We start from the raw sequence: 122,559 nt of genomic DNA, 5'->3' as shown, positions 1-122,559 counted from the left end.
CAGGGCGGCATTCTGACAGGTTTAACTATTTTCCATCGCGTTGCACTTATATTCGCGGACCAAACTAAAGCCGCATAGCTTGCCACAGACCGACCTATCGTGTTACATGTGGTTAACAAGGTTTCTTTATCTACACCTCAAGTGCTGCCGGCTAGGGACTTGAGGACCTTGTTCCTAAATCTCAGCTTGTCACATATGTGGTCAACAAGGTCTGGCTATGGGCTTGAGGATCTTGTTGCTACATTTCAGCTTGTCGCAGATAGTTGTGGTATGCGCGGAAACATGAACATACTGTCGAATGTGACCCCTAGAAGTTTGGGGAATTCTGCTACCATCGATCATGACATTCAACTCTGTCCTCACCCCAGCCTTGCATGTGGTGAACAGAGTGACAGTAGATTTAAGTGGCAGATATTTGCATATTCCTCGCGTGGGAAAAGTTGGTAAAATCAGTAAAATAGGAGTTCAACCTTTCACAAATGTCATCAGAGAAGGTACAATCATACGCATACGTTACAATTTCAATGGCGTATAGAGGTTGTGGAATACAGGAGAGTTACAGGTTAAACAGTTATCAGCTATATCACCCCACCTTGGTGAACACCCTGCTTCATTTCACGGGGCTTGGTCTTCTTGTCCCTGAATTCCACGTACACCTCGGCAGGAAGAGATCTAATGCGACGTAGTACTCTTCTCTTCGCCCAGTCACTCCCAAACTGTCGATTAAAATAACTTGCGCAACTCTTCAGATCAGTCAACGTAACGTCGCCAAACGGCCCTATCTTCTTTCTTTCTAGGATTCGAGAGTGACTTAACCGTTGCCTATAATCCACATATTCGGCTCCAATGTTGCATCTCTTCAGATGATTTAACCACTTGTTCTGCTTATGCTCACCGACTAACCTGTTAACTTCCAGTATCAGGTCCTTGACTCTGTGGTTACTGGGGTTGGCACGACGTCGCTTCTGCTGAGATGTTTGATCTCACTACGGGTATTGGACCAGCAGGTATATGGTGAGCTCCTGCAGCAGTGATGATGTCCCGGAACGTCCTTTTAGCTATCTGAACATCAGAAAGAATAGGAGGATCTCTAACCGTTGCCTACAATCCACTTATTCCGGCTCCAATGTTGCATCTCTTCAGATGATTTAACCACTAGCTCCACTTATGCTCACCGACCAAACTGATAACTTCCAGTATCAGGTCCTTGACTCTGTGGTTACTGGGTGGGGTTGGCACGACGAAGCTAATCACGCTCATTTGTTAATCCCGTCGCCTCTGCTGAGAAGTTTGATCTCACTACGGGTATTCGACCAGCAGGTATATGGCGAGCTTCTGCAGCAGTGATGATTTCTCGGAACGTCCTTTGTGCTATCTGAACATCAGAAAGATTGGACAGATCTCTGAAGCGGTGATTAATGAACTATCTGAAACTCGGCCAATCAGCTTTCCCATGATTGACGAATGTGCGGCGTTCAGAGGTGATGAAATCGGGCAGTATGCTAATGGAGATAATTATGGGGAGATGGTGTGATCCTAGAGAAAGGACGGGCTGTCAGGTGACGTCATTTGTCACACCAGGTGACACAATGGTTACGTCTGGCGAACTCTGACACTCTCTTCTTCCGTGCAAAACGTAGAGCTCACAATCTTCCGAGGACCGAATGCCACAACTCATGATGCGTATTAAAGTGTAATCGGTGAAAAGAAAAGAAGAACATTTAAAATTAGTAGATTGGCATCTAGGCATCCATATCCAGCCCTAGAAAGCGAGCCGCCAAGACTGGATGGGTCCACAGTGACTCCGGTGTCAGGTCTGTCGGCTATGTATCTGTTATCTCAGGATTCAGGACGGAGAGATAACTGTTGAGGTACCTAGAGATACCAGATGGAAGTTGGGATAATATCGATCTAGTCTCCCTAGGTAGTGTCCTCTCATCTTCATGAATGGGTGGGGTTCGCCCACCTAACACTACACTGCATGTGTAGGTTGATATTTGGTCCTCGACTACTTTTGTGTGCTGTATGAATGTCATCATTAGCTGGGTTTGAGGGGATTTGGGGAAGGTTAGGGAGTTCTTTGCGGAAGTCAAGTCTGATTGGTTTATCTCTTTCATTGGGAGGTCTGGAGATGCTTGCGTGGTTTGGGTGATCCCGTTTAGTGCATTTAATCGCATGTTGCCTTGTGAGGAGGGTACAGTGAGCTTGCACCGGGAGAAGCTTTGCTTCATGGTGAAGGTGATTTTCAGGGGCCTTGGAGTGGCATCCAGTTGCGATGCGCAATGCGGTGTTTTGGACCCTTTGGAGATTTCCCCATTGTGAGTCACTTAGTCCAGGTGACCATACAGGGGCAGCGTAGTCCATGAGGGGGCGACCTATGACCTTGTAGGTGGTTAAGATGGTCTCTTTATCTTTGCCCCAGGTACTACCGGCAAGCGCTTTGAGAATTTTGATTCTTTTGCCTTTGTATAGCCGCTGGCCGGAACACAGGTATTGTGTGGTTTCGGATGATCCGATGCGATAGAACCCGCTGCCGTGGGATTTACGCAATTACCTTTGATCGCCAGACAACTTGAAGCAGTCCGTAAGATGTTTACATCTTGGACATTTTCCAAAAATATCACTTAAGTTGGGTTCGTTGTTTTCTTTAGGAGATTCTAATATATTGTGCCGTACCACGAAATTCGATGGATCACGGTTACCTCTCTTGGATTGGGCTAGGGCAAACCGAAACGATCTAGTTCCTTTCTTACATATACAGGTTAAAGGGGTTATGTAAGTGCGCTCGGCCTTTTTGACATTCAGTGTCATAAATTCAATCCCATATAGAAAAAGTCATTCATTCCTTTTTGTTTTTGTAAGATAGTGTCCATTTGGTTGATAGTTGATAATTATGTTCTTAAGGGTTAAATTATTTCATTTTTACTTTTTTTTAGCTCTTCAAACAAACAATGCATATCGTCTGCTCCGTCGGAAAAGGTCGTAAGTCCACTTTTTTGGGAAATCGCGTTTTTGTTACAGGATGATAGTACAAGTCAAAACACGTCGTATGCTACAAAGAAAATGGTAGTATGTCGCGTTTTTCTATATGTTTTGCCCTTGTCGGAAAAGGTCGTAAGTCCACAAGACGTACAAATTTGAGTATGAAAAGGTCGTAAGTCCACAGGAAAATGTATACTTTAAAAGAATACTGCAGCTGATGTAGTTCAGATATAATGTTTAACGTCATACATGGTTGGGGTACCATATAAAGAACTAGCCTACACCTTTGGATGATAATCGGATAACATTTGGCGGAGCCTGTGGACCATACTTTTGAACAAAAATGTGATTATTTTTATATTGCAGCGAAAACTTACATTTGAAATCTATTTTCCCCTATAAGCGAACTGATTATGAAAGATGGACTTCTGGCCTTTTCATTGATACAAATTGAGATGCTTTATGTGTTCAAATACCTCATATATTGAAAAATTTGTAAAAAAAAAAAAAAAATTTTACTGTTTTTACTGTCGTATATCTTACTTAACTTTATCAACTGGTAATTTGTGGTTTCTCTAGGGACATTTATTCACATAACGAGCTTAGTTTGTATTCTGAATTCAATAAAGTAATACCTTCTAACGGACGGGAAAGTGCAATGTTTATATTATTAAATGATTCTAAAATTATAATTTATTGAAATGTTATTAAACTAAGAAGACGTCATGTTTTTGCTAACAAAGAGCAGTATGAATTTGGAATGGAATTAGATGTCATGGGTCTAGTTCCCTATGGTTTTCACGGTGATTCTGAAAGCTCTGATGATAAACTTCCTAAACGCAGGAAGACATTACATTACATTCTACATGGTTTGCAGACAAACGCAAAAGATGCAGGGATTTGGGGCAAAAATACTTGGGAAGACAAAAATGGACACTATTTGGGATTACAATGTAGCTAAGAAACGGAATTAATCATGAAATTTAATTGAAGGAAAAAGTCGTAAGGCACAGATACAAGGTCGTAAGTACAACGTGTCATGTTTTATTTTAAATATTAGCGGAACCGGTCCACTTTGCTGGCCCTTGAAACAGTTTATGTTACCTTTTCTTATGTCAATTATATTTTTTTGCATCGCAAATTAGTTGGAATATACAAGTGACTATTAATAACAAGTAAGAACGTCGTTAAATGCGGCCAGGCCGAAGCACAGGTGTAACCCGCTCCTCCGAAATTTAACAAAATTTATAGCCTACTTCCACCAAGGGACGTCCCTGTGCATAATCTGAAAATTACATGGAATAAGTACTTATGGTCGGAGATTCAACAACCGTTGCCTCGCAAATTAATTTTCTGACCGATACTTTCATAACTTTTGCAAAAAAGCGTTTTTTTAAATAGGGCCTGCCCCCACCACCTCCGAAATTCAAAAAATATAAAGCCTATTTCAAAAAACATCGGCTTTGCCGTTTTTGAGTCTATGCGAAACATACAAACATACTCACATTGTCTTTTATATATTAGATTTCACACAAAAGTTTTGGTCCATTAAACACGCTAATAACTATCTCATCACCATGTTAAATTGCAAGCTTATTCTTTGTCTTAAACTCAATTCATTCTTAAGATTTCGCGCCGATCGGAATATTACTGCGATCTACAGGACAGCTACAAAGTCGGGTAAAAATTGTGGGTTTGGTCCATTTCACACCTTTCGATCATAACTAACACCTAATGGGGTCACTTCTGGTCGGAACACGACCTCTCCACAAAATTTCGTGATGATCGGTCCCAAATTGAGATCTGGAGTTTTATTACTATTGTTAATGGATGGACGGACACACATAGCTAGATCGCTTTATCTCGTCAAGATATGAAAAAATGGCAAGGGGAGGGGGTCTACGACGAATACTTCGCGATGTTACACGAATATTGAACAAAACAAACTTATAGTACCCTTTCCACATTGTTTTGTAATGTATAAATATTTTATTTTAAAAACGTCCGTAAATTGTAGGAAAAGGTCGTAAGTCCCTACAAAAATACAAAACTGTACAAGGAAAAGGTCGTAAGTCCAAAGACATCCAATTATCTCCCAAACGCGACGGAATTTTATCAAACAAAGTACAGGTATTGAAGCGGAATAAATAAACGAAAAATACTGCCTTTACCACCATAATAAAATCTTTAATGCAGAAAGCGCTGGAATGTTTTTTTTTCCTCCTGAAAAATTTATTGAGAGGGACTTACGACCTTTTCCGACGGAGCAGACGATATGGATTTTACTACTACTGCTGCCTACTATGTCTCTATCGGAAGCGTGTTGAGGGCATACAAGTTGTTTTATAAAAAACATGTCGTAAATAAAAGAGGCAGTCTTTAAAGATATTAAAAAGAAAAACAAGAAGAAAAAATATAAAGGGAACAAAAGGCTAGGGAAATATTTTTTCGGTTCAGACTGGTCTAGGTATGACAAGCTATACAATGGCGTAGCGTATTATGGCAAATATGAAACAATAGAAGAAGCAGAAGAGGCAATAGCAGCAGCTAAATATTTGTACATCAAACTTTTTGGCATAGGTCCCAAAATACCGCCAACAACAATAACCATAACTAACAACCAAACGACCGATGAACGGACAGACAGACAAGAATAATAAAAACCATAAAAATCACTTAGGTTGTTATTGTTGTTGATGGCGATGTTTGGTTCTATGACCAAATGAAAGAAACGATGAGTGTAAAAACAAATACTATAAGCTCATAGTGATGACGACTTGGGTATGCCCTATATGCATCAACAATACCGTGATATAATTTCTGCCCCCTTGGGTAAAGACAGGAATGTGATGGGGAATTTGTGAACAATTTTTAGCAGGAGGGATGTTCTCCGAGGATCGCATTCACACGATAGTTGTTTATGGCATCTGCGACTGCATCCGGGTGAATGCTATTTAAACCAGCTCAATAGACTTTTTGATCTAGAGGTTCTCTCTTGTAGCATTGGACCTGTCTTTCTTGATCACGAATATCCCCCTGACATGCATGAGTGGGGAGTCCTATCCACCATATGATTATTAGGATGTCTCTTACGGTAATGCTAAGAAAGCATGCCATTGTGTTGATGTATCGGTAGAATCTTGGTTTCCCATTGAAGACATGAAGAGGCCCGCTGTCGCAGTTCTCAGGGCGGCATTCTGACAGCTTGAAATATTTTCCATCTCGTTGCACTTAAATTCGCGGACCATACTGGCGCCGCATAGCTTACCACAGACCGACGTATCGCGATATACGTGATCAGCAAGATTTCTTTATCTGCATCTCACATCATCTGTCGTCCATGTGGTTACAGAGTGGCAGTGTATTTTGTGGCAGATATTTGAATATTCCTCGCGTGGAAACATTTGGTAAGAACGGTCAAATAGGAGTTCAGGCATTCACAAATGAAATCAGGGAAGGTACCTGACGCCAAGATCATACAATCATCAGCATACGATACGATCTCTTTGGCGTCTGGAGGAGGCGGAATACAGGAGGGGTAGATGTTAAAACAGTTCCGGAGATAACACCCCACCATGGGAAACTACCTGTTTCACTCTACGGGGCTTGGACTTACTTAATTCCACATGCGACTGACGTCCACACATATAATTGATTATCTAACGTTTCAAACTTGGCCGGATGGAGTGTTTGCTCAATGACAAAGGCTTTTGATATGTCAAACGCCACCCTCACTGTTCTATCACTTGAGTGCCGACTGGATAGCCATTTCTAACGCTTGGGAGGTCTAAAGCCTTAAGGGTCTTGCTACAACGAAATCGAAATCTATTTGTACGATTCACCTTTGCTGGCATCCTTACCTGGCTTCAGAAGCGAGACCACCCTTCCCATTGTCCAGACTTCGGGAACGATGCGTGTGGCAATCGACAGGTTGAGAACTTTAGTGAGATACTCGACTCTCGGCACATGGAGATTCCATCGGGGCCAACGCTTTAGATGACTTTGCGTTCCTTATGACATTCGCAAAATCATCGAATGGAAATTGTGGTGGTTGGTTAATCTTCGACAGAAAGAGATCTGTCACTCCAAAGGTGCTCGACAAACTGTCGATTGAAATAATTTGCGCACCTCTTAGGATCGGTCAGCGTAACGTCACCGAGCGTGACTTAGGTCCTATCTTCCTTCCTTCCAGGGTTGGAGAGTGACGTTAACGTTGCCAACAATTCACTTATTCCGGCTCCAATGTTTCAACCACTTGTTGCACATATGCTCACCGGCCAACCTGTTAACTTCCACCCCCACACTCTGGGGTCACAAGTAACTGTGGCTTGCGCGGACGACCTTCAACATGCTGTCGAACGCTACACCGAGAATCTTGGGATTTCAATACACCATTGAGAATTAGGAAAAAATAATTTTATTGACCTCTTATAACGTAATAGATCGGTCTGTGGTAATTTATTCAAAGGCACTGAGTTCTACTCGGCTGGATTATTTCTTTGGAAAATAAAAAAGGAGAGAAGGAAAACGAAAAAAGAAAGGTCTGGGTATATAAAAAGCCTCGCCGCCTGACTTTCTTGGCTTGCTTCATGTCTGGCTTAATAAAAATAAAAGAATAAAGGAGAAAAGGGCAACCTAGTTCGAAATGAAGCAAGGCAAGAAAACCAGGCGGCGAGGCTTCTTATGTAACCAGAACTTTCTTTTTTCGTTTTTCTTCTCTCCTTTTTTTATTTTCCAAGGAAATAATCCAGCCGAGCTGTTATGCGGATAGTGGTGGTACGAGCATGGTGTAAGGTCTTGTCATTGAAGAAATTTATTTGTGAGCATCTGACCTACACACTTCTTTCATATGAAAATATCCACCGCAAAGGCCAAACTATTTACCAAATGGACAACCGAAATAAAGCTAACCAGGAACATAGTTATCGAGGTGCTTATATTTTTATGAGAGGTCCAAAAGGTAAATACGCAATTTTTTTAGATTTTCTCTCTCTATGCTTGCTTCCTCGGAGCTAATGTTTACATTACAAACTTTTGGGCCAAATCAAATGGAGAATGTATAAATCTTTCAACACCTAGTTTTCGTGTAGGGTATAAAACACGAAACAAGTGTGAGTAAAATATGCGAAAACGAAAAAAAAGAAACATATCTAAACAAATATTTATATTGTACAATACTCTTATACATATACAATACAGTACAGTATGCATATGTACATACGAAAATGATGTGTCGGAACGTGGATGGATGAATGGTACCTCTTCGTGGCCAGCCAGCCAATGCGCTGTCATTGTCTATGCGAAATTGAAAAATTCATTTCATGTGATGCGACGACAACAGTTCTCGAATCTATTCTATAGCTAGTTCTTAGCCTAATATTAAATATTAAAAAAGAAAAAAAAAACAAGAACAACAACAAAAACAGTGGACAATAAATTAAACAAAAAACAAGAAGCTAAAGAGACAAATAATATTTACCTTGCTTTTTTACTGGCATATTTATGGTGTCTAAATAAATGGTGAATAGCGAACTAAATTAACTTCAGGATGGTGAGATACACAGTAGCAACAGCGACAGCAGCTTTGTGGAGGGAATTTTTCCCAATGTGGCCAGTTTTGTGGGTGTGTTTGACCACCGATGATTGACTGACTAACCGATCAATCTCTACGATGATGATGCTGAGATGGTGATTTAATGATGATTTTTGTTGTTGTTTTGGGTTTCGTTACACAGCAAAGTAGCAGAGTGATGGGAAGGCTATTCAATTATTCTGTGAACATAAAATTTTGTTATTGTCGACTTTTTTGTTAACACTATTTTTTTAACAAAATAATTCTATGTAGGTATTACTTTGCAAATCACTTTTTTCTGTTTCTATTTCTATTTTAATGTTTAGCAAGTATAATTGAGCACAACATGAACTACAGCAGACAGGCAAGATATTTTTTTCGTATTATTGTTTTTTTGTTTTTGATATTTTTTTTATTGTTTTTCGTAATATTTGTGTGTGCAAATTATTTTAATATTTTTTCGTGAAAGGTATAGCAGCGTTTTTTACATTTTAGTCCTACCATATTGCATACCATATTCCAATTTTTGTTGCGGTAGTCCTCAACAAACTACCTCCTTCTACTTTATACAAAAACGATAGTAAAAACTTGTCAAAAAATCCCAAAATAATATTTCAGAGAGATGTTCACTAACTTAAAATTCTGATACTGACAGCTCTTCCTCCCTTAGATACACATAAAACTGAATTGAAAAATACAAAAATCCACTCAAACAATCGAAAATGAGATTGAACTTCAACAATAAACAAAACAAACAAAAAACAGCCAGAGGCACGGGCGAATGAATGGAGCTTTGTTAAAAACAAAAAAACAAAATTCCAATAACAACCTCACAGGCAACTGTGTTGGTGTTCTTTTCAACTCACAGAATTCGAAGAATTCTTAGTTGATACGTGCTGACATGTTGCAAAATATTTTGATTTTGGTGTTTCTTTGGAAAAGCCGAAAAGTGAGTGTGATTCTCATTCATATGAGAATACTAGACACTTAAAGAGTTCGGTTTTTCGCTAAAAAGGCATCATTTCAAAAACTGAGAAGCCAATTGATAATTCCCTTCGCCGGGATGAAATCATGATATTGGTAGCGATCAGTAAAATTTTGCAACACTGTCAGTTCGTTTTGAAAAACATTACTCTCTGTAATAGAGGGTAATAAATGAAGTTGAGCCAATGGGGGAATACTCCACTCAAACAATCGAAAACAAAAATTTTATATCCATATGTGAACCCAGACATTATAGTACGATTACACTAGAGTTTTTTGCCGGGTTAACCCACTTCGAGAGAATTTATTTGACGATTGCGCTATGGAATTGACATTTGAAATCCACACCCACTGGGTAAATCCGGTTAAGTGTAACCGGGGTATTAGATGTGTTACCGTGTGTACCCTACACCCAGGTAGGGAAAACCGATGCACGAGGTGGCAGCAAGATTGCTCTACGCTTTACCATCCATCAAGCAAAGCATTCACAACATCAACACGAATTCAGGCGGATGCATCGTCTGAATCTCAATTGAGCTAAAACAACTCTTGTTTCCCTTGGCAGCTGACATTCTTCACGTTTGGCTACGTTACGCTAACGGATTCGAAGAAGTGCGCAAGTTATTTCAATCGACAGTTTGTCGAGCACTGCTGAAGTAAGTACTACAACGCATTAGATATTTTCCTGACGAGGATAAACCACCACCACTGACCCTTGAGGTTTTAGTCCTCCCCAGCGTTAGATATAGCAACCTGACAGATATAGCACAGCCCGACAACAGCGATAGAACAGTGATGATGGTGCTTGACTTATCAAAAGCTTTCGATGCTGTCAGACGCTCCACACTTTTTGAGGATATCGAATGGATAACTATAGGGCCAAGTTTGAATAGTTGGATAATCGATTATATATGCGGACGCGGAATTCAGTAGCAATAAGTCCATGCCCCGTATAGCGAAACAGGGGGTTCCACAAGGTAGGGTGATATCTTCGGAACTGTTTAACCTCTACCTCTCATGTACCTTTCAACCGCCCTGCCAAAACTACTCATCTCATTCCAGTGGATCTGTGTTTACATCTTATTGAAGCAGTCACATTGCTAGAACTGGAGATAGACCCAGTACCAGATTGATCAGAAGAACGAACACAAAAAAAATAAAATACAATAAAAAGCACTGCAACTACAACCAACCAGAGTAGTTTTGGCTCAACTATGCTCGGGATGGTGCATCCTCCTAAATTCTTATAGGGCAAGGATCGCTGACACCGTGCAAAACATCTGCCAAGCATGTGGCACAAGTCCGCACGATACACTGCACCTTTTTACTGCCCTGCCAAACCCTCTCAACCAACTCCAGTAGTTTTGTAGTTACAACCCATCGAAGCAGCCACATTCCAAGAACAGGAGATCGACCTAGAGCTATATGCTGTTACAACAACAACAGACCGGGCTGTGCAATGCGTAGAGGGGGACCAGTGCCACATGCTGGGCCGAGGTTTAGCGCAAGTTCCTCAATCCACTTCCAAACAGGGACAAGGATTGTGGATCCGATCCTATCCATATGATGATTTGAATGACTCCTACTGAGATAAAATGTCCATCTTATTATGTAACGGGTCCACTTGGTGTTGCGAAGAGACACGCTGATGCGCATCTCTGGGCAATCCCACGGCAGCGAGTTCTTTCGTACCGTATTGACCTGAAACCATAGTGTTTTGGCCAGCGGCTGTCAACCCAGCATCAAATCTGTGCTTCATGAAGGGTTCTATGCTGCTACAACAATAACATCTTTGGGCAGACAGACTGGCACATCTGAATAATATTTCATTCCCTTGAACTTTTACTCTAGCCCCAGTCCATCACAGAGCGACCTATCGCCTTAGGGGGGTTCAATAATATACTACTGTATATGACTCAGGGGATCTTGGGGTTAATGGTCAGAATTGTGCTACCTTTGACCTGAACATTCAGTGACATTTCCATTTATTGCGCGGAAGAAGGCATGCTTCCGCAAACAACATAAATGTTGGAGCTCTTAGCCGCATATCTAACGATATCTATACCGTCAGGGAAGGGCAAACAACTTAAAGGTAAGATTTAACCAGTTTTCCAGATGACCCATCCATCTGCTCAGCATTACAATGAAGATTCGGCCCGAGCTCAACATTTGGTATAGTTAGTGTTTCATGATATTTGCAAAGCCACCGGAAGAGATCTTAGCGAAGTGTCTTCCCACTCTCGTGATGCCCGGTTAAATGAAGCAGCAAGTTTAGTTTACGCACTTAAGTAAGGTAAACATTTCTTAAATCGCTAGTTTTCTATAAATATACGGCCTTCGACCGGCGATTCAAGACTTTCTCCTATGAACAGGTGTTAATTTTGGGCAAGGGATTTCGCAACTTCCAAGGCCCGTATTTCGGGAAGTTTGGACTTCCGCAAAAAATGTTATATATATTTGTGATCAGTGTGAAGAGACCTACCTCAGATCATCCCGATCTGATCTAAGCCCATAAACTCATCTTATCTTTTTGGAACAACCAATGTGAAGACCACAAACCACCTAAATGAAATTTAAACATATATTTCCCCAAAATTCAAAACTGACTTATCATTGTCCAATGTTGCATCACTTCAGATGCTCATCGCCCAACCTGTTGACTCTCGTTTTTATTAGGAATGCTTTGGCGAAGTTTATCACGCGCTGAGAGTAGAGTATCTTACCAAAGTTCGACCCTCATCGTTCCCGAAGTCTGGAAAGTGGAGCAGGTGGTCCTGCTAATGAAGCCAGCGAAGGATACCAGCAAAGGTGAATCGTAAAGGCCTATTTCGCTTTTGTCGCCCGTAGCAAAACCCTTGAGGCTTTACTCCTCCCCATCAACACAACACCATCTTCACAAATATTAGTCGAGTACTCAACCAAGGCAAGCCGTATAATAGAACAGTGTTGGTGGCGCTTGACTTATCAAAACCCTTTGATACTGTCAAACACTCCAAGCTGTTTGAAGACATCGAGCAGGCAACCCTCCGACCATGTTTGAAATGTTCCATATTCAATTATACCTGTGGTCGCCGTCGTACATGGACTTCAGGAACAAGAAGTCCAAGCCCCATAGAGTGATACAGGGAGTTCTTCAAAGTCGGGTGATATCTCCGGAATTTTTTAACCTCCACCTCTCCTGTATTCCGCCCCACCAGAAAGCATATAGATAGTAACGTATGCGAATGATTGTACGATCTAGGCATCAGGTACCTTCCCTGATGTCATTTGTGTCATCTAGGGGTCACATTCGACAGCATTCTCATGTCGTCCGTGCATGTCACAGCTACCGGCAAGCTTAGATGTAGGAACAAGGTCCTCAAGTCGCTAGCCGGCAGCTCTTGGGATGCAGATAAAGAAAACTTGTTGACCACATACCTATAACGCTGTATGTCGGTCTGTATTAAGCTATGCGGCGCCAGTATGGCAACAAGGTGACTGCCCATGTCTTCAGTGGGCCATCTACATGAGGATATAAAGATTCTTCCAGTACACAACACAATGACATGCTTTCGTCGCAATACCTCCTAGCAGGGACGTACGCAGGGGGGGGGGGCACGGGGGGCCCGGGCCCCCCCCCGAAATGGTTTGGTCGAACAAAATTTGTTAAGCTACTGTAACTAGTTATTATATTTTTTTCTCATAAAAATTTTTGTATGTTTGCAGATTTCAAATTAAAACTTTTATTTTCTTAAGTCTCTGAACAAAAAATGTACATCATTAACAAGTTTTGTAATGCCTTGTTCAGACTGACTGTAATTCGCTCTCTATTCGTTGTTCGACCCCAAATTACGATATAATTACTCCATTTTCCATACAAAATTTTGAGAACGAACAACGATTTTTGTACATTGTTCAATTTAAATTACTCTCAGAACGACGATAAAATATGTCCCATCCCTAACAAATGAGAGAATTTATCGAAATAAATTAATTATGACAGCAAAAATATAAAATTTAAAAATTTATTAAAAACCCAAATATTTTTATAAAAACTGCAAAACGTGAATTAAAAGTAAACGGTTTAACGGCTAGTATACATTTAAATCATAGAAAATTTTCTCTTCTCTTTTGCTATAGCTGCATATCTTGTCCATCGTTTTAAATTCGCGTACAAATTTAGAAACAAAAATCAAAATCCTGCCAGAAAGTCTGTATACCAAAAAGTTATTTTGGCAGGCCTCTCTCTCGATAATTTTGAAAATAGAAAAATTAAAAATGTGCTGAAAACACCAAAATTGTGAGAAAAAATAGAAAAGATGAATGAAAATAATATTATTTAATATTAAATAGATACATATCTGAAGGAAGCACAAATATTTTTTTCAGTTTATATCAATTAATTTTACTCGTCTTTTGGCTGAAACTTTCTTTAAATTCAGTAAATAAAAAGTATGGAAATATGAATCATGTTGTTATGAATTGTGCACCATATCGTATGAACGGGTTAATTCGTGTACATAATTATGAGAGCGAACAACGTGATTCAAATGCTGGTATGAACATGGCATAAGAAAGAATTTAAAAATTTTTATTTGTATGCTGTTTTTGAGAGAAACTTCCAATTAAATCTGAATTACTTCTTCATGTCATATCTTTTCACTATCAAATGCGTATTCCTTAATGAATATACTCCAAGTTTATTCATATTCGAACTAAATAGAGCTCTCGAGGCTTAAAACTCATCCTGTAAAAACAAAAATAACGAGTTCAGTATTGTGGGAATGAAGGTATATGAAAAAATGTCTTTATGATAAAATGTATGTAGGGTCGGTCCTTCGTGGACTACATCTTGAAAGCCAATTAGATATTTGTTTTACTGCCATCGCCAAAACTTTGTTATTCGATTTTAGACAAATTTGCTGCTAAACAGTATGAGAAAATATTGAAGACAAATGAGTTTTTGTGCGTCACTTGATTTTTTTCCTTATCATCACCGAAGTATATTTGTAGCTTCAGACTTTAAGGTTACGAGATTATGTATACAAATAGGTCTCATCAAAATAATGATTTTAGACTCCACATATCGAACCTAATATGGACTATCTCGGTCCACTCGCAAAATTAATTCCAAAAGTACATCAAGTTCCAAGAGAATATGTTTGGACAACATCTTCAGGTCCTCATACAAGTCTAACATAACTGCAGTTTAAAGACTGTTCAAGAATCCTTTGGACTTTTGAAGTCTTTTTTACAGCGATATTCTATTTTCGTGGACAAATTCATGCTTCCTGACAAAGCTCTAAATACTACGGTGACCAATAAGGATCGATTGTTATTTGTCAAAACTATATAGAACTAAGTCCATCAAAGTGTTTGTCATCGAGTCCAAAAACTTCTAATCGTACAATCAAGAAAAAATATAACGCTTCTTTTTTAACATTATATTAAAAGTAAAAATAATCCTGGTATCAGACTCTAGAGGCCCTATGCTCCTCAAGGAGTTAAACGGAAACGAATATGATCAGACTTTATCTCTCCCGGTAAATAACACTGTGCAACATTTTTAAGGTAATCTTGTGCAAACAATTTGAAGTGAGGATTTTTTGGAAGTACAGACCCAAAGTACGAAAGCCCTAGTTGCGTTTTGTTGAGTCATATCGGGCTTGGATGTTATGGTCCCATCTAAACATTGTTAAATATTGACTTTTTAAAGCAATTCGGGGCTATATCTGTGAAACCAATGCAAATCTTTTTCTGACCTCTGAAGCAAATTTGTAGATAAGGGTCAGAATAAAATATTGGGACAAATAATGAACTGGAAAAACTACATTTATTGCCTTAAATTTTATAATATATCTAAGATTTCCATAATTTGTATATTTTTCAATTCTAAATATACTACACGGTGATGTTGAATCAAATTTAAATGGAAGGTACTTACACCTGGGAAGTTCTTGCGGATTCTGAAACTACAATGTTCATAGAGGAGAAAAATCAAAAACAAAAAAAATCGACGGAGCGTTTTTTAAATAAATCGCGATTCAGGTTGAAATTTTTAGGGGTTGTTTAGGTTTTCAGAATTTTACTTAGAAACCGCAAGTCCTATCAAAGTGTAGCTATGAAAATTTTCTACAAGATTGACCTTTACGGTGTTTTCGTAGGTTTTACCATTTTTGAGATATTGAAGTTCAAATTGGGACAATGCACTGACTCTATCGCCCCCTTATAAAACAATGTTATGAAGGGAGCGCCTTAACTAACTTTTAATGAAAACCGCTTACACAGGGAAGTTTTTGTGAATTCTGAAACAACAATGTTCATAGATGAGAAAATTAAAAAAAATTTGATAGCTACAATATTTTTTTATTCCCATTTTGATAGGACTTGCGGCTTCCAAGCAAAATCGCATAAACTTAAAGTACCCCTAAAAATGTCAACTTGAATCGCGATTTTTTTAAAAAGCGCTCCGGCTATTTTTTTTTTTTTTGTTTTTTGATTTTTCTCATCTATAAATTTTGTAGTTTCACAATCCGCAAAAACTTCCCATGCGTAAGCACCTTCCATTTAAATTTGATTCAAGAGCACCGTGACTACTCTGCAAATATTTAAAATTGTATCCTAAATATTTTGAATTCTTTCTATTGAATTTACATACTTTGTACCAGTATTTCATATAAAATTCGAAAAATCGAAACTTTTTGGCTCATTTTAAAGTACATGTAGAATAGAATATTTGCCAAAATTTCCAGTCCATCGGACAAAAATTTACCGAGATATTAGCTTTCGAAGGGAAACATTTATTGTTTTGTGTATGTAGCATTGAAACTAAAAACGTTTTTTCCTCGAAGTGGCACTTTTGAAAGCGGTGCTTTTTTTTGTTAAAATCGAAATTTTGATTTTAACTGTTCAAAATGTATAAAAATTGAATTTTTTAATTCCGTTTCGATAATGGAAAAGATTAAGATTATTAGGTTCGTAATGATCCAACAAAAATATATGCTGATCGGTTTATTCTTTTTCAAACCACAGTGGTTACCGCAAACTGCTTTAGTAAAAACAGTGCTTTATAGGCAGGCATTTGTCAGAAAGATTTTTCAAAAAAAATAAAAAAAAAAGAATATTAGAAGGTAACTAATAGATGTATTATAAAAAATGCATGCAAATGGCTTTTCTGATGCTTATAAGTGGCCATAAGCCCTTTAAATAGCTTTACGTAACGCTACACAACATTTAATTTTTTTATGATTTTTGGTCAAGTTGGGCCCCCCCCGAAATGAAATCCTGCGTACGTCCCTGGGCTTGACAATATAACTATCAAAAGGAGTGACTTCCAAAATTAGGTCCACTTCCAAAATGGACCATTCTTTTAGGTATGTTCTGCACAAAAGTGCAAAACTTTTGCGCCCTTATCGAAGTCAAACTTATGAGCTCAGCATAAGCATTTAATCGCAACGCCCACAATCTTGAAGTTTTATACCCAAATGTTTCGATAATTTTGTCGCAAAGTTTATACGTCCAAAAAAGCCACGAAATTCTGAAACTCCCTGACTACACAATTTATAGGACAAAAATTTTGGCTATCTGTCTATTGATATAAGTCTCAACTCACACAAGCTGTCGGCAAACCCGACTGATAATTTCTTACTTGTTTTCGAGAAAACAAAAGTTATGAATTTTCATAAGTTTGCCTCCGCTGTGCCGACAGAAGTCAAAGTCCTTGGAAAGTTTTAAATGTCATCGAGTTCATAAACATCTAATCGTACAATTAAGATAGAAATAAGGCGAAACAACAACCATTGGTATAGCAGTAGAGCGATTCTCTAACTCAATTTTTGAGTTACCGACAATTGTCGGTAAAATTAAAATACTTATAATTTCGGTAATTACCGATTTTTCGGTAAGTTAGCGACGAATAAAAAGCAGTCGTAAAGTTATACAGATAGTAAGACTGTTGTCAATTTTTATTGAAATTTTCATATATAATTTTGCGTTGAAATTTTACCGATTTTTGTCGGTAACTCAAAAATGTGTTAGACAATCGCACTACTGATGGAGTTTTTCGACTTAACCTATTTTGTCAGGACTTAGCTAAAATTTTGCCGAGACAGAATGTTGATTTCGTAGTCTCAAACAGTACTGCGAGTAGAATTCGGAGTCTATGAGTCGTAGTTGATTTCGCTCGACTCCTGATAAAAATGTTTTCTCTTTTTTCTAAATGCCTGTTCCAGAACCTGTAAGAATCTACACATTTTTACTACTAAAAATGAGTAGATTCTTGCAGTACTGGAACAGACCATAAATGTAATTTTCTGAATTTTTTAGTTGGCTTGCATGGACTCTATCACTTCTGGTAAAATAGTCAAGTTTTGGTGTTTTTATGACATAAAAGAATTTTTTTAGATAGATCTTCTTATCAGAATCAGTCCTCGTGGTAAAAATTTGTTAAATTGATAACTTAATAAGGCAAAAATAAGACAAATCTTTTTTAGTGGGACTGAAGTTAATGTGGGATATATGGATATGTACTTTAAAGAGGAAGAAATACTGAAAATCTTTGAAATATAAAGACTACTCGTAATTTATTATACTCTGTTCCAAATTTCAAAGTTATATCTAAAATATTGTAAACTCTCTCTATTGAAATTATATACTTTGTATCAATATTTCATATGAAATTTACTAAAAGCCCTTTAAAATAGCTTTATGTAACGCTACACAACATTTTTTAATTTTATAATTTTTGGTCAAGTTGTGCCCCCCCCGAAATGAAATCCTGCGTACGTCCCTGCCTCCTAGGGTGTTACTACCATATGGTGGATAAGGCTGCCCCACCCAAGCATGTCAGGAGGTATATTCATGATCTAGAAAAAGAGGTCCAACTTTACCCCTAGATCAACAAGCCTATCAAGCGAAGTTTCCTATTTTCTAGTCCAGTTGCAGCTGTCTTACTTTGGATATTCTATCAAGAATTATATTGTTAACTGAAGCTCGAAGTTTCTCGACTAGCCGTTATCTGAAGCGGTAATAGATAAATTCCTTACAAATTTCTGCCCGGTATCTGATGGATGTACCGCATTTAGACCTGATGAAGTCGGGCAGTATGCTGAAGAAGACGATAATGGGAAGAATTGTGGTAACTTAAAAATCGGGGAGCTGTCAATCTGATCATTTGCAAGTTTCCTCAGTTGACTTAAAAAAAGGTATTGGATGTAACATGTCGAAAGAAGTGTCGGGAGACCCTACATTTTTTAGAGGTTATTGCTTCTCTTAGCTTCTAATAAATTGAAAAATTGATTACCGTGAAATTGTTATTACTAGGATAAAATACGACATTCCTTTCACCTCATTCATATAAATGACCGCGTTTGTTTCACATATCGGGTTTCTTGTCTGACTTACGTGTAACATAATTGTCCCATGTTCACTGACACTGAAATGTAATGCATTTATTTAGAAGGAAATTAATCATACTCATAAAATATATTCTATTCGAATTCCATATCGTCACCTGAAATGCCCAAAGACGTAACCCTCAAAGGGTATTAAGGATCAATGACTTCAAGTTCGAACAGGTGAACATTGTATTATCCAATTAATTTCTTTAGTCGCTTGAAATCCACCTCACAGTTCACAATTATTCCAACTATTATTTGTTATTGCGATGTTTATCAGTCATTTTAATATCCTCTAACTTTTAAGAACTCAAGAACTTTATTTAATTAATTTATATTTTTTCTATGCAAACGAATTCTGAAACCTCCAAACTCTTCTCAACTATCGAACTCATTCATACATACGAAACACGCTTTCGTCAAAGATTGCAAAAACAAAACAAATTAGTTGAGCCATTTAAAATTCTAATAAGAATTTATGTGTGAAAGCAGAGCAGTACATGTTTTGCTAATTAATAAATGTAGATGATGAATGTTGTTTTTGTTTGCACTTCTCGAATAAATTAATGTTTTTTGTGCTTAGCCGCTTACAACACATTATATTTAACATTTTTTTATATATGAAAACAGCCCAGCCACCACACACTTTCTTTCACTCCCTCTTTATATGTGAATTGTTTTTGTTGTATAGGGGTACATAATGAATCTCTCTCGCCCATAGAATATAGAGCAGAGAAGAAGAAAAACACAGAACACTTCTTTCACATACACACCAACACATACACACATTTTACATTTTGTATCTATTATTTTGGCATCTTATAAGATCATTTCTTATTTTTTCTTTTGCCATTTTTTTTCTTTTTTCTAATATTAATTATGCTGTTTTAAAATGGGTCATTCTTTTTTCTGGTGTACTGTTGTGCCCTACAAACTTTAAGTTTTTTTAAATCGCATTGCTTTGGATTTTTTATTATACCTTCATTTACTCTGTTTAGCACTTATTGTTTTTTCGTTTTTTTTTCTATTATTCACTCGACAATTTGTTTCGATTTTATTCTCGCAGGTATTTTTATTTTACGGAACTCTTTATTTTGCTTTACAGCCTATGAGGGGCATTGTTTGTACTTTATTGCAACCACTTCAATAATGTTTTATTTCCTTTATTTTCAATTACAAAAATTATTTAATCTCTACGATAAGAGAACCGAGTCATACTGAATTTTTTAGGGATAGGTAAATCGACTTTGTGGATTAATCGATTAGTCGATTTCTTGCATTGAAAAGACAAAAAATCGAAATCGACTTATGCTTATGGAGAAAATCGAAAAGTTAACTTTTCATGTAGAGCCGGGCAAAAAATCGATGGCACTATCGATAAAATCGATTATTTTTTAAAAATTAAATATCGATAGATAGCTTTGCTATCGATATTATCGGAACAAAAACCCCCCAACATAAAATTCATTGAAATAAATAGAAATTTCGCTGTTTTTCGGTTTTGTGTATGTGAGAAAGTAAGTCCGTAGTCTCACGTACACATTTTTCGGAAAAGTAAAATGTAATTTTTTAATATTTGTATAAAATAAAAGCAATTGTTTATTCTCCTTTACATTTATTATTATTATTTATTTATTTCAATTTTCATATGCCCAGTCTTTCGACCTTAAGGCTGTATACTACAGTATAATGTTCAATTTAATATTATATAAAATAGCTTAAATATAACAAGGTAGGGATATTAGAACTACTCAAAAAAAAAAAAATAATTACTATGTATAAAAAAGGGGGCAGTAATTATAAAATAAAAAAAAAATGTAAATAAAAAACATGTTGATTAATTGAATTTTGATACTCCAAGAATGGAAAGGATTTTAAACTACTCCAAAAGAAATACAGCATTTATAATAAGAGCAATATAAATATGTATAAATAATATTAAATTTTTTATTTTTTTTGATTAATGAGAATTTCAAAAACAAATATTTTATGAATATTCATTATTATTTTATGAAAATTCAGATCATTAAATACAAAGTAAGAATTTGAACTACTCCAATAAAAACTACATTTCTCTGAACTACTTGTGCAAAATGTCAAGAAAAGCATTGACATTTCCTCCATTTTCATCTCCAAAGTAATGGTGTTGACAACTTAACGATAATATCGATAGCAATCGATATTTTAAGATATTATATCGAAAATATCTAAAGCGAGGTACACACGATCAGTTTTGACTGTCGATTTTTCGAAAATATCAATAAATGTCAAACTGTCCAGCAACCACAAAATATTTTGTGGTTACCTGATGACTGACAAAAATTAGCGGCTACACTGGCAAGCAACCGATTATTTGAGCAAAACTGACAGTCAAAACTGATCGTTTTGCGTATTAAAAATGAATTGAATAAATAAATAAATAAAATATCAAATGTTGGGAATATCGATAGTTTGCCAGCCCCATTTTTACTCGATATTCCCAACATTAGATATTTTCGATATAATAGTTTAAAATATCGATTACTATCGATATTATCGGTAAGCTGTCAACACCATTAATTTGGAGATGAAAATGGCGGAAATGTCAATGTTTTTCTTCACGTTTGCACAAGTAGTTCACACAAATGCAAAGGAGAATAAAAAATTGCTTTTATCTTATAAAAATATTAAAAAAATACATTTTACCTTTCCGAAAAATATGTACGTGTGACTACGGGCTTATTTTCTCACACACACAAAACCGAAAAGCAGCGAAATTTCTATTTACTTTAATGAGTTTTGGGTTTGGGGGTTTTTGTTCCGATAATATCGATAGGCAAAACTATCTATCGATATTTAATTTTTAAAAAACAGTCGATTTTATCAATAGTGCCATCGATTTTTTGCCAGCTCTAATAACAAGGTGTTACATCGATAAAAATAATCGGGCCATTTACCACACCAAACGTCATCATTTGTTCGCAAATTTTGACGTTTGGTCTGATAAATGGTCCGATTGTTATCGATGTAACACCTTCTTATTCCACCATGGTTCCAGAACCTGCAAGAAGCTACTAGTTTGAACGACGTACACGAATTAACCCGTTTCCACGACCATTCGTATTTAACAGAAACATAAACAAAATTTCCTTCACACGAAAATTTGAACCGAAAAAAACATAAAATATACATTAAATGAATAGGAAAATCAATAGACTTTCCTTCAAATTTATCTTCTATATTTAACTACACACATTTCATTTATTGTTTTCATAAATTCTGAATAATTTTGTATTTTCAACATATTTTTATATGTTTCCATGGTTTAATTAAAAAGGTTAGCTAATGCTATCTGTCAGTTTAAATTTTTTTCTTTCGAGTGTTCCTAAAACTTCAAAATTATATACACAATCCATGGTATAAGTAAAGAGGTAGATTTAAATGAAAAAAATCTATAGAACCCTTGTTTTTCTTGAAGTCCTACAACTTCAAAATAAAAGCAACAAGTGGGTTTGTTTACAATCCATTTTTTGAGCATTTTATAAAAAACGCGAAAATGAATGAAGAGTTAAGTTTTCTCCACATAATCGAGTTGGGAATATGATAAACTGATTGTTTCAATGCAAATCTCACCAATTTCTTCCATACAAATGGTCTAAAAACAATTTTAAAAATCATTGAATTCGATTGTTTTTAAAATTGTTTGGCATATTATTCAAACACCACACATACATACACAGTTTATTTATATTGTTTTGAAGTTTTAGGCATACTCGAATGAAAAAATTTAAATTGACATAAAGCTTTGGCTAACCTTTCTTATTAAACCATGACACAATCTGTGTATGTATGTGTGATGTTTGAAAAATATGTCAAACAATTTTAACAGCATTAGAATTCAATGATTTTTAAAATTGTTTTTAGAACATTTGTGTGGAAGATATTCTTCAACATTGCTTTGAAACAATCATTTCATCATATCCACAATTCGATTATGTGGAGAAACTTTGAGACTTCATTCATTTTTCGCGTTTTTTATGAAATGCTCAAAAAATGTATTAGGTTTGTCCTTTTACGTACTGAACTTTACTGAACATTGTTTCTTCAGTAATGTTTAGCAACATTTCAATTATACAATTGTCAAAACTTTACTGAAGAAAAAATGTTCAGTAAAGTTCAGTACGTAAAAAGACAAACCAATTATAAACAACCCCACTTGTTGCTTTTATGTTTAGTAATTTTGACGTTTTAAGAATTTCAGTTAAAACCAGGGTTATATAATTTGTTTTCATCTAGAGTTTCAAAATGAAAGAGAGAGAGACATGTCAAAACGGAACAAATTGAATACCCTACCTGCTGACGGAAAAAATCTGAATTTTTTTTTTTTAATTGTAAGTTTTTTCTAACCCTTCGTTTACAAATGACAGGACAGTTGAGTTCATGTATTGATTGTCAAAAACCCAAAACTTGCCTGTTGATGTACAGGTCCAGACAACTGCAAAAACAGTTGTAAAATTGTGAATTAAAATCATCGATTTCTTTTCGTTTTCCGTTCACATATTTTGTTTTTGTACATATTCTTTTGTTTTTAGCACATTTGAATTATCATCTCACTCCTTTTTCATAAAAATGTCAAAAATTTGTTAACCCGACTGTCTGTGAAAAAATGGTGGACAGCTGGAAGACAGCCGACAAAAGTATGTATGTGTTAGTAAATCAGAGTTGTATTTGAAGACAAACTGTCTGGTCTAAACGCCTAGTAAGTAGCCGGCCTTCGGCCGGGGATTTAAGACTTTCTCCTATGGACAGGAGCCAATTTAGCCAATTTACTTTAACAAGGGAATTTTCGGAACTTCAGGCGCCCATATCTCGGGAAGTATGGACTTCCCCCAACAAACTTTACATTTTTGTAATCAGGACGTAAAGATCTACCTGTGGTAAGAATTTCAGATTTTTCCGCCAGCTGGTAGAGTATTCTATTTATGCCGTCAAAACAATATTTGTGTATACAGACTTTCAGTTATTTGTTTCCTTTTTGTTTCTGATTTTTTACGCGATTTTGAACTAATGGACAAGAAATGTGTGTGGAATTAAGAAGGAAACACAACCATCTTCCTTCTGCATCTATATAAAATGTTTAGTTCATTAATTTTCATTCATCTTTTTCCTTTTTTTCTAAAAATTTTTGTGTTTTCAACATTGATGCTCAAAATAAAAAAGAGAGTAAAGTAGTGAGAGAATCACAAGAAAGTTTGTATCAGCATTCAGTGGTTGCTAGACCTGTGACCAGTAAACATGTGGCGGGTGTGTGCGGTTTTGTTCAGTGTCCCCACTAAAATTATGCGTATATCCATGCACATGTTTACTTGTCGGCTGCTCAACGTATATGGATGATCTTGGCTGGTTTTCAACAAATTTTACAAATTTGAATTTAGACATGTCATAATTATTTTTTTCGATAAATTCTCTCATTTGTTAGGGATGGGACATACTTATTCGTCGTTCAGAGAGTATTTCTAATCGAACAACGTAAAAAATTGTCGTTCGTTCATAGAATTTTGTGTGGGGAAATAAGTAATTTATTCGTAGTTATAGGTCGAACAACGAATAGAGAACGAACGACGTACCGTGGAAACGGGTTATAAGAATTATTAGATTCTTGCAGTACTGGAACAACCATAAAGCGGGGTAACCACGATCAGTCTTGACAGTAGATTTTTCGGAAATATCGATAAATTTCAAACTGTCCAGCAACCACAAAATATTTTCACAATTCTTTTAAAATTTTCTTGCAGTTTAGACACGCAAAAAATGTGGCTAAATTCCGCATTGTCAGTTGCTTTGTATTCGTGCATGAAACTAGGGGTTCTTAAATCGAGTTCCATATTAGAGTCGTTTTATGAAATTGCAGTAGTGGGGAAATCGATTTAAGAACCCCTAGTTTCATGTGCGAACATAAAGCAACTGACAACACGGAAGTCGGCCTGTTTGTGTCAAATTTCTGATTCTTCTTAACACTCAGTTTCTCGATTGATCATTCAAAGGCAATACTAAGGCGATAATGCTTATAGAAATTACATTAAAGACCATTAAAAATTAACTAAGTACATATGTATATGTTTACTATTAATTTTTACAGATAATTTTTTGTTCAATTTATTTTTCATCACATACGTTTTTAATTCAAATGTATGCGCTGTTGTTTATTTGCCGGCGGAGAAAATAATATGAAAGAAAATGCAAACAAAAACTGAAAATAATAAAGAAACAAAACAGAATTTGCGTGTACAGGGACGTGTGTACCCCCTCTTATTCCTCTCTACTCCTTCGCCCATAAACTCAATTTTCTTAAAAATGTATACACCCTTTTTTATTTGTGTAGAAATTATTTCGAAAGCGGCGGGTAGAGATCAACCAACTGTTTTTTTTTTTGTAGAGATCTCTAAAGCAACTGCTTATAAATTGTATCCAACGTATTGTATTTTTCATAACTCCGTGTGGACTGCATCGAAGGATGTTGTGAAATCATAACTCCACATGCACAACTTCCAAAAATTTTTGCTGGCTGGTTACTCTTTTATCGCATATTTAAATTTTCCTTCAAACGTCGAAAATTACAAAAAAGTCGATTTTTTGAATAGCTTGGGTTTTAGGCCAATTGCGTGGAAATGCTTAGGTCAAATGAAGCTTTCTAAGCGTTCTATGATAAATAAAAGACAATACTATAACAAACTGAAAAAAAAAACACAAAAAAAAACAGAGTTTTACGTCAATTTTTGCAACCATTTTTTGGCGTTTATCTGGGTTTATATGCATTAGGATCTGAATTTGATTTTCCCCGACAGGCGACCGTTTCATTGCTATGCGTTCGTTGAGTCTCAAAGAAAAATACATAACAAATTTGTTGGTATTGCTTTTCAAAATAGTCAGGCTTAACCCCATAGTCGTTGTTTTAATATTTTATTAAAACACCTTTAATTTATTAGTGGAAAAACTGACAATGTTTACCAAGGGGTAAGGCAGAGACAAGACAGATCCTATCAGTTCCCTTGTTTCTTGTTTTTCAACAAGAAACTTTTTATCCCAAGTGTCAATTGCTCGCTCAAATAGATATGTACGTGTCCAAAGAAACACTCTGATCGAGAATTTTTTGGCACTACGTCTTATGCCAGACTATGAAAATTTTCATTAACATTAAAATGGGTTTATGGGTAAGAGGTGTGAAAATATAGCAAAAATATTCTGGAGCCTAGCTAAAGTAATTTTTATTTATTTTTATCTATGTGGTACTTTTAATATATAAACAGTGAAGTTCTATGTTCCATACGTTTTTGTAAAACGGGCTAGCTACGTAGATACATCTACCATTATTATTGCACCATGCCATTTGACGTTTTAATCCATGGCTGTAGGGCTGTATTTTTCAGTGATTTTCATACCTGGCCTACAAATTGTTGAGTATATAAACACACCTAATATCATAGTCTAATCTGTAAATAATACTTTGCACATTGTATTTTAAACATTTATGGCCGAACAAATATTTTTATTTGCCAGAAAAATGTCGTAAAAGTACGTTGACTGTCAGTCGCTCCAAAATTCTCTCCAAATTAGCTCTCTTTTACTTTACAAGGTTGTTTTCGAACAGCATTTTGTAAAAGTTTGTACAAACTTTTGGGTTATCGTACAGACCTATTGTGGGTTGGAAAATTTTAAGTCGATTTTTAAATTTCTGTATAACTAAAAGTCGACTTCGATTTTTGGACTTTTCAAACTAAAAAATCGACTAATAGATTAATCCCAAGTCGACTTACATATCCCTAGGATACACTCACACCTACAAGCGAGAATATTTTATTGTGCTCCGTCGAATCTCAGTTAAAAATTAAGAAAATTGTGCAAATAATTTATAAAAATGCCACAATTTGTTAAACAATAAAGTGGACGAAGTGAAAATATTGAAAATTAATTGAATTATTGCGAAAACAATCGGAGGAGGCTGTTAAAATGATGCAAGGTATGGATATGGTACACACACATTTTCTTCTACGCCACATAAATGTTAGGAGAATGTATGATTGTGTGTGCCTGCAGTGTGACAGAGCCAGATCCGTAAGACCCGTGAGAGCAGATACAAGAGTGTATGTTGTTTTTGTGGGTGCGAGCGCGTATGTGTGTGCGGCGGGGGTACTACAATGAAATAAAATAATGTATCTACTACTATGAACAATTGATTCATCACAAGATATTAAACAAAAAACAACATTTTATTCCTATCCAAAGCGAACGGCGGACACCAATAAGTTATTTTACGTGTGCGCTAACCCGATCATTGCTTGCGGAAGAAAAAATATTTCAAATATTTGCTTGTTGTCTAAGCCAAGTGTAAGTGTTTTTTATCTAAACAAACGGGCATAACAATCAACGACGAACGAACGGTGTAGTGAAGTTATCTGCAATGAAAGTTTTTTGCTCGTATCTTTGAAATCACAAGCAGCAACACAGCATCCATCTATCCAGAGATAACAAGAATAATCTTGTCGAGTGTGATCTGTTTTATCCCTCCCGTCTTCATCAACGTCGTCATCGTTTGCTCCCGTGTACTGTGACATTTAACTACAAACACACACACGCAAACATCATAATACGAATAGAGTAAGGATGGGTGGTGGGGTCAAGCCAGCCAGCCATTAATTTGTGGGGGGAAATCGAAATCCTAGTATATTTTTAACATTTGCAAATGTGATGATCTATTTTTGTTTTTGTGGTGTTGTCTTAGAAGTGTGAATTTTCTACTACTCCGCGTGATAATTGAAGTATCCGAAAAAAGTAATTCGAAAATAATTGTGATTTATTGTGCACATTTGCAGATAGCGTCATCAGCACTCCGTCCACGCCAAATTCGTCCCTGTCGTCACAGTCGAATCTGTATGGTTCGCCAAATACTTCGCCAGCCACGCCCACCCAACAGACCAGTACGCCGTTGGTAGGCAATAATACGACAGGATCATCGGGCCATAAGAACAGTTTGAAGGGAACTAAATTGGCAAGGCGAGCTAGATCGTTTAAAGACGATCTTTTCGAGAAAATTTCTTTAATGCGTACCCCCACGAACACATTAGGAAGGTAAGCTGTAAAGGCATGCTGCAGTTTCTGGTTGTAAACTAAAATTCTATATTGATTTTAGATCCCATTCTCCCCAAAGTCCCAGGCATAAAAATAAACCACCGCCCACAGCTGAAGAAATGGCAAAGTCAGCCCAATCACTTGATAACTTTGTTAAGGATATAACAAACGCCTTGAAACATTTCAAGGATGTTATACTCAAAAAGAAATTGGAGGTTTTGCCTGGCAATGGTACGGTAATATTGGAAACAACAGCCAGCATGTTTACAGGTAAGTTAAGTCGGCAATTCAATCCCTTGTTCAAATGCCAATAACGTAATTAAAACGCCATTGACGTACGTCGTTCATAGCAACATTATCAATGACTAATAATTCCAAATATGTACTTTCATGTCGTTTTAGTTATTCAAACGTATACGCTGAATGAAAACAACACCACTCTATTGTCGGCTACACAACAAGTCTACCACTCGTTGGGTAAACTGATCAAGCTTTGTGATGAAGTTATGCTATGCGAAGATTCCGAGGAATGTGCATCGTTGAGTAATGATAATGTACGGGAAATTGTTGATTTACTTGAGGAAGCCGTAAGGGTAAGTGTAAGACAGATTTGGGTGGGTTTGCATACAAATCTTTAAAGAAGACTAAGAACCAGAATATTTAATATTGAATTTTTCTTTGCTCCTTTTTTCATATAGAATTTGGCAGCACTGGCCCAACAAAGCTTAAAAGAACGTGAAGATTTGACATTTCAATATGATGTTAATGCCACAGAAGCCCAAACGCCCACAACAACAGGCATTGGTTCCAATAATACCCATAACTTGTTAATGCGTCCCTCAGTTGAAGTTGCTGGACAACGTACATCTCTGCCGGATATAACATTGACACCAAAGTAAGTTGGGTTTATTTTTTTGGACATTCCCTAAAACTTGAAACACCATGGAATAATGTTCCATAACAGCCTAGAAATTAAAGAACATATTCATCAGTTAGTAAGAAATGGAATGATATCACGCCGGGGGAAGTTTTCCTTCAAAACAATTTCGTCTAATTTTAATTTGCAAAGTCGTTGGTCTCAACTTTCTTTTTTGCATTATGTGCACCCACAAGCATTCCCGTGTAGGACTTTGAGCTGTAGGGAAGATACGTCTAGTTTTGCAGGAAGTGATGCCTTACAGTTTCCAGACATTACAAATATGTACGTTTCTGACCACTACCTACCCCAAAAAACAAAATGGGAGTTATTCCGAATGTAAATTCCCCGTGAGTTTTCTCACATTCTGCTTTAAGTTGAAACATTAAGTAGAAATAACCTCCATTAGTTTCTTTCAACACGTTGTTTTCAGTTACATTAAAAATAATTCCGACTTAATTAACCATAATAGCATGATATTGAGGGAACATTGAGCTGAACTCGAACTGAACTATCATATGTTTCTTTTACTTCAACCGTCTATACCTGTTGATCCGAAATAAGTCGTCGGTGCAAGCCACTGCTATTTGCGAAAAGCTGAGCAGCATAAACAAGGTCCTGAAGTCCTGGCCAACAGAACTTATGGTGCTGACAAATAAACCTTATTGATCTCTTATAAAGCAGTGTGGTTTGAAAATGTGGAAGACAATTTAAACCTGCTAGAATGCTGAGGTAAGGACTCCAACATGGTTTCTCCTCATGAAACCAGCGAACCATCTCAGCAGGGAGCGACGATTTCACCAACTCATCAGAGCGAGAAGGGGTTGCCGATGCAGTCACAGTCTTAAGGAATGGGAGAGATCTCTATGATCTATAGGGTGAGGTTCAAAGATATAAAAACGACCCCCTAGATCAATGTTTCGTAAATAACGTTAATACTGATACAAAGATATACCGTGAATGCCGTACTAGGATACTACTGCCCATCCATCTCAAAAGTAGAACGCCAGCTGCAAGGCCGAATGATTTTAGTATGATTCGTACGGCGAAGCCGTCTTATTTCCTATTGTGCCCGTATTGACAATACGCTATCCAACAAACATACTTCGTGGACACTGGTACGTTGCCCATCTAAACCCACTCCGGTCCAGGTTGCAGAATTTCTGAATCTGGATACAGAAGGACAATTTTACTGAAATGGATACAACATCTGTCGAAAGTAATATCCAGATAGTTATTGCGTCGTTGAGCGGATACACAACTCCAATTTTTTTCACATTGGTCAACCAAAATGAAGAAACTTTGATGAATGATTTTAGGTCCGAATTGGAAGTGACGTCATTGGCGAACCTACATGTTATTTTTGGAACGAGCGATCGAAAAGTTTTGTATGAATTACGATCTCCTCCAGCCGTCGTTTTTAGAGACCGGAATGACGCACTTAGAGCAGACGAGTGGATAATGAGTCGTATTGGACCAGACATCAGTGCTGAAGTGACGTCATTGCCAAAATTGAAGATTATTAGAAGGATTGAGGGAAAAGTTTTGTGTGAATTACGATCTCCTCCAACCGAATTTTTGAGAAACCGAAATCGAAATTGTGAGAAACCGAAATCATACCGCATTGACCAGAAATTAAAAGCGTTTCGTTCAGTGGTTGCCAACCTAGCTTTAAACCTATGCTGCTGCAACAACATCCAAGGCGTTCGAACCTATAGGAATCGGAATGACTAATTTATATCAGCCGAATGGACCAAGAGTCAAGAGTTTGACTAAAGATTTATTCTCTTTTGTAGTTTTTATTTTATCTTTCAACATATTACATCGAATTTATTTGGACCAAATGGAAAACCTTGTTTTTAGCCACAGCAAACCGCCCCAAGCCTGGAAAATACTGGATAGTCGTCTACTGAAGACAAGTCAAGGATTTAAACAGAGATGAATTGTGTAGAGCAATTTAAATTTTGTCGCCAGTAGTAAAGATCCTAATGACGTTACTCTTACCCAGCAAAACGGATACCAGGATCAGCTTTGTATCAGTACTGCATTGTCAATAACGTGACAAAAGAGGAAGTTGTTCAAAACAGTAATGATTGCTTTTTGAATAGGCTGATCGATAAAGCTAAACGAGCTTGAAACATTGGGAATGTGTGGGCATTGCATCGCTTTTAGATGGTTTCAATTGTTTAACTAGAGATGCAGAATAATGTAATGGAGAACAAAGATATCACCAGGTTTATCCATAGCAGAAAAATGCTGACAGCTTATCGTATATACTTGGAACAGCTAAGATTCATTCCCCGGGAAAATTTTGCTGGACGTACAGCTGTTGCCAAGTTAACGATCCCTGGCCGATTACTCGCAGTAAACTCTTTTCGGTAAAAAAGCTGCGTTTAAGTAGAGGATTTGGACTAGGCGAGAGAAATGATAGAGGTGACAGACTTATTCAATTCTGTCAGGAATATGGGTTTAAAATTACAAATAGAATGTTCTGCCTGCCAAAAAGAAGATTGTATACCTGGAAATCCCCTCTAGATAAACCAACAAATATAATAAGAAACCAAATAGATTATATATTGATCAATAAACGCTTTTCTTCGTTTGTAATGAAGACATCCACATATCCAGGGGCAGATGTTCCATCGGCCCATATCCTGTTAATGACAAAAATACGAGCAAAATTGAAGAGAAACCCAAAGAGAACAATACGTGGAAAACTCAATACTGGAAAACTGGAGGAACCAAGAGTTAAGACAAGAATGAAAGAGATCATTGATCAAGAATTTCGAAGAATTGAAGTTACAGATAGTGAACAGATGTGGAATTCTGTTAAAAATACGCTAAAATCCATAGCGGACAATAATCTAGGAATCATAAAAAAACACAAAAGAATGAATGGATGACAAAGGAGATACTGGATCTGATGGAGGAACGTCGAAAACATAAAAATCGAAACTACGAAATATACTACGAATTAAATAGAGAAATACAATCTGCAATAAGAAATGCGAAAAATAATCTCATAAACAGACAATGCCAGGAGATTGAAAGATTGCAACAGTTAAATGACGATTTCAATCTTCACAAGAAAATCAAAGAAATGGCAGGCGTATACCACAAATCAATACCAAAAATTCTATACAATAATGAAAATGAACCTATTTTTGATATATCGGAAAAGATGGCAATATGGAAAGATTACATAGAGCTCCTGTTTACCGACCAGAACCGATCTACCTATGAGATGATGAGAAATGAACCGCCAGAAGGAACATCTATAACCAAGCAAGAAATTGAGTCAGCGATAAAATCCTTAAAAGTTAAAAAAGCATGTGGTCCTGACGAGATTCCATCGGAAATACTAAAGTTAATAGAAGGAGATAACATTAATATCCTGATCAAGCTATTCAACTACATATATGAGACCGGAGAATACCCAAATGATTGGCTGAGATCAACGTTTATAACGATTCCAAAGAAAAACCAACCGAAACACTGCAGTGACTATAGACTTATCAGCTTAATGAGCCATGCTTTGAAGATTTTTCTTAAAATAATTCATGGGCGAATATATGAGAAGTGTGAGAAAGTTATGGGTGCATCCCAATTTGGTTTTAAAGAAGGCATGGGAACACGTGAAGCTCTTTCATCCCTACAAATCCTAGTCCAAAAATGCAAAACTGTTCAAAAAGATGTATACATATGCTTTATCGATTACGAGAAGGCTTTTGACACAGTACAACATGATAAATTGATAGAGATTCTAACGTCCATTGGTATTGGACAGAATGAAATTCGATGCATAAAAAGCTTGTATTGGCACCAGACTGCACATGTGGATGTAAATGGAGAATGTACAGAAGACATAGTAATATCTAAAGGTGTGAGACAAGGATGCATATTATCCCCCCTATTGTTCAATGTCTACTCCGAAAGAATATTCCAAGAATCAATCAACGATATCAAAAAAGGAATTCTTATAAATGGTACTTTTCTCAACAATATTAGATATGCAGACGACACAACCATACTAGCTGATAGCTTTGCAGGACTGCAATACCTACTACATAGACTGGCAGCACGCAGTGAAAGCTACGGTTTAAAGATAAACATTAAAAAAACTAAGTACATGGTTATTTCCAAAGAGAGTATGGGTAATCAAACGCCTTTAAAAATAAAAAATATCGACGTGGAAAGAGTACATAGTTTTAAATACCTTGGTGCCACAATAAATGACAAGTGGAGCATTTCAAACGAAATAAGGAGCAGAATTGAAATGGCGAGAGAAGCTTTCATAAAATACAAGAAAATTTTTGTGAGTCATGATATCAATATAAAGTCAAAATTAAGATATCTGAAAACATATGTATGGTCAGTTTTGCTATATGGAGTCGAAATGTGGACCCTGAAGGCAGCCGACATGAAGAAGCTTGAAGCTTTCGAGATGTGGACCTACAGACGAATTCTAAAAATACCATGGACCAAGTTTGTAACGAGCAATGAAGTGCTGCAAAGAATACATCAAGAAAAAGAGCTTATACGTACAATAAAGAAACGAAAAACAGCATATCTTGGACACATCATGCGAAACAACAAATACAAACTACTCCAAAACATTATCCGATGCAAAATAGAGGGAAGACAGTCCAGGGGAAGAAAAGAGAAGTCTTGGATAAACAATATTCAGGAATGGACCGGTATAAATGATGTTGCAACTCTACTCAGCGAGTGCAGAAATCGACAATCATTTGCTGAAATAATCAACAACTTATAAATACATATATATACCGTACATACTGTAATACATTTTATGTAACTGCATTGATCACCATAAATTCGTAAAACGAATAGGCAAATAAAGAAGAAGAAGTAGAGGATAATGTGGAGATAAATTTGTCGAAACTATCCCAAAATGAAATTGAAGCGCATCCCCTTAAATGATTTAAAACTGATCTAAAGCATGATATTTCATAAAAATGTGACACCATTGCTTCTAATTCTACAACTTCTATCGACAATTTCGTGATGATCAGCAAATAAAATAGTATAGATGGATGAGTTGGATAGAACTATTAGGCACTAAATATCAATCGTCAAGTTCTAGTTCTAATATCTTAAGGTGTTTTAAAAGTTGTTTCATTTCACAAAGATACCCTATAATTACTTCTAGAACCTAAATCCATCCCACTATCAATGACCCATTTTTACTATTTTCATTTCTTTGTCTTTCTTATTTTCCAGAGAACGGGATATACTTGAAAAAACAACATCAAATCCCATGCATGCTTCATATAGTACTGAAAATATATTAAGAGAATCCAGTCCCCCACCAAAACCACCATTGCCTAATAGGTATTTGTCGTCATCGTCTTTTCTCATTTTCTAGTTTTCCGAATGCTCTAACATAATTTTAATATCTTTTTTACGCTTCACAGATCACACAATCCCCCACCATTACCGCCAAAGAAAAACAGTCAACCCGTCAATCATCAATCGCTTGCTAATTATGATACAAGTATCAATAATTCAGATGCCGATTTAGGTGTGGATCAGTAAGTATCACAAATATAACACACATTCTTTTATGATTGCATATTTATTCTAATTGTGTACGTTTCTTTTTTCAGTCTAACAGTTCGTTCTTGTTCACCGGATGAGAATTCTAGTCAATGTTCTTTAGATCATTCTCGTGAAGAAGAAGAATATCACGAATACAATTTGGCCTATAGTAAGTTATCTAATCTAAGTGTGTGTGACAGAGGAGTAGTCTAGCGCCCATAAAACTACATCCATCCATTGTTTACATTGTGTGTTTAGGGGTATTGTTATTATGTTATAATTATGACAAGTTGAAAAACAAAAAAACAATGCGTAAAATGATAAGATATAGATAGCTTTTGGAAGTTAATTGCATATGCAATTTGTTTAGACGTTCGTTTTTTAATAGATTTGTAAATTGTGTGTGGATATTTTTAAGATTACTCAAAATATTCATACGATGATAAATATTATGATATTTGATTGTGATTAACGATTAACCACAGTTACAAACAAATAAACCCACAACCACACCGCCATATTAGAATGTTTTAAAAGTAAATGTCAATAAATAGCAACAATAACTAAGTGGATAAATATACTTATAATGTATCATCGTCAAAATAAAATGATAAATGTTTTGACCCGGCTAGCACGGCCTATATGCATTGAAGATTGGAGCCAATGACCCTACACCCACATTTATTCGCATGCCTCTTCAGTGTAGGCGTTAGTGTAGGATATCATACATTCATTTCCATATCCTTTTTTTGCTTTAATATTGAACTGTAACTAATAGAAATGTAGTAGAATTTGTTGAAAAAAAAAAAATAGAAAACTTTTTCTAATCAAAATTTACAAATAAATTTAGAAAACCTAATGGAAGGCATTGGTGCTGGTGGCGGCAACAATGGCAATGGATTAAGAACAGCCACCATCAGATCTAGTGAACAAAACCCAATTGAAAGCAATATAACCAACAAACCAGGCAAATGTGACTTATCATCTGGAGGAGGTGGAATCATCAGTGAATTTGATGAAGATATTGGCAAAACAGAATTGCGCAAAGTGAACAATCATCGGCATTCAAATGAATCGGGTACTTTGGTCTTTTGTGTTTTTTCTTAAAAATTCCTAACTTGTTGTTGTTGTAGAGGCAGAGACAAAAACATGGTCATTTAATACTACTACCACTGTTCTTCTTAATGTTGGATGCTGTGCTGTTGTTATTGTTTATTACATACTTACACCTACTCTAGTTGTTAGCATTAATACTTTGTGTGCCAGCTAATAATGTTTTTTTAGTTCTATTGATTTGTTTTCCTTGTGTTTTGCATGAATTTTTATTATTTTGTCCAGTGTTTTTTCTTTGTTTAATATTATTGTTGTTTCCTTCATTTCTAAATTAATTTAACTAATTTAAATATTATCTCTCTCTCTCGCTTTAGGTTTCCATTCAAATTGTTCGATACGTACTTCAGCCCAAAGCTATTCGAAAATTTCCTCAGATGTTAGTTTTCATTCCTCCACCAAATCGAGTAACTCATCATCTGAGCTAACATATATGTGCAGTAATAACAGCATCAATGACGAATTCTTTCAACAACATCTTAATCCACAACTATTTAGCGGCAGCAACAGTTGCACCAAGAAAACCGAATCGGTATGCATATCAAGTACAAGTACTAGCAGCATATCGGAAACATCGGCGACAGCAATGCGCATCTTAAATGATGATGAACGGCGCATTTCATCGCCTGATCAATTTGAGGCTGAGAAAAAGTTATTGGAACAATTACAGGCAATGTCCACCACGACATGCAGTAGCACAAGTAGTGCCATCAAACAAACAAATAGCCTAGATATAACCTCTACAGAGGATATACTGGCAACATTGACAAATGAAATACCACCGGCATTACCACCAAAAATTTCACGCCTTACGAAAGTATCTTCGTATGAATCGGATACACCGGATAAGTAAGTGGTCCCCACCAAGCGTGGATGATTTTTAAAGAATATTTTTTGGGTCACCACCAAGCATGGAATTTTTAAGATTTTTTTTTGTCCCCACTAAGTGTGGATTTTTAAGAATATTTTTTAGGGTCTCCACCAAGTATGGATTTTTTAAGAATATTTTTTAGGGTCCCCACCAAGCGTAGCTTTTTTAAGAATATTTTTCAGGGTCCCCACCAATCGTAGCTTTTTTAAAAGTATTTTTTTGGGTCCCCACGAAGCGTAGATTGTTAAAAAAACATTTTTAAGAATATTTTAGAGTCTCCACCAAGCATGGATTTTTTAAGAATATTTTTTAGGGTCCCCACCAAGCGTGGATTTTTAAAGAATATTTTTTGGGTCCCCAACAAGCGTGGATTTTTTTAAGAATATTATTTTTGTCCCTACAAGTGTGGATTTTTAAGAATATTTTTTTCCCCACAAGGGTCTCCACCAAGTGTGGATTTTTAAGAATATTTTTTCCCCACAAGGGTCTCCACCAAGCGTGGATATTAAAAAAAATTTAGGGTCCCCACCAAGCATGGATTTTTTAAGAATATTTTTTTTGTCCCCACAAGTGTGGATTTTTAAGAAAATTTTTTGTTTTGTCTCCACAAGTGTGGATTTTTAAGAATATTTTTAGGGTCTCCACCAAGCGTGGATATTTAAAAAATATTTTTTTAGGGTCGCCACCAAGCATGGATTTTTTAAAAATATTTTTTTAGGGTCCCCACCAAGCATGGATTTTTTAATAATATTTTTTTAGGGTCCCCACCTAGCGTAGCTTTTTTAAAAGTGTTTTTTTGGATCCCCACGAAGCGTAGATTGTTAAAAAACAATATTTTTTTAGGGTCCCCACCAAGCGTAGATTTTTTAACAATATTTTCTTTAGGGTCACCACCAAATGTAGATTTTTATACCCTCAGCATTTATGCTAACGAGGGTATATACACTTTCATACGGGCAAAATGTGCCTCATCGAAATAATGGTATGTTTGGACGAAATGTGTTTCAGACAATTTGGAGTAGATTGAGCAATGTCCGTCCGTCTGTCTGTCTGGCTGGCTGGTGCGCACGATAACTCTCGAACGGATGAACCGATTTGGTCCAAAAGTTGGCTATCGCATTATTTTGTCCTAGCTTAGTTTAAGTTCGAAGATGGGTTATGTCGGTCCACTCCTACCGGTACCTCCCCCACAAAAGTTTGAAAATGTTCGGAAAATTTGTGCACAAGATAACTCTTGAAGGGAATAACCGACTTGGTCCATACTTAGCACATCGTGATATTTCTACCAAATCGGTCCACTCCTTCGGGTACCTCCCACATAAAATTTCGGAAAAGTTCAGTTTAGGACCTGCTCTCGAATCGCTTTGATTTTTGTTGCAACAACTTGTATTCACTGCCCCCCATACGACGGTACAAGTTTCATCAGGGGCAAGTCCATACTTCCTGAGAAAATAGCCTAAAAGTTGCAAAGAGCCCCTATGACACCGTGTGTAGTGGTTGGAGCGCAAGATAACTCTCGAACGGATCTGCAGATTCGGTCCAAAATTTGGCCTTCGTAATATTTTGTCCAAACATAGTTTAAATTCGGAGATAAGCCATATCGGTCCACTCCTTCAGGTACCTCCCCCACAAAAGTTCAAATATGTTCGGAAAAATTGTGCGCACGATAACTCTTGAAGGGAGTGACCGATGTAATCCATACTTTGCACATCGTAATATATCTACCAGATATAGATCAGGTTCGAATATGCACTATATTTGTCTACTCCTTCTTTTACCTCTCACACACATTTTCGGAGAAGTTCACTTTAAGACCTGCTCTCGAATCACTTTGATTTTTGTTGAAGCGATTTGCATTCGCTACCTCCATTACGACGGTAAAAGTTTTTTCAGGGGCAAGTCCATATTTATTAGGAAAACAGCCCGAAAGGTGTAAAAAATCCCTATGTCACCATATGTGGCTGTCGGAGAGCACGGTAACTCTCGAAATTTTCAACCGATTTGGTCCAACATTTGGTCTTCGTCATATTATATCCAAACTTAGTTTCATGGGGCAATACCGGTTCACAACTTCCGGTACTTCTCCCCAATATTTAAAAAATGTCACTAAAATGCTTTGGCGATATCACTTGAATGGGGCAACCAATTTGGTCCAAACTTTGGATCTCCAAAAATTTTTTTCAAAATTTAGTTTTACTTCCCCCACAAAGGTTCAACATTTGTGTCTTAGTGCAGTTAATTCCTAATCCACATTTTTTGTCGGCAAGTTCAAATGTCCAAAAAGGGCCACAAAATTCTGAAGAGACCTTCTATACCTTCGGTCTGTCCGTAGGTGAAAGTTTCACTTCACATTGGCTGAGGGTATATATCTGTCGGCAAAGCCGACTGACACTTTTTTACTTGTTTAACAATATTTTCTTTAGGGCCTCACCTAGGGTAGGTTTTTAACAATATTTTTTGTTAGGGTCCCCGCCAAACGTAGATTTTTTTTAAAAATACTTTTAGGATCTCCAACAAGCGTGGATCTCTTAACAATATTTTTTTAAAGTCCCCCCAATAGGATTTTTTCAAAAAAAGATTCGTATTAATTTGAACGTTTTTTACCCTCTGCAGCTCTACTGAAATACCTGAATTACGACGACATGTTCGAACGAATCAATGGTACGCAAGACACCAAAGTTTAGATCCAAGACGTTTGGATATGCCGCCTGCCGGCAGCTGTAATGCTATCAATTCGGGTTTAGATGGCCATTTAGAAGAACCCCCACCATTACCCATGAAAAAGAAGCATAGTAAGTATTTGAAATGTTATTGAATGGATTTACATACATACATGATGATGGTTGAATGATTCACCACTCATTTTACACTGTACATTTGTCATAAATCACCATTACTACGTTACTCTAATGAACACACAGAGAAAATGTTCTGCATTATTTCTAAGAAACTTTATTAAGAGACTATGGCTCTTTAAATGTAAAAAGTGTAGATGTATGGATAAAATAATATTGTGTAATATTCAATGTACCATTTATGTTCGATTGTACATCGGGATGCTTTTACTGCGACGACCTAACATAACATTCAGCGGACGTAAGGCCAAAAATTAGTCTTGGGCGTAATGACCGTCCAGATAGCGGTCAATACCCCATAGACAGCGGTCAATGACCCATAGCGCCAAAACAGTAGTACCATCGTTTTTGAGTTCCTTGGCAGATGCATCTATATCTATACTCTAATTTTCTAGCAACCCTATTTTTGTTTTAAAATAGACTTAGGAGACTGTTCTTGCCGAGTAGGATTAGGCCGGTCATTTGAGATCTCTACAGTAAAATCTTTGAAATTAGCATACAATTGTAAAGACCCAAAATTATTTTAGAAACCCAGAAGTCTCTATTAGGGTAATAAACCACTTTGAAAGTTTTCTTATTTAAGATCCTGGGATGTTGCATGTGGGAAATTGTTAACTGATAAACCTCTACATCCCGCCAATATGTTTGTTCCTTTGCTTTTAACGGACCGCCAATAAAATGTAGGTGCATTTTCAGGAATTCAGAATAAATATGCCATCTTTGACATTATCAGGGCAATCATGAATATTTCCCTCGGAATTTTCCGCACGGAAAATAATTTAAAAAAGTAAAATTCTTTTAATACCAATATTTGTAAAACTTTGGAAACTACTAGATTCGCTTAATTATGGCGTATTCTTGTCAAATCGACAAAATATTCCCGTTTTGGGCATAAATATGGAAATAAAAAATTTTGAAATTGGGGAAAAGGAACAAATTCCGCACGGAATTTTTATTCGTGATTTTTCTGTATGTGATTCTCGTCTATGATTATTCATTTCGGTTATTTGAAAGTACAATTAACTAGATAGAAAATCGACCAAAAGAACTTAATTTAAAAAAAGTTGATCAAATTCAAAGAGCGCTTCGAAGACACCTTAATCAACAACAATAACCTCTGCAGTCAGTCACATCATTCATAACTCAAAAAATACTACAACAAACATCGATACGAAGCCAGACAGACAACACCATCCACCCACATATTTTCCCAGAGATAACATCTTTTTTCCCATAATTAGTAGAGATCCATATTTGTTTAAATAATATAGAAGATATGTAATTGTATGTGAATTTCTTGTACGTTTGTTTTTCCTTGTTTATTTTTCAAATTCTTTAAATCAATATTTGCAACTATTTAGTGTTTCAAAGTGTGGCATTTTCAGGTAAGTATAGCAAAACAACGGCAGCAAGCAACAGCGAATAGCTTGTTGTTGCATTGAAAAGAAGGCCACCCCAGAGCTATTAGAAATATAGGCGCAAACATATAGAAAACTGCTTGACCTACCCTACCTAGACAATATTTAAATTTAAATTGTGTAAACAAAGGCAATTGTATTTTATTCCAAATGTTGAAATTAATACTCGGCTATGTTTATTTAATATTTGTTGTAACCATACAATCTAACATAGTACATACAAACATACTAAATTGTTTTTTTGTTTCTTCTTTTTTCTTCTTCCCTCTAACATAAACAGTTTTGGCCTATATGGAAATATGTTCGGCATCTACACAACGTCACACCGTTCATGCTTACAACTTGAACCGTAACATAACACACAGTCAAACAATGAAGTATGTGTGTGGTTATTTCTAAATCAACAAGATCCACTTTTCCTAATTATATTTCCTTCGTCTTCTTTCTTTATCTTTTCTTATAGTATTGCTACAACATTTGCCCAAAAAGATTTGCAGGAGGTACCACCTGCATTACCACCGAAAAACTCCAGGCAATGGCACAATTCAAACACAACAACAGGGGGAAGTGGTGGAGTCTCAGCAACGTCAACAACATCATCATCCTCTTCTGTACCGCCACCGACAATTATTACAACGCCGCCGCCTAGTCCAAAACCTTCACATTTGACATCGGACCATCGAATCTTAAGTATGACTGGTGGTAATGAAATGATGTCCACGGTATCGGAAGAAGTCGGTGATCAATATGATGATGAGACTGGTCTCATTCACTCACATGAATTGCAAAATGTTTATGATACGTCCATGCCGAGAACACCAACATCGCCCAGCCTGGATAAGATGGGACCGAATGGTGATTATACAAGTGAAGTTGAGGAAATGGTCAATTACAATGAATATAATAGAAGGGTAAGTTGTCTCCAATAGGACTTGTGGTGGAATTTGATCATGTTTTTGGGGTGTCACAACTTAGTGGGTCTAAGCCACGTATTTTACTCTGCGAAAAATGGTCCCAAAACAGAAGCACGTCAAACGTCAAAACATTTTAGTAAATATGGGGACATTATGGAAACCTTCTTTCTTATAGAGAATTTCGAAATCTTGAGTAAAGGAAATGGGGATTGAACAAAAAGCTATACAGGTGGCTCCCATCAGGTGGGTTATTCTGTATTGCGATGTGTTTACGTTTGATATATTTTCTCCTGTTGCTCCTCTTGGGAGCATAGGATTTCCACAAAGCATCCTCATCTTACTCGATTAGTTGCCGTTGTTTTTGCATCTTCTTATTTAAGGTTATTTAGTCATAGTTCATGGGTTATTGTTAGTCGCCATGTGTTGTTTCTTGGTCGACCTTGACTTCGTGATCCATTCGAGTGCTATTCTGGTTATGCTATGAACATATTTTCTTAAAGTGTGGCCAATCCATATCCATTTTCTACTTTTAATCTGCTTTTGTATGTTTTCCTGGGTCATTAGGTTCCACAGCTCTATGTTACTTATGATTTTTTGCCAGAATATCCTGGCAACTCCATGTTAAGCCTCTTCTCTGAGAGCAGACTCCTCATTATTTCATCCAGTAGAATTGTGAACAGTTGGGGTGACAGAGCGCATCCTGTCAAGTTGGGAGAGGAAAGTTCAGAGGGGGTGGATCCTTATAATTTCTTGGCATTACCGTGTGTTTAATATTTCCGAAAAAAAATCTCCCTTCGTGACGTTTAAAAACTTTACTTATTTTAACAATGTACATTGGCAAACGTTTACCCCGCAAATTTTAGGCAAACTTATCAAAATTTGGTCTGCAAAAACAAAATGCAAAGTTTTCTGTGGAACGAAGGGGCACAATTTTTGCAAAATCTTAGCAAAATGCACTTTGCAGTTACAACTTTTCACTTAGCAAAGAGGACGTTTGTGGAACAGAAATAAAAAAGAGAGCAAAATTTTTTGAAAACTTAGCAAACCCAGCTTATCATTAGCATCTTATCACTTTTAAAAAAAGGCGTTCTGTGGAACGGACAAATTTGCGAATTGTCAAAAATATTGCTAAGTGCAAAATGAAAAGTTGATAAGTTGTTTCGTGGAATAGGGCCCTGATCTAAATTAAATTAACGACAGTCTGACAGGACAATATAGGAAACTACTAGGTTAGGCGAATCTGTACGGGCAGCTCTCAACATCCCCTGCGCATCCCCATCTGAAGACGGAATGGATGTGACTATCATTCAAACTCCATCTGATGAGCATGAGTCATCGGACTTGTGACCTCATTAGGCCCAGACTCCCTGGCAAGATGCGGTCGAGACAGGAAGGCTAGCGGAAAATGTATCTAACAGCCCTCCAACCGCTGCCGGAGAATGCCCTTCATTATCGGAAAGAGAGGGGGAAACTGATGCGGTTGAATCTACAAGTAGTTGAGAAGTACGAAAGAAAATACACTTAAAATTACCCAAGAAGTCAAACAGTATATCACTCCTCCCTATACAAGATGTGGTCGGGACAGCAAGGCTAACGAACAATGCATCCAAACACATAATGCCACAGCCATTTGCAATAAGATCAGAAGTAGGAACAAGGTTATCAAGTCGCTGGCCGGCAGCACTTGGGGTGCTGATAAAGAAACCTTGTTGACCACCTACAATGCAATAGGCCGGTCTGTGGTAAGCTATGCGGCGCCGGCGTGGTCTGCAAAGGTTAGCGCATCGCAGTGGAAGAAGATTTAAACCTGCCAGAATGCCGTCCTGAGGACTGCAACAGGGTGACACCAGTGGACCATCTTCATGAGGAGGCGAAGGTTTTACCGGTGCGCCAGCACAATAAGATGTTGACGATGCAGTACCTGCTTAGGTGTTACCGCAGTGAGAGGCTCCCCCACCCAGGCACGTCAGGAGAGACCTTCATGATCTAGAGAGAGAGAGGTCCAAAGGTATAAAAGAGAACCGCTAGATCAACGAGTCTATCGGACAGGCTTGAATCGCATTCACACCAACATGGTTGCACAAGCAGTGCGAAGATACAGTGTGAATGCCGTACTTGGAGACCATCCCCCATCCATCGCAGCAGAAAAACGCCAGCTGCCAAGGAAAACACGAGTGGTTTTAGCTCAGTTAAGATCCAAACGATGCAGCCGCCTCAATTCGTATTGGGCCAGAATTGACGCCACGATACCCAACATATGTATGCCCAGCATGTGGATTGGGACCACACGTGCATTCTTTATCGACGCAACCAGTCCAGGTTGCAGAATTCTTGAGTCTGTATACAGAGGAACTTGATAACTGAAATAATACACGAACGAACATATATGCGTTGCTACAACAACAACAATGTATCCAACAGGCTTCCAACCGCTGCCAGTCGTTGAATTTCCTAAGAATGTTTGTAGACAGGGGATTTTCTTGATTATCGAAAAGAGAGGGGGGCTGACATCCGTATCGCCAGTATCTTTGTGTTGTCAAAAATTTTCAGTTGCACACGCATACATTGCTCCTCGAAAATGCAATCAAATACATCAGAAATAAAAATGTTGTTTGTTTTTTACCTGCGTTAAAAATGCGTTGTTAAGTACAACTGCATTAAAAAACATAATACTTTGCAGATTTTCAGTCATTTGTAAAGCAACTGACGATACGGAAGTCAGCCGGATACTGATACGGCTGAGGTAGTTGAAAATTACGAAAGAAATCACCCTCACAATTCAGAAGTTCAGCATTATTGATTGACTCACTCACCCCTTTGATTTCTTTTTGGGTGAGAGACCAAAGACAGAGGCATCACTCACACCGCTCCTAAGGGTCACAGTGTGCTGGATGGACTTACTTCAGCGTCAATTCACAGAGTAGACGGTTTCGAGCGCAACAGACCTAACCCAAAGGATACAGGGAGAATCCAGCAAAAGAAGATATCCAAGAACCCAATGGTTAGCCGATCAGACTCAAAGGTGGTATTTAGCGGCAAGAATGTAGAACCGAAGGTAGGAATGGAGAGAGAGAGAGACCAAGAAAACCGAAAAAGCTGTTTCTAACCCCAAAGTTGTTGTTGTTGTAACAGTGTTTACTAATATGATTGTATGTTCGTTCTTCTGTTCAATCTGGCTCTGGGCCTATCTCCAGTTTCAGGAAAGTGGCTGCTTCGATGAGATGTAACCACAGATCCACTGGAGTTAGATGAGTAGGTTTGGCTGGGCAGTTGAAAAGGTGTTTTGTGTCGTGCGGGCCCATGCCACATACTGGCAGATGTCTTGCACCGCGCGGTCGATTTCCGCCCAATAACATTTTAGGCGACTGCAATATCCCGAGCGTAGTTGAGCCAAAACTACTCTGGTTTGTTGTTAACCCCAAAGTGACCTCCAAAGCTTCGCACATCGATAGAAAGGACGTTAAAACGACCTCATCCCGAATAATGCATGTAGATAGACTTCGTATAGCATCCATTGATGGAGCAGCCCAGGATAAAGTCGACGGCGCCTATTTGAAGAACATCCGACAGACATTTTTGGTGTATCTGTTTATTGTGAATTTAGTTCCACTAAACCCCTGGTATATGTGTGGTATATGGGAATATAAATATTTGTATTTTTTTTTAGCCTTATGGCTTGGAGTATTTGTAATTATAGGATTATATCATATACCTAGTTTTATATGCACTCTGAGTAGTGATAACATACACATATGTAATATAATGTAATTCATTTAAATTGGCCCGATGGCTTAGAATTATTGTAAAGTTGATAAATAAATAAATAAATAAATATGTACTTTTATTTGACATTCTCAATCGATTTGTTCTTTGATGTACACCACCCACCACAGTGATTTGCCATCACCGCTTGGGCAGAAAGATTTTAAATTTGTTAAGGGTTTTGTCATGATTTTGACAAAATCATCGGGTTCCCAAAATATTTCAGAAATTCTATCAGGGTTCGGAATCTACGAGTCGGAAAAAATATCTTGACTCCGACTCTGGGCAACATTTTTCTACATTTACCAATAAAATATTTTTAAGATGACTCATTCTAGTCTGATTAAAAGTAAAAAAGTTGTACATACTTTATCCATTATGATATGGAAAATTACCTCTGGAGTCGGCTCCGGAGTCGGAGTTATGAATAAAATCGACACCGGAGTCGGAGTCGAATCATAAATAGCTCGACTCCGCAACAGTGTATTCCATACCATTACGTAAAGAGAATTTCTTTAACTAAACAAGTTTTTCTATCATTTACAGAGTCCCCTAACCACAGAGGAAATCAATCACTTACCAAATATTTTGGAAGAGCTTGACATAACGCCATATTTAATATTTAAAAAAGAAAATGAAGAAGGTCCAGAGGTTAAAGGAGGCTATATTGATGCGTTAATTGTACACGCTGCTAGTCGTGTACTGAAAAACACCGACAAAGGTGAGTTATTCAATAAATTTGCATAATTATTCATTTGATTTGTTTGACATTTACCTTCTTTGTTTGCAGCTTTCACTGAAGCATTTATAACAACTTTCCGTACATTTATACAACCCATCGAATTAATTGAGAAACTGACCCATCGTTATACGGTATTATTTTGCCAATTAAATGAGCAGAAACAAAAGGCAGCCAGGGAAACGTTTTCATTGCTTGTTAGGGTTGTAAATGATTTAACGTGAGTAACAAAAATAATGAAATATGTAATTATTAATTTATAATGAAAGAAGAGCGTTAAAAGTGAGTTGGGGAACGGGGATCAGGTAGGATCTTTTACTACTATATATAATACCACTCTCAGTCATTTGCTAGTCGAGTACAGACGTGTGTTATTTATTTCGGATTAGTAAGTGTCAACAATAAAAAACCATCACACAGTTATTTCTAATATTACGAGAAAAGTAAACAACAACATTAAGCGAGTGCGGGTTGACGACTCCGTTACTCATGTCTCCAACATGAGAAAAAAGACTAAACCATCAAGTTCTCAGAGTGCTGAGAATCAAAATTATTTTCTCCCGCTGCAAGCGGTTGATGATGATGATGTTGCTGATGAAGTGATCGTCGATAATTCTAAACGGGTGAAAATTCCACCGATAACACTGCTGAAATGCAAAACGGAACAACTGCACGAAATGTGTAGAATATTAAATGTTACGGAATATTCGATCAAAAAAATATCGATTGGTCTAAAATTACTCTGTTCCAAAGAAGAGGACTACAAATTAATTTGCGAAAAAGCATCTTCGCAGTTTAATTTCCAATTTTTCTCCTATGGAACTAAATATGAAAAACCATATAAAGCCATATTATTGGGTATGGATAAAATGGATCCCAAAAAAGTTAAACTTTTGTTAACTGAAATGGGATTGAAATGCTTAGATGTCAAAATCGTTATAAGAACTGTTAATAATGATGAACACATAATTTATGTTGTTTATTTTGAACGAAAGTCTATAACGATAAAGGAACTTAGGCAAAATTACTCCAGAGTGGAGAAAATCCAAGTAACATGGGAATATCAAAAACCCAGACAAAATAAAATTACTCAGTGCCATAACTGCCAAATGTTTGGGCACGGTTCCAGCAGATGCAGAGTTAAGACTTTCTGTGCCAATTGTGCAGGAAATCACTCGACTATGGAATGTAAAGACACCGTTTCGAAATGTGCAAATTGCGGTGGTGATCATAAGTCAACTTCTTCCGAATGTCCGAGTAGATTGAAATACATCGAAATAAGAGAAAGATTGAATCCGAAAAGGATTACTCGTAACCACTCTAATTATCCACAGTATCAAAACCGTGGAGACCAGCTTCCAAATAAACTCAACCAAGTTTTGCCCCCTCTAAATAGTTGGACAAATACTCAACAAGCCCAACCAAATGATTTGTTTTCTAGCGATGAATTGACAACGCTAACTTATGAATTAATTTCTAAATTAAGAAATTGTAAAACAAAACTTGACCAGTTCGAAGTCATAACTGGATTAGCCCTCAAATTTTTAAATTGAACTACAAATCATTAAAAATAATTTCCTGGAATGCCCGAGGCTTAAGAAATAAACAGGAAGAACTTTTTCAATTTCTAAACAGCAACGAAATCGACATTTGTCTTTTATGCGAAACATGGCTAAACTCAACAGTTACCATTAAAAATCAATTCTTTGTATGTTATCGCAACGATCGTCCCGGTAGAAGAGGAGGTGGTGTTGCCTTATTAATTAGAAAAAACATACGACATAAGATGCTAAAACCTTTTGATACAAATCTAATAGAAAATATTGGTATCCAGATTTGTCTTAATAATACTGCAATAGATATATACGCTTGCTATTTCCCAGGAGGAACTCGGGATTCACAACGACAACATCAATTCCTGTCTGATATACACAAAATGACAAACGCTAAAAACATAATTCTTGGAGGTGATTTCAACTGCAGACAACATTACTGGGGTTGTCGAAGAAATAATGTCTGGGGTAACCTCCTTCATGATAAGATACAAACTAGTTCATTTAATGTTATGTACCCACAAGACTCTACGTATATCCCTGCTGATCCCAGAAGACAACCATCAACCCTGGACATTCTGCTGACTGATATTCCTAATTATGTATGCTCTGTAAAAGCTATAAATCATCTGTCCTCGGATCATCTCCCAGTAAAAATAGAGCTAAACTCTTCCATTTATACGAATGAAAATTTTTTCTATAACTTCAAAAAAGCCAAATGGAAACGATTTAAATCGTACATCACCGAAAAATCAAATTTAAGCCAAATAGTGGACACGTCAGAATCAAATATTGACTATTTGCTAAAAAAATTTTACTGACATTATTAACGAGGCTATTGAAATTAGCGTACCGAAAACTAAATTCCACAATAAACCTATACAAATACCTCAACACATCAAAGAAATGATTCAGTTCAGAAACATTTATAAAAGAAATTGGAAGCGTTTTAGGGATTCAGATGACAGACACCAAATGAATGTGCTTAGTAAAAAAATTAATATTGAATTATCCCATTTTCGAAACAAGAATTGGAATAAAAAATTAACTGAAATGGAAAAAGCCTCATCTCCTTTTTGGAAAATATCAAAGGTGTTGAGGAAAAAGAAAAATATTATTCCACCTCTTAAAGTGAATAATAAGATGGTTTTTACGCAAGAGGAAAAATGTGAGGTCTTAGCTGAAACGTTTTTAAACAACCATAACATATCTTCCTCACTTAGCGATGTCAATACCATTAACCAAGTAAATGATACTGTCAATTGCATAAGGAATGCACGACCAGATCCACAAAGTCTGAAATTCACGTCCATTGAAAAAGTCTTAAGTTTAATTAAAAAATTAAAAAACAAAAAAGCGCCTGGTATGGATGGGATTAGCAACAAATGCTTGAAAATGTTGCCAATTGCTGGAGCAAAATATCTAACAAACATAATAAATGCCTGTTTAAAACAATGTTATTTTCCTCGTGAATGGAAGCTTTCAAAAACAATTCCTATTCATAAAATAAGCAAGCCTTATGATGATCCAAAGTCATACAGACCAATTAGTTTACTGTCATCTGTCAGTAAAATTTTTGAGAAAATCATACAGGAACATCTAAATGATTTTATTGAGACGCGCACCATATTGCCACCACAACAATACGGTTTTCGAAGACACCTTAACACATGCTATCCTCTAGTTAAAATAAGAAATATGGTTAAAAACAATTTTAACAAGTCACTGTCTACCGGCATGGTGTTATTAGACATAAAAGCTGCTTTTGATGGCGTCTGGCATAATGGCTTAATATTCAAAATGGAGAAGTTTGGATTTCCCCTTCAAATTACAAAAATTATACACAGCTACTTAATAGAGAGATCCTTCTGTGTGCACCTTGAAAATTCTAAATCCAGGCAAATTACAATACCAAGTGGATGTCCTCAAGGTTCGTGTTTATCTCCAATTTTGTATAACATCTACACTGCAGATATACCTCAATTAAGTAATTGCGTTGTATCTGTTTTCGCCGATGACACATCTATAATTAGTTCTGGAATGCACTCGAACACCATAACAGTACAACTACAAGAAGCTCTCGTTAAAATAAGCGATTATTTTACAAAGTGGAAAATTCTTGTTAATCCGGATAAAACACAAGCCATCTATTTTTCAAGAAAACGAAAACAATGTTATTTGCCGCAACAACCACTACTATTTCTAAATCACAGCATTGAATGGGAAGCAAACGTTAAATACTTGGGAGTTATATTGGACAGAAAACTCAATTTCGCTGACCACATTTCATATGTCGTCGATAAAATGAATAAGATTACCAGGATTATGTACCCACTAATAAACCGTAAATCCGGTTTAAACAAAGAAAACAAGAAATTGATAATTAAATCAATTTTCCTGCCAATAATGTTTTATTGTGCACCGTTATTTGCGTCAGTAGCCAATAACCACGTCAAGAAATTACAGATTGCACAAAACAAATTATTAAAAATGATTTTTAATCTGCCTTGGCATTATTCTACGCAAATACTGCATACCCTATCTGGATTCCCACTAGTAAGAGACAAACTGGAGAAATCTAGGGCCAATTTTGAGGCAAGATGTCTATCCTCGTGCTATGCTCACATTAATGAAATCATTTCATAAATGGATTTAACATAAAAATCCACCAAATCTAGTCAATACAATAGTAAGGTTTATTTTTTTTTCCTTACATAAACATCATAAATATGCTAAATCATATCTCTTAATGTTACAAATAAATATCATAACTAAGTAGAAAAGGAAATGTGTTCCTAAACTCTTTATATTTAAGTATTCACCACTGTTAAAGGACTCGAAATGTTATTGAATAAATAAATAAATAATAATAAATAATATATAATACCAACAAACTAGAGGGTTGTTTTGAATGAAAACTCCCCTTGAGTTTTGTCTCACCGTCCTTTTATTTATTTATTTTAATTCACATTTGCCTTGTCTTTCGGCCTTAAGGCTACATACTACATTATAATGTTAAGACCAACAAAAATTAATTAAAAATTATGTAAGAGACTTAAAGGAGAAAGTGAGTACACTCACGGCGAGTTTTTATTCACAAAAACCGCAATAGTGTTTAAAAACATCGAAATACTTTCCCACCAGTTTGCCTGGTTTGTACACAGAAGGAGATAACATCATAACTTATGATGGTTAAAACTTCGCGGCAATGTTAGCTTGTAAAATGTTCACTACAAGTTGTATGGTACTATGCTCGGTGCGGCCTTCGAAGTTGACTTTCTTAGAGTCTCCATTCTTTGATATAAAGAGACTTCGCCCATGTCCCTTTTGATATGTTGGTAGAAAGCAGTTTTTTGGTAGCTATATTAATTAGAAAACCTGGGAGTTTTGACTCACTTTTAATGCTCACTATACATATTTTTTTTTAATTTATTTACCATTATTATTTACTGGCTTTATTTCAATTGCAGTTGCACGGATTTAACTTCTCCCAACCTGCTTACATTATTAGTGGAATTTGTTTATGAACTTGTTTGTTCCGGCCAATTATGTTTGGCAAAATTACTACGTAAACAAATTGTCGAAAAGGTAAGACCAACAAACAACAACCACAAACATCTGGAATGCGGAATTAATCAATTTCCAAATTTTTTTTACAGGTGAATATTTATAAAGAATCACGTCTGCCTGCCTATCCTTCAACTGATATGTTCTCAACTGTCAGTGTACCGCCTAGTTTATTGGACTTTAAGGCCAATGAAATTGCCAAACAAATGACCCTGTTGGATGCAGAACTTTTCCAAAAAATCGAAATACCCGAAGTTTTAATCTTTGCCAAAGATCAATGTGAAGAGAAATCACCAAATCTAAATAAATTCACCGAACATTTTAATAAAATGTCCTATTGGGTACGTTCAAAGATTCTTATGTTAAACTGTGCCAAAGAACGTGAAAAATATGTGGAGAAATTCATCAAAATTATGTCACATTTAAAGAAGATACATAATTATAATTCATATTTGGCCTTATTGTCTGCATTAGACTCAGCACCCATTAGAAGGTAAGCAGTATTGGTGGATAGGTCAGGATATAAGGAAGAACCGTAATGTTTTTTGTTATTATTTCAGACTCGAATGGAACAAGTCTATAAAGGAAACTTTAAAAAATAATTGTAATATAATTGATTCAAGTTCTAGTTTTCGAAATTATCGTAAAGCTTTGGAGGAGACATCACCACCCTGTATACCATATATGTGAGTATTGATCCAAATATAATTCGAATCGCAAAAACATAGCGACACAATAATCACATACTTTAAAGGCCATCTGAAAATAACTTGACCTAACCTCACTATTATAAGTGTCCTTTTGTTATGGTTTGGATTTTTTTCAAACAGAATCTACTAAGTCGGGTACTAATCTTAAAAGTAACCATTGAATTTACATGTGATTTTCTTGGCTTAACTTTTATGTGAAATTTATATTTTCAAGGTCTCCAAATTTATTCTACATATAATAATGACCCCTAGACTATCAAATATAATGTGAATATTTTGCTTATTTTTTAGTGGCCTTGTTCTACAAGATTTAACATTTGTTCATGTGGGTAATCCGGATTATTTAAAGGATGGTGTAGTAAACTTTTCAAAACGTTGGCAACAGTACAAAATTATTGTAAATATGAAGCGTTTTAAGAAATGGTAAGCAAATCAACAACAGTTATTAAAAACCTTCATACTAACGTATTATTTATGTTTTTTTTTTATTTTTTCAGCTCCTATACATATCGACGCAACGAACGTATTATAAGGTTTTTCGAAAATTTCGAAAACTTCCTGGGTGAGGAGGAAATGTGGCAAATTTCGGAAACTATAAAACCAAGAGTTGGTAAACGTATGGTTGTAAATAATTAATTGTTTTTATCTTAAAAATTTAGCAAAGAACACAAACAAAACAAACAAAAAAATGTATGCATGTCAAACAAACTGTATGGAGAAGAATTAAATTTCTTAAACACACACAAAAATGAAATGAATGAATGAGCTATCGACCCAAGAGATCGTATGAATGAAACAAACAAACAACAAAGAAAACAATAACAAACTGTATTCTATTGATGATAAACAAAACAAAAAACTCAAGATAATCTAACAAAAGAAAATCTAAATATTACTACTTGCACAACGAATGATGTGAACGATGGAAAAAATGGTTTAATTTAACAAAAAAAATATTTGTTTTTATTTGAACAACTACTTCTGTTGCAAGCTAAATATTTGTTTTTTTTTTTTTTATTTAATTGATTGTATAATGGCTTATTTTTGAATTAATCCACAAATCGTGTAAAGAAGTAACTACCAAGACCCATATTTTGGCAGTTTAAAACTCTTTCAAAAATAACATTTTGAAGTAAACACAGTGTGCTTGACAAATTTCAAATCTATGTGTGAAATAGATAAGGAAAATACGTTTACTAGCAGTGTCGAAAAGTGGTGGAAAAAGTGTGCGTAATAAATTACCTTAAAGCCGTCTTTAAGTACGACCTTATAGTCGCCTTAATAGGCGACTTTATAATCGCCTTAATAGGCGACCTTATAGTCGCGTAATTGGACGACTTTAGAGTCCCCTTAACATATGACCTTAAAGTCGTCTTCTTAGACGAGCTTAAAATCGCTTTTATAGAGGATCTTAAAGTCGTTTTTATAGACGATCTAGAGTCGTCTATAAAGACGACCTCAATGTCGTCTATAAAGACGACCTTAATGTCGCCTATAAAGACGACCTTAATGTCGTCTATAAAGACGACCTTAATGTCGTCTATAAAGACGATAAGATCGCCTTAATAGGCGACCTGTTTTTGCTATTTCGTCAAAGCCATTATCAAAATATTGAAAAAAAAAATAAAAAAATAAATATTTAAATGCAACAACAGGAAGAAAAAATGATTTTGAAAATCATAATATTCAAATGTGAAAAAATCTTTGTCGCGTTTTTATTATGTTATATTTAAGGAACTCTGGCACTTTTCTAAAAAGTTGCACAAACTGCTTTTGAAGATAAACAAAACATAAGTTTTACTTAAAAATTTTTGTGAATAATTTTCTGTGAGAATCGTTGTCATCCATAAGAAAAATCACCACACACAAACGCCGCCATAACTACTGTTTTCAAGCACTCAAAAAAGCATTGTCATTTAAAAACAGAACTAAAAAAACACAAGATTTTTACTATTTATAAATTCTCTCACTCTAAGAAACACTATTTTTTATTTTAAAATAAATTTTTCTGGTTGAAGAAAATTAGGCAAGGGTATCAATTTTGTTAGTATGTTTTTTAAAGAATGAAAGATATTTTAGCGAAATTGAGACTATGGCCCAACTCTTATGCCAGACGCAGAAAATCTTGAAAGTTAGTTCTCTAACGAGAAATTAATTAAAAGATCTGGCTTACTTCAACCAGCAGTTCTTTTTTAAATGTAATTGAAAACACAAAATTAAAAACTTTATTTTTTTCTAAATCACTGCTAATGGTAAACAACAAAAATCAAACACACTCATAAACAAAGTAACACACAAGGAATCAAGACTGTCTTTTTTAGATGTAAATACATAACACACATATGTATATGTGAAAGATATATATATTAAAAATATATGTATTTGTATTCATGTATAGTTTCTGTTCTGGTCTTTAAAACAAAAAAACCCGTTTTTTTACGTACAACCAATTTCCTCAATCCCCCTCCTTCACTTGATTTTTCGACAAGTTTTGTTTGTTTCATCGATATTTTTGTACCAAAAAACACACGTTTTTATTATTTAAAATTATTTTTGTATTATAAAAAATATTTACGGAAATTCTCTTCTCCTTTGTTATATACAAAAAAATATATATGAAAAAAATTGTATTTTGTTTATCTCTTTGTTAATTAGCCATTCTTTTAGATGATATCTCAAATTATATTATGTAACGATTTGCAATTGTAACGAAAGTTTTAAGAAAGCATTTTTTTATTAATTAATTTATTTTTGTTAAGAAAAAAACTCTTTTACAAAAACTAAAAAAAAAATCAACAAAAAAGGATGTCAGAAAGAAAATCAATCGCCTAATTATTTAATATTTTATGTGTATATACTACATACTTATACATAGTAAACACAAACACACACACAAAATTTTATTACACTATATATACTATATTATATATATTTATATTAATTTATTTTACATAAATTATAAGTAAGATTTAACAAATTTTTAAACAAAAAACCAACAAAAACAAATGATGTTTTTATTTTTATTTTTTATACTCAACAACAAGAATTTATCTTTAAAGAAAAAGTGCGACCTTAATAGCAATCAAGGTCTATGTAACTATCACCTTATAGTAGTGTCTTAGCATGTGTTGTAGATTTCCAAAAAAAAAAAAATAATTTCTACGTTCAAAATAATCTTTTTACGTTTTTCACCCAATTGAAATAAAAACATACACAACTGTGACAAAATATGTAAGAATTTTGATCCAATCTGAATTTTACTATAAAAATATTCCAAGTACCAGCTCTATTCATAATTTATAATGAAGTTAACCCCCTGTTTTTGTAACTATTTTTTGTTCGTTCGTCTATATTCGTAATAATTTAGGCATCCATAGCTCAGCCCCTAGATGACATACAGACCTAATTCTTCGTAGACACGTTCTATATATAGTTAAGAATTCCTGAATCAAAAATCAGCGCTTCAAATTTGCGCTAAGGCGAGTAAATCAATCTACAAAATTTGACAATTCGTGTGAGAACAATAATTTTTTTTACAAAAACAGGGGGTAAGTTAGTTTACAAAAACATGGAAATGCCTTTAGTTTGGGAACTTAAGAACTGTAAACAAACTCAGAAAAATCGTTGGAGACTATTATAATCATATATATAACAATTGTTCCACAAACATCCCAGAAGGGACAAGGGAGACCTCTCATATCAATGAGTACACCCCGTTTCATATTAGCTCAAAGATATGGGACATACAGTTTATCGCCGAGTCCGAAAGACGTGTCCTACGACACCACTTGTAAAGAAGTTTTACATGGCTGAAATACACAGGAAATATCGCCAACATTACTGAGGGGTAATTTGCCCGCAAGGCGGGTGTGCATATTATTAACTTGGAAAAATAGGGCACTCCATTTTCTTAATACCTTGCTCGAATTGCATGAACAGAATATTCTGAATGTGGAACAAAGTTTCTTCTACTTTCTTTTCAGGAAACAATTTTTTGTAGTGTTGCTTTGAAAGGACTACTACCAATCACCTGGAGCTGGTGTTGAATGGTATGTCCTTTCACAGTTATTAATTTCCCTTTTTTATTCATATTTTAATTGGAGTTTTGCTGATTTTCAGATTGAAGTCTGTAGTTTTCATATTTTTTTTACAAAAAAAAAAAAAATCCCTGCGAACACCGACCAAAGTTGTGGCTATACGATAGCCCGCTAATCTGAATAGGTTTGAAAATTTTTCTTTTTATACCCTCCACCATAATATGGTATATTAAGTTTGTCATTCCGTTTGTAACTCATCGAAATAATCATTTGCCCTATCCGTCCGTCTGTTGTAATCACCCTATCTTCCGAAGGAGTTGAGCTACAGGGCTGAAATTTCGTACACATGTGTTTTTGGTCTGAACTTAGATCAAGTTCGAAGATGGGCTATATCGGTCTACGGTTTGGTATAGTTTCCATATAACCGTACCACCCGGTTTCAGATATTTTGACGTTCTTAGCCACATTTTCAGACTGCATTAGCTATAATTTGACATTTAGGGTTCCCAGTGAGCAAGAAACTTCTCCAGCAAAAATTATGGACATAGGTTCACGGTTTGGTACAGCCCCCATATAGCGGTACCGCCCGATTTCCGGTATTTTGACGTTTTTAGGTACATGATCTGGTCGAATTAGCTATACTTTGGCATTTAGGGTTTTTAGTCATCAAGAAATTTCTCCACCATAAGTTATAGTCATAGGTCCACGGTTTGGTACGGCCCCCATATAGCGGTACCTTCACATATTTTGACGTTTTTAACTACATTTTCATACCGAATTAGCTATAATTTGACATTTAGGGTTTCCAATGACCAAGAAACTTCACCACCATAAATTATGGGCTTAGGTCCACGTTTTCCTGTAGCCCCCATAAAGCGGTACTGTCCGATTTCCGGTATTTTGAAGTTTTTAGCTACATGTTCCGGCCGAATTGCCTATAATTTGGCACTTAGGGTCAAGTGACTTCTCCAGCTAAAATTGTGTGCATAGGCACTTTCGCAACAGAAAGAAAACTAATAATTCCATATTAGCTCAGAGTATTTTATAGTGGAGGGTATAAAAAGTTCGGCCCGGTCGAACTTAAAGCTTTTTAACTTGTTATATTTTAAGGTCTCTTCGGCTGTGTTTGGATTAAAGATCCATTCTATATAGGTTTCGAGAGTGCTATAATATGCCAACATTCACAAGAAAAATCATAACGGTGTTGCCACATTTTCGGAAAATATCCCTGTTATAATAACAATTTACCAAAAAAGTGTTCAATATTGTGGCTCATCTGAATATGTTTGAATCAAATAAAATTGAAAAAAGGTATTAACCTATGCAAATTTTGCACAGTTTTTTTTTGCTTTATTTTACAAAAATAGAACATTCCGGTAAAGTTTGACACACTATTAGGTAACTGAGTTCAAATCTCAGCCTGGAAAAATTATAAAGAACATTCATATAAAATCAAGAAATATTCCGACAAACATTTTTTATAACCCTGCTTTAAATGACTTTTTGATTTCGTAAGACCCCTTCTGTGCTTCGAAAATTGTCTGAGAGCAAATACCAAGTATTGGGATCGATAAAATACAAAGGTCATTAAACATATTTGGTGTTTTGGCTCAAGTTTCATTATTTAACTATCCTGGCAGTATAATTTTAAGCATTATCATGCTCAGAACTTCACCACAGTTGACCACATATATCATAAATGCTCGAAAATTGGTCTGGAAGAATCCCTTTTCGGCAACAATTAGCGTATGAAAGGTAATTTTTCCAGATTGAGGTTTAAACCCACGTACCTAATAAAGTTGGTCAAACGTTATTGTAGGATTTACCGAAATATTCCATTTTACTAAATGAAAGCAAAAACTGGCCTACCTTTTTATACCCTCAGCATTTATGCTAACGAGGGTACATACACTTTCATACGGGCAAAATGTGCATCATCGAAATAATGGTTTTAGATCCCAAGTATGTTTGGACGAAATGTGTTTCAGACAATTTGGAGTCGATTTAGCAATGTCGGTCCGTCTGTCAGGCTGGCTGGTGCGCACGATAACTCTCGAACGATGAACCGATTTGGTCCAAAATTTGGCTTTCACAATATTTTGTCCAAACTTAGTTTAAGTTCGAAGATGGCTTATATCGGTCTACTCCTTCCAGTACCTCCCCCACAAAAGTTCGAAAATGTTCGGAAAATGTGTGCACAGGCAGAAACCGATTTGGTTCATACTTTGCACATCGGTTAATTTCTACTACACTTAGACGAGGTTTCGAAATGGACTCAATCGGTTCACTCCTTTGGGTACCTCCCACACAAAAATTTCTGTCGTTTCACTTGTTTTTATTGTGTGATTTTCACTTCTGGCAACGCAACTTCAATTGAGTTGTCATCCATAATCTACCCCTAAGTTTCATCAGGGGCAAGTCCAAACTTTCTGAGAAAATATCCTGAAAGGTTCAAAAAACCTCTGTGACGCCGTGTGTAGTTGTTTGAGGTCAAGATAACTCTCGAAAAGATCTGCCGGTTCGGTCCATAATTTGGCCTTCGTAATATTTTGTGAACATATAGTTTAAGTTCGAAGATAAGCCATATCGGTCCACTCCTTCAGGTACCTCCCCCACAAATGTTCCGAAAAATTGTGCGCACGATAAGTCTTGATGGGAGCGAGCGATTTGGTCCATACTTTACACATCCTAATGACTATGTTTGGACTATGTTTTTCCACCTGTTCTCGAATCACTTTGATATTTTTGAAGCAACTTGCATTCGCAGTCTCAATTACGACGGTAAAAATTTTTTCAGGGGCAAGTCCATACTTCTCGAGAAAACAGCCCGAAAACTGTAAAAAATCCCTATGGCACCATATGTAGTGGCTGGAGCGCATGACAACTCTCGAAGTTTTGAGCTTTTATCCTAGTCCATATTTTTGTCGGGAAGTTCATACGCCCAAAATTTTGAGAAAAAGTATTTGAATTCACACAGGCTGAGGGTATATCTCTGTCGGCAAAGCCGACTGATACTTTTTTACTTGTTTACATCGGTTGTAATGTGATTAAGGATTTTGAGATTCAGAGTGGATAGTTAAAAAATTCAAATTGTGGATGATAGAAAAGTATCACAAATACATATACAGCCCAATTATAGATGTTCACTTTGCACGAGATTTGTCACTTTCACTATCCCACCTTATTATAAAAGAAAAGTTAGAAGCTAAAATAAGATCGACAACATTAAATTTTTGATATTTAAATATAGTGCATAGGTTCGCAGAAGTTTTACACTGCCAATTTCCAATCGTTTGAAGAACTAATTGTTTTAAAAGAACTCAAAGTGAGCTTGTGAAAAAAATGGATTGACCTAGCTATCAGCTTAATTATAAATATTCACGTGCGGGAGATTTCTCACTTTCACTATCTCACCCTGTTATACACGAACAGGGCGGAAATTAAAATATTCAGCCCAATTATGAATGTCAACTCCCCGTGAGTTTTCTCTCGTTCACTTGAAACGACAGAAAGGCAAAACTCACGGTTAGTTGACATTCATAATCACCCTGATTAATACTGGGGTTATTCTGAATGAAAACTCCCGGTGAGTTTTCTCACTCCCTCCGTTTAGTTGAAACGACATGTGCCAGGAAGGTTGAGAAGATATACAAAGTAAAAAACCGCACATTACAGCGTACAGAATTCTTCTCATTAGACCAAATTATCCATCCAAGCGCAAATAAAATCGACACGAAGATTCATCTATCGAAAATTTGTGTAATTGAGCGCAACAATAAAGAATATTCAGCCCCGATAATAAATATCAATTCCCCGTGAGTTTTCTCACTCGCTCCTTTAAGTTGAAATGACCACTGCAGAATTAATTCTAAGCAGTTTTGGTCGACAATAAAATGTCTATCTAGTTTCAATAAGAATTAAAATCTCCCTGTGACAGCCTTCAATGACATTCTAGATCCAGATGCCAACATAAGTGTACATCTAAGTTCTGCCGCCATGTTGTTGAGCATCCAACCTTGCAGAGCAAGTGCAAGGGAGCTGTATTCCGGAGATGAATGCCACTTAAGCGCGATCTCCTTCACATCCAAAGAAGTTGAGAGAAATATTTTCAAATTCAAACCATGCAATGTCCCTGCGTCATGCCGTAATGATAAAGAAGTTGGGTGCAGCCGTTTTTATATACTTGATAAAAGTCTTGGAACTGTAGATTTCCTAATTGTGAATTCCGAACATTTGGAAGGTGTCTCGCACAGTTCCCATTCTGAAGCCAGACTAATCTATAAGGTATGGATTACTTTTTATCGATTTTAAAGCTATTAAAAATTTTGAGATTCCACATTGTGGAGGGTATAAGTGTTCCCTACATTTTTTTTTAATCTTAACAAAATCAACAACACATGCCAAAACACAATTTTAAATTGTATTAAAAAAAAAACCACAACATAACCAAATTGAACAGCAAATTCACCATCACCACCATAAACGCCTTCATTATTCAGCAGTACTGTACTGCCGAAGTCTATAATAATTGTTTAGTAGGTTTTTAGTTCCATAATTAAATTTAAAAAGAAATACCTATTATATAAATTTTAAAGAAATGTTTGTTAATAATTTTGTTTTTGTATACATCCTAGTTTTTTCCGTTTGATTAGTGTGCAATTTTTTCCTTAACTCAATTCCTAATTCCTTCCTACACCACCTCTATAGCATGTAGTTGGAATCTATAAAAAACTATTGATGTGAAGTATAAAAACTACTAAAAATAAAGTGATGATAAACAAAACAAAAGAAATGTCTATTGTTAAAAAATAAACACTCACACACACAAACTACTATACAACATTCAACAAATTACAATATTCTAATATTAAATGAAAAAAACAAACGAAAAATACTACCCTGTATTAAGTTACAAAAAAAATTAAAAATAAAAAACAGAAATAAAATATATTAAATATACATTATTATTATATATGGCATATTAGAACAAATTTACTAATATATCGTCAAAATAAAATGAAGGAAAAGATACAAAAAAAAAATGAAAACATCAACTAAATAGATCAAAACCTAATTAAAATAACAATAAAAATGAAATTTAATTGAATGTACAAAAAAAGAAGAGTGGTGGTTTAAATTTATTCATGAAAAGGGGGCGGTGGAATGGAGTGAAATTACTTTTAAAATAAATTTAAAAAAAAGTAACCGCATATCACAATATGCCATAACGACTTCTGATTAATTAATTCGGGTCTGGTCATGAAAGGCATTCGATACGGGGCCATCCTATGCTGTCTGACATCCACTCTTCCTAAGCGCTGAAATTTTCCATCGTTATACAGATACCCCAGAACCAATCGTAAATGACAATGTTGAATGTCTACCACCTAGCCAAAGCGAGGTTACGACAGCCATTAATCGGCTGAAAAACAATAAGGCAGCAGGCGCTGATGGACTTCCCGCCGAATTGTTCAAGACCGGTGGCGAAATGCTGGTAAGGAGTATGCGTGAGCTAATTTGCGAAATTTGGCAGGAAGAAAGCATACCCAACGATTGGAACCTCAGCCTACTATGTCCCGTACATAAGAAAGGAGACAAAACGGTTTGTGCAAATTACCGAGGTATACGTGTCCTTCCCATCGCATATAAAGTGTTGTCGAGCATACTCTGTGAACGGTTAAAACCCATCGTCAATGAAATAATCGGGTCATACCAATGCGGTTTTAGATCTGGTAAGTCGACAATTGACCAAATCTTCTAACTGCGCCAAATATTAGAGAAGACGCACGAATGACAGATCGACACATACCACCTATTCGTCGACTATACCCAGCAAAATGTTTGTAGCCAAAGAAGTAGTTGAATCATGAGTGCAAGTGATTTCGGACTACATCTTTTTACGTGAAAGAAGTCATGATTTTTACAAGGGCATGGTGCAGTGAGGATACTGTCTAATTTGCTTCTTAAGTACACATTTTGCATTAGTTCTTTGTAGTCAATAAATATACATTCCATGGAATGTATTTTGAATTGATTTTTCGATTCATTTAAAAATTGATTCGCAAGCATGCATTTTGAGGATATGGGAGTAGTTAACATCTATTAAGCGAGGATTTTCACTGATTTGAGACCTCAGGGCCATTTGGAAAACGTATTTAAAAGAGTTGTGGTAACTTCTAATTAATATTTATGGCCTCTTTCTCAAGTTTCATTCAAATTACTACCAAACTCATGTTTTTGTAGAACATTTTTGTTTAAAAAAACAGTAGTTTGAATATTTCAAATAAATCATTTTAAAAAGCGACAGAGTGCAGTTAGCTTTTATTACTCAAAATACCCAAAAACATCTTAAAACGCTTCTTGCATAGAGTCATGCAAAATAGGTGATAAACATCTAAAATTTTGATTAGGATTAAAGATCAAAAGTTTTGCGGAGGAGATACTAAAAGGAATGAATCGACATTGACCGTTATGGAAGTGGATCTCCAGCCACAACATATGGTGACATAGGGGGTTTTTACACTCTTCGGGCTGTTTGCTCAAGAAGTATGGACTTGCCCCTAAAAAACTTTTATCATCGTAATTGAGGCAGCGAATCCAAGTTGCTTCAACAAAAATCAAAGTGACTCGATATCAGGTCTTAAAGTGAACTTATCCGAAATTTTGTGTGGGAGGTATCGGATGGAGTGGACAAATATAGTCCTAATTTGAACCTGATCTATATCTGGTTGATATATTAGGACGTGTAAAGTATAGATAGATGGCCCTAAACTGAACTTTTCCGAAATTTTGTGTGAGAGGTACCCGAAGGAGTAGACCGATTGAATCCAAATTGAAACCTTATCTAAGCCTGGTACACATTTCACGATGGGCAAAGCATGGACTAATTCGGTTACTCCCTTCAAGAGTTATCGTGCGCACAAATTTTCCGAACATTTTCGAACGTTTGTGGGGGAGGTACCGGAAGGAGTGGACCGATATAGCCCATTTTCGAACTTAAACTAAGTTTGGGTAAAATATTACGAAAGCCAAAATTTGATCCGAATCGGTTTATCCGACAGACAGACGGACATTGCTCAATCGACTCCAAATTGCCTGAAACACATTTCGTCCAAACATACTTATGGCCCCGGCACATACGGTACGTTGTGCGTCGCGTTACAACAACCACATGAAAACTTCAAGAACAAACTTGGCATCACTTACATTTTTTGTTTTAACGCGTTGTTTTTAACGCGTGACGCAACGCACAACGTACCGTATGTGCCGGGGCCTTTAGGGTCTAAAACCATTATTTCCATGAGGCACATTTTGCCCGTATGAAAGTGTATATACCCTCGTTAGAATAAATGCTGAGGGTATAATTAAGTTCATTCCTTTTTTTAGAGGAGAATTTGAAGATTTCGGTTCCAAATTGAAGGCTGATTGAATGCTTTGCTACACACTTATCAAGCACACACGTACAGAAGGAGTTCATTGGATGGACAAGGGAACAACTCTAGTTTAGTAAAAACTCTCCGATTTTTTTGAAATTTTTACCAGAGGTAGATATTGTTGCGCTGATCACGGAAATATATAATTTTCTTGGGGGACGGACCCGGTTACCCGGTTATTGGACCCGAAAGTCCGGGTACAAAACCCGGGTTGGACCCGGCTCTTCTGAACCGATTGCTACAAAATGGGTATCATTGGAAAACAAAAAAAAAAAAACATTGTTCCACAACATCCCATACGGGACAAGGGAGACTTCTCTCATATCAATGAGTGCACCCCGATTCATATTTAGCTCAATGATATGGGACCTACTGTTTCGGACTCGGCAACGAACGGCGTGCCCTAAGACACCACTTATAGAGAAGTTTTTCAAGGCTGAAATACTCAGGAAATGTCGCCAACATTACTGAGGGGTATTTTGCCACCGTTGAAAAATGTTTGGTGTGGCCTGGCCGGGGAATCGAACCACCGACCTTCTGCGTGCAAGGCGGGCGTGCATACCATTGCACCACGGTGGAAAGCTTATGGAAATACCTATCCAACAAGTGGTCATATGATGGGGTTATTTCCAGATGGTCAGGTGATATAACCCAAAAACTGATTTTTGGACCCGGATTTTTCCATAAAACCCTCAAAAAGTCGAAAATGGGTCCATTTATTGCCGAGTCCGAACGGCGTGCCCTAAGACACCACTTATAGAGAAGTTTTTCAAGGCTGAAATACTCAGGAAATGTCGCCAACATTACTGAGGGGTATTTTGCCACCGTTGAAAAATGTTTGGTGTGGCCTGGCCGGGGAATCGAACCACCGACCTTCTGCGTGCAAGGCGGGCGTGCATACCATTGCACCACGGTGGAAAGCTTATGGAAATACCTATCCAACAAGTGGTCATATGATGGGGTTATTTCCAGATGGTCAGGTGATATAACCCAAAAACTGATTTTTGGACCCGGATTTTTCCATAAAACCCTCAAAAAGTCGAAAATGGGTCCATTATGGGAGCCCCCTTAATGTATGTCAGATTATATAACCTTTCCAAAATGGTGCTATATGTTGTAATACCTTCTTTGGATCCAGAGATATGGCTCTTAGAATATCGAAAACTCAAGTGGCTATTTATAGAAAAAAAATTATAATTTATCGGTTCAGTAGAGCCGGGTCCAACCCGGGTTTTGTACCCGGACTTTCGGGTCCAATAACCGGGTCCGTCCCCCAAGAAAATTATATATTTCCGTGATCAGCGCAACAATATCTACCTCTGGTAAAAATTTCAAAAAAATCGGGGAGTTTTTACTAAACTAGAGTTAAGCCTGGACAAGTGTAGGGCCCGCTTAAGGCATGGCATACGTATACTTTTCTGTGTTGTGAAAATTGAATTTCTTTAATTGTAATAAATATACGCATTATATTAAAATAAATTTTGTGTAATTATGGTTATTTTGTCGCCAAGGAACCCTACAGTGCATTTGTTGCTATAAAAACCCCAACGATTTAGCCTAAACATCATTTTTGTAAGGTGTACGTATACTTATCTGTGCCACTGTACATACCTGTGATGAACGATCTGAATCCAGCTGTAGTACTCATCATTAGTTCTTTGTAGTCAATAAATATACATTCCATGGAATGTATTTTGAATTGATTTTTCGATTCATTTAAAAATTGATTCGCAAGCATGCATTTTGAGGATATGGGAGTAGTTAACATCTATTAAGCGAGGATTTTCACTGATTTGAGACCTCAGGGCCATTTGGAAAACGTATTTAAAAGAGTTGTGGTAACTTCTAATTAATATTTATGGCCTCTTTCTCAAGTTTCATTCAAATTACTACCAAACTCATGTTTTTGTAGAACATTTTTGTTTAAAAAAAACAGTAGTTTGAATATTTCAAATAAATCATTTTAAAAAGCGACAGAGTGCAGTTAGCTTTTATTACTCAAAATACCCAAAAACATCTTAAAACGCTTCTTGCATAGAGTCATGCAAAATAGGTGATAAACATCTAAAATTTTGATTAGGATTAAAGATCAAAAGTTTTGCGGAGGAGATACTAAAAGGAATGAATCGACATTGACCGTTATGGAAGTGGATCTCCAGCCACAACATATGGTGACATAGGGGGTTTTTACACTCTTCGGGCTGTTTGCTCAAGAAGTATGGACTTGCCCCTAAAAAACTTTTATCATCGTAATTGAGGCAGCGAATCCAAGTTGCTTCAACAAAAATCAAAGTGACTCGATATCAGGTCTTAAAGTGAACTTATCCGAAATTTTGTGTGGGAGGTATCGGATGGAGTGGACAAATATAGTCCTAATTTGAACCTGATCTATATCTGGTTGATATATTAGGACGTGTAAAGTATAGATAGATGGCCCTAAACTGAACTTTTCCGAAATTTTGTGTGAGAGGTACCCGAAGGAGTAGACCGATTGAATCCAAATTGAAACCTTATCTAAGCCTGGTACACATTTCACGATGGGCAAAGCATGGACTAATTCGGTTACTCCCTTCAAGAGTTATCGTGCGCACAAATTTTCCGAACATTTTCGAACGTTTGTGGGGGAGGTACCGGAAGGAGTGGACCGATATAGCCCATTTTCGAACTTAAACTAAGTTTGGGTAAAATATTACGAAAGCCAAAATTTGATCCGAATCGGTTTATCCGACAGACAGACGGACATTGCTCAATCGACTCCAAATTGCCTGAAACACATTTCGTCCAAACATACTTATGGCCCCGGCACATACGGTACGTTGTGCGTCGCGTTACAACAACCACATGAAAACTTCAAGAACAAACTTGGCATCACTTACATTTTTTGTTTTAACGCGTTGTTTTTAACGCGTGACGCAACGCACAACGTACCGTATGTGCCGGGGCCTTTAGGGTCTAAAACCATTATTTCCATGAGGCACATTTTGCCCGTATGAAAGTGTATATACCCTCGTTAGAATAAATGCTGAGGGTATAATTAAGTTCATTCCTTTTTTTAGAGGAGAATTTGAAGATTTCGGTTCCAAATTGAAGGCTGATTGAATGCTTTGCTACACACTTATCAAGCACACACGTACAGAAGGAGTTCATTGGATGGACAAGGGAACAACTCTAGTTTAGTAAAAACTCTCCGATTTTTTTGAAATTTTTACCAGAGGTAGATATTGTTGCGCTGATCACGGAAATATATAATTTTCTTGGGGGACGGACCCGGTTACCCGGTTATTGGACCCGAAAGTCCGGGTACAAAACCCGGGTTGGACCCGGCTCTTCTGAACCGATTGCTACAAAATGGGTATCATTGGAAAACAAAAAAAAAAACATTGTTCCACAACATCCCATACGGGACAAGGGAGACTTCTCTCATATCAATGAGTGCACCCCGATTCATATTTAGCTCAATGATATGGGACCTACTGTTTCGGACTCGGCAACGAACGGCGTGCCCTAAGACACCACTTATAGAGAAGTTTTTCAAGGCTGAAATACTCAGGAAATGTCGCCAACATTACTGAGGGGTATTTTGCCACCGTTGAAAAATGTTTGGTGTGGCCTGGCCGGGGAATCGAACCACCGACCTTCTGCGTGCAAGGCGGGCGTGCATACCATTGCACCACGGTGGAAAGCTTATGGAAATACCTATCCAACAAGTGGTCATATGATGGGGTTATTTCCAGATGGTCAGGTGATATAACCCAAAAACTGATTTTTGGACCCGGATTTTTCCATAAAACCCTCAAAAAGTCGAAAATGGGTCCATTTATTGCCGAGTCCGAACGGCGTGCCCTAAGACACCACTTATAGAGAAGTTTTTCAAGGCTGAAATACTCAGGAAATGTCGCCAACATTACTGAGGGGTATTTTGCCACCGTTGAAAAATGTTTGGTGTGGCCTGGCCGGGGAATCGAACCACCGACCTTCTGCGTGCAAGGCGGGCGTGCATACCATTGCACCACGGTGGAAAGCTTATGGAAATACCTATCCAACAAGTGGTCATATGATGGGGTTATTTCCAGATGGTCAGGTGATATAACCCAAAAACTGATTTTTGGACCCGGATTTTTCCATAAAACCCTCAAAAAGTCGAAAATGGGTCCATTATGGGAGCCCCCTTAATGTATGTCAGATTATATAACCTTTCCAAAATGGTGCTATATGTTGTAATACCTTCTTTGGATCCAGAGATATGGCTCTTAGAATATCGAAAACTCAAGTGGCTATTTATAGAAAAAAAATTATAATTTATCGGTTCAGTAGAGCCGGGTCCAACCCGGGTTTTGTACCCGGACTTTCGGGTCCAATAACCGGGTCCGTCCCCCAAGAAAATTATATATTTCCGTGATCAGCGCAACAATATCTACCTCTGGTAAAAATTTCAAAAAAATCGGGGAGTTTTTACTAAACTAGAGTTAAGCCTGGACAAGTGTAGGGCCCGCTTAAGGCATGGCATACGTATACTTTTCTGTGTTGTGAAAATTGAATTTCTTTAATTGTAATAAATATACGCATTATATTAAAATAAATTTTGTGTAATTATGGTTATTTTGTCGCCAAGGAACCCTACAGTGCATTTGTTGCTATAAAAACCCCAACGATTTAGCCTAAACATCATTTTTGTAAGGTGTACGTATACTTATCTGTGCCACTGTACATACCTGTGATGAACGATCTGAATCCAGCTGTAGTACTCATCATATGCGCCTGAGTATTTCTGGAAGAGTCTTCCGGGGAAATTGTTTGGTTTCGCAATTACCACAAACAACATTATTATAATTTCGTCTTTAATTATACATAAAATTAATTTTTACTTTCAGAAAATCACAATAGCCACGGAACGGAACTATCAGTAAAAGATATTTTATTATTTGCCCACTTAACAAAAATTTATTCGCAACTGTTACAGAAAAATTAAATCTCCGCCACAATTTCTAACCGGAATGAATTGGAATGGAGTAACAAAATTCTTGTTGAATTGATAACAAGTAGTGCTATCATCTTAGAATGATTAGCAGACGCGAAATGACATTTTTTGTATTGCATAGATTTAACAACTGAAAGGTGCCACTATTACCTGCTGTACATTTTTTAGTAATTGATTCGCATTATTTCCATATGCGTTATTATTATTATTTTAGCAACATATTTATTAAACTAAAATAAAATTCATTGCCGGCAAATCACCAAGTTGCCATCACTTCCCATGAATAAGCGACAAAAAGGTTGGCAACACCACATTAAAAGTGCATATTATGTGACACAGTAACACATTAAACTCTTTCCTGATTGGTTAATAATAAAAAGAAAAATATGTATTTATAAAAAGAGGTATATTCCCCAATAGTCATAGCGTAAAATAATTACAAAACCTTTTTTTAAGTTTTTGGGAGCTTACTCAACTCCGCGCCAAGTTACGCAAACGCCAAGCAAACAAATTTTTGCTAAACTGTCATTACTGTTCGATGCAATGTCGACTAATCGACAGAAATCAACTTAAGTATCCCTAAACTACGGTCAATTTCTCAGTCCAAAAAAATAGCACGGAATCGGTGGGAGAGTGAGAGTAAAAAAATGGAATCGGTGGCATGGGTGCCAGATTTGACGATTTATCCTCATTTTGACGATTTTTTGGTCAAAAATTGATGAATAACGATTTGACGATTTTTGCCCAAAAAATGACGATTTTTGGTTATTTTGCTAATTAAGTGTATACACAACGGAATTGTTAACAAACAAGTAAAAAAGTGTCAGTCGGCTTTGCCGACAGATATATACCAGCCAAGATCACCCATATACGTTAACGTGACTTCAACAAAAACATATGTTCTCTTTATTCTCATCTGTCGTGGTTTAACAAAGGAAAGACTCGCTCAGAGAGACAATTGCACAAAATATTTTGGGCACCACCGATATATACCCTCAGCCAATGTGAAGTGAAACTCTCACCTACAAACAGATCAAATGTATTTAAGGTCTCTTCAGAATTTTGTGGCCCTTTTTGGACATTTGAACTTGCCAACAAAAATGTGGATTTGGAATTAACTGTCCTAAGACACAAATGTTGAAGCTTTGTGGTGGAGGTACCCTTAGGGAGGACCGATATGGGCCATTTTAGAAGTTAAACTAAATTTTGACAAAATATTAGGAGATCCAAAGTTTGGACCAAATTGGTTGCCCCATTCAAGTGATATCGTACTAGCATTTTAGTGACATTTTTTAAATACTGGGGAGAGGTACCGGAAGTTGTGGACCGGTATTGCCCCATGAAACTATGTAAGTTTGAATATAATATGACGAAGACTAAATGTTGGACCAAATCGGTTAAACAGTTCGAGAGTTATCGTGCTCTCCGACCGCCACATGTGGTGACATAGGGATTTTTTACACCATTCGGGCTGTTTTCCTAAGAAATGTGGACTTGCCCCTGAAAAACTTTTACCGTAGTATGGAGGTAGCGAATGCAAATGGCTTCAACAAAATTCAAAGTGATTCGAGAGCAGGTCTTAAAGTGAACTTATCCGAAATTGTGTGTGAGAGGTACCAGAAGGAGTAGACAAATATAGTACATATTGGAACCTGATCTATATCTGGTAGATATAGTAGGATGTGCAAACTATGGATTACATCGGTCACTCCCTTCAGGATTTATCGTGCGCACAATTTTTCCGAACATTTTTTTTTGTGGGGGAGGTACCTGAAGGAGTGGACCGATATGGCTTATCTTCGAATTTAAACTATGTTTGGACAAAATATTACGAAGACCAAATTTTGGAACGAATCGGCAGATCCGTTCGAGAGTTATCTTGCGCTCCATCCACTACACACGGTGTTACAGGGGCTTTTTGCATCTTTCAGGCTATTTTCTCAGGAAGTATGGACTTGCCCCTAATGAAACTTGTACTGTCGTATGGGGGGCAATGAATACAAGTTGTTGCAACAAAAACAAAGCGATTCGAGAGCAGGCCCTAATCTGAACTTATCCGAAATTTTGTGTGGGAGGTACCCGAAGGAGTGGGCCGATTGAGTATATATTGAAACATCAAAGTCTGGTACACATTTTACGATGGGCAAAGTGTGGACCAAAGCGGTTACTCCCTTTCCGAACAATTTCGAACTTTTGTGGGGGAGGTACCGGAAGGAGTGGACCGATATAGCCCATCTTCGAACTTAAACTAATTTTGAGCAAAATATTACGAAAGCCAAAATTTTAACCGAATCGGTTCATCCGTTCGAGAGTTATCGTGCGCTCCAGTCAGACAGACAGACGGACGGACATTGCTCAATCGACTCCAAATTGTATGAAACACATTTCGTCCAAACATACTTGGGGTCTAAAACCATTATTTCGATGAGGCACATTTTGCCCGTATGAAAGTGTATATACCCTCGTTAGCATAAATGCTGAGGGTATAAAAACAAAACAGGATTCAAGTGAAACAAGCAAAATATACAATTGCTAGGCTTCAGAGCCTGCAAAAATCTATTATTTTTGAATTTTTTTGAAAAATTTATGAAGGAAAATTACGGAAATGTTTCAAAATAATGAAACGGATTTATTTCGCTTTTGGAATGCAATATTCAGTTTGAAACGTGGTGATATGCATTTCTTATAAGAACAAAATTTGTAAAGAAACCCACCAAAAATACCCCTTGCTAACCCTTTATTTTAAGAAGGGCATGTCGCACGGAATTATTGGTTATTTTTGACCACTAAAATAATAGTCACGACTTTAAGCGACTACTTTTTTAACTTCTTATTTCAATCGTCAAATAGTAACTACTTATTTGACGCGACATGCCCTTGTTAAAATAAAGGGTTAGTAAGGGGTTTTGTGGGGGGTATTTTTGCTGGGAGGTAATGATAGGTATTACCTCCTTCGTCAGCAAATGCCGAATGTGTTCTCAGCCAAGTAAATCTTAATAAAATAAAATGTCAAAATTCTCTTCATAATGATTCAATGGAGGGTTTACTTTATACCAAAGATTTAAAACTTAACAAAACATATTGTTATGTTATTTATTAAGCCCGATCTCTTAAAAATGATAAACTCAAATATTTATTTAAAAAATAAATAAATGACGAAATGTTTATTCACATTATGCCCGTCCGTGTACTCGATAATTTGTAATAATTATTACAAATGTTTCTAAAACTGACAGTTTTATAAAGAAAAAGTTGCTGAAAATGTGTTTCAGCAACATTTAGTAAGTACGAGGACAAATCTATTCTCATTTATAAAATAAATAGATTCAATTTACTGATTGAAGTAAAAACATGTTTAATAACTTGAATATCCATTTTATGTTTATTTTAATAAGAAATATATTAAAATATATCTAAAAGTGCGTATTTTAATTTTTGACGATTTTATAAAATAGATTTGACGATTTCTAAAATAAAAATAGTCATTTTGATTTTCCATAAAAATAATCTGGCAGCCCTGATCGGTGGGAGAGTAAATGGAATCGGTGGGAGAGTAAATGAAATCGGCAAACTATCGATATTCCCAACATTAGATATTATCGATATTTATTATTTTCATTTTCACCGCCGTTCATCATTCATTGTTACCGCCGTTGTTGTTGGTTGTGTTGGACGGCCCTATTGCGGATAATAATTGTGTGTGACGGTCAATTTCTCAGACCAAAAAAATAGATTCAAGTCGTCGGATGTGTAACAAGAGGTGAAATTAGAGAAAGAAGTAATTTTAAATTTAAATTCTGTTATTCATAACATTTAAAAAATACCATTTATGAAATATTAACTAAGTGATTCACAAATAAAAATACTTGCGGTTTATTCTAAATAAAATACATAGAATGCAAAACAAATTAAAGGAATAAGAAAATAAATATTCTTTGTCTGCGCGTCTCTCCTGTTCTTGTGTGTCGTTCCGTTCTCTGTGTATTGTATGGAAAAAGGGTGTGTTAGTTTCTATAGTGGAAAAAAGATATTGTTGCCGAGAAAGTAAAGTGCAATTGATAATAATTTATGAAAGTAAAAATAGAAATTATTACTAAGCTTGTTTTGCACTTAGTCATAGTACATCAACTAAAAACACACATAATCAAATGACGAAACGTCTATCTAATCGATTAACAAATTTGATTTAATTGCATTAAATCGGAAAAATTGCAAAAGTGCAGCAACGGCAAAAGTTGCTTGTTTTGCTAAATTGAATGCACTTGGTGTATTTGTGTGAGTGCGTGTGTGTGTGCCGTACATATATTTTATATATTTTGCCCTTTTCTCCCATTTCCTTGCTTCACGAAAGGACGATAAAATGTACAACAAAAACACTGAGGTGATATATACAAAGATTGTGTGTTAATAAGGCGGTGTTGATATATAAAAAACAGAGAGCAAGAAAGGAAGAACCAAAAATACCGATTTCCACTAAAGAAGCCGGGAAAAATAGACTGATGTCTTTTGTGTGTCTTGTGTTTTTATCATTTATTTTTATTGCTTCTTTTGCTGGACATAATTTGCACAATATTTTTAATGCCTTATATGGTGGATTAATGTATTTCTACTGAATTCCTTGTATGAATGGTGTTGTTGTCTCTTTGTATTGCAAAGACGGACACTATTAACTGCTACTGCCTGCTACTAGTGATATCAATATGTGTCCATCCAACTGCCTGTCTGTCCATACTTTCTATTGTATATGATTTATGTGATTGAACACAACATCAGCTCATACAGCAGCTCAGCCATCGGCAATGGACATAGCGAAAAAACCTGTCTTCAAGCTACCCATATCAGCTTGTTTAGGTTGTTTGTGTTGTGTGGTGATTGCGAGCTGTGCTGCTTGACTATCTATTTTGTCTGTGGAGGAAAAGTAGTGGTGTTGTTGCTGCTCTGTTTGTTAAGATTATAATGTGGATGAATGGATGGATGATCAACTTAGGGGTTGATCTAGTGTGTATGTATGTGGAAATGGGCAAGTGGTGTGTGTTTGATATTGTACAATTCACCAAGGGGCAAGTTAAGGGTTCTACTATCTACCTTTTGCAAAATGTCATTTCTTCTTATTGTATTTATCTATTTGATTTTTATGTAAATTATTTGTTTTTTTTTTCCTTCTATTCATAGGTGGGGTATGGATTGGGGAATATAGGTATATGTGCTTATACTAAACAACTATAGGTGAGGCAAAGTCTAGGAAACTACCAGCTTAGAGGGAGTGTATTTTAAAAACATGTGCACACAACGAAATAGGTTAAATTTTAATTATGTATTATGCATCCAATGAAATTAACATACTTTTTTGTTATAATCAGTTTTAGAAGTTTAAATTGAAATATCCTTACTGATGATGAATGTGGAAATACAAGTCATGGAACTAGCAAGTCATTTGTTATGTACTTTTCTGTAGGAAAAATTATCTTCGGTGAACTTTTATATAAGAATTAATATATATATTTTATACTTTAGCTTTTTGCAGAGTTTACCTTCTTTATGAGGACTTATTTGACGTGTACACAATGAAATTGAAACCCATTGGTTTTATTAAATCCTTTTATATTGGATAAACTTTCTTCTATAGGAAAAATCACCTTCGATTAACTTTTCCAAAGGAACTTTTCTATAGGAAAAAATCATAATAACAACAACAACACTCCTTCAAAATGTCAGTCCGTATATAGAGATGGCACCAATGTTATAACAGCCATGTCAAATGCCGCCTGACTTCCTTGACAGACAGACAACAACAGCAACAATTTCTTCAATGATAAAATTTAAAAATTATCACAAAAACAAAAAACATTTGCTTATCGAAAGTAATTGATAAGAAAGACAACCCCTGCAGAATATCTAATGAAGACAGACGCACGCCATATTCACAAAGTGAAATTGAGAAAAAGAAAAGAAATTTTGAAAATACTAATTTATGCAAACAATTTAATTATACATTCATACAAGTTTTGCGAATATGTAGTCCATAGCTACCTACTAACATTTGCAAATTTCGAAAACGAAAAACAGGATGGTAATACAGCGCCAGAGTATTGCCAAAATTAATGCAAGAAATCGTTATGATATGCGGCCAATTAAAAAACTACCAAGACAGCGGGTCTGCAAACTAATAAACGAAACGAGACATCATCCTCAACACATGAAGGCAATAACTCACGTCATTCCCACCGCTAAACGATTAGATATTTTTGTCACCATTAGGAAAGGTTATTCAAACATTTTCACATGTTTTGTCGGGAACTGCCAGATAAAAATCAAGCACATCACAATGGATTTCCTCCGAATAAACTGCATTATATTTGTATCGACACTCCTGTTGCATAAAATTAAAATTTGTCTACTTTGCTTTCCATTTGTGATACCTATGATCTCACTAATTAAATCCACGTCCAAATCGTGGAGTGAATTTAATTTGTAAGGTCATATCACAGAACATCTGTTCTTGAAGTTTTGATATGATCAAACCAAAGCAGCATTTATATTTGAAAAATATCATGGTCAATCTGTAATCTTCGCCAACTACGGTTAGAATGTAGAGGGTCCTCATGTAAAATCCTTATAATTGGGTCTTGTTGATTTTGTCGAGGAAGAAGCAGAGCGATCGGTGTCTTTATACAGTCCTCCACCTGTAGATTGGAAAACTTAGAACCCCGTCTTGCCAGTTTATAAATTATCTAATTTTCCTCAACATTGGAGTGCCCAAAAAAATTTAAGAAATCTACCACCGGTTTTAAGAAACATCTACATTTTTAAACTTTTAAATCTAAATCTTTCAACACAGAAAAAACTTCTGCCTGAAAAACGCTAAAGTTTACGCTATGTTTGCATGAGCTCTTGAAGCAGTTATCAGTACAAACCCCTTCCCATTTCTGCTTCTATATTCGACCCATGGTGAAAAAGGCTAGAGTATCCGGAATTGCTCTGTCCTGCACCCACTCATTCCTATTCGAGTTGTTTTCGTCAGATGTATCAAAGTGAAAAGTTAGCGAAATGTAATCGCGATTACAAACCGCGGTTTCACCCCCTCCGTCCGTTTGACTAGCCTGACTACCTATCCGTTTGCATGCCCAAGCCGTGGACAACCCCACCTCTGTAACCTGAACCATTTAATGCCTCCTGAGTACTGTTTTTTTACTGATCGTGTAATAAGAACCTGACAAGTTCGAATTATTAGGGCATTCCACCAAAAAATAGGACAGACCCAGTGGTCCTATGCAGTCAGTGCTCTACATTTGATCTGAGGCCTCAGCATTTGTCTATTGAGTTCTTACAGGAATACAGCGCAATTAAGGCCCCCCTCCATGCATTCCTCAATGATCATTTTCCATGTTAGTCGGTGGTTGAGCACAACAGCGAATTACTCCACTTCCGTAGAAAGGTTTAGTTTCACAGTAATGGTGGCACGATGTTAGCAAAATTTCTTTTCCAAACACACGACCATTTTTTGCAGAACTCAAAATCCAAATATGTTTGCTCGTCATTAAGGTTTAATGGTATTCGGCAGTGTAGGTCCGTAGACCTAGACTTTAAACTGTTCGGGTTGTTGCAAGCAAATATGTTTGTTCGTATACTTGTTCAGTTATCCGGTTCCTCTGCGTCCAGATTCAAAAATTCAGAAACCTAGAGACATGTCCGTGGTCAGTGCCCAAACAAATCCAGTGTGCAGTGCGGTCCCAATCCAACTGCGGGGAATGTTGGGTATAATGCAATAAATTCGGACTCAATGCGAATTGAGGCAACTGCATCGTTCGGAATTTAACTGGGCTAAAACCACTATTTACTGCCTGCGGAATTGCATACCATCCAAGCATATATGATGGCTAGACAGCGGAATCCTATGCAAATGCATATATGGTTAGGGTGGTCGTAGAGAAAATCTGATTAGACAGAAACTAGTTTTATTACAAAATAAAACGAATTAGGCCCAGAAATTTTTGCATATTCTGCATATCATGCATATTTTGACATATTTTTACATATCTGCATAAAATGAGCATATGCATTTTGCATATGCATATGGTTATGCAAAAAAATATTCAAGGATTTGTGGTCCAAATATCCCACCGAAATGGCTGAAATGTGGTATTAAGTCTTCGTTAAGGGTATGAAACTTTACACCTGAAATTTGCCCGCATGGGTCCACATCTTCATATAGCCACCATAGAATGGTACCTCCCGATTTTCGGTATTTTGAAAGTTATAGCCTCAGCATCCCACCGAAATTACTGAAAATTGGTATTTAGTCTTCGTTGGGGGTACAAAACACTCCACCTGAAATTTGTCGGCATAGTCCACATCTTCATATAGCCTCCATAGAATGGGACCTCCCGATTTTCGGTATTTTTAAGGTTGAGACCTCAATATCCCACCGAAATGACTGAAATTTGGCATTTTGTCTTCGTTGTTGGTATAAAACTTTGCACCTGAAATTTGTAGGTATAGGTCCACGTCTTCATATGGCCCCCATAGAACGGTACCTCCGGATTTCTGTTATTTTGAAGGTTGTGCCCTTAATATCCCTCCGAAATGGCTGAAATTTGGTATTAAGTCTTCGTTGGGGGTATACAACTTTCCACCTGACATTTATCGTATAGGTCCACGTCTTCATATAACCCCTATAGAATGGTAACTCCCGATTTTCGGTATTTTGAAGGTTGTGGCATCAATATCCCACCGAAATGACTGACATGTGGCATTTTGTCTTCGCTGAAATTGTCCACCTGAAATTTGTCGGTATAGGTCCACGTATTCATATAGCCCTTATAGAACGGTACCTCCGGATTTCTGGTATTTTGAACGTTGTGCCCCCCATATCCCTCCGAAATGGCTGAAATTTGGTACTAAGTCTTCCTTAGGGGTAAAAAACTTTCCAAAATGTGGCCGGTTTAGGTTCGGGCCTTCAAATAGCCCCCATAGAACGGTAGCTCCCGATTTTCGGTATTTTGAAGGTTGTGGCTGTGGTTATACATTTCTCTATTTTATTGACTTGTCTGAACAGAATTGTAAACAGAAAAATTGTACACACAAAAATGCATAATTTTGCATATGTCATATGTTTCGATTGCAATGTAATCAGAAGCCAAATATATGCCCAGTCCCAAAATTTGACATGAATCGGACCACAAATAGGGGTTGCATAAAATTCCGCTGTCTAATGATGGTTTATATTTCCTTTACCGACCCTCCGCAGAAAATTATGAAAATATTACTACAGATAGCGTTTCTCATGCCGATTCTAAGGAGGTATTTCTTTTGTTGCGGAAATGAATACATCCCGAGGTATAGGCCTCCAACGTTACGAAAATTTCCTTATCTACTTGGAACAAATTTACGATTTAAAAAAAAAAAATTGTTTAGCTGAAATTTGCTCATGTCCCTAGGAAAAAGTTTTAAATCCACGGTAGAAGCCTGTCTACTTAAAAAAACAAACGATTTAAAGAAAATGTTTGCATTTTTTTTAAAGGAAAAGGAAATTTGTTCCTATGTCAACAAGGTTTCTTTGTCTACTCCCCAAGTAATGCCGGTCGGCGGCTTGAGGACATTTTTCCTTTTCTGATCTTGTCACGAATGTATGGCTTATGGGTAGTTTTGGTCGGCTATGTAGATATTTAACCTATCACATATGTCATCGATGATATGACCCGACGCCAAGGTCATACATAAGCCGTTTGGAGTGTGTGGAATTGCAGAAAGATATATGTAGGGTAAAAAGTTCCGTAGATATCACCCCGCCTTAGGGAACTCCCTATTTCCCTCTTCTTATTTCTGCATACCAACGTATGCAGTTTGGCATTGTTCACCGCATCGAAGGCCTTGCATAGGTCAAGAGTTCGATCGCGCCCATGGTTGGCGGTATATAAGGTATTCGTTAGTTCGGGAGTTCAGGGCAGGAGTAATGCTACTGGCGACATGAGGGAAATCGGCGTGTAAGATTCGCCCCAGGGATCCAAGCACAATGCCATGAATAGTCTTAGATTATTAAGAAAATATATCACATTCATACACGGTAAGGTAATGGTCACTTACTAATGTTTCGCTCTATATAGGGAAATAGTTCATTATGTCAATGTCATTTACCAATTGAAGTCATATTTAGAAATGTATTTTAACACATTTCCTAATGTAACTTATAAAAACTTATAAAACCTTCTTTTAAATATGAACTTATGACCATATCCATGTTTGTATGTACAATCACAATTAAAACTTTCCGTTATTATTTCTACATTTGCAGCATTTAATAATATTTTTATCGGACACTTGCCCAACATATCGAAGAAGAAGAAGGAGAAGTAGTGACGACGAACTCAATTCAGTTTGATTAAATACCATTTGTGTACTCCGGCGAGAGAGAGAATAACTTTTTTGTAACTACTCCACTGCTGTTGCTGCTGTTGACGACGACACAATGGCCTGGCGTTTTAAAGCATCAAAATATAAGAATGCAGCACCTATTGTACCCAAACCGGAAGCATGTATACGTGACATATGTGTAGGTTCCTATCAAACCTATGGCAATAACATTGCTGCCTCGGCAGCCTTTATGGCATTCAACTGGGAACATACGGGATCAAGTGTGGCGGTGCTGCCATTGGACGATTGTGGGCGTAAAAGTAAAACTATGCCACTACTGCATGCCCATTCAGATACCGTAACTGATTTGGGATTTTCCCCTTTTCATGATGGTCTATTGGCAACGGCATCACAGGATTGTATGGTGAAAATATGGCACATACCGGAGAAGGGTCTGGAAACTTCACTATCAGATCCTGAATGTGTGTTTTCCCACAAGCAAAGACGTGTGGAGACAGTGGGTTTTCATCCCACAGCAGATGGTTTGCTGCACTCAACCTCGGCTGGTTGTGTGACACTTTTTGATTTGACGGCGCAAAAGGAAATTTATTGTAAGCCCAATACTAAGGAAGGGATTTTTTCTAAATATTTACTAACGGTTTGGTTTCTTTGTTTTACAGCAAATAATGAACACCCAGAAGTCATACAATCAGCAAGTTGGCGTCAAGATGGCACAGTAATTGCCACAAGCTGCAAAGACAAATTTGTTCGGATTCTAGATTGCCGTGTCAATGGTTCTCCCATACAAATGTCAGCTGAATCCCATCAAAGCATCAAAGATTCACGTGTTGTGTGGTTGGGCAATCAGTCACGCATCTTAACCACTGGCTTTGATTCTGCCCGTTTACGTCAAGTCATAATACGTGATTTACGTAACTTTTCGGTTCCCGAAAAAACACTGGAGTTGGATTGCTCAACTGGCATATTAATGCCACTCTTTGATCCAGATACTAATATGTTGTTCTTGGCCGGTAAGGGTGATACCACAATCAACTATCTAGAAGTCACCGATAAGGATCCCTATCTGATTGAGGGTCTTCGACATACTGGTGAACAAACAAAGGGTGCTTGTTTGATACCAAAGCGGGCCCTTAAAGTCATGGAGGGAGAAGTTAATCGAGTGCTACAATTAACCTCAAATATGGTTATACCAATTATGTATCAGGTGCCACGTAAGGTAGGTGTAATCCCTCCTTTTTTCGAATCCTTGCAAATTATATAACAAATGTGTATAAATTGGTTACAGACTTATAGAGATTTCCACAGTGATTTATATCCCGATACTGCTAGTTACCGCACTGAACTAACAGCTGCAGAATGGATGAATGGCTCAAATATGCCTGTACCCAAAATGAGTTTAGATCCTGCCAAACGTGAATTGGGTGATGCACCTATTGTGGTAAGTAGAAGATCTTTATATTGAAACATATTTGGGTTTCGTTCTCTAACACAAGCGGTTGAGTGGAAATTGTCTAACTCTTGTCTCTCTCTTATTTTTCATTATCTATTTGTTTGTATTCATAATCATGTATTTAATAACCACAAAAGATTCATCGTGGAAACTTAAAAGAATACATTAAAAATATTGAAAACAAAAAACTTACCCATGATGATAAACAACAACAACAATTCAATGGCAGTCACCCAAACAATCCTGTAACACAACAAATTATTGCCAAGTCCTTGAAATCTCCCAAACAAGAAGTTGTTGAAACCGATGAATTGTCAAACATTTTCAAAAAATTTGATTCAAAATATAAAACTGATTCTGAAAAGGAAAGTGCTGGTGGTGGTGGCTGTGTTGGCTATGATGATGATAATAATTTGCACGATGATGAAAGTGGACACGGTCGTGAACACAGTCCACCCTCACAAGATTCACCAATTACCGAGGATTCTTCATCGTCAGTACCCAAACCAATGCCTCGTACTTCACGCAATAATTCCTTACAAGATTCCATGCCAAATTTACCAATGGATGCCAATAAAGTTATGCCCAAGCCAAGACCACGTACTACAGCTAGTGCCTATAAGGTTTGCGATTTTTGCTGTTGTCCTTGTTTTTTTCGCACCAACAATTTTTGATTTCGATTTATGAGTTTTTTCTTAAAAGTTTTGATAAGTTTTTTTGATTCAGTTTGGTTTCTATTGTAGGTAAAACTTGGCACTTTGTTTTATTTGTTGTTTTGGCTTTTTTTATTTGTCCACCTTGTATCTTTTATATTTTTTCTGGCTTGTAGTTTAGTTTCCAAAAAATAATTTTTGGTTTTCTTTCTTTCCTTTTTTCCAGCCACGCTTGGGTCCAAAACCTTTCTCTAGCAATGCTGCAGATGTTACCTTTGATAAGGTATTTGCTGTACCCGTTGCCCCCGGATCCCAAGAAAATCTTTCAAAATCTGAACCACCAGCAGCAACCCATGAAACAGATGCCACCTCACCATCGGCCCCAAAACCAGATCTTATCGTTGAAATTGAAATTAAAAGTAAGTGGAAAATAATATTTTTTATTAATTACACTGTGCTACAGTGAAAATTTGCAGGGGTTCTGATTGTGGGAGTCCAAAATTTTTTGTAGGATTACTTGTTTAGCCACTACAAAGAACTGGTAAACTGTTTTCATCGATTGGACAATAAATGTAGTCTGTATTGTCCAATCGATGAAAATAGTTTACCAGTTCTTTGTAGTGGCTAAACAAGTAATCCTACAAAAAATTTTGAAAATCGAGTCAGATTTTAATATTAGCTATATAAAGGGCCCATGGAAACTTTGAGGCCCCAGTGACACGTGTTAATATGTTCCGATTGAGCTCAAACTTTAGCAATCTTAATTTTTAACAAAACTAAACATTTTAGGAGGGTGCCGCATAAAAAAATCCGACATCGATTTTTGAAAACCACTCTAGTGAGTAGTCTAGGTTTAGCAAAAATTAATTTCGAAAAAATTGGGTGTCATTTTTTGCACCTATGAGTTTTGTTGGGTCCGCGAACGTGTTAATAATTGCAAAATCGACTTTTTGCCTCAAAAACTGGGAAAATGACTTAAAGTGCATCGATCTAAACAAGATACATCATTTTGTAAAAGAACATCACTGCACGCTATATCATCCGCACAGAATAGTATTGCACCTAACCAGAACATTCCGTGCACAGAAGAGTGTTAGTGGCACGCAACAACTCCGACAAATACTACCATAAAGTTTTATTTTAGACCACAAATATTCATTTTTATTATTATACGAAACCTACTTGGCTTCCTATAAGAATCATCTGATGATTATGGGGAAACGTATTTGCCTAATATCTCAATATTAACCCAGCAAAATTAAATGGAAGTGATTCCATGTGAAATCATGATTTCACTGGTTCTTTTGCATGAGTGCGAAAGGAGTCGTGAAAGATCCCATCTTTTTCATCGAATTTTCATGAGTGCAATTGAAGTCGTGAAAGGTCCGATCTTTTTCATCGAATTTTCATGAGTGCAATCGAAGTCATGAAAGATCCGATCTTTTTCATCGAATTTTCATGAGTGCAATTGAAGTCGTGAAAGGTCCGATCTTTTTCATCGAATTTTCATGAGTGCAATCGAAGTCATGAAAGATCCGATCTTTTTCATCGAATTTTCATGAGTGCAATTGAAGTCGTGAAAGATCCGATCTTTGTCACAATATTATCATGAGTTCAAATAAATTGATAAGTAACCGCACAATAAATTATCAAATACTCATATACCCGAATAATTGTGTATTTGCAAAAGTAATTGTTAAAATGAAAATAAAAGTCAGATGAAAGTGGTCGATAGTGGCAAAATTTATATATTTTAACTAAAAATACAATGTAAATTGATATAAAACAAAAGAAAAATATATTTTGTGTTTGGAAACCTGTTTCGTTTTGTGGATATTAAAAAGAAGTATGAAAAAGACCCGGTCTATAAACCACGAGCTTCCCCAGCCGACCAACACCGATATAGTAAAACATATCGAGCTGCAATTATTGGGTTGGTTGGGCCATGTTAACAGGATGGATAAAGATGCCACCGGCATATGAATACGAGCCATTTGACGTTATGCGACCCGAGGGAACAAAACTCCAATGGAAAGATCACGATATCACAAGCATGGCATGCAAAGTGAGAGAAGCAAAGTAGGAGATCGGTAAAATAAGTATAAAAGAGACCATAACGTGGTAACTATTACAGGATAAGCTTTTTCTTTTGAAATAAAATAACAGAATTCAAATTTATACTAGATTTCCCAAACGATGAGCTTGGTTCAGAGATTGACACATAATTTATAGAATATTGGAAAAACGGAACCCCCAAGTTGAAAGAAGTATCTTGCAGCCATCGGAAGAGATAAATATGATATTGCAGATTAATATAATATATAATTTTGAAAATTACATACAAAATAAAGAAAAATAACATCTGGCGATACAAATCATCTGCGCATTGTATTCTTATTAATTCAACAAATTACATAATTGTATTGCGAATTTTATTTCTGATTGGCAAAAATCCGGATCCAAAGCATTGGTGCAAGAAGCCATGACGATGAACTGGTGCAAGAAGCCATGACAATGAACTGGTGCAAGAAGCCATGACAATGAACCGGTGCAAGATGCTATGACAATGAACTAGTGCAAGATGCCGTGACAATGAACTGGTGCAAAATGCCATGACAATGAACTGGTGCAAAATGTCATGACAATGAACTGGTGCAAAATGCCGTGACAATGAACTGGTGCAAAATGCCGTGACAATGAACTGGTGCAAAATGTCATGACAATGAACTGGTGCAAAATGCCATGACAATGAACAGGTGAAATCAGGTGTCACTCCCTTGTAAATTTCATCGGTGATTCACCTAAATTTGCACCTATGACAAGTCACTTGCACCTATGATTCAACTCATGATCTGTCATCGAACATTTTGCTGGGAAGTGACTTGTCATAGGTGCAAATTTAGGTGAATCACCGATGAAATTTACAAGGGAGTGACACCTGATTTCACCTGTTCATTGTCATGGCATTTTGCACCAGTTCATTGTCATGACATTTTGCACCAGTTCATTGTCACGGCATTTTGCACCAGTTCATTGTCACGGCATTTTGCACCAGTTCATTGTCATGACATTTTGCACCAGTTCATTGTCATGGCATTTTGCACCAGTTCATTGTCACGGCATCTTGCACTAGTTCATTGTCATAGCATCTTGCACCGGTTCATTGTCATGGCTTCTTGCACCAGTTCATTGTCATGGCTTCTTGCACCAGTTCATCGTCATGGCTTCTTGCACCAATGCTTTGGATCCGGATTTTTGCCAATCAGAAATAAAATTCGCAATACAATTATGTAATTTGTTGAATTAATAAGAATACAATGCGCAGATGATTTGTATCGCCAGATGTTATTTTTCTTTATTTTGTATGTAATTTTCAAAATTATATATTATATTAATCTGCAATATCATATTTATCTCTTCCGATGGCTGCAAGATACTTCTTTCAACTTGGGGGTTCCGTTTTTCCAATATTCTATAAATTATGTGTCAATCTCTGAACCAAGCTCATCGTTTGGGAAATCTAGTATAAATTTGAATTCTGTTATTTTATTTCAAAAGAAAAAGCTTATCCTGTAATAGTTACCACGTTATGGTCTCTTTTATACTTATTTTACCGATCTCCTACTTTGCTTCTCTCACTTTGCATGCCATGCTTGTGATATCGTGATCTTTCCATTGGAGTTTTGTTCCCTCGGGTCGCATAACGTCAAATGGCTCGTATTCATATGCCGGTGGCATATTTATCCATCCTGTTAACATGGCCCAACCAACCCAATAATTGCAGCTCGATATGTTTTACTATATCGGTGTTGGTCGGCTGGGGAAGCTCGTGGTTTATAGACCGGGTCTTTTTCATACTTCTTTTTAATATCCACAAAACGAAACAGGTTTCCAAACACAAAATATATTTTTCTTTTGTTTTATATCAATTTACATTGTATTTTTAGTTAAAATATATAAATTTTGCCACTATCGACCACTTTCATCTGACTTTTATTTTCATTTTAACAATTACTTTTGCAAATACACAATTATTCGGGTATATGAGTATTTGATAATTTATTGTGCGGTTACTTATCAATTTATTTGAACTCATGATAATATTGTGACAAAGATCGGATCTTTCACGACTTCAATTGCACTCATGAAAATTCGATGAAAAAGATCGGATCTTTCATGACTTCGATTGCACTCATGAAAATTCGATGAAAAAGATCGGACCTTTCACGACTTCAATTGCACTCATGAAAATTCGATGAAAAAGATCGGATCTTTCATGACTTCGATTGCACTCATGAAAATTCGATGAAAAAGATCGGACCTTTCACGACTTCAATTGCACTCATGAAAATTCGATGAAAAAGATGGGATCTTTCACGACTCCTTTCGCACTCATGCAAAAGAACCAGTGAAATCATGATTTCACATGGAATCACTTCCATTTAATTTTGCTGGGTTGCACCTATGATTCAACTCATGATCTGTCATCGAACATTTTGCTGGGAATATTTATATGAGACTGAATCATCCTTCTATAAGAAGACTGTAGTATATTTGGAATTTTTCCCCTGGCCATATATGGCTTCAAAATACCATAAATGCATTTGTTTTAAAATACTATTGTTTGTTTCTTTCTCTATTTTTCAGAATCCGCAACAGCAGAAAGCGATAATAATGAAAACAATGGACTTCAAAAATCGTTATCTACGTCAGAAAGGCGTAAAGTAAGTATGCGTCAGTTGACATTTAAAAGTGGTGATTGGCTGATTCACTGGTTACTGTTTACTGTTGTTGTTGTTATAACTAATCTTAATTAACTTAAAAATAATTGTTTCTAATCAAACAAATATATCTTCATTCTATCTCTTCTCTTTACACATATTAACCACAATACAAACTACTAACAAAAACGCTCTTTACTACCACAATTTTGCTCTCACACACTCGTTGCGTATGTTGTTAATAGTCTTCACTGGATGATGAAGATTCCAGCGACAAGGTTGTTATTGTGCTGCAAATTCTATTAAATGTTCCTTCGATACTAACCAATACCTTTATCTCTGCATAGATTTTTGAACAAAACCATTCCGAATCATCGGAAAATTCTACCGAAGGTGATGACAAGGCTGAATCGGAATTGCGTAGATTTTCACCAGCCCGCAATAGTATTGCCGAGAGGCGACGTTTGTATGAATTGCATTCAAAGAGCACCACAGAGGAGAGGCCCCAATCACCAGTGCCATTGTAGGTTCAAAGATTTTACATGTGTAAAAGACGCATCTCTTCATTGCTTTTTTTAATTTATTTTTATTTAGACGTCGTGAGTTATCTAAAGTTGATTCCACAAAATCTGGTTCGATTGACATCAAACGTACTTCCGTGCCAGAAGGTAAATTGCTGGAAGAGAAACGCCGCAATTTACCAGCCAAAGAAGTTTGTGATAATGGTTCAGCAGCAGGAGCAGCCATTAAGAAATCGGCAACAGAGGCGGCCATAACCACATCCACCAAACGAACTTCCACAGTATTTGGCAAAGTTTCCAAATTTCGTCATCTCAAAGGCACTCCAGGTCACAAATCTACACACATTGAAAATTTGCGCAATCTAAGCCGTCAAATACCCGGAGAATGTAATGGCTTCACGGCAAATCATGAACGTGTCGCCGTACCCCTATCCGGGCCCGGTGGTAAAATAGCCATTTTTGAATTAAGCAAACCAGGACGTTTACCCGATGGTGTTATACCCTCGTTGGTGAATGGTAACAATATCATGGACTTCCAATGGGATCCCTTTGATGCTAAACGTTTGGCTGTGGCTTGTGATGATGGTATGGTGAAATTTTGGCGCATACCCGAAGGTGGTCTGACCGAACCAACCAATACACCGGAACAGGAGTTGAATTCACATTTGGATAAAATATATTTTATTCGTTTCCATCCTTTGGCTCAGGATATTCTATTAACGGCTAGTTATGATATGACCATTAAATTGTGGCACATACCGACCATGGAAGAGAAATGTGTCCTGACAGGTCACACTGATCAAATATTTGATTTTGCCTGGAGTCCATGTGGCAAGTATGGTGCTACGGTCAGCAAGGATGGCAAAATACGCATATACAATCCGAGGAAGTCGGAAACACCGATACGTGAAGGTAACGGGCCAGTTGGTACGAGAGGTGCTCGTATTGTGTGGGCCTTGGATGGACAATATATTGTGTGCACAGGATTCGATAAGTAAGTGAAAAAACAATAGAAAAATGAATACAGATTTATTAGGTTTAAAAATTAATACTCTAATGCGGGGCATACACTATACTGCCAAACTGCACTGCCAAATGAACCCTTACCCAATGATTACACATGCAAGTAACTTACAGACAGTTGTGTATACATATTATAGTCGAAACTTCAATTTTTTCGAACTGACACTTGCATGTGTAGACGTTCGGAAAAAAATTGAAGTTACTTTCAAAGCACTTACATTGATTACTGACAAGAAAATTTTGTCGGCAGTGAGGTTGTTAGTTGGTGTGGCAATGAATATGTGTGAGTGTATTTGTGTTTTTCGAACTGCCACTTGCATGTGTAAACGGGGGGTTATGTACGTGTGTGATTGAATAGTGTGTGGCATTCCTTCAATCCATATTCCAAAAATGATGAATTTTCCTCCAAAACTCGATGTTGGGTTGAAGTTTTTCAATTTTTTTAATTTCCTCACAAATAATATTTGTTGTTTTCAAAAATTATTTGTTGGTTACTTGGAAAATAAACAAAATTCATCGGATTGAAAGGGGTTCATTTACAAAATCAAAACTATTTTGATTTCAATCCTGCCAAAACTACTCCCAAATACATTGACAAAAACTTCAAAATTTACTAATACTATTATGCCGGGCATACACTATGGGCATGCAGGACAGCATTTGTAATAGTATTAGTAAATTTTGAAGTTTTTGTCAATGTATTTGGGAGTAGTTTTGGCAGCATTGAAATCAAAATAGTTTTGATTTTGTAAATGAACCCCTTTCAATCCGATGAATTTTGTTTATTTTCCAAGTAACCAACAAATAATTTTTGAAAACAACAAATATTATTTGTGAGGAAATTAAAAAAATTGAAAAACTTCAACCCAACATCGAGTTTTGGAGGAAAATTCATCATTTTTGGAATATGGATTGAAGGAATGCCACACACTATTCAATCACACACGTACACAAGGGTTCATTTGGCAGTGCAGTTTGGCAGTATAGTGTATGCCCCGCATTACAAATGCTGTCGTGCATGCCCATAGTGTATGCCCCGCATTAAAGGAAAGGATTTCTCGCAAAGGTCGGATGTAAAAAATAAAAAGCTGTCATAATATTCTTTTCGACCTTTTTATTTCTTATTTTAATTTTCATGACTTTGCCTTATTGGGCTTTAAAGTCTTTGTTTTTAATGAAAATTGAAGATAATTTTATTTCATTTTTTTATCCGACGTTTCGTTGGTGTTTTTAGTCGTGTTTCACCTTTATTTGTAAATTTTTATACTGATATATGATAAAAACTTGACGAAAGGTTATATATTTAATAAATTATCCCTGAAGATGTTGGGAAACACCAACGAAACGTCGGAAAAAATGAAATAAAATAATCTTTATTTTTCAAAGCCCAATAAGAGAAACTCTTGGAAATTAAAATAAAAACCTGTCCTTTGTTCTTTAAAAAAAATGAATTAAGTTTGAAAATTATCTTAAGCTTCTTTAAAAGGTTTTCATATTAAACCCAAATGTTTCCTTCCATTTCCCCCCCAGGGTCTCTGAACGTCAAATCAGTGTCTACAAGGCGGACAGTTTGAATGCTCCTCTCAACACTGCAAGTTTGGATGTGTCACCATCCATACTTATTCCCTTCTATGATGAGGATAGTTCAACTCTATTTGTCACCGGCAAAGGTGATTCAACCATATATTGCTATGAAATCACGGACGAAGAACCCTATATCTGTCCGCTATCACATCATCGTTGTACATCGTTGCATCAGGGACTAAGTTTCCTCACTAAGAATCATTGTGATGTGGCAAGTGTTGAATTTTGTAAAGCATATCGTTTAACAAATACAACCATTGAACCATTGAGTTTTACAGTGCCAAGAATTAAGGTGAGTTGTTTTAAATTTCCTTCTGAATGGTTTCAATTCTAATGTGAAATCCTATCTCTTTTTTTTTGCAGAGTGAATTATTCCAAGATGATCTTTTCCCACCAACACGTGTCACTTGGTTACCCACAATGACTGCCGAAGAATGGTTCTTGTCCAACGATAAGAAACCGAAGAAGATTAGTTTACAACCAGAAGGCATGGATACATGTAAGTATGGAGACGATTTCTTGTCGAAATAAGTTTGTTGGTTCATAGCTAATAGGCAAGGGAGAATTTAGAAATCATCGGGTAACTGAGATAATTTTCCGTTACATCATCACAACGCTCGCTACATATACATATGTCTACTGAATGAAACCCGAAATTAAACCAAATTTACCAGCAGAAGGACATCGTCGTACGAACTCTGAAGACCCAAAAGTTAGGGAATTTGCTTTTGAGGTTGACAGGCTGGAAAGCGAGGACAAGTGGTTAGACGCAATGTAACATTGGTACTCGAGAACGGTTAAATCATCCTCGAGTCAGAAAATCCGAAAATAAATATTAATAATAAAGAAGGATTACTTTCAACGGCGCGTAGTTTTGCGCCCAGAGAGTGACATAAGGGTGTGCACCGAGGAGGCACCACCACAATTTCTCCCACGACAGCGGGTTCTTTCGTACCGGATTCACCCGAAACCATAGTGTTTCGGCCCAGCATCAAACCTATGCTTCTACGTAGGTTTTTATGCTGCTACAACAACAACAACAACAACAACCACAATGTACAATGAGCGATTTGCAGATATAATTCGAAACGCGAAAAAAGGAGGAAATTATTCCGGAGCTCTGATAATGATTGGTATGGAGCTCCTGAGATATCGTATTACAACTCAATTAGGGATTTGGCATTTAGACAATATTTGCATACAAGAAGTGTAGCGGACTGGAAGAGTTTTTGCAAAGCAAGGAATAAGGCAAAATCTGTGGTCAGGAAGGCAAGATTTTTAGCTCATTCGTTGCTGTTTGAGGATCAACGGAGTAGTAAGGAGTTGTGGAGTGTTCTTAAATCCAATGTATTCTCCTCGGATAAATCTTACGAGTTTGCCGGAAGTGTTGATGACTTGAATGCTAATTTTGCTTTGAACCAGCTTGTTGGTCCGAGCGTCTTAAGTGACTTGAGTGGTGTAGTTTTCAGCGAAAGTGGTTTCTCTTTTCGGCGCGTGGATTATTCGGAGCTGGAGAGCGCGTTTGCTGCGATTAAATCCAATGCGGCTGGGTTGGATGGGTATTGTCTTAAGTTTTTAAAGATTGTGATGCCTTTACTTTGTTCACATTTCCTTCAATTGGTGAACACTATATTAACCACATCTGTCTTTCCTGTTGGCTGGAAATTGGCTAAGATTGTTCCTGTGAAGAAGAAGAATGTTCCTGGTTCGTTGCAGGAATTTCGCCCTATTTCTATTTTGCCAATCTGCTCCAAGGTCGTTGAGCATATTTTGAAGGCGCAGATAACGTCGCATTTGCAGGAGAATAGATTGCTGAATGATGTCCAGTGTGGGTTCAGGAGGAATAGGAGTACCGCGTCTTTCTTGTTGGGGCTCACCGACTCAATTCGTTCCAGTTTCGGTGGTACCAAGGGCTGTGTACTGTTATCGCTTGACTTGGAGAAGGCGTTCGATAGGGTTGACCATATTAAGGTGGTGTATAAATTACATTCCTTGTATGGGTTTTCGCGTAGTGCGTGCGCTCTGATGCTGTCCTACCTTTTAGGTAGGAGCCAAATGGTCTGTGCTGACAACAGATATAGTTCGGTCTTGTCGGTCAGAAGTGGTGTGCCGCAGGGTTCGGTTTTGGGGCCGCTTCTCTTCATCCTTTTTTTGAATGACCTTTTTCCAGTATTGCAGTTTTGGTGCGAACCTTATGCATTTGCTGATGATGTCCAACTGCTTTTTAAAGGTGATTGTCGCTACGCGTCTGTGCTTCAGTCTAGGATTGATTGTGCGATGCGGGCGTTGTATGGTTGGATGATCCATAGTTCTCTCTCCGTTAATACGTCCAAGACAAAGGCGTTGTTTTTCGCGTCGTTTCCTGATTGCTGTGTGACTGTCGTTTACAATAATGCGAGAATTGATTTTGTTTCGGAGTTGTTGTGCCTGGGTGTTCTGCTTGATGACAAACTTTGCTTCTCCAGTCATGTTAATATGGTTATATCCCGGGTTAATATTTCTCTGCGTTCGCTTTATGCCACGGATTTGGCCCTGCCGTTTTTTGTTAGGAAGCGTTTGGCTCATGCCTTGGTTTTGCCAGTGTTCCTATACTGTATTGAGGTGTATACTGGTACTTCTTCGGGTAACCTGCATCTGATTCTTATAGCAATCAACAGAGTTTTGCGGTTTGTATTCAGGCTGAATCCCCGTGCTCATATGGAACCTTATGTTGTTAGGTTTTTTGGCTGTTCTTTTCAGTCCTACATTGATTCGCGTTTGCTTCTGAGTTTTTTTAAAGTTCTGAAGTTTCAATGTCCCTTATTTTTAGTAAACGGATTTGTGTTTGGCTCGTTATCTAGGCGCAACCAAATTCAAATCCCAGTTGTACACCATCTGATGGATGTTTCGTTCCTGGTTCGTGTGGCACGGTTGTACAACATGCTTCCCACTGAACTCAAGATTTTTAGCATTTCCCCTAGCACATTCTATAAACGACTTATTCACCATTTCACAAGCCCTGCTTAAATGCATATTTTGTGTATTTGTGTTCTATAGTATGCTTCAGTTTGCATTTATTGATGAACGTAGGAATGTTTTTTTATAGCGAGTTTTTTGATCTCAGAATGATTGTAGTATTTCCCTTATTTACTTACTTACCTCGGACATGCTGAATGTGTCCTTTTGTTAGAGTAGTACCTCACTGTGTGATGCATTGTGTTTTTCATTTATGATATACGCGTTTAATTTTAATTTTTTAGTAATTAATAGTACTGTAGGAAGAGAGAAAATTAGGCCTACCACAACATAACAAACAACCCCCACAAGTTAGTGTTAGAGAAGCATTCAAACCGTGCAGACGTGCAAGCGAAGAAGTCTAACCGAGTAGACGTGTATTCAACGACGCGCAATCGCAACGACGGGCGAGAGCAAATCATAAACTCCATTCGATTCATTTTATTTACTACATTAATCAATTCATTCTATTACATACTCCATTTAATATCATTTTATTAACATTCAATAAACTCATTACTTTTAAATTGTTTAATCTTAATAAACAAAACTCTTTCAATCCATCTTGTGAACGGATAAGTATAATCCAACAGGGATTCTGCAAAGATTCCCATAAATTTGGTGGCTCAACGAATGTAAAGTGAAAATCTCAACCCGAATGTAAAGTGAAAATCTCAACCCGAATGTAAAGTGAAAATCTCAACCCGAATGTAAAGTGAAAATCTCAACCCGAATGTAAAGTGAAAATCTCAACCCGAATGTAAAGTGAAAATTACAACCCGAATGTAAAGTTAATAAACTCGACGAAATAATAAAAAGTGAACATTGCAAACTGCAAACTCGACATAAAAAAACAGAAATTCTAGATCATTTTGCTAAAAAGAAAAGAAACGTGTAAAAGTAAAATTGTTAACCGTCAAAATGCCTATGCTCGGAGATTTTGCATTGGTGAGAAACAATTTGGCGACGGCGAAAAAAACGACAGTTACTATGCTTCATCAATTTGTTTTTGAGAACGAAGGAGACAGAGGTAATCGTAAACGCCTGCGAAGTTTTGAAGGTTTCTCTTTTGGTGAAGACGACGAGGAGCAATACAACAACAAATCAGAATATGTGAAGACGCACATGAAAACATCAGACCTTATTTCTATTTGCTGTTTGTTAGGAATCGACTATGACGTAGACGATTTGTTTCAACATGTGTTTGCAAATTTGAAAAAGGGGATGTTGCTGACGACCGCTGATGTTGCTCAGGGTGATGACGACGACGTCACCGACGATGAGGAGAACGAAGAGAATGAAACCGATGAAGAACAAAATTCGGCTAGCAACGACGAAAACGATCAAACCATAGTCAACACTCAAAACAAATTAGAACTTTTACAAGACAACGACAATGATAGTGATGATGATGAGGTTCCTGCTCAAACACATCATAATGAAGTTAACTTGTGCGCCTCACGATATGCACTGAAATATGAAGATAATGTGACGAAGAATAAAAACACATACAACAATAAGAAAATATACGAGAAAAATAATAACGAAGTTAACTCCGCGATTAAACAGAAAAAACGACTTAATAATAATCAAAACAAAACAAGTAACGATGAACATTTGATGAAACAACAGTGTGACCTAGTTAACGTAAATGTACCAAGATTTTCCATGAGTTTTCGAGACATAGAAGATTCAATGCGATTGTTTGATGGATCTGGCACATTGTCAATTCAATCATGGCTCGAAGAATTTGAAGAAATGGCTAGTGTTATGTATTGGGATGATTTCCAGAAATTTGTATTCGCGAAAAAATCATTGACGGGATTAGCTAAATTATTTATTTCAAGCGAAAGAGGAATCACAACATGGAACAAATTAAAAAAGGCCCTTTTGTGCGAATTTGGATCATCCATGAACAGTGCTCAATTACATAAACTACTCACTGAGAGAAAAATGAATAAAAACGAAAGTGTGCATGAATATTTCCTACATATGAAAGAATTAGCATCTCGTGGTTCTATAGAGGACAGTGCTTTAATTCAATATTGTATCGACGGTATTAAAGACTCTATTTCGAACAAAGCAATTTTATACGGTGCGCGTAATCTAACAGAATTTAAAGAAAAACTTAAGTGTTATGAAACAATGTGGTTTAAATTCAGAAACAATAACGATACGAAACACTCTGGCGATAAATCTAATGTTAAAAGTGACAAAAACATGTTATGCTTTAATTGTGGAAATAAAGGACACTCGTCGAAATACTGTAAGGACAAAGGAAAAGGACTAAAGTGTTTTAATTGTGACAAATTCGGACACATATCAAAAGATTGCCCTTTGAAAAGTGAAAAGACAAATGTACGATTAATTGCAGATGATATAATGAGAAAAAATGTTAAATTTCGTGAAGACATTCAAATACTTGCATTATTCGATACAGGTAGTAAATTCAATATAGTTTCCGAAAATCTATATAATCGATTGGGCAAACCGAAACTTTTGAAATCAAACTTTCATTTAGTCGGATTCGGTAAAAACGCGAACGCGAATAAAGTTAAACCTTTAGGAAACTTTAACCATGAAGTGCAAATAGACCATGAACAATATGATTTGACATTCCATGTAGTACCCAATTCTTCAACCGACGTCGAGGTAATTTTAGGAAAAGAATTTTGCAGATTTGCTGAAATAAGTATTACAGCTGATGGCGTGAAAATCAAAAAGGTAAATGATTCAGTATCTGATGAGACTCATAGTATTATGAAAATGGACGTTTGTACCGACGACGAACACCACATCAATATAGATCCTAAAGCTAGCGAAGATTCAATCCTGAAAGTGAAGAATATGATCCAGAATTACAAACCTCAGAAGATCAAAACGACGAATGTAGAAATGCGTATTACCCTGACTGACGACAATCCGATATATTGTACACCACGAAGACTTCCCTTGAAAGAGAAAATAATAGTTGACGAACAAGTAGATAAATGGCTTGAAGAAGGTATCATTGAACCATCGGAATCGGAATTTTGTAGTCCAATTGTTTTAGTCAAGAAGAAAGACTCTACACACAGACTTTGCGTGGATTATAGAAAGATAAACAAAGTCATCGTTAAAGATCATTTTCCACTGCCATTGATAGAAGACCAGCTCGATAGACTTCAAGGAGCGACGATATTTAGTACCATAGATTTACGCAACGGTTTTTTTCATGTCAATGTCAACAGCGATAGTCGGAAATATACATCTTTTGTTACCCATAACGGACAATTCCAATTTCTTAAAGTACCTTTTGGACTAAGTAACTCACCTGCCGTTTTTCAGCGACATGTAAATGCTATATTTAGAGACTTAACGCGAGAAGGTGTAGCGTTACCTTACGTTGATGACGTTATAGTTCCAGCGAAGACCGAAGAAGAAGCTGTATCAAATTTAGAAAGAGTTCTAGATACATGCAGAGATTATGGATTAGACATCAACATTAAGAAATGTCATTTTCTACAACGACGAATCCAGTTTCTTGGTAACATAATAGAGAATCAACAGATTTCACCAACACCAGAAAAGATCAAAGCTATGGCGAAGTATCCGCAACCGAAAGATATTAAACAAGTAGAAAGGTTTCTTGGATTAGCGGGATATTTTAGAAAGTTTATACCAGATTTCGCGTTGATAGCAAAACCTTTAACCGACTTAAAGAAGAAAAATGCTCTGTTTAGATTCGACGCTGAACAGATAACAGCTTTCAACAAACTTAGACAGATTTTATGCGACGTACCTGTTTTAAGGATTTTTAACCCGAATTATGAGACTGAAGTTCATACAGACGCTTCAATAGATGGATACGGGGCTGTGCTTTTACAAAAGTCACCAGATGACAATTTACTTCATCCAGTCTATTACATGAGTCATAAAACCAGCGACGCCGAGAGGAAATACACCAGCTACGAACTAGAAGTGCTAGCAATCATACAAGCTTTGAAAAAATTTAGAGTTTACCTGATCGGAATACGTTTTAAAATAGTCACTGATTGCAATGCCTTTGCGAAGACGTTAGATAAAAAGGATTTGTGTACCAGAGTAGCACGTTGGGTATTATTCCTGCAAGAATATGATTATGTTATAGAACATCGTCCCGGAACACAGATGAGACATGTCGACGCTTTAAGCAGACAACCGATTATGATAATCAACGAACAGAATTTGACGTCGAAGATAAGTCGCTTACAGATACAAGACGAAGATCTAAACACCATTCGAGAAATTTTGAAAGATAAGCCAGACTATAAAGATTACTTCATAAAAGGAGACATTTTGTACAAACTGGTTGATGATAACGAACTGATAGTTGTACCGAAAGGAATGCGTAGTGAAATTATTAGGACTGCTCATGAGAAAGGACACTTCTCCGTAAAGAAAACCAAAGAGATAATTGCAAAAGAGTATTTCATTCCGCAATTAGAAGAGAGAATCCAGAAACAGATATCGAACTGTATCCCTTGCGTTATTTTGAATAGAAAGCGTGGTAAGCAAGAAGGCGAATTAAATCCGATACCTAAAGACGATACACCGCTACACACGTACCACATAGATTTTCTTGGACCTCTTCAATCAACAAGTAAACTTTACAACCATATTTTTGCCGTTATCGATAGTTTTACCAAATTTTGTTGGCTGTATCCCACAAAAACGACTTCTGCCAAAGACGCTATTTCCAGACTTTCAACACAAAGTACTATTTTTGGTAATCCTGCGAGAATTATATCAGATCGAGGATCGGCTCTTACGAGTGATGAATTCAAGACGTATTGTGAAGACGAGAATATCGTTCATATCAAGATAACTACAGGACTTCCTCGTGCAAATGGTCAAATCGAAAGATTGAACAGCATCATAGTATCCGTACTATCAAAATTAAGTATTGACGATCCAGCTAAATGGTATAAGCATGTTAGTGCAGTACAACAACTTATAAACTCGACGTACCAGCGAAGTGTAGATACAACACCATTTCAAATGCTAATTGGAACGAAGATGAGAAGCAAAGAAGACTTACATTTGAAAGAACTACTCGATCAAGAACTTATTGCTATTTACGACGAACAAAGAGAATCCATAAGAAATTCTGCAAAGCAACAAATTCTTGCCGTACAGGAGGAAAATAGGCGTGTTTTCAACAAGAAACGTAAACCAGCGAACCAGTACAACGAGAACGACGTGGTAGCAATTAAACGAACCCAGCTTGGTGGAGGACTCAAGCTCAAACCAAAATATTTAGGACCATACAAGATTGTTAAAGTTAAATCAAACAACACTTACGACGTAATCAAAATTGGTAGCAGTGAAGGACCGAGATATACCACAACTTGCGCCGAATACATGAAACCATGGCCCGATAACCTAAGTGATGACGACATACCTGATTGCAGGATGGCCGAGTTGTAGGAAGAGAGAAAATTAGGCCTACCACAACATAACAAACAACCCCCACAAGTTAGTGTTAGAGAAGCATTCAAACCGTGCAGACGTGCAAGCGAAGAAGTCTAACCGAGTAGACGTGTATTCAACGACGCGCAATCGCAACGACGGGCGAGAGCAAATCATAAACTCCATTCGATTCATTTTATTTACTACATTAATCAATTCATTCTATTACATACTCCATTTAATATCATTTTATTAACATTCAATAAACTCATTACTTTTAAATTGTTTAATCTTAATAAACAAAACTCTTTCAATCCATCTTGTGAACGGATAAGTATAATCCAACAGGGATACTGCAAAGATTCCCATAGTACTTTAAGTTTTTTTCTCTTCATTATGTTACTATTGTATTTATTTTGGACGTTTGTCCTTTTGTTGGAGTAGTGAGTCACTGGTTTAAGCATTTTGTATTTCATTAATTGGCCTGTTGGCTTTGTTATACATGTTAAATTGAATAAATAAATAAATAAATAAATAAAGCGTTGGGCCCTCACAGAATCTTAGTTCTGGTTCTTAAGCAACAGGATGAACCTGGAGTTGGGTATTTAACAAGTGTATTGAATCTATCGTTATCCACCCACATTGCACCAGAAGCCTGAAAAGTGGGCAGAATAGTCTCGCTGATTTCCCTGTGTCACCAGTGGCGAAGATTATCACCCATGATAATCAGCCCAATCATGAACAACAACTCGCCGTGAGTTTTCTCACTTTCTCTCTTAAGTTGAAGCGGCAGAAAGGCAAAACTCACCGGGAGTGTACATTCATGATCGCCCTGGTTAAGTTGTTTCCCAGTTGCTCAACATCAGCATGGATGTTCGATCGATAACGTCAACCATCTTAAGAGAAGATATCCCTCCAGTCGTGTTTGCTGAATTGAGAAATAAGAAGTCCTGTAGATTGAAACACGGAGTTTCCGAAGGAAGGAATTCCACACATTCAAGACGGCATAGATATCGTAATATATGCGTATGAATATACGATCTTGGCGTCGGGTCCTATCGTCGAGGAAATATGTGATGGGTTTAATCCACACACCGGGGGAGAGCAATCTTGAAGCGATGTGGGGCTTAAGATCGCAATTTTCTTCTTGACCAGGCAGTGCACTTCAAGTGTACTGCCTGGGAAATAGAAGTTTGCGTACGACCAAAGGTTATCCCAGGTTTCGATCTCCTATCTCAAAAGAGATCCCCTAACACAGGGGAGTCAAGCGACCTCGTGCCCATCGGTGTTCTACGGTTTGCAGTTAGGGTACCAACTGTATTTGAACGGAGCCTCGTGGATACCTGGGCACATCCACGAGTAACTAGTGCCCTAGTTATGGTAAGGAGGGATATGCCATGGGTGTCCTCAACTCCCCCAATAAACATTTTCTCTATGGATAATATTACAAATAAAACTAAAAACCCCACAACAACAAAAACAATTTCACCCTCGATATCGACCCTAGCTACGACAATGGACAACGCCGCACCAAGTGCGACTATGGAACGACCACAAAAATCCCTGGGCGCGGACAAGACCCTGACGACCTCGACAATGGACAAAATTAGTCAAAATATCCTCAAGCAGAACAGGGAATTGCTCGATCTCCTGGGGCAGAGAGAGACCCACAGATTGAGTCGGGAGAGTCCCCCCCCCCTGGAACTGGGAAGACGAATGAAGAGATGGATGTTACAGTCATCCCATCCCGGACATCCCAGGGAGCACTCTCTTCAGTAAAAGGGGGGATCTCTAACCTCACCCTAGTGAGTCCAACTCCCCTGGGGGATAGTTCATCGGTTGGAACCGATAGACTTTCTTTCCCGAGGCAAGACGCCATGGAGGGATAAGTCGTACTGGAGGAAGTGACACCCTCCACTATGACCTCAACAAACATGGGCAGTAAGGCCAAGGAAAAGAAGGATTGGCATGAATATAAAAGAGTTGCCAAATATTGCAACAAATTCGATGACAAAGCCCTCCTAACTGAGGTTAGTCAAGATGAATTCCGATTAATCGGTGTGAGGCTTCGAATTGCGAGGAGACTTCAGCGTAAGTACTCTCACATGGAGAAGATCCCCATTCTGGTTTATCAGATTCCGACTCCTGCAACGACTGCACACTCCAACCCAACGGCTGGTAAGAGTGCAGTGGTTCCAGAGAAACAACTAAACTCGGAAGTGTCAGGCAGCTCGAACTCCTTGCGGACAGCAGCGGTGACTGCGGCGGAGACGAGCAGAAGGATGCCTCCGGCCCCGAAGACATCACAACGATCGTTACCCACAAAGGTAACACCCGTCTCGATGTCAGAGCGGAAAAAGGGACAGTCACGGACAAAACAGATACACAAGGCGACAGCTAGTGGATCCGTTCTGCCGGTGACTGCCCCCGCAGCTGTCGGGGTAAATAGGAGTGAGTGGTGACTGCTTGGGAGCCTCGACGATGAAGAGTTCTGGTAAACAGGACACTGCGAAGGGAAGATTTTTATCATCTGAAGAGAGCGGACCAAAGATATAAACGATAACCTCTAGACAAAGGTCAGACAAAGTGTTCTCTTTTACTCTCAGTGAACATAAAATACACTGACATCTACGCTCACTGAGAGCAAAGTGCGCTCATTGTCTGACCCTGCTTTTGATCAACAAGCCCATAATGGTTGGCTTGAATACATTCATACTGATGCAGTTGCGCAGACAGTTCAGAGGTAAAGTGTGAGTGCCGACCTCATCCATCGCTGCAAAACAACGTCAGCTTCCAAAACAAACATCAGCTGTTTTAGCCGAATTAAGATTCGCACGATGCAGTCGCCTCATTTATTATTGTACTCGAATCGGCAGCTCGGCACCCAACGTATGTCTTGCTTGTAGATTGGGACTTACCACACGCCGTATTTGTTTAACTAACCGGTTAAAACCCACTCAGCTGTCTCCTGATTATCTATGTCCAGTCCAGATTGCAGGATCATATCAGCTTTAGATCCGGAATCGTAGCGTAAGTTCTATGTAGGGGTTGAAATAATATCGGAACGGAATGTGGAGCAAAATCGGATCGAACTTTCCTCTGTCTCCTGATTCTTTATAGAGACATCATCCAAGTGTAGGTTGTAGAATTTTTTTTAAATCTGGACTCCAGATAAATGAAAAAAAAGATACGATCGTTGATAGAACAGCAACAGAACACCTATTTCCTTGTCTTGCTAGACCCAAAGACTGGCGCCATGTGGATCTCCGAATGGGACCTGTGGAAGTTGCGCGCCTTCTACCGCTTCATATCTGCTATATATCGGCACGAATTTCGAATGCGAAATCGTCACGAAAGTTGTATGCAGGGTTTGAGCAAACTCGGATCGAATTCGCCCAGAAATGTGAAGAAATTCCATTGGGATATTTGAAGGGAAATTTATTTCCAACATGTCGCTCCGAATTCAGAACGAAAACTAAACGAAATCGCTACAGATCTATGGTTCTATGGTCTGAAGCGATTTTTATCTCGAAACAGTTGTTGTAGCCCCTAAGGAGTTTCCACGTATGTATGTGGGTGGGAGAAAGAAAGTATAGAAAAGAAATATGTAAGAAGAAAATCTGAAAATTAGAGAAAGTGACATTTTACTATTCCACATTCAATCCAAGGAAGATTGCTGCCTGGATTGGATGTGTCCATAGTGCCTCAGGTGTCAGATCCGTAGTGTTTTGCGGACACGCGAAAAGATGCCTTGTCGTGTGGAGGGAGCTGTCACACTTGGGGCATAGATCTGAGATCTCGGGATTGATTTGGCAAAGGTAGCTGTTGAGGAACCTCGGGAGTCCCGACCTGAGCTGCGATAGGGTGCAACTCGTGTCTCTAGGCAGGTTTCTCTCTTCATCATTAACGGGTGGGGGGTCTACCTCCGAGTACCACACTGAAGGAATATGAGTTTATGGACTCCTGAACAACGTTAGTGTGTATTTGTTTGCAGGCTTCTTGAATTGTTTTCTCGCTTATTGGGTCCAGTTTGGGCAGAGTGTTTTTGTTCTTGCGAAAGTCGTGCCTTATTTGGATTTGTCTCTCGGAGGGGGGGGGGGGTTCATGTATGTGGTGTGGTTGGGATGATTGGGGGAGGTACATTTCAATTGATGGTGTTTCGTTAGAAGGGTGGAATGCCTTCTGACATTTAACATCTTGCATTCATAGTGCAGATGTTCTTCAGGGGTTTTAGAATGGCACCCTGTTGCAATTCTTAGTGCCGAGTTTCGCACAGTCTGCAAGTTATTCCACTGAGTATCGCTTGTGGATGGGGTCCAGACTGGTGTAGCGTAGTCAAGAAGTGGGCGCCCTATGGCTTTATAGGTTGCCACTATGGTTTCTTTGTCTTTGCCCCACGTGCTGCCTGAAAGAGCTTTGAGGATCTTGTTTCGTCCTCGGGTTTTATTTTCTGTAAGCTCAGCTTGCTTGCTGAATTGGTATGTGTTGTCAAAAGTCTTTGGGTTTTTGACAGTTAGAATGTTTTCCTCATTTATGTGTATATTGAGGTTTGTGTTCACTTGTCGTAAAGAGTGTGGCTGAAGATTTGGGAGTGACAACTCTAGGTTCCTGTTTTTAAAAAAGTTTGACAGTCTAGGGAGGTATTGGTTGAGGTTATCCTCTATTGTTATCACTACTCGAAACAGTTGGCATCCCTGGTTTCATCACCTCACACACTTCCCATAATAAAATTATAATGATCTATTTTACTATTTTGTTTTCTCTTTTCAGTGTCCTCCATACAACCTGTGGTTAGTCAACAAACTAAACGTGCCGAAAACGTTACAACTTCAAATGATCAGTTCATAAATAAATTTGATACTGATAGAATTAAGCAAAAAGAGGTAAGGACTCACTCTTACTAATTTCAAAATAAATAAACGACGCCAACATAAGTTATCATATCGACTAAATACCCCACAAATTTATTTTTAGATACAAAAATCGGTTAGTGCACGCATGGAATACAACACCAAATTGGAACAGGATGATATGGAAGGTGTTGATGAGAATGAATGGCAAGAATAAGTTTTCTTTCTTTTTATAACAAAAAAAAACACGAAGTCTTTTTAGTAAACCCCTTTAGATTAAGGTACTTGTTTATATGAAAATTAAAATTATGATCTCCTCTCCACCCCCACCTAAGATCCTTTAAGAACAAGGGTAGCACACCCAAAAAAGAAAACTCCTCCTTTATACTAACCATTATCCATGTTTCAGTGTTTTTGCTTAAGCCAAGACAAGATAAACTGTAATAAGTGTAAGATTTTTTTTGCTTTGATATAATTTATGGCATATTTATTTCTCTTTCTCTCTCTTAACACATCTCAATCTGTATCTCTTTGGGGATTCTCTGTCCAGCCATGACAATTTTTAAGTTTTAAAGAAAAATTTAAGAGAACCTAACTATTTTACAACAACACTTGAAAAAAAACAAAAATTTGTTTAATACACAACTTTAGATTTAATTTACAACTTTTTCCCCCCCAAAAATAACAAAGAAAAAACATCAAACTCCTTTATAAAAAAAAAAACAAATATATTTTTGTGTCTAGTCTATAGTATTTTATGTTATATTGTATTTTTTGCTCTGTTATATAACTAGCAACTGTCTCTCTCTCTCTAACCATCAAATGTTTCCTATCCTACTTAACTTTTGTATTCTTCTTTTTTACATTCGAAAAAAGACACCATATTCCTTTAAATAAGTATTCTGTTTATATACAAAACTATTTGTAAATGAAATCAACTCCATTCCTTATATTTGATATTCCACACACAGATAAGCTAAAGAAATATATATATATATAGTCGAATACAGTTATAAGAATTATGAACCAAGTTGGAATTTTATTGATGGGGAACGCTATTGGTTATCGCCGGCGTATAAAAGGTGTTTTTTATACAATTTCATATTTTTATACAAAACCTAGGCATATAACTGAAGCTGATACTGTTATATAAATTATCTAATTAGGCGACTTTTCTATATACATTTTAAGAATCGGAAACCGCATTGAAAATGTTTATGACATTAACAAACAATTTAGAAATTATTTTCTTATAACACAATTCGACTATATCATCACCAAAACATTCACATGACGACGACTTTGCTCTCTAGCTTTGGCCCATTTTTTAAGAGGGAACAAGTCCTTACAATATAGACTGATAAAAAACAAAACAACCATTAGAAAAATAAATTAACAAAAAAGAAAAACAATCTCCTCTGACCAAACAATCAATAAAATAACAGAACTTTTCAAATTTTACTTCCAATCTAATTCGGTAAAAAGATAAGGAAAACAAAAGACTTGAAATCAACTAATTGCCATATTATGAAGACATAATAACAAAAAATTAAATTTAAAATAATGTTTTTTTTTACAAAATATCTCAAGAAAACGTAGATTTTTCTAAATATATGGAAACACCAACAAGCTACAACACCACACCCCCCTCCACATCAAAAGAATAAAATCAACACACTTACACAAACATGCATAACAAACAACAGATATTAACTAACCATTATTATTTGTTCTTCAATCAATAAATATAACAATTTATAAATACACATTATCAATATCAAAACAAAAAACTCAATACAGATTAAAAAATAACAATTCTCAAATTAACAATAATAAACATTTGATATTCGGAGTTTTTTTCCATTGGGCTCAAATACATAATTTTATTTTCCAAAAAAAAAAAAAAGGAATACACAAATTGTATTAGTTAAATATTTAGAGCTTTCGTTTTATTTATACAGTATTGAAACATTTGTATTTACTAAATTTTTTTGATATTATTATTTTCAAAATTAACAAAGTTTAGAAACGAAAAGGTAAAATCACGATAACACCAGCATTTCTAATTTTTAAATTAAATAATAATTAATGCAAAGGAAAAATAACGATAACAACAACAAAAAGTATAATATTTAAAATACATATGTAATAACATTTATATTTACAATAACATTTATATCTATTTATACATATACAAGATGATCCAGTAATTATAACAGAAAAATTACAACAAAAATAAAGTAAAAAATAAATAATTCAAAATTGTGTTTTAATGTTTTTACGTAAAAAAAATACATTTTCTAGGGGTTATATAACCCCCCGTTTACACATGCAAGTGACAGTTCGAAAAATACCAATACACTCACACATATTCACTGCCACACAAACTAACAACCCCACTTCCGACAAAATTTCCTTGTCAGTAATCAATGTAAGTGCTTTGAAAGTAACTTCAATTTTTTTCCAAACGTTTACACATGCAAGTGTCAGTTTGAAAAAATTGAAGTTTCGACTATAATATGTATACACAACTGTCTGCAAGTTACTTGCATGTTTAATCCTTGGGTAAGTATTTTTTCCGAACATAGGCCCGTTTTTACAACCTTTCGGTAGTTAAATGTTGATCGGTATCGGACAAATGACACATTTCATATTCTTACAAGTTTGCTTTAAGAATAATTGACAGATAAGTTAAAAGGAGTTTTGTGTGCCTTTTAAAATTGAAAGTGCACCCGAGAGAATGCTGCACCAAAAACAAGAAAACATTTATAACAAATTCAAATCAACAAATCAGGGGCCTAGTTACGTGATTCGATTCGATCGAGAATTTGCTCGTGAATAAGTTTTCGAAAAACGGCATGACAAGTCTCGACCGAAAACGTTCAAGCAATAGCTCTGTTCCTTTTCGTGCAAGAATCTTCTCGGACACCATACCATTCAAATGGGAGCAGTTTACAACTTCTACTACTTTTGCCGGTTTTACCATTTTCAAAAGTAAAGGAACAGACCGAATGTTATCGATTTTTTTGGATAGTAACCGGTAATCGAACTTTGGAAACCGCTATGTCCTTTAATGTCATGTTCACACGAGCGTTTCAATTACGTTGTTCGCCTGTCGAACGACGTACACGAATTAACCCGTTTCCACGACACCATTCGTAATTAACAGAAACATAAACAAAATTTCCTTCATTTTTGTTTCCTTGTTTTCACGAAAATTTGAACCGAAAACACATAAAATATACATTAAATGAATAGGAAAAGCAATATATTTTTCTTCAAATGCATCTTCTATATTTAACTACACACATTTCATTCATATTTTTCATAAATTCTGAATAATTTTGTATTTTCAATATATTTTTATATGTTTCTATTTTCAAAATTAAAGAGAGAGAGAGAGAGAGACATGTCAAAACAATGTTTGTGTATACAGACTTTCAGTAATTTGTTTCCTTTTTGTTTATGACTTTTTACGCGATTTTGAACTAATGGACAAGAAATGTGTGTGGAATTAAGAAGGAAACACAACCATCTTCCTTCTGCATCTATATAAAATGTTTAGTTCATTAATTTTCATTCATCTTTTTCCTTTTTCTAAAAATTTTTGTGTTTTCAACAAATTTTTCAATTTTGAATTTAGACATGTCATAATTAATTTATTTCGATAAATGCTCTCATTTGTTAGAGATGGGACATATTTTATCGTTGTTCGGAGAGTATTTCTACTTGAACAACGTAGAAAAATCGTCGTTCGTTCTCAGAATTTTGTATGGGGAATCAAGTAATTTTTTCGTATTTGAGGGTCGAACAACGAATAGAGAACGAACGACGTACCGTGGAAACGGGCTATAAGCAACATTATGAAGGTAGACGCATGGTACATTACAAAGGTAGATGCATCGGCGAATTGCTACAACAAAGCAACTTTTTTGTAATGTAAACTGTCAACATTTTCGCCAAATGGTCTTCTTCTTCTTCAGACATATGTTTTCATATGTCAATTCCACCATGTTTGGGGTGGAATTTAAAGTGACATGAGACACTAAGTCTATGTTGCCACTTTCATGGGTATAAATGTATTTCATGGGAACGTTGTAGATTTGTTAATTTTTCTTGGGAGTTCTGTGTTCTTGAATGTTGATTCTGATTTAAATTTTAATGTCTGCTTCTTTGTAATAAGTCCATAAGGCCAGGTAGGCCTTAATGTTGTTTGTTTTAAGAATATCATCGATTGATGGTTGATGTATACCGAGTTGTCGCAGTTTCTGTAATAGAGCACGTCTTGTGCTCAGGTTAACGTCTGGGCAATTGAATGTGACGTGGTCCACGGTTTGGATGTCACCACAATCACATCTGTCAGTGCTGAGATGTTGTTTCATCTGGTTATGGCCAAACCTAAGTCTCGTAATGGTTGTTGCGACGCTTCGGGGCATTTTGATGTTTCGAAACCAAGGGTTGCAGTTGACTTTAGGGGAGAATGAATAAAATCGTCTGCCGTATATACCTGTGTTCCATTTTTCCTGCCAGGATGTGACAGCCGCAGTTTTGTCTTGTTGTCTTAAGTCCGATGAATATAATTTTGGACATGAGTCGGTATGGTTGTGATTCGTTGCAATAGAGTCCACGTACTCATTCCCATCGATGCCACAATGACTTGGTACCCACAGGAAGTGAACGGTGAAAGCCTCCCCAGACATTTGATACACCTCATTCTTTATTTCGAGAATAGAGGGATGGGTGTTTTTATTGTTTTGGGATGCAATGGCTGTTAGGACCGATTTGCTGTCCGTAATGATTATATATTTCCCAGGTTCACAGGTTCTTACTAATAACAAAGCCTCATGTATGGCGTATGCTTCCGCGGAATATATGGAACTTGCTTTATTTAAGGAGAAGGATGCTTCGATGTCTAACGATGGCATCCATAAGGCACAGCTGGTTTTGTCTGGGGTTTTTGATCCGTCGGTAAATACTTTTATGTAATCTGGAAAATTGGTGTTGATTGTAGTGCTATACAGGTTTTGTATATCCACTGAGGTCGAACGATTTTTACAGACGTTAAGAAATGATATGTTGGGAACCAGAAGGCTAGCTTGAAGTGGGAATTCATATTGCATAGGCCGCTGAAGTTTCACAATATTGTTGTTCGCTACCTTATCTTGATATAGTTGGAAAAATGTAGGCCTGATCTGAAATTTTTCATTATATTCTGATAGAAATTTATTGGTCGGGATTCTACAGTCGACTATCATACTGTTGATGTAGTTATTGGAAAGCAGTTTTAATCTTTCCGGCAAATGCATTATATTGGCCTCCACTTCCAAAGATTGGGTATGGGTAGAAATCATAGCTCCGAATGCCGTTCTGAGCGCCCGAAATTGGATTCTTTGGATTTTGAGTAACTTGTTAAGCGGAGCGTCAAGCAATAGGTGTCCCATGTATTCAATTTTAGGTCTAACTACTCCAACGTAGAGACGAATGAGCTGTTGTGGATTGCCTCCCCAAGACACGCCACAAAGGGCACGGATTATGTTCATGAATTGAAAAGTCGATTTGTGTATATAATCAATGTGTGGTATAAAGCTGAGTTTCGAGTCCAATACAAAACCCAAAAAGTTGAATGTATTTACAAATTCAATTTGTTCGCCATTGATAATTAGATCAGGGTGCATTTGAATAGAACGTCTGCTGTATGGATTGAAAATCATTCCTTTCGATTTTTGTGGGGAAAGTTCAAGCTGTATTTCTCCTAATCTTTTAACTAGACAATCAAGTGCTTTCTGCATTTTTATTTTTGCAATATTTAGGTCATATTCTGCGCAGAATATTACGAGGTCATCTGCATAAGCTAAAATTTCCACTCCAAGATCTTTGAAGATATCGTTTATATATACGTTGAAGCTCAGTGGACTCAGGACGGAGCCTTGTGGTGTTCCGGTAAAGGATCTACGAGTAGTAGAATTCTCTGCTTCGATAATGAGTTCTTTATATTGGAATAGACGATGTAAAATAGCGCAGGTATGTTCAGTTGCACCAAGATCTTTATATTTATCGATTAAAATATCAATGTTTACATTATCGAATGCGCTTTTGATGTCTAGAAATGCAGCCATAAGGTATTTACCTTCCCTTTTTGCCAATTGGGCCGCTGACCAAATACAAGTTAGGTTATCACGTGTTGATCTGGTTTTCCGGAATCCAGATTGTGCATTGTGCAGTTTATCTGAAGATTCTAGTTGGTGGTCGATCCTTCGAAATACCATTCGTTCGAATATCTTCCTCCAACATGAGATCATGGCAATTGAACGATATGAATATGGGTCATCAACAGGCTTGCCTTTTTTATGTATAGGACATACTTTGTATTCCATCCATGGGTTCGGTATTTTTCCAGAGCGCCATATGTGGTTATATAGTGACAATAGTGTTTCTCTTACCTCATTATTAAATTCTTTTATGTGCCCATGACGAATACCATCAAGGCCGGCTGATGTGTCTTTAGATCCCTCTATAGCTGCGTTTAATTCCTCTATTGTGAAGTCATTGTCTCTTGGAATGTTGTCCATTGTAGGAGGTACATTTATAGGTCCGATGGGCCCAGATAATATGTCGTAGAATTTATCAACGCACATTTCTGGCATGCTTTTGTGTTTATTGCTGTGTCTTCCTCTGAACTTTTTAACGGTGTTCCACAGTTCAGTTGGTGTGATGTCGGCATGGATGTCTTCACACAATTTTTGCCACCCTTTTCGCTTTTCCTCTCTGAGAGTGTAAAAGTAATCCTTTTGACATTTTTTCAACTTTTCATTATTTATTCTGGTGGGAACTTTTTTGAAACGTGCTAGGGCTTTGATTAATGCTGCTTTGACTTTTTTGCATTTAAGATTCCACCAGCCGTTGTCTGGATATTGTTTCTTGCCAACGGGAATCACAAATTTGTTGTACAAGCCTTTTGAAAGGTGTTCAAATTTTTCGTCATCGGGACATTCATTATATTGTTCACTATTCAGTATTTCATCTATGCCGTTATTTAGCCGATCTTTTGTTATGTGTCTTGGTACGCCATATGTGGTTTTGTGGCACCTTGCGTGTAAGTCGACTTCAATGATTACGGCGCAGTGGTCGGAACCAAAGCATTCGTTTAACGTGTACCATGTTGAGATCAGTGCTATAGCAGGACTACATATTGATAGGTCTAATGCTGAAGGACAGCTGGTACCAAAATAAGTTTGTGCTCCATCATTTAGGAGAACGAGATCTTTGTCTTCTATAAATTGGAGCATATTTTCTCCGCGATGGTCAGTGTTGTTACAACCCCATATTATGTGATGGCAATTGAAATCTCCACACATAATAATTTTTGCACATTGTGGTGTAGATGGTATGATGCTCATAAGGTCAGCTGTTAGGTGGAATGTATGTTGATATTACTATGACTGGGCCAATCTCGCTGTTAATGCAACAGGCGACTATTTCTATGTTCCGATTTATGATGTTGATGTCAACGCTGGTGAAATGTATTGAATTTTTTATTAATATGGCAACTCCGCCGCCATATGAAGTCCTATCTTTTCTTAAAATGTCGTAGCCAGGTAAATTACAATCATCTATATTATCCAAATAAGTCTCCGAAATGCATGCAATGTCTATCCCCGATTCTCTTAAGAACTGAGACAATTGGCGTTTTTTATTTCTGATACTTCTTAAATTAATCTGTAGAATCTTCATTGTTACAATTCATCTTGTCTTTTTGAAAAGCCTCAAAAAGATGCAGGGGTGCATTGATGCTGTTATCGGAGGATGTGGATGATTGTTTAATATTTTTAACTTTATTAATACTTGTTTGGATATGATTAGGTTTATCGTTGTTAGTCGTTTGTTTTGGTGTATTGCTGATTGTAGTTTGTATGGTTTCAACTGAATTTTGATTTTGGGTGCTTTCAATGCGAGTGGAACTGCACAACGAGTTTGAATTGACCTCAACGTGCGAAGGTAGGTTCTCCATGGAATCAGGCAATTGAAGGTCATTGTTAGTCTGAGATTTGGCTATGTCGATGTCAACCGACAAGTCCTCAGTTATTGGAGTTTCATTTTGAATGTCATTATTGTTAGTTGTTTCTCCTATGCCATCATTAGCAATAGATTTTGGGTTATTAATTATCTTTCTTTTTATACCACCTTTGGGTTTTAGCTTTGGTCTCTTTGCGTTTATTTCAGGAAAGTCTTCCTGAGTAAGGTCGAACGTATTTGGAGAAGTATTTTGACTTGTTGAATCGAAGTCAGTCGTGAGCATTGGTGTTTTTTCTTCGGCTACTTTTTTAGCTTTATTTCTCAGCTCGGTACGTACATCACAATGGTTGGACCTCGCATCATGGGGCTTGTGACAATTGATACACTGTGGCATCAATGTGCAAATACCCTCATGAGCAGAGCCACAACGTGGGCAAACTTGGCGGGCCCGTGTGCAAACTCGAGTGGAGTGTCCGAATTTCCAGCACTTCTTGCACTGGAGAATTCGCTCAATAAACGGCTTCACTGGGAAATATACTTTATTGATACATACATGAGAAGGCAGCTTATTGCCACCAAATGATAACATGACGGCATCTGAATTGGTTCTTTGACCCTCTTGAGCTGGGTCCGGCTTAGTAAAACGCTTAACCTCAGTTATGGCAATGTCTTGATCGATTGGACCATACTCGGCTTTATGTTTTATAACTAAATTTTCATACAAAAATTTTTCCGAAAAGTCTTGGTAGGCCGGGATTTGCACTACGGCTTTGATCTCACAAAGCTCAGCAGGAATGAAAATGTTATATTTACTGCGCATTTCCTCATCAGCAACAATTTTGTTGATGGTGTCACGGTCGCTACAGATAATCTTCATTTTCCGCTTCGTAACAAAATGTGCCTCCAAGTTTTCAAATTTGCTGTGGAGCTCATCGGCGATTTTCATTATTGGGATAATTTTTTTATTGGGAAAAGCCTGTAAGATCGCGGCATACTCCCTCATGTAATTAATGTATTTTTTGATCCTCGGTAACGGGTATTTAACCCCATCATCCAGAGTTATTTCAACGGCCTCAGGCCAAACCATTTTAGTTGATTAGTTTTTCGTCAAAAAAAATGGAAAAAACACTAATTAATTAATTTTATTTTCTTTGAAATTTTGCGCGTCCTTTCGTTCGGCGTCACTTTCGGGTTTTTTTCGCCAAATGGTCTCTTGCTGTCTCTTTTTATCGCTTGTGTTTGTCTACAAAGTGTAGACATGCTATCTCTTACTTACCGAATCATATGGTTTTTTGTTTTGATTTTTCATGGCGAATTCCCAGTTTTTTGAAAAGTGTCAAAACTGCTCAAAATTGCTCCCTCATGAACATTTTTACCAGAAAAGTAAAGGAACGGAAAAATGGTAGATCTGGTAGCAATGTCAAAAAGAAACAAAAAAAAATCAATTTTCGTCTTTTATTTCACAGTTTTTAATTTAGTTTTGACTTTTTCTTCTGTGTTTCGTCCATTTTTTTCTTCATTGTGAAATAATCGTCAAACAAAAGTCGAAAAATCAGTTCTACCATTTTTTACCTGCAGACATTTGTCAGGAAGCATCTCTCTCCACTCCCACTCTCTTAAAAATTGCTGCCAGTTTTACCACTTTTTGGGGTTAAGGAACGCTTTGCAGTTTAAAAATGGTAACCTCAGGTAACTAGGCGTTTACACCAGACAGTTTGTCTTCAAATACAACTCTGATTTACTAACACATACATTGTTGCGTGGGTGGGTTTTTTTTAGACCGTGTAGGCGGCGCTATTTTATTTAATCCTTAACCATTGCAAATGGAAAATTAATATTTACTCACCGACACAAAAACCATTTTTTTTTTGCGAAAAAATGGGAAGTGGGGACCGGCAAAATTAATTTTAATTTATTAGTAAAATTAAAATAATTTGATGCGCTCGCGCTACATGTGAAACCCGAAACTGAATGAGCAGAAGCAGCAATGGCATTGCCATCGGCAGAAAAATTTAGAGCTGCATTCGGTGGTATGTTACATACATTTTAATCAACACTGAAAATGTTCAGCCATTTAGTGTGCCGTACGCCATTAAACAAATTTTCATATTTAATATTGGAAATTTTATGAAAATGGTGGAAAATGTCGAAGTTATAAATAGGGAAAGCGGAAAAATTATGTTCTTAGTCTACTGATAACCGTCACTGTATAAGTTTACCTTCTCAGCAGTTTCTAAAATAATTAACAACAGAGAAAATCAAAGATCTGTGTAACGTTTTTATCATGGTACAATAAAGTAGAGGTAGGCCAGGTATGAAAATCACTGAGAAATGTCACCCTGCAGCCATGGCTTAAAACGTCAAATGGCATGGTACAATAATAATGGTAGATGTACCTGCATAGCTATCCCGTATTACAAAAACATATGGAACTTAAAGCTTCACTTTTTATATGTTAAAAGTGCCGTATAGTGTAAAAACATTTCTTTAACTAGGCTCCAGAATATTTTTGTTGGAAAAGTGTTCCAAAAATAGCAAAAGTTCTTCCCAAACTTATGACAGTGAAAAAATGTCATTCACTTATTTTCTACTTGACAAGTTTGGCTAATCTGACATCGTGATTGCTGGCATCCGATTTGCAGAATTTTTACAAAAATTGTAATTTTTACATTCCCGTACTTTTGGAACAAATTTAAATTAATATTAAATATATTAAATGATTTATTTGATAAATCGTTCATTCGTAAGTTTTGCTAAAAAAAATCAACAATTTTATTTTGCCACGCGAATACACATTTTTTGTCCTTGTTTTCAATTTTACGATATAGTGTTACAGCAGAAGTTTTTTGTTGGAACAATTCTACCTTTATGATTGCATAATGTCAAAAACAGTACAAAATGTCAACCCTGCTTTTGACAGATTAGGCCATAAAAAGAAAAAAATTGTAATCAGCTGTTAGCTGTGGCCTACCTTTACTTTATTCTACCATGGTTTTTATTGTGGAGTGTTTATTTCATTAATAGCGGGTGGAATTAAAATTAAAGTGAGTTAATAATAGTTGATGGATGATGTTAGAAGTGGTTAAAAGAGACCATTCTTTTTTTTTTGTTGGTAGGTTCCCCAAGGAAATAGTCCATGTTACTGGCCTCCGGTACTCCGAAGTGGGGGCCAGTGATCTTTTTATTCTACACGAAAGCGTTTACATTAGAAAGAAGGCTGGGTGGTGCCAAAGCAAATTTAAAAAAAACGAGCAATTTGTGTGGTTGTTGGTGTGTTGCCGTTTACCCCATAGAAAACAACAGTGATTCTCATCCTTTTTGTGCTTTGTGAGTGAAGCCAAACATCTTTGCGGTGGTTTCCAAACAGCTACAAATTTGCTATTGGGGAGTTGAAGGTTTCCATCAATTTGGCCATTGAAAGATACAAAAAAGTAAGGTATCCTGTATATTCCAACAACTGAATGTATCAAGGCGGTTATCTGTAAAAATACAAAGAAAAACGAGAAATCATAAGTAAAAATTTACTAAATTTATGAAAATCTAAGAAAAAATCAACAAATATTACAAATTAAAATTGACATAAATTTTTAGCAACACGGATCTGAGCATTTAAGCCTTGGAGGGTGTTGCATTTCTTATAACCATGAAATAACTGCAAAAACATAAATTCAACTAGCTTAAGTTAATGTTGTGTTGTCCATGTGTGCGTTTTATGTTTTGAATCTTAAATATTGTGAGGGTTTTTAATGCCAAGCATAATTTAAATAAGACTTTTTATATAGTGTCCAAGGGAATACTAGAGACATTTTTGTGCAGAGTGTTGTAGAGGCCGGATATTAGCCCAATAAACCATTATCAGTGAGCTCATTTATAATAGGTTATTAAATATAATAGGAAAAAGCTAGAAAAGCGTAAACTAATATCTCTAGGGTTCTTGGCGGGACACGAAGATAGACATTTTTAATTTCTTAAATTTCTTTTGTTTGCTGGTGTTAGAAATTCATTAAAATCAAATCGGACTCACAGAATATCAAACTCATTTAAATTTAAGTCTTTTTATATAAAAATAAATGTAATATGTATTGAATGTGATTGAATATTTAATATGTTTTAATTGTTTTTGAACAGGGGTAATTCCAATAGGTGATGAGGTGAGTGTGTGTGTTCGTGGGGTTTCCAATAAAATGTATTTGTTGTGGACATTTGGAAACCATGGAAGGGAGGGCAGAATGTGGGAGTAGTCCATCATGGCTCCCTTATCGAGGCGGACTATTTGTGTGTGTAATTGTAGTGTTTTGTGAAAAGTTAGAGTTCAAATTCGTGTTCGCCCTGTGGGCTAGAGATGTGGACGGGTTGAGGACCGTAGACCCGAGACCGCTAGCAGCCGGAAGGTCCCCTCTAGCGCCGCCTAACAGGGAGTCGTAACAAAATACACGTAAAAATGTGTGAGATAATAATTGAAATGTGTTGAAGACAAAAGAACATGAAAAAAAAACAAAATATGTGAAAGGAAAACAAAAAGAAATCGACAATTTCATTCATAATTTTACAACTGTTTTTGCAGTTGTCTGGACGCCTACGTCATACAGGCAAGTTTTGGGATTTTGACAATCAATACATGAAGTCAACTGTCATGTCATTTGTAAACGCAAGGTTACTGGTAATGCAGTGAGGAGACAATAGACCCCTTCCTATGACATCCCCATGTTAAATTCACCAGTCTTTAACATTTGGTCTGTTCCAGTACTGCAAGAATCTACTAATTTTTACTATTTTTTCCGATAACATAAAGGAAAAAATGTTATCGTAGTAAAAAATAGTAGCTTCTTGCAGGTTCTGGAACAGAGCAATTGCGAGTAGATTGGGTGGTAACTAGGAGTGTTTACCAGTAGCCAGCAAAATTGCTAGTTATTCCCTAGTTACCCGAACAACTGGGGTCTGACTGCCAGCATTTATGGTAGTATGTGTAAATTTTTGAAATTTTGAGAATGTATGTGTGAGTTTTCCAAGACTGATGAAAATCAAAATAGTTTTGATTTCAAAATGAACCCCCATCAGTCTGGGTAAATTGTGTTTATTTTCAAATTGTGAATAAATAATTTTGAAAAACAGAAAATAATGTTGGTATTGGAACACAAAAAACGTAGAATTCATTCATTTTTGGAGGAAAAATTCAAGATTTTTAGACTTGACTGATGGTTCGTGCTACACAATTGTCAGTCATGCCGGGCATACACTATGGGCATGCAGGACAGCATTTGTAATAGTATTAGTTAATTTTGAAGTTTTTGTCAATGTATTTGGGAGTAGTTTTGGCAGGATTGAAATCAAAATATTTTTGATTTTGTAAATGAACCCCTTTCAATCCGATGAATTTTGTTTATTTTCCAAGTAACCAACAAATAATTTTTGAAAACAACAAATATTATTTGTGAGGAAATTAAAAATTTGAAAAACTTCAACCCAAAATCGAGTTCTGGAGGAAATTTCATCTTTTTTGCAATATGGATTGAAGGAATGCCACACACTATTCAATCACACACTTAGACAAAGGTTCATCGGTTGCTGTCCTGCATGCCCATAGTGTATGCCTGGCATCACAGATACAGAAAGGGTTCATCGGACTGACGGCACAGACTGATAAATGAGTGGGGGCCTTAAAGGTTACGTGGTACCAAAAAATATCCCTACGACAACGACTACGCCAACGACCGCAAAAACGTCTAAGCCGAACACTTATTTTGATTGTAAAAACTGTAGGGTTAGTTGTTCTTCTGAATTAACCCCCAGTTTTTGTAACTTATTTTTGTTCGTTCGTCTATATTCGTAATAATTTAGGCATTCATAGCTCAGCCCCCAGATGACATACACATCTAATTTTTTCGTATACCCGTTCCATATATCATTAAGGATTCCTCATTTAAAAATCAGCACTCTACATTTGCGCTAAAGCGAGTAAATCGATCTACAAAATTTGACAATTCGTGTGAGAAGAATAAAATTTTTTACAAAAACTGGGGGTTATAGTTTAAAAATGATCTAATAATTCTATTAATTTTTGTTACCAAAAGAAATTTTAGCTTTTTAGTACAAATACATAAATAATAGCTCTGTTCCAGAACTAAAAAGTTTTTACAATTTTTACCACTTTTACACATTTTGCGTTCCCGTACACACAATTTATATGAAAATCGTTTACGACTTTTACAACTTTTACGACTTTTACCACTTTGTAAAGTACGGGAACAGGCCAAATACCAATTAGACGTTACCACACGTCAGTTTGCAATTTTGGATACGACAACGCCAACCGTAATAAGGGTGAATATGTATACACAACAGGGATGGAAAATTCAGTACAATAGTACTTTTTTCAGTACCATTTCACTATAAAAAGTACCGAAGTACCCCCGCGGCCTATTCAGTACCATTTCACATACTCTAGTCCCACACGTTGACAAATGTTCTATGAAACTAAAAATGCAAAATTGACATTCCTAGAAACTTTAAAAATCTGGATGTATATATATGATCCCACAAATCTGAGAACCTGCAATACCTCTCCTATATGGGCTATATTAGTGCTGGCAAACTATATATTGTCCGACTACAGTTTTGATTACTAACGTAAAACAAAGTTTACATCGGCCACCAAAGCATGTTTTTTGGGATATCCGTCGCAAAGTACTTAAAAAATAATTTGTTTAGAGTTCAATATAAACATACTTCACTACAGCGATTAGACGATAGTCGGAATATCGATAGTTTGCCAGCTCTAGGCTATATTAAAACGTGCAACTATATCCACAATTCTCTACAGGAATGTTTTATACCCATATCGAATACCATATACCTAATTTCAGTCATTTCGATTGAATAATGAGGCTAAAACCTTTAAAATACCAAAAATCGGGTGGTACCGTTCTATGAGGGATATATCAGAACGTGGACCTGCACTGATAAATTTCTGGGGGAGAGTTTTGTAGCCCCAACGAAGACTTAATACCAAATTTTAACAGTTCTGGTATGATAATATGGTTCAAACCTTCAAAATACCAAAAAACGGGAGTTACCATGGTATGGAGGCTATATCAAAACTTGGACCGATAGAACCCATTTTCAACACCAAACATCCTAGGAGTAATTGAAATTTCTGTACCAAATTAAAAAGATCTACCTTAAATATTGATTTCAACAGACGGACTAAAATGGATATATATAATATATTGGGTCTCCGACGAATATTTCGATGTGTTACAAACGGAATGACAAAGTTCATTATACCATATATACGATTTTGCAACAGCCTTTGTTGTTGTTTTTTACTGAATACAATTTTTTTAATATTTTCCTTAAAAAAATAATAAAAAAGTACCTTTTCAAAGAAAAAAATACCATTTTGGTACTTTTTGAAAATTTAAATCTTCCATCCCTGATACACAACTGTCTGCAAGTTATGGGTACTTTACACGATAAGTTTTTAACGCTAAGTTTACATTTACGAAATCCACTCGATTTCAACTGTCAATTCCATAGCTCAAACGTCAAATGAAATCTCATCTGGATTTCATTTGTCGTTTAACCTATGGATTTGGCAGTTGAAAACGAGTGGATTTCGTAAATGTAAACTTAGCATTACATATGAGTTGTCACTTTGCATATACATTGTGTATGGGAGAAGTGACAACTCATATGTAAAAAACATATCGTGTAAAGTACCCATTACTTGCAGGTGTAATCCTTGGGTAAAGGGGGGTTTACACTATCTATCAATGTCATATGAACTGTCACTTCTTTTATCAATTCGATATCCTTTATGTTTCGATAGTAACCGGTAATCGATCAGGAGCCTAATTACGTGGTTCGATTCGATCGAGAATTTGCTCGTGAATATGTTTTCGACACGATAAAAAAACGGCATGACAAGTCTCGATCGAAAACGTTCAGCAATGTTATCGATTTTTTCGATAGTAACCGGTAATCGAACTATGGAAACCGCTATGTACTTTAAGCAACATTATGAAGGTAGACGCCAAAAATGTATGGCTGACGTCATAAATGCAGTATGATGCGTCAAATGACATCGTCGCAACTTCATAAATGCATCATGTCTTTTTATTGACATCGTTGCGACTTCATAAATGTCACGCGACACATCACACTGCGCAGCAATTGCCGAATTTGTGCAGTGTTTCCAAGTGGACTGCACACCAATTGATATTTCTTTAGTACTGTTATGCCAACTGACATTTGCAAAGAAAGCAGGAAAAATACATAATAAACTATTAGAAATGGCGGATATGTGATAATTATTCAATATAATAAATTTATTTTCAAAAAACGGAATATTACAAAAAGTAAAGCAATGTGTGCGTTCATGAATGCAGCAAAATGGCACGTCACTTTTTTGACAATGTCAGTGTTGCCGCACATATTTACTTTGTCTTTTTATGATATTGTCATTTTTTGCAATGTAAATACTGCATTTGTGAAGGCAGCCTATTTATTTTAAAACAAAAACTAAAAAACAAAATTTTGAATGAGAAATTGTGAATGTTTATGGAATTTGTTGAATACATTGAATTATAATTTCGGAATGAAGTAGTGCTAAGAAAATAAGAAAATTATTTATGTTTACAAAACCTTTTTGATATTGTTGTAACAGATTGCTAATATATCTACCTTAATAGTTCGCTCTCAAAATAAATGAGAGAGAATTTGGTGAGTTTTTAGCTTAGCCTCTCTGAGAGAATCTTTCATTGGGTAAACAACGGCAGATTTATTCTATTAAATGTTGTTCACCTATAAAAAAGGGCTATTAATATTAAATATTTTTTTGCGGGAATGCCTACATTTTTTTAAATTATGTTTAAAAACTGCAATCAGTAAATTTTGGTTAATGAATGCAGAAATTTGTATATTTTAATTTTATTATAATAATAATAGTTCCACAAACATCCTATACGGGACAAGGGAGACTTCTCTCATATCAATGAGTGCAACCCGATTCATATTAGCTCAATGATATGGGACCTACTGTTTATCGCCGAATCCGAACGGCGTGTCTTAAGACACCACTTTGTAGAGAAGTTTTACATGGCTGAAATACTCAGGAAATGTCGCCAACATTACTGAGGGGTATTTTGCCACCGTTGAAAATTTTGATGTTGACTGACCGGGGAATCGAACCCACGACCTTCAGCGTGCAAGGCGGCTGTGCATACCATTGCACCACGGTGGCACCATTTTTTTAATTTTATTACTATTTCTCAAACGAGTGCAAAGGACTTTTCAATTTGTTTCTTGATATTTAGTATAAAAAATGTAGAGGTTTATTTACTAATTTTATTTTTCTTTTATAAACCGACAACAAACAAAAATTTTTACATTTTAATCAAAAATATAATAATAAATTTTTCATTTTTTTTAGTTTACGATAGGCAATTTAGCTTCGACTAATTTCTAGCAAATTAACAGCGTGTTTTTGTAAAAAAATTTTGCCCATTCGTTCGTCAATTTCATGAACGAAGACACAATTTGGTTATCATGCCTATGCAAAATTCACAAAATAAGTATTATGGAAACCCTGAAATATAAAAGCTTTTCTGAAATAGACGAAAGCTTTTAGATAAAAACGAATGGTTCGTAAAATTTTACAAGAAGTATTTTTACAAAAACAGGCTGTTATGCTCAATTACTCGACAATTTTACTCGATAACGAATGTTGTCATCACATCTAGGGAGTATTATGAAGGTAGACGCCAAAAAATGTGTTTATTTTAAAACAAAAACTAAAACCCAAAGTTAGCTCTGTTCCAGAACTAAAAAGTTTTTACAATTTTTACCACTTTTACACATTTTGCGTTCCCGTACACAAAATTTATATGAAAATTGTTTACGACTTTTACAACTTTTACGACTTTTACCACTTTATAAAGTACGGGAACAGGCCAGTTATGAATAAAAAAAATTAAATAGTTGTGATGTTGTAATTCACAATAGACGTTCAAGTGACGTAAACGTTGTCGTAGTCTTAAGTTACATTTTTTATGTGATGAAAAATGATATACAACGACAATTTTTGACTTTTATAGCATGTTATAACCTTAAAAAATCGAAAGAAATACATTCGTAATTTCCAGAACGGATTTCTCGTTTAAAATATAAAATTTATTTTTTTTTTGATACGACAAATCGGTATTACGTATGGCGTAATACGTCAAATGGGTATTACGTATGGCGTTGAAATACGAGGAAAGAGTCGTAACCATGGTACAATAAGAAAGGTAGATGCATCGGCGAATTGCTACAACAAATCAACTTTTTTTGTAATGTAATCTGTCAAAATTTTCGCCAAATGGTCTCTTGTTGTCTCTTTTTATCGCTTGTGTTTGTCTATAAAGTGTAGGCATGCTATCTCTTACTTACCGAATCATATGGTTTTTGTTTTGATTTTTCATGGCGAATTCATAGTTTTTTGACGTTTTAGATTCGATCAGCTGGGCTGAGGCATCTACCTTTCTAATTGTACCATGGTCGTAACCGATTTTGTAAACGAAAACATATAAACATGGTAGAATAAAGTAAAGGTAGGCCACAGCTAACAGCTGATTACAATTTTTTTCTTTTTATGGCCTAATCTGTCAAAAGCAGGGTTGACATTTTGTACTGTTTTTGATATTATGCAATCATAAAGGTAGATGCATCGCTGAATTGTTCCAACAAAAAACTTCTGCTATAACCATGGTACAATTAGAAAGGTAGATGCCTCAGCCCAGCTGATCGAATCTAAAACGTCAAAAAACTAGGAATTCGCCATGAAAAATCAAAACAAAAAACCATATGATTCGGTAAGTAAGAGATAGCATGTCTACACTTTATAGGCAAACACAAGCGATAAAAAGAGACAACAAGAAACCATTTGGCGAAAATTTTGACAGTTTACATTACAAAAAAAGTTGCTTTGTTGTAGCAATTCGCCGATGCATCTACCTTTCTTATTGTACCATGGCTATAACACTATATCTTAAAATTGAAAACAAGAACAAAAAATGTATATTCGCGTGGCAAAATAAAATTGTTGATTTTTTTAGCAAAACTTACGAATGAACAACTTATCAAATATTGATATTAATTTAAATTTGTTCCAAAAGTACGAGAATGTAAAAATTACAATTTTTGTAAAAATTCTGCTGACATTTATCTGCAAATCGGATACCAGCAATGACGATGTCAGATTAGCCAAACTTGCCAAGTAGAAAATAAGTGAATGACATTTTTTCACTGTCATAAGTTTGTGAAGAACTTTTGCTATTTTTGGAATACTTTTCCAACAAGAATATTCTGGAGCCTAGCTAAAGAAATGTTTTTAGACTATATGGCACTTTTAACATATAAGAAGTGAAACTCTAAGTTCCATATGTTTTTGTAATAAGGGATAGCTATGCAGCATGGTAGAACAAATACAAGGTAAAGTTAATACTACAACAAATACAACTCGAACAACAACCACAAAGGAATTTGTTTTTGTTTGTAACGTTACTGCCAGTTGTATTTGTAAACAAAACAAGGAAATGTCTATAAATTATTGGAATTTAAAAAACTAATAATTTTTCACATTTGGTTCAATATTTTGGAAAACATGAATAAAAATTCGTTACATTTTCAATTTTTATGTTTCCACATCATTCCACTAAATGCATAAATTCTCGCAGAAAGTAGAATTCTTGCAGAAAAGTTTGGGGTCGCTGGAAATTCATAGAAAAAGGAGAAGCTGTTTCAATGTTTTGTTTTAGAAATCAAAGAAGCACATGTTTATTAGGGCTTTATTTTTTTAAATTTTAACAAAATACCTCACATATTAACAAACGTTGTATCGCCTCTACAAGCGGGGATTTACTGCGCGGCTTATCGTTCGAACTTGGAGGAGGTTACATATCATTGATATGAAGAAGTCTTTCTGGGAAATGTTTTTTTTCCGAATGATATATTTTTTTCTCAAAAAATATATGTCCCTAATGTACATCGAAATAGAAATAAATGTATAAAATGTCATATGAAATTTGACACTAACGTTACAACCCAGTTCAGTCAGCTGTGTATTGCTGCTACCTTTTCTTATTCTACCATGGCTATGCAGGTACATCTACCATTATTATTGTACCATGCCATTTGACGTTTTAAGCCATGGCTGCAGGGTGGCATTTCTCAGTGATTTTCATACCTGGCCTACCTCTACTTCATTGTACCATGCATATAAAAATGGAAACAAATCAATTTCAAAAGATTTTTTTGGCAAATATATGGTCTGTTCCTTTACTTCTGAAAATGGCAAAACCGGCAAAAGTAGTAAAATTTGAAAACTGCTGCCATATGAACTGTATTGTGTCTAAAGTAAAGGAACGCTTTTCGAGTAAAAAGTGGTAAAACTTGAAGATTCTTGAACGTAAAGGAACAGAGCTATAAAATATATATTGCCAACCGAAATAAGGGTTATTACTTCCTTACCTT

The 122,559-nt window shown here is 36.4% G+C and overlaps 2 protein-coding genes across 22 annotated transcripts; both read left to right on the top strand.

Moving 5' to 3' along the window:
• Positions 1–26,579: 26,579 nt before the first annotated feature.
• Positions 26,580–52,736, top strand: C3G (C3G guanyl-nucleotide exchange factor). Of its 8 annotated transcripts, none has more exons than XM_073977980.1 (21): positions 26,704–26,908; positions 27,762–28,017; positions 28,079–28,287; positions 28,420–28,610; positions 28,716–28,912; positions 34,175–34,285; positions 34,369–34,485; positions 34,561–34,661; positions 35,343–35,570; positions 35,920–36,451; positions 39,087–39,265; positions 40,690–40,713; positions 41,027–41,123; positions 41,210–41,657; positions 45,969–46,143; positions 46,213–46,381; positions 51,185–51,302; positions 51,374–51,774; positions 51,842–51,967; positions 52,283–52,414; positions 52,489–52,736. In XM_073977980.1, exons 1-21 carry the CDS (start codon positions 26,899–26,901, stop codon positions 52,625–52,627), a joined length of 3,960 nt encoding a protein of 1,319 aa, XP_073834081.1. In that variant the 5' UTR covers positions 26,704–26,898; the 3' UTR covers positions 52,628–52,736. The 8 variants fall into 8 exon arrangements, with proteins under 8 accessions (XP_073834082.1, XP_073834086.1, XP_073834081.1 ...); XM_073977984.1 differs by lacking the exon at positions 26,704–26,908 and adding an exon at positions 27,124–27,276; XM_073977981.1 differs by lacking the exon at positions 40,690–40,713 and having other exon boundaries at positions 26,580–26,908.
• A 19,343-nt stretch (positions 52,737–72,079) lies between these two features.
• pod1 (coronin) lies at positions 72,080–102,665 on the top strand. 14 transcript variants are annotated; one of them, XM_073977966.1, is made up of 14 exons: positions 72,098–72,199; positions 78,731–79,400; positions 79,470–80,026; positions 80,096–80,248; positions 80,398–80,883; positions 81,140–81,332; positions 85,561–85,637; positions 85,880–85,912; positions 85,982–86,157; positions 86,229–87,149; positions 88,709–89,054; positions 89,126–89,261; positions 101,957–102,069; positions 102,161–102,665. In XM_073977966.1, exons 2-14 carry the CDS (start codon positions 78,905–78,907, stop codon positions 102,251–102,253), a joined length of 3,780 nt encoding a protein of 1,259 aa, XP_073834067.1. In that variant the 5' UTR covers positions 72,098–72,199; positions 78,731–78,904; the 3' UTR covers positions 102,254–102,665. The 14 variants fall into 14 exon arrangements, with proteins under 14 accessions (XP_073834077.1, XP_073834072.1, XP_073834067.1 ...); XM_073977965.1 differs by having other exon boundaries at positions 72,098–72,217; XM_073977968.1 differs by having other exon boundaries at positions 72,157–72,438.
• Positions 102,666–122,559: the final 19,894 nt, after the last annotated feature.

This window comes from Musca autumnalis, unplaced genomic scaffold, assembly GCF_047663935.1.
Source record: "Musca autumnalis isolate F117 unplaced genomic scaffold, ASM4766393v1 scaffold_3, whole genome shotgun sequence".
NCBI classification, from domain to species: domain Eukaryota; kingdom Metazoa; phylum Arthropoda; class Insecta; order Diptera; family Muscidae; genus Musca; species Musca autumnalis.
The sequence above is the reverse complement of the archived record's forward strand: the minus strand, read 5'-3'. Positions and strand labels throughout refer to the sequence as shown.

Coding starts and splice junctions, on each gene's coding strand:
- C3G (XM_073977980.1), top strand. Junction 36,452..39,086: donor GAATCGGATACACCGGATAA/GTAAGTGGTCCC, acceptor TACCCTCTGCAG/CTCTACTGAAATACCTGAAT. Junction 51,775..51,841: donor GACTCAGCACCCATTAGAAG/GTAAGCAGTATT, acceptor TTATTATTTCAG/ACTCGAATGGAACAAGTCTA.
- pod1 (XM_073977966.1), top strand. CDS start 78,905: ATGGCCTGGCGTTTTAAAGCATCAAAATATAAGAATGCAGCACCTATT. Junction 89,262..101,956: donor ACCAGAAGGCATGGATACAT/GTAAGTATGGAG, acceptor TTCTCTTTTCAG/TGTCCTCCATACAACCTGTG. Junction 102,070..102,160: donor ATAGAATTAAGCAAAAAGAG/GTAAGGACTCAC, acceptor ATTTATTTTTAG/ATACAAAAATCGGTTAGTGC.